Raw genomic sequence first — 144179 nt, forward strand, 5'->3', positions numbered from 1 at the left:
CATGTCACACTTTAAGAACAAGATTGCATTTGAGAAAAATGCTATGCCACCGCATGGTTCAAATTTCATAGCTGTACACCAAAGGACAAGAAAGAAAGTCCACATCATCAAAATCTAGGTCAAAGTTCAATTTTACAACTAAAACTGTGCACATGGTCAAAATGTAATTGCTGTACATCAAAGGACAAGAAAGTAGGTCACTGTCCCCTTGGGCAAGGCATAATTTTGACCCAAGGGTTTAATAACAATCTTGATACAGGTCCACCAAACAACATTTCAAGTCAAATATCTAAGCTATAGCTTTCTCCCATTCAGAAAACATTTGTTTTATTTTCTGTTTTTACTACGTGTACATAATGAGAATCACTGCCCCCAGGCAGGGCCAATTTTTGACATTTGAACAACGTTGGTAGAGGACCTATGGATGATATTATATATCAAACATCAAAGCTCTATGCCTTGAACCTTCAGACAAAAAATTTCTTTTTTCACTATATGTACATAATGAAAATCAATGACCCCCGGGGCGGAACCAATTTTAACCCCAGGGCTATAATTTGAACAATCTTGCTAGAGGTTCACTACACAATGTTTCATGCAAAATATCTTAACTTTATCCTTTGTAAATTTAGAGAAGATGATTTTTTAAGTTTTAACTATATACATATAGGATAAACCTATGGCTCCCAGGGGCGGGGCTTATTTTGACACAAGAGGAAAATTTGAACAACTTTGGTAGAGTACCTTTAGATGATATTATATAACAAATATTAAAGTTCTAAGCCTTGTACCTTCAGACAATAAGATTTTTTATATTTTTTACTTTATATGTATATATTGAAATCAATGAACCCCAGGGCGGGGACAATTTTGACCCCAGGGCTATAATTTGAACAATCTTGCTAGAGTTTTACAACACAAAGTTTCATGCAAAATATCTAACCTTTCGCATTTGTCAATTGCTAGAAGAATTTTTTAAAAGTTTTTACTATATACATATAAGGAAAACCAATGACCCCTGGGGCGGGCCGATTTTGACCCTAGGGCTATAATTTGAACAATCTGGGTAGAGGTCTACCAGACAATGCCTTATGCAAAATATCTAAGCTCTAAGCCTTTTGGGTCTTTACAAGAAGGTGTTTTAAGTTTTTACTATATGTACATAGTGAAAATCAATGACCCCCGGGGCGGGGCCAATTTTGACCCCAAGGCTTTAATTTGAACAATCTTGTTAGAGGTCTACCAGACAATGCCTTATGCAAAATATCTAAGCTCTAGGCCTTTTGGGTCTTTACAGGAAGATTTTTTAAATTCATCCTTATAATTCCTTTTGGTTGCCATGGCAACCAGATTTCTGCATGGAATGAAATTCTTTGAACAACTTTGGAAGCCCTTCACCCAAGGAACAATCCTGCCAAGTTTGGTTGAAATTGGACTAGCGGTTTTTCACAAGAAGATTTTTTAAGTTCACTATATAATCTATATAACACACACACACACACACACACACACACACGCACACACGCACACACACACACACACACATACATACACACAGGTGAATCGCTATATGCCACCGCATCGCAGATGCTGCGGTGGCATAAAAATGAATTATATTAGTCCTGATGATTTGTGAAACAAGACAGTAATGCAGAATAAATAATAAATATTGAGCATGTAATGGGAATAACTTCTTTGGATACCTATATGCTTCAATATCTATTGCATGATTTTGTGTTCCATTAAATGTTTTACTCCAATTATAGAAATAGCACTTACCTGGCTTCAGTATTTCTCTGAAATGGCAGAAATAGTTAAAGGAAGTAGATTAAACATCAACAAGATATGAAAAACGCAATCAGCAGAAACATCAAACACAATTTATACAAGTGTGTCTTTTAATTCATTTATGTGTTCTTTTGCCTAATTCAATAGCAATATATTATTATAAAAATACACCATTATAGAAGATGAACACTGATGTAAAGTGCAATATCTAATGTGTTGTTTAAGTATATTCCAACAAATCCGTGTCTATTACTCAACATAATTACCTGCACATTGGTCTTTCGTTTTCTTTGATGCATTCAAAGCCTTTAGAGCAAGGTCCAACCAATTTCAAATACATTTCACAAGGGTCCGTAAAATTCCCAGGTGATTCTGTGAAAACGTTAATAACAATTTTGTATTTTCATAGTCGTTTAAGGTTCCATAGTTATTTGGAGGTGCTAGAGGTTTTGCTTTTTTAGAGTGATTCTTTAAACATTTACATGCATATAACTTGTTTTATATTATTACCATGATTTTTCTGGAAAAAGGTTTTTGCATTTTTTCAGGGGTGTCAATTCGTTGCAATTTCACATTAATTAAAAAAAATATATAAAAAAGCGTAATGCTAAAAAGCTTACATAAACAGTCTACTGTATATATTTTTATCAACACCAGCTTGCATAAAATCTAGAGTAAACACATCAAATCGAATTATACACGTTAAGTAAAGCCTGCAAGTGCTATAATTAATTAGTGTATATAATGAGTGAAAGGCTATAAAACCAAAATTAAATAAATAAATAAATAAACAATAGTTTTACCTGCCCTGGCTTGCACAGGGTTCCCATCGAATTCAAGCGTTGCCCCTGCTTCCAAATCAATTGCTGAACGAACTAGGTTATTTCGTATTTCAGGGTCCATCGTGTCATAAATAATTGAGTAATTAACAATCAGGCTGCCTAGTCTAAAAAAATAAAGTTTGATGTTATACAAAGTACAAGTCAGTACTTAAAAAGCAAACAACAACATGAAACGAATAACGTTATATATGTTTATAACGTTGATGATTGGACTATAGTATTACAAATAATGTCATAGTTGTAAAAAGTAAGAACAAACAATAAATGGACTAAAATAGGTGTTAAAGTAAAAAAATATTCAAAATACCAATGCCTCAAATTTTCTTACGACATTTTGTTGTGCTTCGAAGTTTTATCTGACTGTACAAAATTTAATTACGAAATTGATAAAATAATTTTCTTAATTATCAGTTACCAGAAAAAATATGGTATTTATTTCAAACCAAATAAATATTCTAGCTTATGTATAATAAATACCTGTATAATTAAATACATAATGTATAATTATGCAAGTTTTGAGAGTGAAAGTCAATACTGGAGGGATACGTTTAAATTAAAAATTAAATTACAGAGACAAAAATCGGCACCATAAGTATTGGCAAAACGTGGGAATAAAAACAATCCAACTTTTAAATATACACAGTATAATGACGTTTTAGAGTGTTAATAATTCAAAATTTAATAATTATGATACATGTTTATTACTTAACAATAACATATAAGAACTTTTACCTTATGTCTAATATCACTATTTCAATTCCATCAGGCGCATATCTTCTGTGAAAAGGCAGCAACTGTGGGAAAAAAACACATTCATTTGCATAATTTATGACGTCGGTATATTGCAGCAGGGAACTGAGAGCAAAGAACTTAAAAGTAAATCACACAGACCTTAACTCACGAATGAACAAAGATTAAAATTAAAATGTTTTAAGTAAAAAAAAAATTAATTAATAAACAAGACAAGAATTTAGGCATGCTTGTTTAACGCTTCAGTACCCTGGGATGCTAAAAAGCTTACATTTCACATTCTATAACTTATGATTTTATCACAAGAGTACCAGTGCGTAATATTTTACATAAATATTGTTTAAATTGTTTTGGTTTTAAGTAACACCGGCACTGCCAATGCCTTATGGCAACTTCATAACTAAGTGGAGGAATACCTCATGTACCCCTCTGTACATTATTTCAGTCATAAAGGGGCAACAGGATAGAACCACCTTCTGTAAAATAGCTGGATAGCTTTTTCACATAAAAGAATCAAAAGAGACCTGCGGGATACAACACCACAGCGGTGAAGGGTTTGTAGTTCGAAGCCAGCGACTTTAATTACTTGGCTATTCAGGTTCCTTCCATTGCAATATTCAAATTTTTGAACAAATGACTTACATCGCAAATCAGTTTGTTCTAACGGCAATAATTACCTACTTACATAAACCGTTTTTCTTTTCTATCTAGTACATGGGTTTGTTCGATTTAGTTCACACATTGTTACATTCAAAGCAAACGCTATTCCAGCAACATATATTGAAAAGCATGTAGCATAATACGAGGTTTCTTTCTGTTTTTCTAATACATAACCAAATAGCTTTTATATATCTTATTAATGTTTTCCCTGTCCTTTATTAATAAAACAATGTATTACTAACTGCATATGTAACTTTTATCTTCAAGGCTTCATAAGTAGTTGATGTGTTAAGATTAGTGCCTTCTGACAGATCAACGTCTAGTCGGGTCACTAGATTTATAACGCCAAAGTTTTCTGAAAATACAAACAAATGCCTCATAATTGTATACTTTGTTTGTTTGTTTCATTTTACGCCTTTTTCCAACAGTATTTCAGTCAAATAGGCGGGTAGTTTCCTAACCATCGTTCCTGGAGAGTTACACCAGTACTAGACTACATTCCTCCGCGCTAAACTACCAAAACATCTCCTTGGGATCGAACCCACGCCAGAGAGGTTACTGGATTAGAAGTCATCGACTCTAACCCCTCGACCACGGAGGTAATTCATAATTGTATACTTTGTTTTATCTATCGTTATAGTTATATGAAAAGAACTTGAAGTACAGTTTCTTAATTTAGACACCATCAGATCAGTATAATAATTGGAAATATATTTTGTATTTAACTAGTCTACATAGTTAAGAAAGTTCAAAATAAACAGTAAGATTTCTGATGCATTTGAAGTTTATTCTTGCATATCAAACAGGATTATCTACGGTTTACATTGGTGCTTGAAAACCCCGTCATACACGCCCCTACTCCCGTGTAAGATTTATTTGTTATATGCAAGAAAAAGAATCAGAACCAGGCTTTCGTAACAGAAGTGAGTATCTAGCTATCGGGTAACTCAGTGGAGCCTCGTTACCGCCGTTAACAGTTTCCCTAAAACTAGATGACACTAGATGTGTACTTTCGCCTTTCGCTCCGCGAGGCGCCAGACGAAATCACATAAACACGAAAATACGACAAAGTAATAACTATGTCGTAATTTTGTGTTTTCGCCTCCAGGTCTGCAAAATATCCACACAACATAAATCAGCCACCAAATGTTAGCTGTAATAACAAAGCGAAATAAAATATGACTTACCTGGTAAATTATGTTTTGCTTAACAAGTTTTGTTTCGTTTTGTCTCTCAGATAAACCAAAGTAAACGTTTTTATTCATTTTAATAGTTGCTTTAAATGTTTCTTAATCTAAATTGACATAATCAATGATTTGCATCTGACTAAATCTATAACAAAAAGGAGGGCATTTTGATATAGTTCCAGCTTCAATACCACAAAATTACTAAAAGGTATACGTTATCGTAAAATTCTAAATGATTTACCTGGAATATCTAGAGGTGCTGGTTCATCTGAAAATAACGATTTGAAATATAATTTCGATTCATGAGTTTGACATTCGCGTTCATACCTAACATAAACGAATAAATATCAAGTAGTGTTGTGTCAATGAATATTAAAATATTACCAATATTAATTTTTACTTAATATAAACTGTTGAATAAAGTCAAGAAAATGAAAAGTTATATGGTAATTTGTGCATTGAAACACATTGTAACAAGAAGTAAAGCTTTAATTGTCAAGAAAATATCTAATTTATTCAACAAACCTATTACGCATTTTTCGCCGTTGCGTAAGAATCCCCTTAAACAGTCACACACGTACGATCCTATCAAGTTGTTACATCCAGTGTTTTCATCATCATTACACTTTGTCACGTTTCCACATTCATTAACATCATCATTACAGGTATCACCTTGCCAACTACTTTTACAAAAGCATTTTCCTGTTGTAGTATTACATGACTGTTCTGCATCGACTACATTTGTGGCGTTACACTCACAGGAATGGGTACAATTAATTCCATATTGATTATCCGAACATTCTGTACGAATAATAGTAAATATCATTAAATCTTATGTCTTAGTGTTAATAATTAATATAAATATAATATTAATATGAATTAGAGTCAGTTTTTGACAATTATATAATTATAACGGTTGCTTATTCCATTTTTCTAATGAGAGTGCAGTTTTTGAACAATCTTTTAAACACGATCTGAGTAAAATTCCGTCTGCTTTGTGAACACAGCCTGGTAGCATGTAGCAACGTTGCTGAATCCGTCCTGATATCATGTAGCAAAGTTACACGTACATTTTTTGCCATTGGTTGAGTACCATGTTAAGATTAGTGTCTATTTAGATGGACAATATTTAGGTCTTGGCAGGACTTTTGTCAAAAATCTGAACACATATTTGCATAAAAAAGAAGATATTGTAATTTTTATCTGTACGTCAACTCACTTGTGAATACGGAAGTACTATTAAGTGCAACAATTGAATACAGGCGATAAATACTTAATTAATTATTTGTTAAATTTTCTCATTTCAAAACAAATCATCTTCATAAAATGTCGCAAAACTTAGTAATTAGAGAGGAAATTTACTTTAGTTTAATGAATATAGTAAACGGATTACCGGTACAATTATTCCAGGAACCTCTATATCCAGCAAAACATTTGCATACATAATCACCATCGTTATTAACACATTCTTGCTTGCAATTTGCTGTGCCATCGTTACACTCATCTTTATCTGTAAACAATGCTTGTACATCAAACATTGGACTAATACATGTTTATCCTAATAGCCTTAAACATTTATTGTATACATTACAAGTAAACGTATTGTGCGGATAAAGTAAGTAAGCATTTTACATTACACGATATTTGAAGTAAACTTTAGAAAATTGATGTCATTTAAGAGTGATATGCTGAAATACGCTGCACTGTATTGAAATCAGATGGGCAGTAAATAGACCGAATGATAGAAGCCTCGGGCATCTGAAGTCACACATTTTTTTTTCAGTTTCTAACATTCTTAGGTTAAGAAGGGTAAGAATACAGGTACTGTAAAACTTTTTTTGTTTGCTATACGATCTGAAAAGAAGGACGAATTTGTACATTTTGCGCACCCTTTCAGCCTTCTCTTTGTAAACATGTATAATTTTGCAATAAGCAAGAAGTACTTATAAGATGGAATATAAAGTATTTTGTTACCAATACAGTTGTTGTTTTGTGGAAAATATCCTCTTTTGCATTCACATTTATATGATCCGTTAGTGTTGCGACATTCTGAGTTGGCTTTTACAGAACAAACATCCTCTGATTGCAAACATTCATTGATATCTTGATCACATGTTTCACCCGTCCAGCCCTAGGATAATAAATATCTCATGTTGTTATTAAAATAAAACAAAAACCTTCTCTTTTTCTGATAGCAACTTGACTCCCCCCCCACCTTCAGAATAAATCTACAGCGTCTCGACAGAGCTTTGCGTTGTAAGAGGTTATTGGTATTTGATTTTTCAACAGTGTCCTTTTCATATGTCACGTGACTGGCTGTTATCATTATGTTTACAAGTGTATTTTAGCTTCTGAATTTGACATGAAGTCTTCGTTTATCATTTTGTTTCGTTTTCATATTGCATCTTAAAATTGTTGTTTCTTAATTTTGCAAATGGAGTTTAAAGAACTTCTGCAACACGAATGACCTTAAAAAGTTAAAGATAAATTTGGATTTTGAGTTTATGTTAAATAAAATATGAAGTAAAAAAGCTGTGTTTTCAATAATAAAAATACAGCTGTTTTATCGTATTAAATATTGTTGTTTGATTGTTTTTTCTTAAACAGTATATTTGGTAAGCTTTTACAAATAAGAAAAGTTTAACATTTTCATCAAGCTTTGAGAATTTCAATTGATTTTATATTTTTTTCTTTTAGGCACCTACATGATTTTTATATCACATAGCTAAAATAGCTTTTAAAACAGACAATATCGGAATTCCTAAAGCACGCACCAAAAACGGTAAAATTGAAAATATTGCAGGCGCTGTTTGATTGTAACAATAAATTAATATGGATTTAGTAATTTCACATTTCACAACTTGCAAGTGTTGTTTCTATTTCGTTGGCACTACATTATGCTCGTTATGTATCCGATTTATGCATTTTATATTGTTATTTTAGTCTTTTCGTTTTGTTTATCATCAATTGGGCACGAAATAATATAGTTTATGTTCAAAATTAATGATAGAGAACAAATGGCAGATATGGCAACTGAGGCCAATGCCCAATGTTCATACAGCAGTGCATGCCTTTCTTATTCTTAATATAAAACTTTATTACGCATTGTTTTTAAATTGGAACCTGAACAAAATGTTTACCTTATTGCACATACATGTTCCGTCCGTGTTATTACAAATGTCGGTGTTATCAGTTATACACTTACATTCAGACTCACAGTTTAGTCCAAAATGTTGTCTGTCACAACCTGTTATAATGGACAATAATACAATACAATACAGTAGTGTTGGGTATCGGACTCAAAAATCACTATCGATAATGGGATCACCACAATCGATTGTCTTCCGATAGTATAATCGAGTTTGTTTGGCCCTTTTTCCTGTAAGGTACCAATCCTTGTATGTATTTTTTTATACAGTAGTGACCATATTTTGAGAATAAATAAGCCCTTGTCTCCTTGATTAAAGTAAGATTTACTCTTTGAATTCAAAACAAACAACACAAATACCTAATACTACTTTGTGAGAGGCAAAGATGAATTTGTTTTGGTGTTCAGGAAACAAAGTCGAAACAAAGTCGTTCAAATTGCCCACTTATTCACTAGCCATGTTTTTTCTGTATATCTTTTTTGATAAGGCAAACAAAAAAGACTTAAAGGATCCTCTGGAATTAAAGAGATTTTGTCAGAAAACTTCTATTTGACCGTGTGTAAAAAAGTTACGCCCTAGGCAATTCAGTGGTGGTACATGACGATGTAGAACATTAAAATAATTGATTGTTAAAAATGACTATCGATTGTTGCCGATTTTGGGGTCGTCCGATTAGTTATCGATTTTCAGAGACAATCGGGACAACACTACAATACAGTACAATAAAGCAAGGAAATAATGTGTAGGAACAGAAAAAATATGCAGAAGTACGAATAATTTAGAAACATGTATTGCTTTTTTTCTTTGTTTTGTACTATAGTAATGGCGTTGCACTGTTTGTTTTATGTTATGATAAAACATATCTTATCTGTTGCTCTTTTGGCACTGAATAATGGTTATAGCAATGCCTTTTTGGTTTTGTGTAATTATAAAAGCATTGCCGTTTTTGTTATGTGTTGTTATTAAGCTTTTTTCTTGTTGTTTTAATTCACGTTCGTTAAAGACATTTCATTTTGACAAGTTATGGTTAAAAATGTGGTAATGTGGTTGAATTCCTGTCTAATGTCATGTAAAGGTGTTGCTCCTTTTGTTTTGTATCATGACAGGTGCAGTGCCAATTATTGTTCTTTTTGTTTTGTTTCAAGTGTTAAGCATTCTCCGTATTTGTTTGAACCATGGTTAAGGTGTTGCTCATTTCACTAGTTCTATAGTAAATAGTATTTTGTTACCTGTTGGCACAGGTAGTGAAGCTTTTGAAAGGGTGTAGGAAAATATCGCTCTAGCCGATTCATAACATTTTAAATTGTATGCAAATATTAACATGTTGCAAAATATACAAACGAATCTGTTTTCCATCTACTCTATAGGCAAATAAAAAATAATTCTTATCAAATACATCATAATTACAAACCTTCACATCTTTCATCGCCAGTCATTATATTTCCTATATCACATTCACAAATGTACGATCCGTTGGTATTCACGCATTTTGATTTTTCAGGACATTCAAATAATGTCTCATTAGTGCATTCGTTGACATCAATTGAGCACGTATCACCTTGCCAACCCGTGAGGCAATCACAATCACCATTTACTGGGTCACATGATTTCGTGTTTTCAAAAAGGCAATTACATGTTGAGTTACACTCTGGTCCAAATTTTGTCTTTTCACAAACTATAACAGAATAATTATTCCCTATTATATTTAAAATAATAAAACTACAATTAGTTCTTATATATTTCTTCAAAGCAAATAAATTATAAATATTATTTTACCGCATTAGGAGGGGTAAGAGGCAAAGGAAATTAATGCATTATAAACAGCTGTCAAAATACCAATCAATACACTAGGTAAAAAGCTGGAAAAGTTGACCAATTACAAAAAATGTGGAAAGAAGATGATATTATGCAAACAAAATACACGTATGTTTTCCTTTTATCAAACTTTTAAAACTCGGAATTATAACAGCGTTTACTGAGAGGATTGTGAAAAAGAGAGACCTTATAAGGCTTATGCATAGCACAAAGAATAAAGAAGAGAATAAAATAGCTAAAATTAAATTACCATACGAGGAGATCGCTAAGCTCATCTCCAAAACATTGAAAAACAACATAAAAAGTGAAAAGCGAAAGTGCAGAAGGTAGATTTGACTGAGCCAGTTTGTCACAAAGTACAGTGTCATAATGAAAATGGTGATTACCTTGACACGTAGTTCCGTCCTGTAATAGGAATGATCCTGGTTCACAGATGCATCGAAATCCTCCTTCTTCTTCCTGGCATTCTTTATCAAAACACGGCGATAGACTCCGAGAGCACTCCTTAATATCTGTATTACATAATAGTTGATTAATTAAGGTAATAATGATAATAATAATAATTGTATTACTACATAGTTTTGTTTGCTTAATTATTTGAAACATGAGTTGATAAATCGTAGGTTTCATATCTAGTATTTTCTGGATTTCATGATTTTATAAATACATATATTTTCATTTCATTAAAGCCTTACACATTGTAACTGCGACTAGTAAAATAAAGAGAAATAAAGAATCTCCAAAGAAAGTCCAAAACGACAAAATTATAAATATTACAGGATTAAGCCTGTTCATTGACTGTAAGTCAAGTGATATGATGGTAATTCTACTTTATACATATGCCGCTGTACAATACATATAAATTCGCATGATTTGCTTCGGAATTGACAATTACCGACAAAAGGTCACTGAATATTCAAATGTCTCAGGTCTTAATTATCAAACAATATGTGTGACATAATCTTTATATAAACTTGTACATAACGAGAGCTTTTTCTCTCATAAAGTATCCAATCTTTTTTTCTATTCCGTTTTGCAGCTGAAAAATGTTGCCCAGTTCTGTGTCCTTCAGTCTTATGTATTTTTCTATCCTTCATGATAATTGATTAAAGCACAGTGATAACCACTTGAGCCGGTGCTAAGGTCCTGAGGAATAATGCAATTTTCAGTTACCCCATTGAAAGACTCAATAAAAGTACGTCTGCAATTGTCACGTAATTTTGTTGTTTTTATTGCTTCTAAGGCATTAACCATTTTCTAGAGTTTTATAAACCTACATCGTGGCAAATTTGCTTGGAAATCGAGCGTTATAAATGACCCATGTAACAATGAAATAACAAAGTGTGATAATTCCAAACTTAGGCAAGGCAGACTAACTGTTCTTTGCACTGCACTTCCACTCAATGATATCTACCGACCGACTTGCGCGCGTCACGTCGTCTCAATATGGTGATCATTTCTGTGAAATAGTTGTAAAATCCGACTTCAAATAACGAAGTTATGGGCCGGACACGAATTCGGGACGTCAGAACGACTGACGGACGGACAGACAAACCGGCGACTATAAGCACCCCGAATTTTTTCGGGAGCATAAAAACCAATACAGTACAAGAAAATAATAGACAAGCCCGCATCGATGATTCTGCAACGAGCGAAAACACGCCATTGATTCCATAAAATATGAAATCCGCAGGTTTCAGTACATTGGCACATTTTCAGAAATCTCACACTATTGGAAGACACATTTGAAGTTATAGCTAATATATAATAAGGTTTACCTTCACAAACACCTTCGTCATTTAACACAAAGCCTTTAGAACAATAGCAATCTGCATTTGTATCAGTTATTTTACATTGGGCGTTCCTTGCACTGCATTTTTCAACTTCAGTCATATTGCATAGATTATTCGCTGTAATAAGATCCAATACATAATAAATATATTTTCAATTTTTTGAATTGTTGTTGAAATAAATAGGCAGATTCAATATCAAAATCATTTAGATATGAATATATTGTTTTAAAAAGATCTCACAATCACAAGAAACCTGTATGTACCTATATTATTACAACATACTACTTTTCTTTTGAATTAAATTAGATAATTAGAAAGTGTTTCTTTATATTCAAAATGAAAACTAAATCTTAGATATCTTTTTAAAACTTACGAGTGCAAGATTGCCTGTTAGTTAGATCTAATTTAAATCCTTCTTCACACGAACATCTATAACTGCCCACTGTATTCTCGCAAATTTGGTGACATTTAGCTGTTACTAAGCATTCATCTATATCTAAAAACACAAGGAATAGTTTATTTGTTTGCAATAACGGTAACAACATTATATCAATCAAGATATACATTTAATATTCAATTATTGAAAGCATAATCATATATAAGAGGGTTGAGCATCTTATGCCAAAGAATGATCTAAAAGTTTGTTCAACTTAGGTGATAGGTGATGCCTCAAAGGTACCAATTTATTTCAAAACATAAATCATAAAATTAAGATCTTCTTTGCTTGTGAGTTGGAACATCGGGCTTAGTACTTATTTCGCTTTACGTGTGATTAAAACATATTACAATGTATCTACATCATTGTAAATTTCATTAGTCATGACAATGAAATAAAAAATATGTAGTTAACAAAATTCACATGCTAAAATACAAAACGTTACAACTAAATAAAACAATTCAAGTATGCCTCGACTATCTTTCTGACATATCATCAATCAAAGGCTTATATCATTAAACATTTTAACATGATGTTAGGATTATCATTATGTGAAACACTCTTAATCTTACCGGAACATTGACCGTTAATGAATGCAAATCCTTGCTGACAGCTACACGCATAAGATCCGACATTATTAATGCAGGTTTGGTCACATGTATTGAGCCTTACGTCGGAACATTCGTCGATATCTGTCATTTAAAACATCACAGTAGAAATTAAAGATAGCAAGTTTTGTAAAATACTGGCATTGTTTAATTAAATTTATTATAGACGATATAAAAAGTATGTAACTAACAATTTCTATTCAGACTTATAACATAAAAATTAATAAGAACACGTTCCTCCCCATTCCCCAAAGCATCATCACCATTTTATGTGTACACCTATTAGATATAGAATCTCGTAGTTACAAGTCGTATTTGATTTTATTATATCATTTACCACTAATTTACATAAATTCTGTTTGATCTGAACTTTATATAATTGTTTATTCATTTTTGTATCAGTCTATACTCGTGTAAAATTAGTTTACTTTTATACATGGAATATAACAAACCTTTGCATTCACCACTTTCATTTGTATATCCTAATTTACATATACATTTATAACTACCAGGGGTGTTTATACATTGTTTGTTGTCACCGCTGCATAATGTGCTCGAACATTCATTTATGTCTCTATCACAATCCTTTCCAAACCATCCGCTCTCACAAATACAACCTTAAAGGTAGAAGAGATATAAAATGAAAGTGTATGGCACATAATCTTAAGATTAAAAAGCAATTTCAAATAGATTGACTGTAAGACCGAAGTTAATATAATACGAAACGGACAAAAACATATATCCAGCTCGTGTCTTCGTGCCTTATCCCCCTGTCATTGAAGTCAAAACATAAAATTTTATTCCATTCCTGGTGTATGGGGATATCAGTTGGAAGGTAAGTTCATCTTAAACAAAATAAGTGAACGAGTTGGCAAATATATTTTACTTATATATAGCGTTGATTGTTTTGCTCCTTGTAGAAGATTGGTAAGCTATTTACCTGTTTTTCGATCACAATCTCCATTGATACAGTTACAGCTTTCCGAACAATCATTCCCATAGTGATATTCGTCACATTCTATAATAAAAGTTTAAAAAACTTTTATATGATATATAATATTATTTATATTTATAAATGTAATTTTAACATTAAAATATCTTAAATAGATTTTATGCAATTTTGCGATTTGCTTGTTATAGGTGAACATTGTTTAGAAGTTATTATTTCAAAAATATAGAAAGGGTGTGATTTCTCAAAACATATCAAGACAATAACTTTTATTCACTTATTTTGTGATAATTACTTTTTATTTAATAAGAAACTTTGGCTTAAGTTAAAGCTATAAAATAAAGTATAAACCTCATCTTCTAACCTGAGCATGTTCTGCCGTCATTTTCTAGCTTTGAGCCTATTGGACATTTACACTCGTAAGAGCCATCGGTATTTATACATTCGGCACCGTCAGTACAGTCATTTGTGTCTGCTGAGGAACATTCATCAATATCTGCACGGAGGCATAAAATATCACCGACGTTCAACATATTCAAAGAAGTACAGAACGTTGTTTTTGTCTAATGCTTACGTCATTAAATTTTGCAAATGACTTTTAGCAGCAAAGTAAAAGAGGTTTTGTCATCAGAATGAATGTGTGTATGCCGCCTTTCCTTGTTGATCTTGTTTATCATATTTTGTTGGGGAGGAGGGGTGCTTTAGAGCCAAATTATTTAGGTCAAATTTCATCGTAGAATCAAGTGTCCAATTTTCATGTCATGCTATATCACATAACACTGATTCTATAACGTGTTAATGGTGAACATTCAATGTATCTCATTATGGAGTTATACGTTATAAAAAACCACATTACTAAAAAAAAAGTTAACAAAGAATTTAAAAGTATATATCCTTCAAATTAATTATCTTAATTGTAAAAAATGTGAAATTGTAAACCTAGACATGTTTGATGATCGGCTCCAATTTCGAATCCGTTTCTGCACTCGCATTTGGCGGATATTTCGGTTTTAACACAGAAGTGCGAGCAATTCAGGTTAAGCTCTTCTTTGCATGGGTTGTCAACTACAATATATATATCATTTTAGAAAATGAGCCTTTTACAGATTATAGCACGCTTAATATCAGATATTCCTCTAAAGTATTGACTAAAATACTGTTAAAAAATTCGGTGACGTACTTGACAATGATGTTATATGATATAAACATCACTGACTAAAAAAGCCTTAAACAACATGACTATAAAAAAAATAAAATTAATGTTCAACTCATCAGACTTGGATTTTGATATTACCTTTCATTTTCAAATGTCGTTTTGACAGTTGATTTTGCTTTTTATCAAGGCTAAAGATATACATGTATTATAGTGTTCATTGTCCTTGAATTGTTTAAGTTCAATTTAAAGAACCAACGCACAAAAGAAATAATAGAGGTCTGACCTTCTTTGCACGTCTTTCTGTCATCGTTGAGGTGATAACCAAAATGACAAAAACAATTATAAAGGCCCTTAAAGTTGAGGCATCTTTGCTCACAGTCGTCAAGGTCGAGTGCGCACTCATCTATATCTAAAACATATTTTATATCATGTACACTGTTAAAGAATGCTTCCACATATCTAAATTACGCGCAATAATCTACAAACTTTAAATAAGAGTTTAAGAAAATTAAGGTAAAACTCTTATTCTATTATTTCAAAATTTGAAATATGAGACTAGAATTTAAACTTAAACATAACGGAAATTGATATACTAATACTTTAATACTTTGGTGAATTTGATAATTTGATGGCTTTATTATAATGTAGTGATTTTCGAATTCGTTTAGTTGTTGAATAGTTTTGCTCAGATACATATCTTCAAAAATATTTGATTCACATATAAGTTTATTAGTTTTGTTTCTCATGCTTAAATCATACATTTTCTTTTACCGATCGAGGCTATCATATTTTTTTTCTTTATTTCACCGATCTAAAAAAATATATACATATAGTTTACACTTGCCTTTACAGCGTGTGTTTTCGTAAATTGTCAATCCCTCGGAACAACCACATGAATATCCTCCAATTGTGTTGATACAAAAACCTTCACAATCATTTAAAATCGGACTCGAACATTCATCAATATCTACAAATCAATATAATATAGCAAGTTTATATTTACATTTAAAACAATTTCTTAAAGTAAAATTACACAGCTTTTGCATCATGATTTTTATGTGTTCAATGCCTTAATAGTAGTTAATAGTTTTGAATTTTCCGATGCGTTATTTTGGTGCAATGCCATAAAAATTTGGATAAGTTCTCTGGCATCAAACGGAAATTCAAAACACATAAATGAATAAAATATAAATACGAGAAGATATCGATGGTTATGAATGCAGACAAATGCATGCAGTCGCATCTTCTTGGCACGTTCCGTCAAACTTCGGATAAGGACCTCGAGCACAATAGCAAGAATATATACATGTAGTATCTCGGTCTAACCCACACTAAGAAACTAAACATGTAAACAAATAGTAATTTAAAACTGGGAGTTGTTGACTGTGTTTATTCATATATATTGAGTAAAAGCCTTCCTAAATTTAGTAAAATTACAAACATAAAAGTAAACAATACATTATTTATATACTTATAATGATTGTTGTAGTACAAAATTACAAAATGCCTATCTGTTCACATTAATTCGGTTCTGTTTAAAATTTTATATGATCTGACACCCCTCCTTTCACCAAAAGCAGACAGAATAAATGCTTCCATACCAAACAACCGCGGATTTAGTAGTTTAACAATGATTTCTGACATGCATTACCAGCAAAAAAAAATGGTACTGTAATATGATTTTAATGAAGAAAAACAACTACCCTTTTCGAAGGATAGTCCAGTCGTTAAATGGTCATACGATAACAAAATCAGTTTACCTTGACATTGGCCGTCATTTTCTGAATATCCGTCTTTACATCTGCAGCTGTAAGACCCAGGTTCATTTATACATTCTTTTTTAACGTCTTGACAAGGGTCAACAAGTATATCACATTCATTTATATCGGCATCGCACTTGTCGCCATGCCAACCATCTTTACATATGCACCCACGCACAGGGTTACAGTCTGTAGCTCCTCTTCCTGAACATTTACATTCATTTAAACAGCCATCGCCCCAATAGGGAAATTCACACTCTGTTAAAATACAAATATATCGATAAAATAAATTCATTAAATCCTAATTAATACATTTCTAACAGAAGGAATAGATATAAAACACCTATATTGATTTTGATAGCAAATATTAATTTCCAGAAGTAAGTTATTCTCTCTCTCTCTCTCAATCATTCTATTAATATCTTAAATATTTAAACATGGCAAAATATAATAAGAGTATATACAAATCCCTAAAGAAAGTCCAAAACGACAAAATTTAAAATGTTGCAGGTTCGGTTTGATTGAGCCTATTTATGGACTGTACTGTCAAATGAATAAAGTTTACTTTTCTGTTAACATAAAAGTGATAAGATATGACAAACAAGATCAACAAGGAAAGGCATTAAATGATAGATGAATACCTTTTTAATCATGTCAAACAGTAAAAGTAATATTAACCTTTACAACTCAAATCTTCTTGACGTTTAAAACCGGAATAGCACAAACATTGAAATTCTCCAAAAGTATTGTTGCATCTTTGAGGACATATATTACGTTCACATTCATCAATATCTAAGTGAAAACAAACATTATACATTCATCACATTTTCAATAAATACTGACTGAGTGTATCTTAAATATTTATTTTTGCCTCTTTTAACTCTTTGCTAAATTGTAAAGCTACCGTGCCCAAAACTAGGGCAACGGTTCAATTATAGAATGAGTTTTTCGACTTCTTTGTATATATTTGTGTTATAAAATAAAAAATACGTTATAATACAACATACTTATTTCAACATATTAAAATGTTTACCTATACATGCAGTGCCATTAGTAGAAAGTTCAAACCCATTTTCGCAAAAACATGTCTCATTTAAAGAGATTTCATCTACAGTACAACCAGCGGTGTGACTACAGTCGATGATTTTTGTTTCTGTACATGTTGTCGCTTTGACATCTATTTTGATAGCAAAATGTACATTAGATTGAGCTAATATTGTTGAATTATCTTTACGTTCTTTTGACTTTATTTAACAAAATAATTTGGTAGAGCAACAAAATAAATGATGCAATATTTCAAGAAAAAATACTTTATTAAATTGGTATTGAAGTTTAAGATATCATTTTGATTTTGAGAAAATATACTCTTAAAGCAATGAATGGCAAAGAAACACACCTTTATCACAGTTCCATGTGACATTGTTAAAGATAAAACCTGTAAAACAGCTGCATTTGAAACCACCGTTCACATTTTCACAAAGCTGACTACAGTTATTAATCGATTCGTCGCATTCGTTGATATCTAAAATTAAAGGGATAACTAATAAGTGTACATTGAAGTGTTACGCCCGTCCATTTTTTATGTGTTCATAACAAGGAATTGATCATGCATATGTATTAACTATAGTATAATAGGTAAATTCTATGACATCCTTCTAAACATAGCTCCCAACCGTATTATTTTATACTGCTTAAAACAAAGTTCATTCTTAATGTCGCATTTAAGTCTCAATAAAATACATATGAAAACAACATATGTTTCGAATAATTTTTTCAAGCTTTCTATTTATAAAATTACTACCATTGCAAAGACTATTATTTGTTGAACTTGTTCTATATCCAATGTTACACAGACATTCATATGATCCGTCCACATTCAAACACGTGTGTTCACAAAGATTGGACTTGGCAGCACATTCATCGATATCTACAAACAGATAACAATAGAAAAATAGCAGATTGTTTCTTATTTCATTTATACTATTTATTTTTTATTGACTCACTGCAATTTGAGAAAAAGAAAATAGTACACGAGTATTTTGTTTACTATGGATGGTCTTCATTTGGAAATAGTAATTGCATTAATTTAACTTTAACTTTCGTAATAGCGTAATAACTTTGTCTTTAGTATTGCTGAATAAACGACATAAAAATAGGTATTTTCAAGCAGAGTTAATTTCCTAACCAAGGCATTTATCGCCATCCTCTATGAATCCGTCAGGACAGGCACTACAGTTGTAACTTTTACCAAGTTTCTTCTGTTCTAATGCCGTCAACTTTGTACAGTTTCTATCAACGGAGCATGGATTTGAAGCACAACCATCAAATTCTTGCTCGCAATCATCACCTTGAATAATAGATTATCCCGAAAAAATCTAGATACAATGTAGACGATTTATTCACCGTGTCGTTATTAAATAAATACTAATATATTCACTGGTTATTTGTTGTTATTATATGTTAATGACATGGAACAATGCTGCATTCTGAAGATTGTAAAGTAACTACAATTAGATTAAATTAAAATAGTTGTTACTAGATTCGAAAAATTCGGATTAAGTAAATGTTCCTGAACTATACATATTTTTGCAAAACTTTAGACTTGATCGTCACATATTTAATTTGATTAGTGTAAGTGATATACGAGTACAAAGATTAAAAGCTAGTGATCACTGGTTCATAAAAATCATGTCAACTATCCTTGAATAAAGAGACCCATAGTTTAATAATGTGATAATCTCCCTTATTTACATTAATTTCATTCATTAATTTGTTTAGTTGGTCTTTCGGGATCATTGATTCCTGCACGTTAGTGTTGAAAATTGTATACTATTTAAGCCGGTGCTTACTAGGGGTCACAGTTACATTATCACTCATGAACAGACTCGATCAAACCGAGTCTGCAATTTTCATATATTATTGTTTATTATTTTTCAATGTTTACGTGAGATCACCCCTTTTCCAGAATTATGCATACACAGGAAACTAAATTTTCAACATACATCTAACATATAAAAGAAATGTGTACCTTCATATTGTGGTTCACAGACACATTCTAAATATTTGAAATACTCGGCCTCTCGTTGATCAGATCTTGTCTTATTTGTGCAATTGCCATGTTCATTACAACCCGAGCAGAACCTGACATTAACTGTGAAGGGGATAGCTTTTCTTCCATCTTTTATAACGGTGATACTATAATAAATATCATAGTTATTTTATACGGAAAATAATGTATTGCTTTCGTACTACTGACCTGACTATATCTAACACGGCCAAATAATTTAAAGGATGAAGAAGATAGTGCAATAAAAGTTTTACATTCAACGCATATTAAATTGATATCAAGGATCAAACAATTAATTAATGCTGCTGCACTGTAACACCGCACTTTGGGGTCCAACGCAATTTATATAACTTGTGTTGACAATTTATCAATATAAAATTATAATGGTCTTCTAAGTATAAAATATTAACCTAATTTTTACGGGTTCAAAAGACGTCTGCATGAACATAAGATTTCTTGATGTTTGGTTAAATATAGCATTTGCAGTGTTGTCTGTAAAGTTGAATATGAGATCATTGTCGGTGTCACCTAGCACCTCAATACTACAGCTGATTTGTTTCGAGCGATCCAAAATATATAGAACATCACAACCTTTAAGTGAAGGTGTAACCTTTCCTGAAAAATAAAAGTTTTATACAGTGATATATACTGAGATTTTATCAAGTTAAATAAAATCAGGCTATTAAGATAATACAAATATTACTGTACATGATATTACAACGAACTATTTATTTTCTTTTGTCTGCCAGTTAAAAGCAACCAAGCATGAAATGGAAACTTCACTGCAACCTTGTTTTTGTATTCATAAACAGAATTTTCTTACATAAATACATGTACTCATATCTAACGTTTCTAATAATAATGATAGATCTTAAACAACACGTTAATTGACAAAGAAACAAAAGCATTTTGTTTTAAGGATGAAATAATATCAGTGTGTCATATCGACCTTAAAAATTGATGCAAGGTATCAATATTATTCAAACTCAACCAAAGGGGTAAAATCATGTAAACATTTTCTTTTTAATGAAATCAATAGATGCAAAACTGATTTTTTCCCAGATAATTAATACCATTTTACAATATTTATATTTTCAATAAAGTAAATTGTAGATGATCATTTCAAAGGTAACTAATATATTTTTACAGTATTTTCAATTAGTTGAATTCTTAGACATCATTTCCTTATTAAATGATACCAGTTAACAATATTTTCTAAACGGTAGATTCGATATTATTTCTTATGTAACTTATATCATTTTACAATATTATCAATACACAGAATTATAAATCATTCTCTAGGTTACTGATATAATTTAACAAAATTTTCAATACGATGAATTCTAAATCATTTCCTATTTTACTGATGTCGTCTTACAAGTTTTCAAATACGGTAGATTCTTAATCCATGTAATTTTTACATACCATTTTACAGTATTTTGCAATAAAACGGATTCTAAGTAAGTTCCTATGAAACTGATATCATTTTACAATAATATCAATTTCTTGAAATAGTTGTCAAAGTTCATTACTTATTTCCATGTCTGTTTCATCCGCTTTATTCTTCCTTTTCTTTGTGTCGTTTGCAACATTTTCATTGTCAGTAAATGCAAAGTCAAAAACACACTGAATATTTTGTAATCCGTCGCATAATTTCACAGCTTCTTTTATTTTAGCCGGTTCCACAGTATCAAGAAATCTTGGTATGTAACTTTTATTACTATAGTCAGATGAGGTATTGTTGTCAAAGTATTTAAAAACACTTGTATTATTGCCACTTACTAACCCTATAAAAGTAAAACATAAAAAAGAAAACAAAACAATATATACAAACAACAAAATAGTAGAAAATATATCAAAATAGTAAAAAATATGCATTCATTACTAAGCTATATCTATTTTAATTTCTTAGTTTATTATCACAATTAAAACAATTGCAAATCAAAAATAATGTTAAACTTACACAGCAGTCCAAATTGATGAATTTCACTGTCGTTCAAATTTGAACCGAGATTAGTTCCATTTGGAGCGATAAAATCATTGTCAGCCAAGCCATCGAAATTCCCCAAGAGTCCTTCTGTCATATTTCTGTAGACTTTTGGAACGATTGCATTCATTGAAAGCATCTTTACTCCAACTGTTATATTTAATGCTATTGCTGGAAATATTCAGAAAAAGATTATTATAAGATGGTTAAAAGTAACCGTGTAAAACAATTGCTTTATTATTGTGCTATGTATAAGAGAAGCTCAAATAGTTTAGTATATGTATATAAGTATACGTTAACTTTCTAATTCTATTTTTTATCATTATTATGATGATGATCATCATCATCATTATTATTATTATTATTACATGTTTATACTTCTATGACTTATATTGGCATTTTGATATTATTGATGTAGCTTCGTAAACTGCATAGTTTATTACACTACTTATTATGTATACTTATAAACATGTTATATCCACAAGGATTACATGGCGGTGGACATGCGTTTGTTTTTTGCCAATAAAATTTTACTTAAAACACTTTTATTTTTATTTACCAAAATCTTCATTTCTTATTTCTTTTTTTCCTGGTCATTGCCAATATAACTGAACCAGATGTTATGTATGCAACATATTACATGTATATAGTTTGTATCTGACCAGTTGGTATTTCCAATATTATCATTGTTCTATTTTTAGAACATAAACTACATGTATGTACTAGAACGTTCTTAACTGTTATAGAAAACTCATGCATTATATTTAGATAGAAATTTCTGGAATGATCTTTATTGGTGAAGTTGCTAGATTATGATTACTGTAGTAAATGGAAGACTATTCTAGAAACTTCTTAGTTAATATTTATAAGGAGACATTTTTCATTACTTTTATCTTTAAGTCATCAGTTACCTTTTTAGTCATCAGTGATCTTTTAAGTCATCAATATATTTGGAGTATTATTCAACTTGGAAATTAAGTGATTTATTGGAGCTTGGATTATTAATTATTCTTGTGGATTTTATTGTGGGAATTTTTTCTAAAGTGTTCTTGGATTTAACTTGGATTTAACTGTGCTATTAAAAAAGGATCATTCCAGGATCAGACTAGACATTTGTAATTTTTATTTGGACTTCAGGTATTTGTAAAGATAATTTGTTATTTTATTTTTACTTTAATAATTTTTCTGTAATAAATTTGTTATTGTTACAAGTTTGTTGCTGGCTTTTCTTTCTCGTTACGCCTGGCTCGTAACACAGACTTTTGACGGAACAACTAAATAATTGTGATTTAGTATTTTATAAAAGGCAAAATACCACTTTATTTGCATGGCAAAAAGTATTGATTCACAATCAAAGCTGCATTCTTTTATAAAAGTGATTTGCATGTTTTAAATCCATCATCGAAACAATGTGAAAAGAGGGACAAAAATCATATGCTTTTATATTTATTTTCGAGATCTTTTTATATTACATTTTATCCTAGACATTTTTCATTATCACTTAGTGTTTAATCACCATTACAGTCAATCTTTAGAAATATTTCTCTAATTAAGCTCATCTGACAACGGAAAAAATGAGCATAATGTCATTTTAAGTTCAGAATGCTTAGCACGTATATGAACAAAATAAAGGACTTTTTTCTTTATACCGTTTAAGATTGTAAACAAGGAAACAATTTATGAACATGATGTCTATAGAAATATGTGAAAAATATGTTTATTTTACACTAAGAGACATAATAACAAGAAGGCAAATAATTAATTCTATTCATAAAACATTGTTAAAAAGATTAAAATGCTCTTACCGACGGACGGAAAAAATACAACTAAGGTATCCTCTTTCCGAAGGAGGGCTAAGTTGCTTTCATTTGTTCTATATCCAAATGATGCCACGCCTAGTTTCTTAAATAGCAGAGAAAGATCCACGTCATTGGCGTAGAGCGTAAGACCTTAAAAGTATGAGTTTAAATGTTATCTTAATATTTTAACTTTTCATTGCCAGTAGTGTAAGGGTCAGTAGCAAATAGAAAACAAGCAGATTAATTTTTGTTTCAATGTCTTTTGTTCCTTTTTTAAGAAAAGAAGGTTTTGTACTGTCTTATCAAATTATAAGGTCACAATATTTCAATGTGTTTTTTAAACATTTAATCACTATCGTGAAATTATAAATCAGTAACAAGTGACAATAGCTAGAAAACAGAAATAAATAAATAAATGCACTTCAACAAATTATCGTTTTGTATCTTTGTTAAATGTATAATGTCTAAGGGTGTAAACTATATTCTTAAATGAATAAATGATTAAAGATGTTTCGATACAAATTTTACCGTTTTCAGCGTCGTTTAGTTCAACGTGGAATTTTGCCCCGGAACTATCGGAGGCGGCAAAGGCAGTAAATATAGTGGCATCAGAGAAGTTGCCATCCTCTTTAACCGCCCGTCCAGTACGTGCTTGTAACCGAAATCCATTATCCATTTGTAGTAAAGTGAATTCACCAAGACCATTGAAAGTGTAGTTATTTCCATCAAGCGTTTTGAAATGTGGATCACCCCAAGTAGTGCCTTAAATGATGAAATGCTCGTAGTTATAAAACTATCATTTATAAATATTCATGTGAAGTCAAGTAAAATTCGGTGTAAAGTAAAAAAGGTAGGTTGGTAGGTATGACGGAAGGTAGGTAGGTATTTATCATAGTTACATGTGTGTAACAATTTACAAATAGTAATGATAGATAATGGCCCAAATCAACCTTTAATTCACCTTTATAAAACGTATATACATTGGTTATTCAACAAATGTCATTGTTTCTCTAAACCTAAATGAAAATAAATATCATGTTCGAAATTCGTCTTCAATTGTTTTTCAAATTTAATTAAAGTGTATACAGCAATATCTCATTAAATATTTAAACGCTGTAAACACAGTAAAATTATTACTTTTGCAAGATTTATAACCTATATTGTTTATGATATTTAATGTGAATGAGTATTCTACGTAAATAGAATGAAATGCTTCGGAACAAAATATTCTTCTGCTATTTAAGGAGGGTTGGTGATTATTTCTCGCATGACACCTGTTGTTTTTAATATGCAATAACATGATTCTAGGTATTCTATTCTGTAATAAATTTAATCAAATCAATTATAAACAATTCACAATTCAGAGACAAGACAACAAATACATAGCTTTATTCTCTTTAAGATTATTGTCTATTGCTGAGGTTCATCATAAAGAACTTACCTAACTCAAACCATGTCTCATTGTAACATGATCCGACAGGATGTAATTTATAATATAAATTACACAATTTTGATTTCTCACAGCATGACATTTTAGCATTGAGATCATTCTCAGTGTGTCCACGGGCATTTAAGTCTGGATGATGGATGTTGAAACCTCCAGCTTCTGGTATCTCATTCATCCACAGCCCAGTTGTCATGTTATACAAACAGGTCTATAAGAGAACATATGAATAGTTTGCATAATGTTTAGTTAAATTTCATATGTCCTGATTCATTTTTGGTAAAAAAAAACATATCAGATTAAAGTAACGTAGAGATGTAAATTGACCGTCTATTCAACAGCATATTGACCTGCTAATTCCCTTCAATGTTGTGTTCCCGCCTTTCAAATCAATACGGAGAAAACAAAAAAAACACATCATAAACGTAACCATGACCATAAACATAATGAAACCATTCTTTGCGTTAAATGCTTTTTGACAATTAGTAAAGTTACATTGATTTAGTAATCTTTTTTTAAGTAAATATACTATTTTCTTAATATTTTGCTACTTTTATGACAAATTATCTATCATTCAGCGTGGTAAGTATCTCACGTGCCTTAAAACCATTGTTAAAACACTATAAAACATGTGCTTTTAGAAGAAAAAGAAGAAATATCGTTTCTGAGGCATTATGTCCCTTTAAGTAAAACATCCTAGGTATACATTTGTTTACTACTTTTTAGAAAAAACTTCAATTTTATTGGCACATATTTGCTATCTTCTCGAGAAAAAATGTTCATATCACTAAACAATGAACAATAAAAATATTTAGTTGCTCGCATTTGTTTTCAAACCCCAACCTCTCATATCCTTAACTCATAAACAAGCATCTTACAACTGGACAGTTGGAAGAATTCAAATGATTCAAAATTAAGAATTTTCATTCGGGCTTGTAATCCTGTATACCAAATGCCCCTATAACGGGGTTCTGAACGTCATCCCAGTAAAGATATGATTTTTATAAATATAAATCTGACAAAAACATCATGAACATCTAAGACATTATCCAAAAGAAAAAGAGCCGGTGCAAATCTTTAACCTTGAAACGTCAACTTGGTTTAAATTCCAGCATTTGAAAATTGAATAAGGCATGATGTCACATTGTGATTCCAGTGATGAATATTGAATACCACTTAAGTCGGTGCTAGGGGGCGTAAAGGATGTTGCTCTTTTCTCTTACCCTTCATAAACAGACTCAATCAAACTTGGGTCTGCAATTTATTCATAGAATTCTTCTGTAAGTTAATGTTTCCGATGGATCACACTTTTTACACGTTTGATATAAAAGCATGAACGTCTTTTACAGGTTTAAAAGCTATGGTACCGACACCAAAATGTTCACACAGGCTGACAAAGAGCGAGAAGGGGGATGTGGTAATTGATATAACAATTCGGGCGTAAAAACGAAAACCCCATACAACTTACAAACATGCATATTCAAAGCTGGCTTGACATTCATCTAAAAATGTCAAACTTTTTAATTTCAAATGAGTACCTTTCCGTAAGGCTTGAATAATTGGGAAGGCAGGATCTGCACACTGTAAACAGTTGAATTTATCATATCGTCACTTGATCCCCAAAACCATGGATCGAAACCCAGACTGTCAAGACTGCATGGACACTCTGGCATTTTATCTGATGTTTCTCTGATCTCTGCTTCTAAATGCTTATTTTTGTTGTACCAGTCAATGCAACTGATTGCAAAGTTGGGTTGTTTTGTTCCAACTTTGGTAAGTCTTTCGAATAACAGACCAGAAATTCCTAAATAATAAATAAAAAAGAAATACCAATAGGTCAGAAAGTACAAGTCTTGTCTGTAGACAGAGACATGAAACAAACCTTGGCATTCAACATTGTGCACTGTAGTCTAACTAGTAAATCAAAATGTCTATTCTAACTGATATATATTTGTTTATTTTAATAAATGATTAATATAACTTGGTAACCATATTTGTATTCGGCAGAAAATAATTATGTGAAAATAAAATTTCTTTTCAACATTGAATTTTTGACAGATAAGATTCTTATGTAGTGTTTTATTGCGCTCATAATTATATATGTATATTTATCACACCTGGTTTACATCGACAAATTCGAAGACTCAATGAATCATAAACAGTTCAACCTTAACCACGCTCAATATCTATAATGGACATGTCCATCTTTAAACCTGGACAAACCATCTATCATTTTAAGGTAAAATTCTAATTATGTACTGAGAATAGCGAACAGATGCTGGGTGCATGCGTAACATCTGTTTCCGTCAGCATAAATACAGTCAGGATTTCTCCTTGCATTCTTTGTCAAAATAAGGTAAGCATTTAAAAAGTGATTTATTGGTCCTTACTGAGTGCCTTTATAAGCAAATTTAGAAAGAAGTCATGGAAAGTCTTTGTACTTTCCCTGAATTGTTCGGTATGAAACAACATCTTTATTACATAACTGTAACATGCAATATTTTTATAGTTACCGTTTGTAACTGCATTTTTATCTATCTCGAGTGCAGATCTCTTGAATGAATTGATATCAGTGCTATGATATACCCCTGAAGCTGTATAACCGATCCATATATCAGGCTTCTCATTCTTGGCTGAAACAAGTTTCCAACCCATCATGTTGTATCCGTATAGAAATAATGCATACGTATCCATACCATTTGTTGCAATAACAATCTGGAATGTCGCAGTCTACAATACAAAATACATGTAATTTAGAAACTGACAATTTTCAATATTCAGATACGTCAACAATAGTATCTTATCAAGGTTTGCTTGAGAAAAGTAGAATGTAATTAATATAGTGATGCATGCATACTGATTGTTTTGTCCTTAATGTGCATATGCTGTTATTTGAAGACAATAAAATCTTACCGTAGAACGCTGCAAAAAATAAGCAACTAAGTAAACAGATTATCTAAAGATTCAGGTAATAAATTACATGTTTACGTGGTTTATGACTGATTTTACAGTATTTATCACGATACTTCAATTGTGTGACTAATGCAGTAATATTTTTTTTGCATATTTTGATCTTTTTTTGGTTAATTTACTTGGACTGAAAGTGTTGTTTTCAATGTGTTTATTACCTTCTTGATTACTTTTGAATACATTTTCAAAATATTTATGAAAATAAGCTAAATCTGGAGGCATCCTGCTTTATGTCATTTATATTTGCCTCGATATCACTATTATACACTATGATACAGAAAAAAACACAATTATCAAAACTGGAACATAATACATAAACATATCTTACTGTCACATTGTTTAAAGACTTTTGGAATGGACTGACGTTCTCCCAAGTTGCAAACAGTATAAATTTGGCATCGAATTCTTTAACGCCCTCTATGTCTTGTACAACTGACTCAACATCTTTAGTGTCATTTTGTTCCAACCCTTCCGGGGAGTTTAAAACGTCGAAATGCCGAAAGGACATATTTCCAGCACCTGTATCCGCGAAATAAGGTGCCACAATTGTTTTGTTTGAAAACTTCTTCACATTCTTTGGCGGAACTGGGCTTATAAATGGTTTATCAAAGCTAATGTGTCCATTTGAACAGACCTGCAAACAAATTAACCTATGACAATTTTACATTTTTTTTCTATTTTTCATTCACAGCATTATTTCCATGATCAGTGTAAAACGTTTTTGTATTTTGTTGATTTTGCTGGTCATAAATAATATTAGTGTACTAACTGACTTTATCGAATAATAATAATAATAATAATAATAATAATATTGATGATGATGATGATGATGATGATATTTACATTATTAATAATAAAAATAATAATAACAAAAATGATAAGAATCATAATAACAACAAAAACAACGACGATAATAATGATATACTTAAAATGGTTAAGTTAATACTACTGAAAAAGTAATAAACATCAAAAATAATAATAAATACAACGACAACAACAATGATAATAATAATAATAAGAAGAAGAAGAAAATGTACATACAAAGAGTTTTGTGTGTATTTCATCAAATATTGGTATGCCCTGATCAAACACCACTGGATCACTACAAGAATCTTTTACAATCGGTACTAAATTGTCATCGACATGCATGCCATATGGATATAAAGGCACTGGAAAAACATGCATACCATATATATGTATCATCTAAATTGTAAAAAGAATACAATTTAATCTTCATGATGCTAACCTGCACACAAACATCAATTTATGCCAAATATTTTATTTATTAGCAATCTCGGAGTAAGAAACATATTTTCATTTATATTTTGTAAATGTTTCATCTTGTGATGAATGTTTTGCGTAAAAGGTCAAATCAACATATATGGACATGTAGCGTCAAAGCTATTATCCGACATAAGGACGGATAAGACATTAAAATGCACATTGATTTATTAATTGACATATTTTGTATTAGATTAAGTGTATACGTACAACATTCAAAAGCTCAAAAGAAGATTGAATACAATCAAACAAGGAAACTTTACAATGATAGGTAGTAAATACGTTTAATAATGTTATTTGTTAATTTCAGTTTAACTTTAATAATAATATCATGTTTTGTCATAAAAAAGAGAAAAAACACTAGCTAAATACGCATATGCCAAATAGTTCAGAGAGTAATGGCAGATAATAACATAATTTTATATCCATACTGTAAGTGCAATTTCAACATAAAAGGTTACTCTCATGCTTTCAAGTTTATAATGAAACTTTAATTTTAAAAATTTCAAATGAAAAATTATTCTATCCATAAGAAATCAAGAAAAGAAGACTTACATGTATCGCATAAATCTAGCTCTGCGTCATAATGATTTGTTGCACAAATGCATATGTTGTTGATGCACTTAGCACCCTTTGTTAGACACATCTGGGCGTTTCTACACTTTGCACCATAGACGGCTGAAAACAAAACAACAGCAAGCCAAGAATGCGTTTATTTTAATTCAATTTAAACAGGATTCTTTCAGGAAATGTCATTTACTTTGTATTCCCTTTATGATAAATAGTTTCCCCGAAAGTGCAATGTTTGATTTGTTTTAATATTTTTTTTTATAAATTGTCGTAGAGTTATGTTTTACGTCGGAGCTTCGTAGTAAGATGGGAAGTATGTTTGCTTAACAGTAAAATGGAAGCAACCATCGATTTCTATTCATGAGAAATATTTACTTTGAATGATCATTAATATCACATAAAATATTGATTATTTACTGAAACTTAACAAGCTATTCAAAACATCACGTTTCTTGAAAAAGCTCTTGGTTATTTTCAAATTAAAAAGACACTTTCAAAATTTCTGTGACGATTCATACTGATGACGCAATTTGACACAAATTGCGTACAAATAAACACCAATTGATCCGTTTACTCATTGTGAAAATTGTGCACATCAATCAATCAATCAACGGGCCACCATTTTGGCATAAAAAGGTAACATTTACTCATTATTAAATTCTTAATCTATAAAATGATATAATTTGCAATATCATACATTCAATATAGAGGAAGTTGAATGAGTGTAGGTTCAATACTGATTTTTTTTAACAAGTTGAATAAAATTTATACTGCGAGCTTCTGGCGAGATTAAAATATTTCATCCAACGAGCTCAATTAACTCATTAATGAATCTACACGAATATAATATTATCTACCCTTTATTCAAAGCAACAATAAAGCCTGTTTAAAGTGTAAACAAGAGTCCCTTTTCATTGAAGCGTCTACAGTGTAACGTTCGTCTTAACGCAATGTTTGCAAAGCAAAGCAAAAATGACGTCAAGTGAAAGGACTCTGCAATACCATTTTTACGGAGCGGCACGGGTATATGATAAAATGAATTCATAAACAGTATACACATGTATAGTCTACTGAAATAGAAAAATCTATTGGCTTATGTCTGAAGATCTTATTCTTGCTATATTTTCCAGTATATCACGTCAACAACCTATGTGTTAAATGAATATTTGCAATAAAATTACATTCCGCAGTTTAAAATTAAAAGAAAAGTGAGAAGTACTTTAGTACGTCAATATTTTACAGTCATATTTATTCAGCAGTGGTAAGTTTCTTATACAAAAGTGGGTCACTTTGGACACAACTGGTAAGTGGTGGACAATTTTGTTTTGTCACAAGTAAAAAATATATTCAAACTTTAATAGATCTTACCTTTTTCACAATTGAGTCCTTCATAACCAGGCAGGCATGAACAGTTATAGGAGGTGACATAATTGTTACAAGTTCCATTGTTCTTACATGGATTACTTCTGCATTTGTCAATCTCTATAAACACATGTGACAAAATTAAACAAAACAAGCATACATTATATATATAAACGAAACTAAAACATACGTTTAATTAATATCATGTAACTTTCAAATTGCTATTTTAAAAGTATTGAAGGAGATATAGCAACACTTGGATTGCTATTATGTTATTTAAATGTCCGTTAAAGGGTTTTAATTTTGCTACATAAAATTTTTGTTATTTTAATGTACCTCAAAAGTTTCACAATAGTTACTAGTACACATTGGTTAAGTACCTAAACCATCTATATCTTCTGTTAATTTTGTGGCAATAAGTACAGTGTAGATTTATAATTTTGTATGGGAGGTAAAATACGTCTTTGCTTACATTTTGCTACATTTATGGCAAATAACGTAACATTCTTACATGGACTAAATGCATATTCTTTTCAGTAGATAACACCAAGCATACGTTAAATAGAAGTCTAACAACCTCACTTTAAAACTTTAATTGAAGCTATTATGGATTTAATTTTTCAATCATTTATATATTCTTCGGATATCAATGCTTAACCGTTTTCTAATTAAACCTCATATCATTGATGATATATTATACATAGGGTTGAGTTGACACTTACAAGGTCTTACACTTTAACATGTTTTTATTTCATTTCCCAAGTTCAAAATATCTATACCAAATGCATATTGTACCCTATATAGCCTCATTTCGATTTTCAGGATAAGAAATCAATTCCTTATATTATTATACTTGAAGTGACAAAGTTCTGTCAAATTGCCATAATATGTGAAATAATGTGTTCATTATACGAGGGATTATCAAAACTAAACCGGATTCGTTTAGCATAGGTATTGCATGTGGCAATACTTTGTTGACTTTATAAAGTATAATTATCACTTTTGTACACACCATGAACTTCCTTCCTTGTTGAGCTTATTTTTTATATTCTTCAAATTCTTTTCATGAAAAACCAACAATTTTGTTGTTTTCAGTACAGTATATATGTAAAACGTAAAACTCTCCTAACCGTTATATAACTTAACGTATCTCTTAATTTTCTTATAACAAGAGCATAGTTAGTTGGCATGTATCAATATAGATCTCACTATAGATTCTATTATATTGATAATTGAAATAAAACGTGTTTTGGAAAATTGTAATGAATATGTCATTTCTCATTCTAAATAGTATTTTTGATACTTGAAAAATTTGATAACTTAAAACAAAATTGCCTTCGGGCGTATATTGCGCTCTTGTTTCCTGCTTTGTTTTGCATATTTTGCATAGACTTGCATTCGCACCCGAACATAGGTTTTGTTTCCTTTTATTCTGTTGTACTGATAATTATAACTCTGTGGAAAACCTTTATCTGCATTTAAGAGAGAACTACTTGAGCGTTTGCGATTTCAGGTATTACCATCCTAATGCATTACCTCCGCATTTACGAATATTCAAATAGGCTAGAACTACTGTTAACTACATTGAAAATGAGGGCCATGGGTTCAATCCCCAGAAGGGTCAACTTTTTTTTCTTTCTTTTTCTCTTTTAACATTATTTATGTATCTCTCATGTCCCATTTGGAAAGAAAAAAGTGTTTAATTTTGATTTTTTAATTTATATAGGTATTTATTGGGTAAATTATGCTAAATCTTGTAATAAATATGGTACCTGATATTTTCAAAGTGTTATAAAGTCAAAACTAGATGGTAAAAGTATTTTATATTTTACAAGATGAACTAATATACTTCTTCAAAAATTTAGGGAAACTTTGTAAACAGGCACTCATTTGGCTAAATTTTAAGGATTTTTTAAATTAGGCTCCGTAAGTAGGAAAATGGTCAGACACGTGGTAAAAATGGGTGGGGTAGGGTAACATTTTTATACAATTTTTTATAAATTAGTATTAATAGAAACCATAATTTTGCTTATGTGGATTGTTAGCTGAATGGTACTATTTGGTACTATTTGTTTCTTACCAAAAATTAATGGGAAAACATTTTTCATTAGAATGTTATTGCAGATTATTTAAAAGTTCCTCATTTCTAAAAAAGGGCCCTCATAACATCCTAGCTTGAGTTCAGAAAAGTGACCATAACTTGATTTCCGTACGGTAAACTTTGTTTAAATTTTGCATACAGGTGTACTTTTAGGTATATATCTGACCTATGACGTCAATTTTTTAGTTCCTTATAGTGCCCATTAGGGTCGTAATACCTTCATTCATTTTTGTAATGGTTGATTTGATTTATACTTTACTTAACTCAAAAAGGGACACAATTTCTTGATTTTGAAGAGATGTTTGTTATAACCATTTTGGTTTTTTGTTGAAGATAATTATTTTGTGATACTCTTTTAAAACACGTATTCTTAACTGTTCCATCTGTGACTTTTGATACATCTAAATTTAAAAACATTGACAAATATGAATCATTTTCAGTAAACGCATTGAGGTCTTCAGTTTGTGTATTAAATTCCCTGGGAATACAAACATAGTACTGCATTCTTCACTTGAAATCTATCAGAAACTGATAAATAGTTGAAGAAAAAACTCTGATTCCTCATAGAAAGAAAAATTTAAATTACCATGTTCACAGTTTATTCCTTCATAGCCCTGTTGACAAGAACAGGTGTAGAATGTGATATAATCATGACAAGTTCCATCATTTTTACATACAAAACTTTCGCAAATGCCAATACCTATGTACAGATATGACAAAAAATTAATTAAATTGAAGATTAGTTAAGGGGAGTTAATTAATTAATTAATTAATATGCATAGATTACCAATTTTTTTCATATATAGAGTGCAGTTTAGAGTGTATTTCCTAAGAAAATATGGAATAAAAATCAATCAAACATGCATATAAAAACATATATAGTTATTCAATAAATGTGTAAATGTTTATTATAAATAACTTGATGTCAAAGTGGAACATGATATAAATAGTTATAGCAGTTTATATAACTTACACAATTTCAGTTCTTTATTGTAAAGCGTCATATTCGTTGATAACTGTCTAAATATTATTTTAAAACTACATTTGTATGACAAAAATATCTAAAGATAAAGTTGGAAGAATACTGAGAAATGTACTTAGGTTTTCTTAATTTATTCCTTACCTTCTTCACAATTGATTCCTTCATAACCGGGTGGGCAAGAGCAATTATAGAAGTTGACATAATCATTGCAAGTTGCACCGTTCTTACATGGACTACTGTCGCATTCATCAGTTTCTATCAACAGTAAAGACATGAATAAAAGAAATCACACATAGAATCAATATAAGTATGGAAGAATTCGTCTTGCAAACAATACATGGAAGATAAAAATGCTTTATTTTTCTTCAATAATATTAATTGTTGTCGAATATGAATAACTTACTGTATTGCAATTAATTACTCTATACTCGGAATGACAAAAAATAGTATACTAACTCCTATAATTTTTTAATGCCTGCAACATTTACTTACTATGGTCACATACGTTTGTATTTTTTGAAATATAATAGATTAGGCAGAAATATTATGTGACTGTTTAATGAACAATGTGAAATATTGACGGATTTGTTTTATTAATATGTATATCGATGAATGCAAGTGGAGTGTGTAACATATAAAAAATCTCAAAGATGGTAGATGAAAACTGTTATTACTATAATAGAAGGTAAAATTAGAATTCAAGTTACCATTTTCACAGTTGATTCCTTGGTAGCCTGGTTGACAAGAACAATTGTAGAAATTGACAAAATCGGTACAATTTCCGTTGTTCTTACACGGATTACTTCTGCATTCGTCTATTTCTAAGGAAAGATGGAAGAAAAGAAAACTAAATAAATATGCATAGATAACTAATTTATGCATTTATACAGTGCCGTTAATTGTGTGATTTCTAAGAAAATAGGGGACAAAAATCAATCAAACATGCATATAAAAACATCTATAGTTGTTCAATAAATGTTTATTATAAATAACTCGATGTCAAAGTGGGACATGATATCAATAGTTATAGCAGTTTATATAACTTACACAATTTCAGTTCTTCATTGTTAAGCGTCATATTCGTTGATAACTGTCTAAATATTATCTTAAAACTACAGTTGTATGACAAAAATAACAACAATTATGTGTGGCGGCATGGCCGAGTGGTTAACGCGTCGGCCTAGTAATCTCATGATTGCTAGCCGCATGGGTTCAAACCCCGTCAGGGGCAAGTCGTTGTTTCCTTGAGCAAGAAACTTTACACTCATTGCTCAGTACTGGTTGGTTCCAGGAACGGATTCGAAAGTGTGTCTATAAGCTTATAGCTTCCTACACAATCGAACTAAAATAAATTCTGTATAAACCAAAAAAACAACAGATAAAGTTGGAAGAATACTGAAAAATGGACTAAGGTTTTCTTAATTTATTCCTTACCTTCTTTACAATTGATTCCTTCATAACCGGGTGGACAAGAGCAATTATAGAAGTTGACATAATCATTGCAAGTTGCACCGTTCTTACATGGACTACTGTCGCATTCGTCAGTTTCTATAAAGAAAAAAAAACAGAAAGGTAACAGAACAAACATACAATGAAAATAAATATGAAAGGATATGTTTTGAAAACATTACACTGAAGATAAAACGGTTTATTTTTTTCTCAATGAAATTGAATTTGCACGAGTCTGAATAATTTTCTGACATTATTACAATTAATGACTCTATACGTGTACTCTGTCTGACAAATATAAATAAAATAACTCCTAAGGTCACATTTGTTTGTATTTGTGAAAATATAATGATAAAGCAGAACTATTATATGGCTGTTTAAAGAAGAATGTGAAATATTGACGGATTTTGTTTTATAATTATATATATATCGATGAATGCAAATGAAGTATGTAACATTTGAAAACTATCATAATTATAGATTAAAACATAATTTTAGCTATAAAGGAGGTAAAATTAAAATTCAAGTTACCATTTTCGCAGTTAATTCCTTGGTAGCCTGGTTGACAAGAACAATTGTAGAAATTGACAAAATTGGTACAATTTCCGTTGTTCTTACATGGATTACTTCTGCATTCGTCAATTTCTAAGAAAGAAAATTAAATCAAATATGCATATATTATAAATATACACAGTGTGTTTATTAAATAAATGTATATTGTAAAGAACTATATGTCAAAGTGGAACATAACATAAATAGTTATAGCAGTAAATATGACTAACACAATTTCAGTTCCTATAAATTGTTGACCGTTATATCCGATGATAACTATAAAGATGTTATTACAAAAATGCATGAGTAATGTCGAAATTATGCAAACGATTAGGTTTCTGAAATATTGAATAATGAAGTAATATTTAGTTGATTTTTTGTTCATTCCTCACCCGCTTCACAATTAATGCCTTCATAGCCTGGTGAACAAGAACAATTATAGAAGTTGATATAATCAGTGCAAGTTCCACCGTTCTGACATGGACTACTTTCGCATTCATCAGTTTCTATCAACAGAAAAGACATAAATAAAAGAAATCAAACATACAATCAATATAAGTATGGAAGAAATCGTCTTGCAAACATTATATGGAAGATAAAAATGCTTTATTTATCTTCAGTGATATTAATTGTTCTCGAATATGAATAACTTACTGTATTGCAATTAATTACTCTATACTCGGAATGACAAAAATAGTATACTAACTCCAATAATTTTTCAATGCCTGCAACTTTTACTTACTATGGTCAAATACAGTTGTATGATTTGAAATATAATAGATTAGGCAGAATAACTATGTGGCTGTTTAATGAAGAATGTGAAATATTGACGGATTTTGTTTTTATTAATATGTATATCGATGAATGCAACTGGAGTGTGTAACATATAAAAAAATCTCAAAGATGGTAGATGAAAACTGTTTTTACTATTATAGAAGGTAAAAATAGAATTCAAGTTACCATTTTCACAGTTAATTCCTTGGTAGCCTGGTTGACAAGAACAATTGTAGAAATTGACAAAATCGGTACAATTTCCGTTGTTCTTACATGGATTACTTCTGCATTCGTCAATTTCTAAGGAAAGATGGAAGAAAATAAAATAAATCAAATATGCATAGATTACTAATTTATGCATATATACAGTGCAGTTAAGTGTTGTAATTTCTAAGAAAATATGGGACAAAAGTCTATCAAACATGCATATAAAAACTTATATAGATATTCAATAAATGTTTATACTAAATAACTTGATGTCTAAGTGGGACATGATATAAATAGTTATAGCAGTTTATATAACTTAAACAATTTCAGTTCTTTATTGTAAAGCGTCATATTCGTTGATAACTGTCTAAATATTATTTTAAAACTACATTTGTATGACAAAAATAACTACAGATCAAGTTGGAAGAATACTGAAAAATAGACTAAGGTTTTCTTAATTTATTCCTTACCTTCTTCACAATGGATTCCTTCATAACCGGGTGGACAAGAGCAATTATAGAAGTTGACATAATCATTGCAAGTTGCACCGTTCTTACATGGACTACTGTCGCATTCATCAGTTTCTATAAAGGAAAAAAAAACAGACATGTAACAGAACAAAGATACAATCAAAATAATAATGAAAGGATATGTTTTGAAAACATTACACTAAAGATAAAACGGTTTAATTTTTCTCAATGATATTGAATTTGCACGAGTCTGAATAATTTTCTGACAGTATTACAATTAATGACTCTATACGTATACTCTGTCTGACAAAAATAACTAAAATAGCTCCTAAGGTCACAGTTGTTTGTATTTGTGAAAATATAATGATAAAGCAGAACTATTATATGGCTGTTTAAAGAAGAATGTGAAATATTGACGGATTTTGTTTTATAATTATATATATATCGATGAATGCAAATGAAGTATGTAACATTTGAAAACTATCATAATTATATATTAAAACATAATTTTAGCTATAAAGGAGGTAAAATTAAAACTCAAGTTACCATTTTCGCAGTTAATTCCTTGGTAGCCTGGTTGACAAGAACAATTGTAGAAATTGACAAAATCGGTACAATTTCCGTTGTTCTTACATGGATTACTTCTGCATTCGTCAATTTCTAAGAAAGAAAATTAAATCAAATATGCATATATTATAAATATGCACAGTGTGTTTATTAAATAAATGTATATTGTAAAGAACTATATGTCAAAGTGGAACATAACATAAATAGTTATAGCAGTAAATATGACTAACACAATTTCAGTTCCTATAAATTGTTGACCGTTATATCCGACGATAACTATAAAGATGCTATTTCAAAAATGCATGAGTAATGTCGAAATTATGCAAACGATTAGGTTTCTAAAATATTGAATAATGAACTACATTTGTATGACAAAAACATCTACAGATAAAGTTGGAAGAATACTGACTGAAAGATAGACTAAGGTTTTCTTAATTTATTTTTTACCTTCTTCACAATTGATTCCTTCATAACCGGGTGGACAAGAGCAATTATAGAAGTTGACATAATCATTGCAAGTTGCACCGTTCTTACATGGACTACTGTCGCATTCATCAGTTTCTATAAAGGAAAAAAAAACAGAAATGTAACAGAACAAAGATACAATCAAAATAAGTATGAAAGGATATGTTTTGAAAATATTTCACTGAAGAAAAAACGGTTTAATTTTTCTCAATGATAATGAATTTTCTCGAGACAGAAAATCTGACTGACAGAATAACAATTAATGACTCTATACGAGTACTCCGTCAGAAAAAAAACATACAACTTTAATACCTCCTATGGTCACATTCGTTTGTATTTGTGAAAATATAATGATAAAGCATAACTATTATATGACTCTTTAAATTTGAATGTGAAATATTGACGGTTTTTGCTTCATAAATATGTATATCGATGAATGCAAGTGAAGTATGTAACATTTGAAAACTATCGAAACCTTATTTTTAACTATTTAGAAGGTAAAATTAAAATTCAAGTTACCATTTTCGCAGTTAATGCCTTGGTAGCCTGGTTGACAAGAACAATTGTAGAAATTGACAAAATCATTACAAGTTCCGTTGTTCTTACATGGATTACTTCTGCATTCGTCTATTTCTAAGGAAATATGGAAGAAAAGAAAATTAAATCAAATATGCATATATTAAGCATATACACAGTGTGTTAATTTATTAAATAAATGTATATTGTTATGAACTATATGTCAAAGTGGAACATGATATAAATAGTTATAGCAGTAAATATGACTAACACAATTTCAGTTCCTATTAATTGTTTACCGTTATATCCGATGATAACTTTAAAGATGCTATTTCAAAAATGCATGAGTAATATCGAAATTATGCAAACGATTAGTTTTCTGAAATATTGAATTATGAAGTAATATTAAGTTGATTTTTTGTTCATTCCTCACCCGCTTCACAATTAATGCCTTCATAGCCTGGTGAACAAGAACAATTATAGAAGTTGATATAATCAGTGCAAGTTCCACCGTTCTGACATGGAATACTTTCGCATTCATCAGTTTCTATCAACAGAAAAGACATAAATAAAAGAAATCAGACATACCATCAATAAAGTATGAAAAAATTCGCCTTGCAAACATTACATGGAAAATAAAAATGCTTTATTTTCTTCAATTATATTAAAATTGTTCTCGAATATGAATAACATACTGTATTGCAATTAATTACTCTATACTCGGAATGACAAAAAATAGTATACTAACTCCTATAATTTTTTTAATGCCTGCAACATTTACTTACTATGGTCACATACGTTTGCATTTTTTGAAATATAATAGATTAGGCAGAATTATTATGTGACTGTTTAATGAAGAATGTGAAATATTGACGGATTTTGTTTTATTAATATGTATATCGATGAATGCAAGTGGAGTGTGTAACATATAAAAAAATCTCAAAGATGGTAGATGAAAAATGTTTTTACTATAATAATAGAAGGTTAAATTAGAATTCATGTTACCATTTTCACAGTTGATTCCTTGGTAGCCTGGTTGACAAGAACAATTGTAGAAATTGACATAATCGGTACAAGTTCCATTGTTCTTACATGGATTACTTCTGCATTCGTCAATTTCTAAGGAAAGATGGAAGAAAAGAAAACTAAATTAAATATGCAAAGATAACTAATTTATGCATTTATACAGTGCAGTTAAGTGTGTAATTTCTAAGAAAATATGGGACAAAAATCAATCAAACATGCATATAAAAACATATATAGTTATTCAATAAATGTTTGTTATAAATAACTTGATGTAAAAGTGGGACATGATATAAATAGTTATAGCAGTTTATATAACTTACACAATTTCAGTTCTTTATTGTTAAGCGTCATATTCGTTGATAACTGTCTAAATATTATTTTAAAACTACATTTGTATGACAAAAATATCTACAGATAAAGTTGGAAGAATACTGAAAAATAGACTTAGGTTTTCTTAATTTATTCCTTACCTTTTTCACAATTGATTCCTTCATAACCGGGTGGACAAGAGCAATTATAGAAGTTGACATAATCATTGCAAGTTGCACCGTTCTTACATGGACTACTGTCGCATTCATCAGTTTCTATAAAGGAAAAAAAAAACAGACATGTAACAGAACAAAGATACAATCAAAATAATAATGAAAGGATATGTTTTGAAAACATTACACTGACGATAAAATGGTTTACTTTTCTCAATGGTATTGAATTTGCACGAGTCTAATTAATTTTCTGACAGTATTACAATTAATGACTCTATACAAGTACTCTTTCTGACAAAAATAAATAAAATAACTCCTAAGGTCACATTTGTTTGTATTTGTGAAAAAATAATAGATAAAGCAGAACTATTATATGGCTCTTTAAGTAAGAATGTGAAATATTGACGGATTTTGTTTTATAATTATGTATATCGATGAATGCAAGTGAAGTATGTAACATTTGAAAACGATCATAAATGATAGGTATTATATATTAACTATTTATATTTATAAATATATAATATTTAACTATTTAGAAGGTAAAATTAAAATTCAAGTTACCATTTTCGCAGTTAATTCCTTGGTAGCCTGGTTGACAAGAACAATTGTAGAAATTGACAAAATCGGTACAAGTTCCGTTGTTCTTACATGGATTACTTCTGCATTCGTCAATTTCTAAGGAAATATGAAGGAAAAGAAAATTAAATCAAATATGCATATATTAAACATATATACAGTGTGTTTATTAAATGAATGTATATTGTTAAGAACTATATGTCAAAGTGGAACATGATATAAATAGTTATAGCAGTTAATATGACTTCCTATAATTGTTTTACCGTTATATCCGATGATAACTTTTAAGATGTTATTTTATAAGTGCACGAGTATTGTCGAAATTATGCAAACGATTAGGTTTCTAAAATATTGAAGAATGGAGTAATATTTAGTTGTTTTTCTTGTTCATTCCTCACCCGCTTCACAATTAATGCCTTCATAGCCTGGTGAACAAGAACAATTATAGAAGGTGATATAATCACTGCAAGTTCCACCGTTCTGACATGGACTACTTCTGCATTCATCAGTTTCTATCAACAGAAAAGACAGAAATAAAACAAACATACAATCAATATAAGTATGGAAGAATTCGTCTTGCAAACATTACATGGAAGATAAAAATGCTTTATTTTTCTTCAATAATATTAATTGTTCTCGAATATGAATAACTTACTGTATTGCAATTAATTACTATATACTCGGAATGACAAAAAATAGTATACTAACTCCTATAATTTTTTAATGCCTGCAACATTTACTTACTATGGTCACATACGTTTGTATTTTTTGAAATATAATAGATTAGGCAGAATTATTATGTGACTGTTTAATGAAGAATGTGAAATATTGACGGATTTTGTTTTATTAATATGTATATCGATGAATGCAAGTGGAGTGTGTAACATATAAAAAATCTCAAAGATGGTAGATGAAAACTGTTTTTACTATAATAGAAGGTAAAATTAGAATTCATGTTACCATTTTCACAGTTGATTCCTTGGTAGCCTGGTTGACAAGAACAATTGTAGAAATTGACAAAATCGGTACAATTTCCGTTGTTCTTACATGGATTACTTCTGCATTCGTCAATTTCTAAGGAAAGATGGAAGAAAAGAAAACTAAATTAAATATGCATAGATTACTAATTTATGCATATATACAGTGCAGTTAAGTGTGTAATTTCTAAGAAAATATGGGACAAAAATCAATCAAATATGCATATAAAAACATATATAGTTATTCAATAAATGTTTATTATAAATAACTAGATGTCAAAGTGGGACATGATATAAATAGTAAAAGCAGTTTATATAACTTACACAATTTCAGTTCTTTATTGTTAAGCGTCATATTCGTTGATAACTGTCTAAATATTATTTTAAAACTACATTTGTATGACAAAAATAACTACAGATAAAGTTGGAAGAATACTGAAAAATAGACTAAGGTTTTCTTAATTTATTCCTTACCTTCTTCACAATTGATTCCTTCATAACCGGGTGGACAAGAGCAATTATAGAAGTTGACATAATCATTGCAAGTTGCACCGTTCTTACATGGACTACTGTCGCATTCATCAGTTTCTATAAAGGAAAAAAAACAGAAATGTAACAGAACAAAGATACAATCAAAATAAGTATGAAAGGATATGTTTTGAAAATATTTCACTGAAGATAAAACGGTTTAATTTTTCTCAATGATAATGAATTTTCTCGAGACAGAAAATCTGACTGACAGAATTACAATTAATGACTCTATACAAGTACTCCTTCAGAAAAAACAAAACAAACAACTTTAATACCTCCTATGGTCACATTCGTTTCTATTTGTGAAAATGTAATAGATAAAGCAAAACTATTATATGACTCTTTAAATAAGAATGTGAAATATTGACGGTTTTTGCTTCATAAATATGTATATCGATGAATGCAAGTGAAGTATGTAACATTTGAAAACTATCATAAATGATAGGTGAAACCTTACTTTTAACTATTTAGAAGTTAAAATTAAAATTCAAGTTACCATTTTCGCAGTTAATGCCTTGGTAGCCTGGTTGACAAGAACAATTGTAGAAATTGACAAAATCATTACAAGTTCCGTTGTTCTTACATGGATTACTTCTGCATTCGTCTATTTCTAAGGAAATATGGAAGAAAAGAAAATTAAATCAAATATGCATATATTAAGCATATACACAGTGTGTTTATTAAATAAATGTATATTGTTAAGAACTATATGTCAAAGTGGAACATGATATAAAAAGTTATAGCAGTAAATATGACTAACACAATTTCAGTTCCTATAAATTGTTTACCGTTATATCCGATGATAACTTTAAAGATGCCTTTCTAAAAATGCATGAGTAATGTCGAAATTATGCAAACGATTAGATTTCTGAAATATTGAATAATTGAGTAATATTTAGTTGTTTTTCTTGTTCATTCCTCACCCGCTTCACAATTAATGCCTTCATAGCCTGGTGAACAAGAACAATTATAGAAGTTGATATAATCACTGCAAGTTCCACCGTTCTGACATGGACTACTTCCGCATTCATCAGTTTCTATCAACAGAAAAGACAGAAATAAAACAAAACAAACATACAATCAATATAAGTATGGAAGAAATCGTCTTGCAAACATTACATGGGAGATAAAAATGCTTTATTTTTCTTCAATGATATTAATTGTTCTCGAATATGAATAACTTACTGTATTGCAATTGATTTAAACATATTTTGTTGCCAAAAATAAGACATATACATACATGTAGACAGTTACAATACAATGACATGACATATTTGGCAAAAGGGTTGACCCACAAGTTCTCTCAACATTAGCAACGGGTCTTCCCTGATGCAATAAATTACAATAACTTATTTTACAAGAATGACTATCAGTTAGATAGAAGTAACAAAACTCACACATATATAGTACTTGGCTTTAAAAATGATTTTAGGTAAGAAAGAACAATAAAAATGATTGGGTGTACATGTTCTCTAGCTTGAATGGTATTTAACGATGTTAACTGATTTTTATATATTTGCGTTACAATGACTTAGAAAACATGTACATTTGCCGAATATAACAAAAACAAAAATAGATTTTTTGAGAAAATGAAATATAGAAGAAAAAAAATTGAAGAAGAAAGGAAAGAATCTTGTCTATTGTTTTGCAGAAATGAAAGAAAAATACATTAATATTTATTGGGATTGTGCTGGTTTGTTTTCAAAATCAAAAGCGTTTGCTTACTTTTATGAAATGCTGAACAGTCAAAAATATTTTATTATTATTTTCGTATTGCAATTAATTACTATATACTCGGAATGACAAAAAATAGTATACTAACTCCTATATTTTTTTAATGCCTGCAACATTTACTTACTATGGTCACATACGTTTGTATTTTTTGAAATATAATAGATAAGGCAGAATTATTATGTGACTGTTTAATGAAGAATGTGAAATATTGACGGATTTTCTTTTATTTATTAATATGTATATCGATGGATGCAAGTGGAGTGTGTAACATATAAAAAAAATCTCAAAGATGGTAGATGAAAACTGTTTTTACTATAATAGAAGGTAAAATTAGAATTCATGTTACCATTTTCACAGTTGATTCCTTGGTAGCCTGGTTGACAAGAACAATTGTAGAAATTGACAAAATCGGTACAATTTCCGTTGTTCTTACATGGATTACTACTGCATTCGTCAATTTCTAAGGAAAGATGGAAGAAAAGAAAACTAAATTAAATATGCATAGATTACTAATTTATGCATTTATACAGTGCAGTTAAGTGTGTAATTTCTAAGAAAATATGGGACAAAAATCAATCAAATATGCATATAAAAACATATATAGTTATTCAATAAATGTTTATTATAAATAACTAGATGTCAAAGTGGGCATGATATAAATAGTTATAGCAGTTTATATAACTTACACAATTTCAGTTCTTTATTGTTAAGCGTCATATTCGTTGATAACTGTCTAAATATTATTTCAAAACTACATTTGTATGACAAAAATAACTACAGATAAAGTTGGAAGAATACTGAAAAATAGACTAAGGTTTTCTTAATTTATTCCTTACCTTCTTCACAATGGATTCCTTCATAACCGGGTGGACAAGAGCAATTATAGAAGTTGACATAATCATTGCAAGTTGCACCGTTCTTACATGGACTACTGTCGCATTCATCAGTTTCTATAAAGGAAAAAAACAGAAATGTAACAAAACAAACATACAATCAAAATAAGTATGAAAGGATATGTTTTGAAAACATTACACTAAAGAAAAAACGGTTCATTTTTTTCTCAATGATAATGAATTTTCTCGAGACGGAATATCTGCCTGACAGTATTAAAATTAATGACTCTATACGAGTACTCTGTCTGAAAAAAACAACTTAAATACCTCCTATGGTCACATTCGTTTGTATTTATGAAAATATAATAGAGTAGGCAGAACTATTATATGACTGTTAAAAAAAGAATGTGAAATATTGACGGATTTTGTTTTATAAATATGTATATCGATGAATGCAAGTGAAATATGTAAGGTTTGAAAACTATCATAAATGATAGGTAGAAACTTATTTTTTAACTATATAGAAGATAAAATTAAAATTCAAGTTACCATTTTCACAGTCAATTCCTTGGTAGCCTGGTTGACAAGAACAATTGTAGAAATTGACATAATCGGTACAAGTTCCGTTGTTCTTACATGGATTACTTCTGCATTCGTCTATTTCTAAGGAAATATGGAAGAAAAGAAAATTAAATCAAATATGCATATATTAAGCATATACACAGTGTGTTTATTAAATAAATGTATATTGTTAAGAACTATATGTCAAAGTGGAACATGATATAAATAGTTATAGCAGTAAATATGACTAACACAATTTCAGTTCCTATAAATTGTTTACCGTTATATCCGATGATAACTATAAAGATGCCTTTCTAAAAATGCATGAGTAATGTCGAAATTATGCAAACGATTAGATTTCTGAAATATTGAATAATGGAGTAATATTTAGTTGTTTTTCTTGTTCATTCCTCACCCGCTTCACAATTAATGCCTTCATAGCCTGGTGAACAAGAACAATTATAGAAGTTGATATAATCACTGCAAGTTCCACCGTTCTGACATGGACTACTTCCGCATTCATCAGTTTCTATCAACAGAAAAGACAGAAATAAAACAAAACAAACATACAATCAATATAAGTATGGAAGAAATCGTCTTGCAAACATTACATGGGAGATAAAAATGCTTTATTTTTCTTCAATGATATTAATTGTTCTCGAATATGAATAACTTACTGTATTGCAATTGATTTAAACATATTTTATTGCCAAAAATAAGACATATACATACATGTAGACAGTTACAATACAATGACATGACATATTTGGCAAAAGGGTTGACCCACAAGTTCTCTCAACATTAGCAACGGGTCTTCCCTGATACAATAAATTACAATAACTTATTTTACAAGAATGACTATCAGTTAGATAGAAGTAACAAAACTCACACATATATAGTACTTGGCTTTAAAAATGATTTTAGGTAAGAAAGAACGATAAAAATGATTGGGTGTACATGTTCTCTAGCTTGAATGGTATTTAACGATGTTAACTGATTTTTATATATTTGCGTTACAATGACTTAGAAAACATGTACATTTGCCGAATATAACAAAAACAAAAATAGATTTTGAGAAAATGAAATATAGAAGAAAAAAAAATAGAAGAAGAAAGGAAAGAATCTTGTCTATTGTTTTGCAGAAATGAAAGAAAAATACATTAATATTTATTGGGATTGTGCTGGTTTGTTTTCAAAATCAAAAGCGTTTGCTTACTTTTATGAAATGCTGAACAGTCAAAAATATTTTATTATTATTTTCGTATTGCAATTAATTACTATATACTCGGAATGACAAAAAATAGTATACTAACTCCTATATTTTTTTAATGCCTGCAACATTTACTTACTATGGTCACATACGTTTGTATTTTTTGAAATATAATAGATAAGGCAGAATTATCATGTGACTGTTTAATGAAGAATGTGAAATATTGACAGATTTTCTTTTATTTATTAATATGTATATCGATGGATGCAAGTGGAGTGTGTAACATATAAAAAAAATCTCAAAGATGGTAGATGAAAACTGTTTTTACTATAATAGAAGGTAAAATTAGAATTCATGTTACCATTTTCACAGTTGATTCCTTGGTAGCCTGGTTGACAAGAACAATTGTAGAAATTGACAAAATCGGTACAATTTCCGTTGTTCTTACATGGATTACTACTGCATTCGTCAATTTCTAAGGAAAGATGGAAGAAAAGAAAACTAAATTAAATATGCATAGATTACTAATTTATGCATTTATACAGTGCAGTTAAGTGTGTAATTTCTAAGAAAATATGGGACAAAAATCAAACAAATATGCATATAAAAATATAAAAATAGACTAAGGTTTTCTTAATTTATTCCTTACCTTCTTCACAATGGATTCCTTCATAACCGGGTGGACAAGAGCAATTATAGAAGTTGACATAATCATTGCAAGTTGCACCGTTCTTACATGGACTACTGTCGCATTCATCAGTTTCTATAAAGGAAAAAAAACAGAAATGTAACAGAACAAAGATACAATCAAAATAAGTATGAAAGGATATGTTTTGAAAATATTTCACTGAAGATAAAACGGTTTAATTTTTCTCAATGATAATGAATTTTCTCGAGACAGAATATCTGACTGACAGAATTACAATTAATGACTCTATACGAGTACTCCATCAGAAAAAACAAACAACTTTAATACCTCCTATGGTCACATTCGTTTGTATTTGTGAAAATATAATAGATAAAGCAAAACTATTATATGACTCTTTAAATAAGAATGTGAAATATTGACGGTTTTTGCTTCATAAATATGTATATCGATGAATGCAAGTGAAGTATGTAACATTTGAAAACTATCATAAATGATAGGTGAAACTTTATTTTTAACTATTTAGAAGGTAAAATTAAAATTCAAGTTACCATTTTCGCAGTTAATTCCTTGGTAGCCTGGTTGACAAGAACAATTGTAGAAATTGACAAAATCATTACAAGTTCCGTTGTTCTTACATGGATTACTTCTGCATTCGTCTATTTCTAAGGAAATATGGAAGAAAAGAAAATTGAATCAAATATGCATATATTAAACATATACACAGTGTGTTTATTAAATAAATGTATATTGTTAAGAACTATCAATGTCAAAGTGGAACATGATATAAATAGTTATAGCAGTAAATATGACTAACACAATTTCAGTTCCTATAAATTGTTTACCGTTATATCCGATGATAACTATAAAGATGCCTTTCTAAAAATGCATGAGTAATGTCGAAATTATGCAAACGATTAGGTTTCTGAAATATTGAATAATGGAGTAATATTTAGTTGTTTTTCTTGTTCATTCCTCACCCGCTTCACAATTAATGCCTTCATAGCCTGGTGAACAAGAACAATTATAGAAGTTGATATAATCACTGCAAGTTCCACCGTTCTGACATGGACTACTTCCGCATTCATCAGTTTCTATCAACAGAAAAGACAGAAATAAAACAAAACAAACATACAATCAATATAAGTATGGAAGAAATCGTCTTGCAAACATTACATGGAAGATAAAAATGCTTTATTTTTCTTCAATGATATTAATTGTTCTCGAATATGAATAACTTACTGTATTGCAATTAATTACTATATACTCGGAATGACAAAAAATAGTATACTAACTCCTATATTTTTTTAATGCCTGCAACATTTACTTACTATGGTCACATACGTTTGTATTTTTTGAAATATAATAGATAAGGCAGAATTATTATGTGACTGTTTAATGAAGAATGTGAAATATTGACGGATTTTCTTTTATTTATTAATATGTATATCGATGGATGCAAGTGGAGTGTGTAACATATAAAAAAAATCTCAAAGATGGTAGATGAAAACTGTTTTTACTATAATAGAAGGTAAAATTAGAATTCATGTTACCATTTTCACAGTTGATTCCTTGGTAGCCTGGTTGACAAGAACAATTGTAGAAATTGACAAAATCATTACAATTTCCGTTGTTCTTACATGGATTACTACCGCATTCGTCAATTTCTAAGGAAAGATGGAAGAAAAGAAAACTAAATTTAATATGCATAGATTACTAATTTATGCATCTATACAGTGCAGTTAAGTGTGTAATTTCTAAGAAAATATGGGATAAAAATCAATCAAATGTGCATATAAAAACATATATAGTTATTCAATAAATGTTTATTATAAATAACTAGATGTCAAAGTGGGCATGATATAAATAGTTATAGCAGTTTATATAACTTACAAAATTTCAGTTCTTTATTGTTAAGCGTCATATTCGTTGATAACTGTCTAAATATTATTTTAAAACTACATTTGTATGACAAAAATAACTACAGATAAAGTTGGAAGAATACTGAAAAATAGACTAAGGTTTTCTTAATTTATTCATTACCTTCTTCACAATGGATTCCTTTATAACCGGGTGGACAAGAGCAATTATAGAAGTTGACATAATCATTGCAAGTTGCACCGTTCTTACATGGACTACTGTCGCATTCATCAGTTTCTATAAAGGAAAAAAACAGAAATGTAACAGAACAAAGATACAATCAAAATAAGTATGAAAGGATATGTTTTGAAAATATTTCACTGAAGATAAAACGGTTTAATTTTTCTCAATGATAATGAATTTTCTCGAGACAGAAAATCTGACGGACAGAATTACAATTAATGACTCTATACAAGTACTCCGTCAGAAAAAACAAAACAAACAACTTTAATACCTCCTATGGTCACAATCGTTTCTATTTGTGAAAATGTAATAGATAAAGCAAAACTATTATATGACTCTTTAAATAAGAATGTGAAATATTGACGGTTTTTGCTTCATAAATATGTATATCGATGAATGCAAGTGAAGTATGTAACATTTGGAAACTATCATAAATGATAGGTGAAACCTTATTTTTAACTATTTAGAAGTTAAAATTAAAATTCAAGTTACCATTTTCGCAGTTAATGCCTTGGTAGCCTGGTTGACAAGAACAATTGTAGAAATTGACAAAATCATTACAAGTTCCGTTGTTCTTACATGGATTACTTCTGCATTCGTCTATTTCTAAGGAAATATGGAAGAAAAGAAAATTAAATCAAATATCCATATATTAAGCATATACACAGTGTGTTTATTAAATAAGTGTATATTGTTAAGAACTATATGTCAAAGTGGAACATGATATAAATAGTTATAGCAGTAAATATGACTAACACAATTTCAGTTCCTATAAATTGTTTACCGTTATATCCGATGATAACTATAAAGATGCCTTTCTAAAAATGCATGAGTAATGTCGAAATTATGCAAACGATTAGGTTTCTGAAATATTGAATAATGGAGTAATATTTAGTTGTTTTTCTTGTTCATTCCTCACCCGCTTCACAATTAATGCCTTCATAGCCTGGTGAACAAGAACAATTATAGAAGTTGATATAATCACTGCAAGTTCCACCGTTCTGACATGGACTACTTCCGCATTCATCAGTTTCTATCAACAGAAAAGACAGAAATAAAACACAAAAAACATACAATCAATATAAGTATGGAAGAAATCGTCTTGCAAACATTACATGGAAGATAAAAATGCTTTATTTTTCTTCAATGATATTAATTGTTCTCGAGTATGAATAAATTACTGTATTGCAATTAATTACTCTATACTCGGAATGACAAAAATAAGTATACTAACTCCTATAATTTTTAATGCCTGCAACATTTACTTACTATGGTCACATACGTTTGTATTTTTTGAAATATAATAGATTAGGCAGAATTATTATGTGACTGTTTAATGAAGAATGTGAAATATTGACGGATTTTCTTTTATTTATATGTATATCGATGAATGCAAGTGGAGTGTGTAACATATAAAAAATCTCAAAAATGATAGATGAGAACTGTTTTTTAATATAATAGAAGATAAAATTAAAATTTAAGTCACCATTTTCACAGTTGATTCCTTGGTAGCCTGGTTGGCAAGAACAATTGTAGAAATTGACAAAATCGGTGCAAGTTCCATTGTTCTTACATGGATTACTTCCGCATTCGTCAATTTCTATAAACAGATGGGACACAAAATTAAAGAATGCATATTTTATGCAAATGAACAAGTATTATCGCCTTCATATCCCGTTTTTTTAGGACGATTGTAGTTGACATGATCGTTAGAAGAACCACTTCTTTAACATTGGTTAATATCGCATTCGTTAACATCTATTAAGAGATTAAATAAAAAAAATGTGTCTGTTTAGATGAAAAGTAAAACATCTGCGAGAGAAAACTCAAAATCACAAAGGTCGCTTTCAGATTAGAAAACTTTAAATACCGTTAAAGGATCGAGAGAAGTGTCTTGTTTTATCCCAGTAGCAATATATACAATATTGAAAGCTCACCTGCATGTAAAACAATGCATCTTGTTTCACTTGTGACGCTGTAAAATAAATTTAAAATATAATATTTCTGAAAATATTATTTTAGAACTTCAATGGATGAAATAAATAGTATATATATTGTAAGGAATTTTTCAGGAGCGGATTCGCGGTCCAGTGGCAAAGAGCGTGGCTAGTAATTCAGATTCAAAGCTCGTTACTCGACTAATAATACTAATTTATTTAATGTTTCTGTTGTGTGTGAGACTGTCAGAACAGTGGCACATATATCGAATAGATGTTCTATGCCTATATTGTAAATGAACTTCCTATCATACACTCCCCAGAAAAAAACCCACTTCATTCACGTCGAGCATCGCAATATAGGAGTAAATAATCTCTTAATGAAAAATGAGAGTATTATTCCTAGGCACATTTAATCTCTTTTTTACTTTTATTCAAGAACACACTTTTTTGGTTGCATTTTTAATTTTTCGTACAATAATGCCACTAGTATTTCTTTATTTCTGAACCAGAAAAACAGGATTAGATTGTATGCCAAGTCTGCATTATTCAATGAAGTTTGATAAAATGAATACCCTATACTATCCCTTGCGTAGAAGCAAACTCTATGATCAGTGTCAGCATCAGCGGAGGAAGGTGTCCATGTAGCAGATATAGTTATGTAGTGCCAGGATGATGTTGAGGACTTTGTTGATTTCTGCGAAATTTCTAGCTCTGATAGTATTACGAGCCTAAGAAATCTTTGAAAGAAAACATCATTGTTTATCACTCGGTGGTGTATAACAACATCATAAAGGTAACTTTACAAACATATAATGACGTGTCCGACTTGTAAAAATAACAAAGAGATTATTCGTAATTCAATTTTTAAACGCCGCCTTTCCTTGTTGATCATGTTTATCATATTTTACTAAATATGACGCTATACCAATGAAGTGCTTATCTACCTACATCCTTTCGCTTAATCTATTTCAAGTGTAATAACCTTAAAAAAGAAACACAAAATATAGGTTAATATTGAAGAAGATTACATTATGCTATTTTTCTAATACTTACGATTGTGGTCCCTGTACTTTGATTGTAAAGTTGTACTGACTGCCGATGTCACTAACGACCCTTGTGTTGGCAGTAGGTGTTGGGTCTATAAATTGCGGTGCATCTGAACAACCACTCCCTGAATAAATGTGGACCATGAATTGAACAGGTATGCTACTTAGAGGTGTTGTTGAAGTTGTGGTCATAAAATCTTCCACTTGTATGGCTACTGCGTAAAACCCTGTGGACGTACCTGCTGTGTATGATATAGTACATGTCGCCTGAAAACATATGTAAACAACTGTATTTTCTTTTTCTTTCACATAGAAAAGAAAATAACTTTACAAACGATAATCAGCGTAAACTCAATGCAACGTTATTGCTTTATAGATGAAGAATAATGTCAAAATATGATAAACAAGATCATCGAGGAAAGGTGGCGTTCAATGAACGCAATCCCCACACGGCCCAGCAACAAGCCAGTGGCAAGGAGCCCAGGCGGACCCCAAACAAAAACAGGAGAGGGCGCAAGGCATTGCACGGACAGGCTTATCACTAAAATGATAAATAATTTGCAAATGATAAGGAATTTAGAGAAAACAAATAAATGATTGAATAATAGGAAATAATTTGTAACTGATAAGGAATTCAAAGAAAACAGATAATTGATTGAATAAAAGGAGGGAAGAGGGAAGGAGACCGGAGGAAGGGGTGTAAATTAAAGAAATAAAACTAGGAGCAAAGGGGAAGATACTTACCGTAGACGAGAAAACAAAGGCAAGAATTAAATGAATAATTTATAAATTGTAAATCGATCCGAGGTGCAATATACTTTGAAATAGAAAAAACACGCAATTCAACAAAAGCGGCAAAAAGAAAATTTAATAAGATCCGTTTGATTAAGCCCATTCGTGGACAATAGTTGTAAGTTCAAGCTACCGTCCACGTCCCCTTGCACCGCATAAAGAGTGCTCATACGTCGGTGATCAAAGATAGTTGTTATTCTTGTTTACGGTAAGTATCTTCCCTTTTGCCCCTATTTTTTTTTTTTTAATCATGCGCTTCCCCGTACTTCAAGTCCCAGCCATGTGCGCATTTGCTTTGTAGGCCTATTAATAAATCTATTGTCTTTGATTGCCTTGTGGGTTACTATAATTTCTTAAGGAATAATGCTGTACGTGCTCTGCCTCGCACCCTCTCCTGTTTTCGTTTGAGGTAATCCTGGGCTCCTTGCCGCTGGTCCATGTTGCTGGGTCGTGTAGGGACTGTGTTCATTGAACGCCGGCTTTCCTTGTTGATCATGTTTATTATATTTTACCATGTTATCTGATGCAATGATGTCAGACGGGTGGCTTGGTTTAACTTAATCTACACGCACAATAAGGGATACCTCGAGGGTAATTCGAACAATTTTTTAGTCTCAACTTTCAAGCTTTAATTGTCAACCAATCAAAACGCTGCATTTCTTAAAAGTTATGTTTATTAATTTTCATCGAAGTGCAAAATCGATACTATCATAATCGACTTCTGTTTTCCATACGCGTTCATAAAAATAGTCGTGAACTAATATGAAATAAAGTGAATGTTAATGAAGCCAAATAAAACTTTAGTATACATTCGTAACTGTTCCGCAGAAATTAAGGCCTAAAACATTCTGTAGAACACCACAGATGAACACTGACTTATCACTGCGGTATACCGTACCCCGGATATTGCTCGATATTATGAGGACTTTCATCCCATTTCGCGACTTTGAACGGCGAACGAAGGTAAGTTCAGCGACGATATTTTCCAAACTAATGGCTATTTCATTTATCTCAACGGGTTTTATATATCTAGAGGTATTTTTGTAGCTCTAAAAGACATCAAAATATTACAGGTATTTGTAAAATTGATTAAACTACCTCTAAACGATCAGCTCCTCAATAGAAAATACTGACTGTGATACTGTAGAATCGTTAGAAATTATTATATTACCAATATAAAAAAAAAATTGAATCGAGCAATTTTTTTATTCACAATCCAAATATGCGTTGTCCAAATTTCAGGCAAAAAGTGTGAAAGTACAAAAAGATACAGGCCTAAAAAGATACAAGAAAGTGTACCGAGTATTGATTTTAAGTGTACAGAGTATTGCAAAATAGCCCAACTTTAGTGTACAGTGTATTGCAAAACAGAATGAGCATATTAAAATGGAAAATCGATGTTTTTTGTATAATTTTCACGTCTGTTTATCGATTCCATTTCACTTTGCTGATAATATGCTGATTATATGATATTTATTCAAATATTTCTGATTCAACAATGGATTTTCAGTGTTATTACTGTTCTTTTCCTACGGGCAAATACAGAGATTTAATTTCCCATTTGATTGAAAATCACACTATAGATAAAATTAAGTGTGTGCAGGGTCGGAAGCAGGCTCGGGAGCAGGGTAGAACCATCGAAATTGACGATAAAAATCTTTAAATACATGTCTCAAGAAACTGTGATCAAGGAGACCCATCTCTGAAAAGAAAAAGGATAACAAAACATATTTAGATGACATTAATAATAGGTTTTTACAGGGCAAGTTTGCCTTAAGAAACATATCGACACACTTAGTAAAATATTGGCCCGAGTGCTTATGCCGTCCAAGCATGCCGGTATCGTCTTAACCTTTTACTGCATGAGCATTGCGATCATTGAATTAAGCCTCTTGTTACAAGTTCAAACTGCTATAAAACTATAAAAAATGCTTCAATACTGATCAAACTGGGTACAAATGTTAGCTGGGCCATAGCCTGTGGAATAGCATACTCAATTTTAAATTTCCAGTTACCATGGCAACTGGGGGACGTCTCAAAATTGCCAAAAATCTCTATTTTGCGTTTTTTTCCCATCAAAACTGATTTCAAGGTGCAGCAACTTTTCAATTGATTGAGATAAAGTCTAAGGTTTTCGGCGTTGATTATACACGGTACCTTTAAATCGACCTGAGACCATTTTAGCCCCCACCCCCATAAGTCCCAAATCTTCTCGGCGATGAGAGGGGCTAATGCCCCACTTCAAACCCCCAAACAGAAGGGGACACAGGAGGTGGGGTGTAAAGCCTTCTAAACACGCCTTTATGAGGTAAAAGGTTATAAGGAACATAACTTTTTAGCTCACCTGTCACAAAGTGACAGGGTGAGCTTTTGTGATCGCTTTTCGTCCGGCGTCCGTACGTCCGTCCGTCCGTCCGTCGTCCGTAAACTTTTACTTTAAATGAAATCTCCTCATAAACCACTAGGCCAATTTCATCCAAACTTCACAGGAATGTTCCTTTGGTGGTCACCTTTAAAAATTGTTCAAAGAATTTAATTCCATGCAGAACTCTGGTTGCCATGGCAACCGAAAGAAAAAACTTAAAATACATGTATCTTCTTTTAAAAAACCCAAAGAGCTAGAGCTTAGATATTTGGCATGAAACATCATCTAGTCAGTGTCTACCAAGCTTGTTCAAATAAAAGCCCTGGGGTCAAAATTGGCCCCGCCCCAGGGGGTCATTGATTTTCCCTATAGGCATATAGTAAAACCTTAAAAAAATCTTCTTTTAAAAAACCCAAAGAGGTAGAGCTTAGATATTTGGCATGAAACATCTTCTAGTCAGTGTCTACCAAGTTTGTTCAAAAAAGCCCTGGGGTCAAAATTGGCCCCGCCCCAGGGGGTCATTGATTTACCCTATATGCATATAGTAAAACCTTAAAAAATCTTCTTTTAAAGAACCCAAAGAGCTAGAGCTAAGATATTTAGCATGAAACATCCTCTATTGGGTGTCTACCAAGTTTGTTGAAATAAAAGCCCTGGGGTCAAAATTGGCCCCGCCCCAGAGGGTCATTGATTTTCCCTATATGCATATAGTAAAACCTTAAAAAATCTTCTTTTAAAGAACCCAAAGAGCTAGAGCTAAGATATTTAGCATGAAACATCCTCTAATGGGTGTCTACCAAGTTTGTTCAAATAAAAGCCCTGGGGTCAAAATTGGCCCCGCCCCAGGGGGTCATTGATTTACCCTAAAGGCATATAGTAAAACCTTAAAAAATCTTCTTTTAAAGAACACAAAGAGCTAGAGCTAAGATATTTAGCATGAAACATCCTCTAGTGGATGTCTACCAAGTTTGTTCAAATAAAAGCCCTGGGATCAAAATTGGCCCAGCCCCAGGGGGTCATTGATTTTCCCTATATGCATATAGTAAAACCTTAAAAAATCTTCTTTTAAAGAACCCAAAGAGCTAGAGCTAAGATATTTAGCATGAAACATCCTCTAATGGGTGTCTACCAAGTTTGTTCAAATAAAAGCCCTGGGGTCAAAATTGGCCCCGCCCCAGGGGGTCATTGATTTACCCTATATGCATATAGTAAAACCTTAAAAAATCTTCTTTTAAAAAACCCAAAGAGGTAGAGCTTAGATATTTGGCATGAAACATCTTCTAGTCAGTGTCTACCAAGTTTGTTCAAATAAAAGCTCTGGGGTCAAAATTGGTCCCGCCCTAGGGGGTCATTGATTTTCCCAATATGCATATAGTAAAACCTTAAAAAAATCTTCTTTTAAAGAACCCAAAGAGCTAGAGCAATGATATTTAGCATGAAACATCCTGTAATGGGTGTCTACCAAGTTTGTTCAAATAAAAGCCCTGGGGTCAAAATTGGCCCCGCCCCAGGGGGTCATTGATTTACCCTATATGCATATAGTAAAACCTTAAAAAATCTTCTTTTAAAAAACCCAAAGAGGTATAGCTTAGATATTTGGCATGAAACATTTTCTAGTCAGTGTCTACCAAGTTTGTTCAAATAAAAGCCCTGGGGTCAAAATGTGCCCGCCCCAGGGGGTCATTGATTTTTCCTATATGCATATAGTAAAACCTTAAAAAATCTTCTTTTAAAGAACCCAAAGAGCTAGAGCTAAGATAATCTTCTTTTAAAGAACCCAAAGAGCTAGAGCTAAGATATTTAGCATGAAACATCCTCAAATGGGTGTATACCAAGTTTGTTCAAATAAAAGCCCTGGGGTCAAAATTGGCCCCGCCCCAGGGGGTCATTGATTTACCCTATATGCATATAGTAAAACCTTAAAAAATCTTCTTTTAAAGAACCCAAAGAGCTAGAGCTAAGATATTTAGCATGAAACATCCTCTAATGGATGTCTACCAAGTTTGTTCAAATAAAAGCCCTGGGATCAAAATTGGCCCCGCCCCAGGGGGTCATTGATTTTCCCTATATGCATATAGTAAAACCTTAAAAAATCTTCTTTTAAAGAACACAAAGAGCTAGAGCTAAGATATTTAGCATGAAACATCCTCTAATGGGTGTCTACCAAGTTTGTTCAAATAAAAGCCCTGGGGTCAAAATTGGCCCCGCCCCAGGGGGTCATTGATTTACCCTATAGGCATATAGTAAAACCTTAAAAAATCTTCTTTTAAAAAACCCAAAGAGGTAGAGCTTAGATATTTGGCATGAAACATCTTCTAGTCAGTGTCTACCAAGTTTGTTCAAATAAAAGCCCTGGGGTCAAAATTGGCCCCGCCCCAGGGGGTCATTGATTTTCCCAATATGCATATAGTAAAACCATAAAAAAATCTTCTTTTAAAGAACCCAAAGAGCTAGAGCAATGATATTTAGCATGAAACATCCTCTAATGGGTGTCTACCAAGTTTGTTCAAATAAAAGCCCTGGGGTCAAAATTGGCCCCGCCCCAGGGGGTCATTGATTTACCCTATATGCATATAGTAAAACCTTAAAAAATCTTCTTTTAAAAAACCCAAAGAGCTAGAGCTTGGCTATTAAGCATGAAACCTCTTCTAGTGGGTGTCTAACAAGTTTGTTCAAATAAAAGCCCTGGGGTCAAAATTGGCCCCGCCCCAGGGGGTCATTGTTTTTCCTTTTATGTATATAGTTAAAACATAAAAAATCTTCTTTTAAAAAATCTTAAAAGCTAGAGCTAAGATATTTAGCATGAAACATCTTCTAATGGGTGTCTACAATTTTTGTTAAATTAAGGGCCCTGGGGTTAAAAAATTGGCCCGGCCCCGGGATCATTGATTTTCCTTTTATGTATATAGTAAAAACTGAAAAAAATGTTCTGTTAAAAAGCCCAAAGAGATAGAGTTTATATATTAAGCATGAATTGTCTTCTAGTGAGTGTTTACCAAGTTTGTTCAAATAAAAGCCCTGGGGACAAAATTGGCCCGCACAGAGGGTGTGGGTCATTGTTTTTCACTATATGTGTTTAGTAAAAACTTAAAGATTTTCTTAGAGCTAGAGCTTAGATATTTATCATGAAACATCTCCAAATGGGGATCTACCAAGTTTGTTGAAATAAAAGCCCCTGGGTTAAAATTAGCCCCGCCCCGGGGGCCTATATACAGGTGAGCGATTTCAGGGCCATCATGGCCTTCTTGTTTATTGCATCTGCCAACCTTTATCATAATCTTATCAAAATCCATTATTCGTTTTTTAGCTGTACCCGCTCGGCAGTCATACGGTAACTCATTGCTAAGGACGTAACAAATTTCACGCGTAGACGGTTTGCCGTTGCTAGAGTGCACTTGTAAAATGACCGAAAGTTACCTTTTTATGGATTTTTGGCTAAGTAGGAAGTCGGTTGATATTAGATATTGGCAGACTTGCTCAATACCGTCTAATATTGACAATCTTGAGGCAGCATTAATGCACTTTGGATGCATTTTTTTACTATTTAAAGTAAGATATGCAATAATTATTAACAAATTCTGGAAAGGTTGATCCTTCGATAGCAACGAGAACTTTTTAAACACAGAAAATTGCTGAGATTTTTCATGAGCAGGAATGAAAATCTGGATTATTCGCAGATGTTTTCAGTAAAGTACCTCCGAACTCTGCATATTCTGCACATATAGTGTAAATTAGAACACACAATAAGAAATATTTAAAATTATGTGTAGGAAATACTCTGTGTTTACTACTTGCATTTACTCTATATTGATAACCAATACTCGTTACACTAAAAAGCAATACTTGTGACACCGTCGGGCAACTCCACGCAAATACTCGGTACACTGACATGTGTATTTATTCTCAAAATGAGGTTCTATTGTTGATTGAACATTTACAACATAAACATTATCATCATAATCACATTTCACTCGATTCAAGTTTTTCTTTTAAGGAAGTATATGCACAAAAACATCAAATTTGACTGATCCGAACTCATTTATCACATAGGAAGAGGCGAATTTCACCTCCTAATTTCAATTTCAAAGCTATTTATCAACATTTTTCGTTTTTTTAGTACCTAGAGAAATTATCGAAGTATTTGTTTTTCTATAACATTTATATCAAACCAATTCAAAATGACTAAATATCGTCACTGAACTTACCTTCTTTCCTCGTTGGGATGAAAGTCCTCATAATATCAAGCAATATCCGGGGTACGGTATACCGCAGTGCTTATGCGTGGTAAACAAATGAAAAAATATCAGTATTGGTTCGACTCGAAAGTGATTCCAAAATATCTCAAGCTTCATAATATCGGGCAAAAAAAAACTCATATTTGAATTCTTATAGGACATTCGCGTAGATCTGACAGAGATTTATGGATCAACAACGACTTAGTGCATTTGCAATTGTCTATGCCTTTATTACAATCATTTTCCCCAACTGCATTTGTAATAAAATACCTCATTTAATGAAGCTCCTGGAAAAGCCTGACAAACACCTGCACATTCAGTAGATCCGCTTGCCCATCTGCATCGTATTACGTCACCATCTACGTCATGAACTATAAAAGTAGCAGAATCATGATTATGATTTTATTCAACGTTGTTAGTTATAATGATCAGTTACAAAAAAAACTATAAAAAATATGAAAATTTAAACAATTATCATGGAACTTTGATGAGCAATGTAGATTCTAATTTCATTATCAATTGATAAATGTTAGATATATTTATCGTGTCGTGACTTCACGAATGTTTTCTTAGGGGAAAACATATTTTTGTTTTATTCTGTCTTTCTGATTCTGTTTCTCTTTTTACGAAATGCGTACTGGCATGCGAGCAGTTCCCGTACAAAAATCACAGTTACTTAAACATTATTTTTTATTACGCTCACTCACCAAAATTTGAATGTTACACATCAATATTCAGCTCGTCACACAAATCATGGAAATTCCATCATGTTCTAAACATAGTATAACCCTTAGTTATGAGGCCTCATATGGGGTACCGAAATTATCCATTATTTTGTATGAAGAGAAGTAGTTCCCGTACATAAAATCTAACACATTATAATTATACAATTTTATTATATCGGACCTATTTTTCATTTACAATTGTTGAACAGACCATTATCTAAGAGATAAATAGATGTAATTCAGGAAATAGAGCGTAGACTAAACGCGGGTATCAATTAACCGGTACCGTTACCCCAACGCATTCACATGCAATAGCATGCTTGTATGCATGCTATTTTACGCATCAAAGCCATAAAATTATTATATATAGTACTATTGGTCAACATTCTGATAACTAAACAAGTTTACATCACATTGCCTACTTATTTGTAAACAGGTGGTATTAGTGGAAAACCCTTTAACAAGCCCCACGTGTAAGTATTTTTGCGCATGCGCGCAAGGACGGAATCCCCCAGAGAAAACAAGGTCACGTTTTGACGACGCACAGGTGAAAGTGATTTAAAATGAGACTTTATATACGTACTGCCGAACTGACACTTAGATTTTGTCTCGTTTATGTATCTGCTTGATTTGAAATGAATTTTTGAAGAATGCAAGTAAAAATCAAGCGTTTAAATGAAAAATACGGGTACTGCTTCTGTACGGGAACTGCTCGCATGCCAGTACAATTAGAAAAATATTGATATTTTGGTGCGATTTTGTACAATTTTACAAACACTCGCAGTGTAAAATCAGTAAACTCTGTTGTAGGATAATGCACGCTTCGGGCCTTCTTTGTTTATATAGAAACATTTCCGATAGTGTGATTAAAGGTAGTTTGTCTAATAAAATTCTTTAAAAACAACGGTGACAGGATAAATAGAATAATAGATTGGTGCCATGGATGGAGAAAGTTTATCTGGCGAGGCGGAGGAATTTATTGGGTTCGCCGAATTTATTGGGTGAGCCGAAGGCGCACCCAATAAATTCCTCCGCCTCGCCGGATAAATTTTCTCCATCCACGGCACCAATAGCGAGGCGGAGGAATTTATTGGGTGAGCCGAAGGCGAACCCAATAAATTCCTCCGCCTCGCCAGATAAACTTTCTCCATCCACGGCACCAACCTATTATTCTCTATATATGGCCCTGATTAAATTTTATATAGTCTATAACTTTATTTAATTAATTACCCTTGAAATATGGTACTTTATTTAATTTTACCCATGAAATATGGTGCTATATCAGTCAAATATATTTCATATTTTTTAAAAATAAATATGAAATATAAATATGAAAGTGGGCGGAGTCAAAACTCATATTTATTTTAAGGGACTTCTTTCGCCATTTTGTTTGAAAAATCTGATAAATACAAAACAACTTTTTGTTGAATTTTGTTTTGAAAACTATCTAGAATGATAGAAAATGGTCTAACTAAGAAAATAAATCCGAACACCAATATCTTTAATTCAGTCATTAACGCTGTACAGACGTTTAAAGAGTTGTTTACGTGACGTCACAATGTAGCGCTAAATATCGCGTGCAAAACAAGACAATAATTATATTACTGCGCGCTGTACAATTGCAGTTGCGTAGCAAGCAAGGGGGTTCGTAACCATTTTTCTTTGATAATGAAATTAAATAAAAAGGTTATTTTTTCGTTTTTCGTGAAATATGGTATATATTTTCACTCAACATGATAAAATGCCACATATTTTCACTCGCCGTCCCGGCTCGTGAAAATATGTGGCATTTTATCATGTTTTGTGACAATATATTCCATATTTCACTCAAACGAAAAAATATCCTCTTAATATATGACATTGCACATTTGTTACGTCGTTTTTCATGAGATAATCATGACGTTTATAAAGTTTTTTTTATATAATACTGCACGTTTGTAACGTCATTTTTCATTGGATAATCGTGACGTTTATATAGAGGATATTTGTTTAGTTCAGTGTAAGATCGGAATTTATTACATTTCGGTGGTTTATAGAAATATATCAGTGAAATAAAACTGGAAATTTCACTGTTTGAAACAGTGAAATTACCACTTTGATAATTTCACTGTTTTGAATAGCCCCTTGCGTTGTTTCAGTGAAATACCAGCGTGCACAGTACTGGGTACCAACTTCATGACGTGACGTCGTAAATGACGTCACGTTGTATTATTATTTGGCGCGATTTTCATCTAGTATTAGGTTTAATGTCTTTTTAAAACGTTTCCTTGCATATAATAAAAAGAAAATTTGTTTGTTTGTTTGTGTGAAATATGAACTTTTGGTGTTCACAAGGTGAAATATATTTTGATCTTACACTAAACTAAACAAATTTTCTTTATATTATATGCAAAAAACGTTTTAAAAAGACATTAAACCTAATACTGAATGAAAAGCGCGCCAAATAATAATACAACACACGTCATTTACGACGTCACGTCATTAAGTTGGTACCCAGTTCTGTGCACGCTGGTATTTCAGTGAAACAACGTAAGGGGCTTAAATTCAAAACAGTGAAATTATCAAAGTGGTAATTTCACTGTTTCAAACAGTGAAATTACCAGTTTTTATATCACTGATATATTTCTATAAACCACCGAAAAGCATGTAATAAATAATTTTAAATACACGGCTGCTGTCGATTCATGAAAAAATCTTACTTTTTTTCTCTAAAAATGATGCTTGCTGTATTAAAAATTCGTTATAAAGATTGTTGACAGGTTATATGGCCGTATATAAACGGCTGTTTTCAATATAACCCTCGCCTAACGGTTCTGGTTATATTTTCAAATAGCCGTTTATATAGGGCCATATAACCCGTCAACGATCTTTACAACAAATAATTTACATGGCTGCTGAAGAAATCCGCTTTTTCTCGAAAACACAAAACAGGAAGCTTGTTGTATTATTAAGTGGTTATAAATGTCGCGAAAGATATAGACCTGGTAAAGTATATGTATAAGAACATCCTGTTTTCCAGTATAGTACAGACGGCATGTTAACTGTAGGCGACGAGTTTATTCGTCCTATATCCTGTCGTGCTGTCAGGTCAACTGTGGATTTTATATACCAATCACCTCCGTCTGATAGTAAACCTATCCAATTACCGCCGGTAAACCTGCATGTATGGAATACAATAAATTAAATCATAAAATACAGTAATTGAATATACAGTAATTAAAAATAGTAAACGTTAAGATAATTCAAACCACAGTCGGCAAATTCACAGAAATGAAAGAAAAGTATTGTCAATTCTCATTGTTGAGCATTAAATGCCTTTTTTGTATAAATGCGCATATCTTTGATTTAAACATGGAACCTAAATGTTTTCATTTCGAATCAACATTAAAGAAGGCACAAGAATAAACAAACAAATTTTAAGTCGTTACCAGAATGTAAATTGTTTGTTTGTTGATGTGTTTACAGTGAAACTGGTTTCACCAGAGCCCCATGAACCTGTCATAGAATCCTGACAACGGATTTGATAGGTCCCTAATGACATTGTTGTACAACCAGAGCATGTAATAGACGCTGAATCACCCGTTACTGTACCAGATGATATTGCTGTTTCGGAACATTGTGCAGTAGTGAAACTCCATGTTAACCGCATAGTCACTTTAACCTGAGATGTATAATAACGAAGTGATTACACAAAATATTATGTTAAGTTTTGTAAATTTATCATGTACAATATAATATTATTAATTATGTAGTGTTGCACAATTTGCAATCTTAAATGAATAAACATATACATCACATCTTTATAAAGATAACCTTTTGGTTTAAAGTTCCTGTAACACAATCATTTTATGGTTTTATTTCATACATATGATGCTCAAAGTAAGATTTGTCAATATAGTCAGTTCCAATAAGCATTATTTATAAATATATTACCGAATTTACCATTTCATGTAAATAAAGGGAGGTAATTGGAAATTTATTTTCTATTAATTCAAAATCAAATTTTCCAATAAGAAACGAATGCATATAATTTATTGATTACTTATAAAGTGCGCAAATATTTGCAGTACATATTATACATATTCTTTGATGTTTGAAACTTGTTTTATTTGCATAATTAATATACATATATTATTTCTTGTAAGAGTGGTATACACACAGGTACAATATCAATTACAAAACATACAGGATCTTTAAGACTTTTATTATAAGTAGTAGTATATAGCTTGTGGGTAACAGTTAAAATAACGCCTTTAGTAACAGTATTTTTCCCGGGATAATATTTTTACTGTTGCCCACACGCCTATATTATTCATTTTTATCACCCCGAACAAATACTATAATCATTTGAAAATTTCACTAAATCTAACTGTAAAAAATTGAACCATTAACAATTAAGTAACAATTACTCAACTTTCCTTACCTTGTTAGTTATAAATGTACATGAGAAATTATTGTTCTTTCATTCTAAAAGCAAATTATGATATCTATCAATCGATATATTGTCAAAGGGTGCGAAAAATGTGCAGGCCGACTGAGACTAGAACCCGGGACCCTCGGAATACCGTTCCGCAGCTCTATCGACTGAGCTATCCAGGCGCTTACACATCTTCTCCAATAAATAGTGAACAGTTCTGAAACGTGACATACTTCCCCGCTATATTGAAATTCGTTCCAGAATTTCTTAGACTTACAGAGCAATGCTAATTAAACTCTGAGCTATATTCAGTAACTTGTATCTGTTATTTTGTAAAATTTAAAATACGAAGCAATAAATAACTAAATGGTCATGAATATTTACATAGGCCTATATTTAGACGCATACGACAAATAATCCGTTGACTTGAGTCCAGAATCATCGACGGTCACATTGACAATCACAGCTATTTTCATGGATAAAAGGAAATGCAAGAAATTTCCAACATGAAATCGTATAAATTCACATCTTTTTGGCATAAGTTCTGATATCCCGCGAGCTGAATACACTCTTAACAAGTACAAAATGTTGCTGCGATCTCAGTGCAAAAAATGCACTCATTACAGATACCTTACCAAATCATTCCTACGCACAGGTCATGTTCTATTCAGATTAAGTACTATTGTACATTATTCCGAATGTTTTGTAAATCATTCTTGCATAATTATACTTATCGTATGCACTGTCCATTAGAGAGGGGTCGTATATCAAATTAAAAAAAATATGCTTTCACTGATGCGCACCTGGTAATGAAAGTAATTGAATACAAACAAGACTTACAAGACTTGTAAAAATAATGTGACATGACAGTAGTGCAACAGTGTCACTACTGTAGTCAGTAATATAAGATGATAAGAATATCAAAGCATGTACATTTTTCACCTATAATCCTACTCATTTTCTACAAATATCAACAATCAAATCAAACAAATCATGGTAAGAAATATAAATAAGCCAAAACAAAAACTTTCACGGACTTTACTTCTCAAAATGTCCTTTGCATGTTTCGCGGCAAATGATATATCATGATATAACAAGAAAAGCATTGATGCAAAGCATCAAAGGGCGTCCAAGAAGAAATGCAGCAAATGACGATGAACTAGTAGACATCAGATAGATGTTCTTATAAAGTGTTTAGTGGTTTACCAGAATTGTATATCATATATAAAATGGAGGACAAAAGACATTGTTCATCATGAACTTTGATAGGTTTGCTATAAAACTGAAGTGGTGGGGTTTTGTCCACTCTGTAAAATTTAGTGGTGGGATTTTGTCCACTCTATAAAATTTAGTGGTGGGGTTTTGTCCACTCTATAAAATTTTGAGTGGTGGGGTTTTAACTGGTGGGGTTTTGTCCTACCATTAATGTAGAACATTGAGAATAAAAGAGTGAAGAATGAAAATGTTATCGATTTACCCTTGGTTTATTGGAGATTTTCTCGTATTTGTCTGATCAGGAAGTTAACCTATTCAAAGTAACTGTGAATAGATATTTGCTAATTTGCTAATGTATTAATAAAAGTAATGCCACAATAATTCTCTGCCTTATTTACATGTAGGTTCGAATTAATTGTTTTTCGTTATATTTTGCAAAATTTGACCATTATGTGTTATGCATGCGAATCACTATGTAAAGTGTACATAATTAAGTTAATAAAAATTTAAAAAAAATATGTGTATTTAAATAAAAACATGCTAGAACTGAAACACACGATTTATCAACTCTGATTTCAAACAGTTACAAAATTAAATAATCAGTTTATGAAATCTGCAGAAAAGGTTTGTCCAAGATTCGAACTTGCACCTACATGGTCAGTCAAAACTCCGTCGTACTTACCACCAGGTCGTCGAGTAGTAACAATTAATCTATTTCGAGAACTATATCGTTATCAAAATGCTTTGGCGTAAATCATAATTAATAACAGAAACTAGCGAAAACCCTCCCGAATATTATTGTGTCTGAGATCAATATTGCGCAAAAATATAATGTATATTTGGAAAGAAAAATAAAGTCTCATTCGATAAAATTCTGATTGAAAATATGCCTTCAATCACAATTATTTTAAAAACGTCCATTGATGCACACTTATTACAAAATTTGAATTAATGTCAACAGGTTGACATTTTGTACATATAAAGAATGCAATGTTTACTTTTATATCTATCTTCAATTTGGGAGTATTTGTACTCTAGTTATTTCACCAAATCCCAGTATTAAATTACGTTTTAAAGGTGGCTGATTTGTGCCATTCGTAGCGGGGCGCTAATAAACTAATAAAACTAATTAGCGGACATTAGCTCCGCGCCCCGGCTGTTTTATTTATCTAATCTTGCTCCGCACCCTCGCGGGGCGACTTTTTTTTATTTATTTAATCTTGCCACGCGTTCCCGCTAATTAGCGTGTTTTCGCTCCGCGTCCTTTGCGCTTGGCGGGATCGCGGGGCGAAAACAAGAAATGACACAAATCAGCCACCATATTGTGTAACAAGAAATCCATGGCTCCCGCGTTTTGGAATATTTTACGTGTTGCCGTGACCTGAGGCGGGAACTGCTCATACACAAAAATATTTGTCACGAAAATAAGTGTGTACCTGAGTCAATGAAGTGTTCGGAGAAGGGAAGAAACATTTTCCGAACAAATATTAATTGTTTGTCAGAATAATGTTTACTAAATTTGATGGTATTTTAACTATAATAGCTCTATGAGCGTTATCAAAATAGACATAATAGCATCTACACCTTCAGACCAGAGATAAACAACAACAAAAAAGGAAGAAGCGCAATGTTAAAATAATAATAATGATAATAATATTTATTTAAAGAAGGTAACACATGTTCAGTTTCTTAGTAAGTTAGACTAAATACATGTATCTTATCATACCGTAAGAATAACACGCATTCACGATCTTTTGAATGTCTAAGTTTTATGTAGATTCTAAAAATGTATATAATTCTATTTTCATGTTATGTAACTTGTTATTAAAATATGCAAAATTACCCCTTTATAGCGTAAGTCATACAGAAGAAATGTGGTGAATACTGCTAATCAGTTTTGATCGTACATCGCAAGTAAATTATTAATTAATTCTTGAATCTTTTTACTTTTCTTAAATTTTCAGTATTCTTTTTATCATTTTCTTAAAATATTTTATCTCAGCTTCAAACAATATTAATAGTTTGACTTACACTGTTACCACCATTCAAGGGAGCCCACATAAACACTCCTCCCCCAAAATGATCACATTTTGTTAAATTAAACCAAAGAAGAAATGTAATTAATCCGAGCACTTTCATATTTTTGTTTCTATTTTCAAACATGTGTCAGTTTTTGCATATTTGTCAAAGAATCCATTAAACTTAAAAAAAGATTTACTGTTTAAACACGTTATATCTTTTTAAAAGCTAGTTAAGTACAATAATAACGATAATTGGATTCAATCAAAACTAAAATGTATATAGCATATTTCATATTCGGCATTGAAATGCTTTTAGATTTCTATTATGTAGCAAAGAATAAAAGTAGATCAACCATTCAAACCCAAACTTCCTTGTCCCAGTGATAAATATCTAGATATATTGAAAAGATTAAACCTTAACCCGCTAAATATCTTAAATGAACTTGTCCATATTTAAATCTTTATAAAACAATTCACCGTTTATAGGGTTATTACGTGATATGTTCTGATTGGTGTAAACCATAAATAATTGTATGTGGAGATTAACATTTCTACGGAAGACAGGTATTCACAATTTTAACTTCATGAATTCACGATTCACAATTCCCACTTTCCAATTGCACGATTTAAACTTTGTGAATTAACGCGATTTCAATTCTATGAAGATGAAATCCTGGAGCTGAAGAGGAAGATATGCGCGTGTGTTGTAACAGTCTTAACGGGAATGCGCGGAATATAAGAGGAAGATATGCTTATGTGTTGTAACGGTTATAATGGGGAATGTGCGGAACATAAGAGGAAGATATACGCATTTGTTGTAATGGGGAATGCACATAATGTAAGAGGAAGATATGCGCATGTGTTGTAACAGTCTTAATGGGGATACGCGGAATGTAAGAGGAAAATATGCGCATGTGTTGCAACATTCTTAATAGGGATATGCGGAATATGAGAGGAAGATATGCGCATGTTTTGTAACAATCTTAATTGAGAATGTGCGGAATGTAATAGAAAGATGTGCACTTGGGTTGTAACAGTCTTATGGGAAATGCGCAGAATGTCATAAGATGATATTCACATGTGTTGTAACAGTCTTAATGGGCAAATCGCGGAATGTAAGAGGAAGATGTTCGCATTTGTTGTAACAGTCACAATTAGCAATGTGCAGAATGTATAGGAGGTTGTGTGCATGAGTTGTAACAGTCTTAATTAGCAATGTGCGGAATGGTAGAAGAAGATGTGCGCATGGATTGTAACAGTCATATATAATGGGTAATGCGCGAAATGTAATAGGAAGATGAACAAAGGTTTCAAACAGATTTCAAACAGATAGGCAATGCATGGAAATTTTGAAGAAAGATGTGCGCATATGTTTTAGCCGTCTTTATAGTGTTGCTTTTATTTGCTTTTGTTGTTTTTTTTGTTGTTTTTTTGCTCGGAAACAGTTTCTTTCCTTTAAATCTTTAAATGACTTAAGTTCTTACAGCATGTGCACACTTGATGCGACGTAGAATGAATTCCTGGATAAGAAAAACTTTAAAGTGGTAATGTCTATAGGTGCACATTTTCCATAAGTGTTTCAAATATTGAAAATATTTCTTGAAACAAAAATATGATAAGGTATAAACATAATATTTTGTTCTAGAAAATGTTATATCATTAGTCATACAAGTTGCTGACGGGATATACGGAATAATATAACCTGAATGAGATAAAGGTGACCCGAGACATACAGCACTCGTCTACAAGTCATTATTTCTGTTTTCTTATACAAGATTCATTATTATTAAATAGTAATAATATTGCAGAATCATTTCAATAGATTAAACTAGAAAAAGGGAAAATCCACAATTTAACGGGTCGTCACCAGATCCTGTGATTTCTCGATTTTAATCGTATTCAAATGTGTGTGTCACGCAACATATACAACTATCGATGCACGGGCAAAGCTTAAATAATATGTTATATAATGTATCATTACACTCAATAGACATCAAAAATATTTATAGACATATATCTCACTTGAAGGTCTCTTTTCCATGAGACATAAAACTGAATATAATAGTATAATTAATCTCAAATTGCAACCCTTAGATAACAAAATACATGTAGTACAAACTGTTATCCGACTTAATACGAGTACAGTTCGCTTACTTTAGTTAATAACTACAGGATATTGCTTTAAAAATCATAAAAGTCGTTTTTATTGTTTAACTGACATAACCCCAAACTGCAGTCCTTTGCCTGTTGTTAAATATTGCATAAATAACACTGTAACGCACTTTGGGTCAAAGTTTGATGCCAAATTGCGTAACGCCCTTTTGGATTGGATTCCAAAGCACATAACATACTTTGGGATCGGACCCCAAAGTGTGTTTGTCCCAAAAAAGAGGCGTTACATGACCCTGTCTCTGTAAAGAAACTCATATTGCACAATGAGTATTTTCTAATGTGCCGCTCCTCTCCAAAGATTGTAAGTAATACAAAATTATCATTTATAAGTATTTCTTGCTTCAATATTTACACGCATGCAAGTCAATCAGGAAATATTTGCATATATTTTAACACAGAATGTCATATATTTTGAAGTAAGTGTCCTGTTTCTTTCTATTTTTTTTAATTCATGTTTGAAATTTTAATATGAATATCTAACTGGTGCGTTTAAAAATTGTTTCGAATACAACTATAAATTAAATTATGATAATATAAGGAAAAAAAGAAAACCAAATGATGTGTAAATTTAGCCATTTTACCTTCCTATTTATTTACTTATTTTCAATAATTACTCTTCAAATTAAAAATTAAATTACTATTAAATGTTTTCTGTAGTGTAAATTTCATTATCTTGGTCGTGAGAAAAATCAAATAACAAACTCTTTTTAAAACCTTAAAATCCCTTTTGTTGCATGCCTCCAGATGAGCCAAATTATTTCAAGAAAATCTATCCTGAGAAAAATGAATTAAGATTTTAAGAAAAGTAAAAAAGATTCAAGTTTCAAGTAATATATCACATGTTATTTGTGTTTAATGACTGATTTTGCAGTATCTATCACCATATTTGTTATGCGTGCTAACACAGTTAGGGCAAGGTGTAAATTAATTTATTAATTTACTTGCCATTATTTTACTTTTTCATTTATTTAAAAAAAATCATGAAAATTGGCATGAATTAAGTGGCATGCTGCTTTATGAAAAATTATAAATAAATTTCACTTACACTGTTACCACCATTTAAGGGAGCCCACATGAACACCCCACCTCCGAAATGAGAACACTTGACCACATTAAATCCAGCTAGAATGAAAAATAATCTAAGTGCTTTCATTTTGTCCCTTTTCAAATATTTGCACCTGAAATTATCACTTTTTATTTTCAAAAATTCCACCTTCCATTCTGTTTAAAAAATGCGTTCATTATTTTTTTCGTTTGAAACGGACACTAAACAAATTAGCCTAGATTAATGATATTTATATTAAAGCAAACGTTCATTGAAATGTATCGAAAATTCTATCATCAGCAACAATTATTCAACAAACGAAATATAATAGTGGGTAAACAGTTCATTAACAAAAGTAGGGGATTTTGAAACTGCCGAATGTAATGCAAGTCTTAAAACAACGACTTCCTTATCTAAAATTTGAATTAAATACGTAAAAATGTAATAAGTCTAAAATTGTAATCCATATGTATGTTGATGTGATGCGTATTTATTTATTTGTCATATCATTAGTACTAGTGATAATACTAATGATAATTACAATAACAACAACAACAACAGTAATAATTATTTCTAAATAATGATAATAAATGTGATGGTAGAGGTGGTGGTGATGATGATGATTATTAAATTAATAATGATGATTATTGTCATGAAAATGATGATTATGTTAATGGCGATGATGATATTGATGATGATGATGATGATGATGATGATGATGATGATGATGATGACGACGACAATGATGATATTGATGATGAAGATGATGATGAAAAATAACTGCACACCGACATATTACTGAATTACGGAAGTTTTCAGCATAAATAACATCAAGGAATTCGAGTCACTTGATATGCCGTAGCTATGTAAATAGTTTTTACCTGAAATATAAGACACATTTTAAAAAGAGCGATTGCTGTTTCGTCCATAAAATTTCGCTAATAAACACGCGATCATTATAGTCTCTAAATAGCCAAATTATGTTCAAAATTTTGTAAAAGTGTCCCTGGTTTATAGAAAAGACGACACGAGCGACTACTAGTAGCTATTAAAATCGTCCTTTAGCGGCGGTAATTATCGCGTGTTACTAGCGAAATTTTGTGGACAAAATAGAAAACCGTACTATTCTTGCATAAAATATACGTCTGCTTCGGTAATTTGTATTGCAAGTAAAGAATACGGGTTCACCATTTATGCACGTGCTAATGCAATGCCATTTGAAAATAAGGAACTACCGAGGCGGTCATTGCAATAAGCTTGTTTACATTGTACCAAAGACGTGATTTAATCCGTTATTGCATGTTTCTTCCCCAGTGATGTATACCTTCATGCGCACCTTTATTTCAAGCAAGAATTATGTTAAAATGCTGTAAAATCAATGATAAAAAATCTTCATAAGAAAATGAGTCGCGTCACGACAAAACCAACATAGTGCGTTTGCGACCAGCTTGGATCCAGACCAGCCTGCGCATCCGTGCTGTTCGCTTACCAACCCTTTTACAAGTAGAGAAACTGATAGCGAACAGCAAGGATCCTGATCAGACAAATCTTATTTCTTCGTATTATAAAGACAATTTTTTTTCATTTCATATCAAATAGTTAAAATCTTTTTTTTACAGCAAAGAAAATATGTAAGGAAAATCCAGTTCATTTACCCTTAGCATTCTTGTAAAATTGTCGTCTTCTAAGGTTGTCGACTGCTTTTATATTTTTTACTATTTTCTTCAAATTTAAAAAATAAATGGCAACTGTGAACCAGTCTGGTGCCTGACTAGATGCCAAGGTTTACGGTTTCTTGTCTGATATTGTTTGATTTGTAGCAACGGTCAAAGCAAACAACGGGTTAAGTAAATGACAGATCCAAGTTTAAATCTGCATAATGTGGTGCTAGGGTCTAAGCCCGCCAACGGGTATAAAAGGGACACCTTTAAAGTGAGATTAATGTCTCAAATGATCACTTTGGCCAATCGACTAATGACTGAAACACATATCCCCCAACGACAGACCAAAACCACAGTCCAGTATGCTGAACTTCGTTGTGACAGAGAGCTTAGAGAGTGTCACATTAGCTTCTATCGCGCAGCACTTGTGACCGAAATAACAAGAAGTGTTATCTGGGATGTTCATTACGACGCTCTAGGAATTTGTGTAAATATGTTAGAACAGACAAAAAAGGCAATTTATCTTGTTTTCTGACAATCTCCTGCAGACTACCTACCGGAAAACTTGTTATGAATTAAAAGCCTACTAAGGAAGCATTTAAAAATAAATAAATGTTAAAAAGTATAAGGTCAATCTTTAGAGCCGCACAGGAACATGAACATTTGTAATAAACAAAGTCCGACTTGTTGTCATGGATAAAAACACAAATAAAAAGCATTTTTTCTGATACATTTTACTTATATCCTATGAAATATACATGTTAAGTAAACATAGTAAATACAAATGTACACGATAGCATTAAATCTTTTAGAAGGCAAAATAAATGCACTACAATGAAGAATTTTGTGGCAAAATCAGCAATTGCGTCACATAATTACAACTGACGCGTTAAAAGTGAAATACTTAAATACCATGCTGAAAAATTAAGACACTAGCTCGTTTAAATATATAGCTTATTGGAATTTTGCTGAACGCGTTGGGAAATGTCGTATGTTAAATGTTCAGTATTTTTCAATTTCCTTAGATTTTGAATTAAATGTTTGAATAATCAAAAGAGTAAAACGAGTTTACTGTAAAATCTAGAAAGCTCCGGACGCTAAGTAAGTATAAACAGGCCAGCTTCCCTTTTATCAGATTTCTTATCCTTTGAAAAAAAATCAGTATTTTTATTTTATATTTAAACAATAAAATTGTTACTCATTTTTTACTTTATTTCTTATATGTTCATTAAGCAACAGTTTTCAGTATATATTATAAACTTTGATACCTTGTTTATTACGTGAAACACGACGAAATTAAATCAGGAAGTAAAGTTTTAAATGCTATCATTTCTGTTATTTCACACAAAGAAAAAACCCCACTTCATATCAAATAACATACCGTTCAAAAGAACATACAATCATTAAATTACGTTTAAATTTGAATCTTAAAACCTTTTTTCAACAATTGTTAATTGTATCATGGATCAGGTATGGTGTTATATCCATTCAAAATCACAGCTCTCTGTCTATTCTGTTAAACAATATATTAAAAAACATATGTTATAAGTATTTCTTCACTAAACAGTCACAAATTTGTGTTTAATTTCCTATTTGACACATATTTTTTTATTTAAATCATAGTCTACCCATTCCTGAACCAAGAACAAAGAGATTTTAAACGTATCAATTAATATTTCATGTATAGTAAGTAAGATTTTAAGTTTTCACCATAATGATCAGATCTCAAAATTTTATAGTCATACTTAATCATTTATTCTAATGTGAAGGGCATATATTATAATAAATCAAGTCCAGATAAAGTTGGTAGTATAATTTTTAACAGCATAAATGATAACGATCATAATGATGATAGTGCTGGTGGTAGCAATGATGATGATGATGATGATGAGATTTTTATTTAAAGTGATGGTAGTAATAATGATTATAGCAGCAATGATTACAGTAGTGATTATAATGATGATAGTAGTAATAATAATGATGTTGGTAATGATGGTGGTAGCGATGATTGTAGTAATAATAATAAAAATTGTATTGTAGTCCAAGAAATTTGTGAAAAAATTGTGCACCTTCTGTGAAAAGCATGAAACTTGGCATGGTGTCAAGGAATGGTATTTCAAGTTATTTCAGCCTGGGATCCACTTTTTAAAAATCCAAGATGGCCGCCAAAATCCAAGATGGCCGCCAAAATTTAAAATGTACACAGGGCATGTCAAAATGAAGTTATTTATGACTAGAAAAATGATATAAATTGACATTGTAGGTCAAAAATAGTAATTTCTTGGAAAAATGCTTAAGTAGCATTGGTAGAAAATTCAATATGGCTTCAAAATCCAATATGGCTGCCATTAAATGATGATATTTTGACAAATTTCTATAATAAAGGTAATTTGTATCATCAGAACTTTTAATACATGTAATACATGCAACAAACTAAAAAAGTGGTATTCCTGCATAAAACTGCATATACAGATGTACATTTACAGAGAAATAAACTTGCATTTATCGATAAAACCATGCGAGCACATTATTTAGCTTGATATTTCAAAGAATAGGGAGCAAGTGATATTGTACACCAATTTAGGCGTCTGTTTTACAAGTTTTTTATGACTTCATGATGGAATACGTTTAACCCTAATACTTTTATTTGCTAGCATAATAGAAGGTCACCGCTAAAGGTCAATAACTCTATCATGGATTTTGACAGAATTATGTCCCTTTTAAATATAGAGAATTCTTCATACTCTAGGTTCTTATTTAGCTATAAAGTACCGAGAACAGTCTAACACTTTCTGATGTCCTACCAATAGCTCTTGTCAATGTGCATGATTCTGATACCATGCAAAGCCGCTGATTTTAATAATGATCCCCAGTTACCTTATTATCAAAACATAACACACAAAAATTATAGTTAAAATCAATACAAAACTAGCTTCTTTATGCGGAAAACAACATATCGTATAATCACCGAAACACCGAAACAGAATGACTTAATACATATTTTGTGCATCAACATCTACAGAAATTGAAACCTGAGCCCATAGAATGAGGGCTCAGAATGCGTCTTCACGCTTCTGTAGATGTTAATGCATGAAAAGTGTGAAATAATCCTTGTATTGTATTGTATATATTAGTGCACACAATTCCTTAGCTTATTTGAACCAAATGTTCAGGATGATTTTTACTAGTTTGTGTCGGAGACGTAAGGGTTTCTTCTCCTGTCAATTTTTTTTAATAAATTTAGTTTGCATCATGCTTGTGATCGTCTTACTGCAGCTGTGAGTTCTTTTTCATTAGTAATTTAAGCAGCATATATTTTGTGTCATAGATAACGGAATCAGACTCTTATTATGTCATTAGTCATTATTTTGGCAAGGTCTTGTGAATAAACAAGAAAAACAGAATGATATTGAACAAAATATCTTGGGTTTTTCTGTAATGAAACTTAAGTGTTTGACATTATTAAGATTAGTAATTCGTGACTATATGAGATCAAGTTTAGACTTTTGCAGCTCTTTCTATTTGATAATTTTGATATGAGATTCCAATTGTAAGATTGAGATACTAAGTTACTGACTTACTGCGAATTTCGGGGCTGCATTTCAGGGGCAACGCTCTTAAATTTCTTGTTAATTTCTCCCTTTTATATTTTAAAGCAAGCCTACATAATCATATGTTTTTTCTATTATTACAGTATAATAGTTGATTTATAATCTCAGTTGTTTGTTGTTGTTGTTTTTTTTGTATTTCAAAAACAATGGAAACTCTTCACAAATTATAAATTGTTTACTTAGATTAAATAATTTCTGTTTGGTTTCCACAACTGTCATAAAAGGACTGTACACAAGAACTAGTGAAATCATGTCGCATTTAGCTTAATTCATGAGGTTGCCATTTCTTCAGCATTTTTTTATTTTATTTTTTATTTACTCCTAGAATCACAATAACAATGAACAATTGACCTTTAACTTGACAGACGTTCAGTACTAGATCAATAGGTGTTAATTATAGATAATTGACTAAAGTTTTCTTGTTTATACTGATAAGTATTAGTTGATAACACTTTAAACATTACCTTGCTTAATTAAGTCAGTATAAAAGCAACCTGATGTACAACTGTTGAAATATCATTATTTCTAACAATTTCAGCCTAGTATCCACAATTTTTTTAAAGAACTGGTCACTTTTGACTCTGAACACAAACTACTTCATGTGTCCTTGGGTTACGTTTAACTTTATATTCTTATCAAGATACAAATTACAGAGTCTAGAATTCTCTGAAATTATTATAAATTGTTTTCTTTTTAGGGAAAATTACATAGCTGTTGGTAAAAATATACAACAATTTCTATACTATTCCTTTAGCACTTGCACAATGACCCAATAGGAGGTCAGCTACATATTATATCATTGGAATAAGGCTCAGCTTAGTTGGATTGCAAGTTCTTTGAACTTGAAATTACTTAAAATTAGCAAAGAGATTTTTATGAACGGGCAGATAATGAAATTATGAGATAGTTTAACTTCCATTTTTTATTTTAAATATTCTTTTGAGTTTTCGTAAATCAAGTAAAAATAAATCTGAGCAATTTAATTATGAGCACGTTTCACTATGGATTGGTTGCTTTAAAACAGTTTCATAACTAAATGGGTTTTTGTCACAAAAACATATGTCTCCCAAAATTATGCATGGTCACTCATGTGAAGTTTCATTGAAATCCCACCAGTAACTTGACCTGTGAAAGCCTGACAATATTTTTTTATTTATAGCTCCGAAGACCATTTTGTGCAGCGAAGCGAAATATGCTGGTGATGTGTATGCACAACTAGGGATATTTCTGCTCTCTCATGTAAAGTTTGGTTGATATTCAACCAGTAATTTGACCAGTGAAGGCCGGGCAAGATATTTCTGCTTTTAGCTCTGGCGGCCATGTTGTGCAGCAAAGCGGAATGTGACAGTGATGTCCACAACTTTGGATGGTACTGGTTAGGGGGCCTCCATGGCCGTGTGGTTAAAGTCGCTGACTTGAGATCACCGCTGTAGGTTCGATCCACACTCGGGTCGAAATCTTTCATGTGAGGAAGCCATCCAGCTGGCTTACGGAATGTCGGTGGTTCTACCCAGGTGCCCGCTCGTGCCTGAAATAATGCCCGGTTTCCTCCACCAATAAAGCTGGAAAAAAATCGACGAAAAATCTCGGCGGGACGCGCTTGGATGGCCCGATTTGAGTGTACGGTCGCCCATATGGGCTTTCCGGCGGCGACCTTAAATAAACGCATCAAAAAAAAGAAAAAAAAGGTACTGATTATTCCTGTTAAGCTAAGTTGAAATACCACCTGTAGTTTGACCTGTGAAAGATGGACAAGCTTAATGCGGACAAACGGACAGACAGACAGACGGCGAAGGCAAATACAATACGGCTCCCAAAAATTTTCTTCATGCTGGTATGGTTAAAAAACATGAAATATAATGTTTTTGTGCTATTTTATACTAAATTGAAAATGATTACAGCTGGTAAGCTAACATATTCTGAAAAATTCAACATGGTGGCCATCTTGGATTTCGGCAAGCATGTTGGATATGCAAAACCTAGATCCAAGGCGTGAATATAAATAAATATGCAATACCATAATTTTAAAATGATCTTATTTTATACTGTTCTGTAATGACGACAACAGATGAAAACTATTACATTCTGAAAATTTTAATATGGCGGCCATCTTGGATTTTGGCAGCCATCTTGGATTTGCACAACCTGGATCCGAGGCTTGAATATATAAATGTGTAATATAATAAAGTGGTGCTATTTCATACTGACCTGTAAAGAATACAGCTAAAAAACTTTAATATTTTGAAAAATTAAAATAAATGGCGGCCATCTTGGATTTTGGCGGCCATTTTGGATTTGCACAACCTGGATCAGAGGCCTCAATATAAATTAATCTGTAATATAATGAACTGATGCTTTTTTATACTATTCTAGGTATGACTAAAGCTGAAATACCCAAATATTCTTTAAATTTTTATATATAGCGGCCATCTTGGATTTTGGCGGCCATATTGGATTTTTGAAAAGTGGATCCCAGGCTAAAATGAATTGAAATACTATTTCCTGCCACCATGCCAAGTTTCATGCTTTTCACAAGAGGTGCACAATTCACCCTATTTTATGCACGGATTTCTTGGACTATTGTTTATGTTTGCAATAATGATGATAATCATGATGATAATGATGATAGTTTATATGATGATAGTAGTAATGATAATGATAAATGTGATGATTATAATGATGATGATAGTACTTATGATGATGATAATAAAATTGATGGTAGAAGTAATGATGATCGTAGTGATGATAATGATAGTTTTTATTATGATTGTAGTGATGATGATGATAGTGATGATGATGTTAGTGATGATGATGATTATACTAGTGATGATAGTAGTGATGATGATTGTAGTGATAATGATAATATTGATGATTATGGTAGTTATGATGATGATAGTAAATATGATAAAAGTAGTGATGAATATGATGGTAGTAGTAATGATGATGATAATAACAATGATGATTAGGGTAGAAGTTATGATGATGATGATGATTCTGATTATGATGAAAGTTGAGATGATAATGGTAGTGATGATGATAATGATGATAGTAGTGATGATGAAAGTGGTGATAATGATGGAAGATATTATGATGGTAGTGAATATGGTTATAGTAGAAAAAGATTGATGATAGAAGTGTAATGTAGTATGGATGATTTAAGTAGTGATGATGATAGAAGTGATGATTATTTTAATGGTGCTGATGGTTGTAATAATGATGATGATGATGATGATGGAAGTGTTGATGATGATGGAAGTAATGATGATGTTGGTAGTTATGAAGATTGGTAATCATGATGATTTTAGTGATGATAGTAGTGGTGATAATGATAGAAATGATAATGAATGTAGTGATGATATTTATGATGATGATAGAAGTGATGATTCCAGATACTTTCTATCATAGCAGTGATGTTGCATATCAACATATAATTTTGTTTGTTTGTAGAAATAAACGAATGTGATAGTTGTCCATGGAACTTGTCATGATAATGACCATTTGTGTAACAATCCCTCAATAAATAATAACTAAATGGTCCCTATACACATTTTCATTTGAACCTTTATGTGGCCTTGACCTTAGCCACAGGGACCTGAATTTTGCGCAATATACTCTACCTTAAAATGGTGAACATATAAGTAAATCCCTCTATGCATGTAGAAGTTTTGCACCTGACAAGCGTTTTTTCAATGACCTCTATGTGTGACCTTGACCTTTGACCTACAGACCAGGTTTATGCTGGAAACACTGGTTATCACAGTGGTAAACATTTCTATGACGTTTCATTAAATTATCTCCAGGCGTGTAGGATATATGCTCCAGAACAAATCTGTATATTTCATCATCTTTTGTGACCTTGCATATATTGACCTAAATTACATGTGTCACAGGCATAGTATTGATACTAACCATATGTGTTACAATCCCTAAATAAATTATGACTAAATTTGTCCTTATAGAAATCTTTATATTTTTACTTGAACTTTCACCTATATGTGTGACCTTAACCTTGTTTGCAGGGACCTGAGTTTTACGTGCACAGTGGTGAACATTTGTGCCAAGTAATATTGAAATCCCTTAATGCATGTAAAAGATTTGCTTCGGACAAGTGTTTTTTCAATTACCTCCAAGTGTGACCTTGACCTTTTATCTAGAGACCTGTTCATGCTTGGACACTGCTTCTCATAGTGGTGAACATTTCTATGTTATTTTAATAAAATCCCTCGATAAGCTCTTGACAAAATTGGATGCCACCTGCCCGCCAGACCGTCCGCCCACAAGGAGCAATCCTATATTATGACCCATTTTTGAAACAGGCGTATAAAAAGCTTACTGATGACGCATTTATCAATCAATAAATATGTGAGATAACAGCTAAATATTTAGAGTCACACAGGTACACAAATATTTGTAGTAAACAAATTCTGAACTTGTTGTCATAGATAACAAACAATTTTCTTCATACATTTTACTTCTATCCTAGGAAGTATACATGTTAAGTGAATATAATAAATACATGATAGCATTAAATCCTTTTGAAGGCAAATAAAATGCGTTACACATCTATTTTCTTTTCTTCTATTGCTGTCTCACTACATAAAAGAAAAACTAAATGTGGAATTTTATGGCAAAATTAGTAATTCAATAACATAATAACTATTGATGTGTTGTAAGTGAAATATGTGACATATAATTAACCATGCTGAGAAATTAGCTTATTTGATTTGTTTGCTGAACAATTAAGAATGCTTGGGGAAATGTCGTCTGCTAAATTGTTCTCTACCGAAAATGATGTTTGCTCAAAGTTTTGTCTTCCCAAACTGTCCTCGGTTACAAATAAAGAAGTATGTTGAATATTTCAGTATTTTTCAATTTTTTCAGATATGAAATGAAATGTCTGAATGTTCAAAAGTGTGAAATTAATTTATTGCTGAGTCTAGAAACCTCGCATGTTTTCACTCTACAGGTTAAGAATAAACAGGCCAGCTTCCTGTTAAATCATGATTTATTATCCATTAAAATAAACAATATTTTATTCTACTTTACACAATAAAATCATGCACTTGATCTATGATATTCAATGGGTTGCGCATTTATTATTTTGTGAAATCTTTATTATTGCCATCTTTTTCCACAAGAAGTATGACATGTACTAAATAAAATTTATATTTATTAAGCAATGTATTATATTCATTGAGCAAAACTTTTCAGTATATTCTATATAAATTAATGCCTGGTTTATTGGGTTAAACACGACAAAATTAAATCAGGAAGTAAAGTTTCAAATGCTATCATTCCTCTTTGTTCACATTTAAACTTGTATCAAACAATTTTTCTTAATCATCAAATGACATTTAAATTTGAATTTTAACATGCTATCATTTCTGTTATTTCACACAAAGAAGGAAACCAACTTCATATCAAATAACATTCCATTCAAAAGAAAATACAATCATTAAATTACGTTTAAATTTGAATTTTATAACCTTTTTTCAACAATTGTTAATTTTATCATGGATCAGGTATGGTGTTAAAACCAGTCAAACACACAGCTCTCTGTCTATTCTGTTGAACAATATATTAAAAACATATATCATAAGTATTTATTCACTTTACAGTCACAAATTGATGTTTAATTTCCGTAACTGACACAGATTCTTTTTTCTTTTCATCATAGTCTACCCATTCCTGAAACCAGAAACAAACCAATATATAGTTTAAATCTATCTATGCTAATTAATATTTTTATTAAGTAATTTATGAAGTTTTCTTCAGAATGATTAGATCTCAAAATTTCAAAGATATACTTAATTATTCAAGTTTGTTCTACAGTATCAATTAAATATGAAGAACATTTAAATATTCATTACATTTTAATAAAGCAAGTTCAGATAAATACAATAATGACGGTAGTAGTGATGGTAATAATGATGATGATGATGATGATAGTAGTGATGATAACAAAAGTTTTGATGTTGATGATAGTGATGATGATGATGATGATGGTAGTAATGATGATGATGATATTGAAATGATGATAATGGTAGTGATGACAATAGTAGTGATGATGATTATAGGATGATAATGATAGTGATGATGACAATATTAATGATGATGATGATGTAAGTGATGATGATGATAGTTATGATGATGATATTAATGATTATGATGGTGGTGATGATTATGGTAGTGATGATAATGGTAGTGATGATGATAGTGATTGTGATAATGATAGTAGTATTGATAATGATAGTAATGATGATGATGGTAGTGATGATTATGGCACTGATCAGACTTCCTGAAAGTTTGAAAAAAGTGTCAGACATTCAGTTTGACAAACCTTTGAATTTTGTCAGACCGACAAAGAATCTGTCAGACTGACACATTTATAGTAATCTGAAAACAAGCAAGGCTTTAAACAACATTTTCCCTTTATTTCAATAATCTTCAAATTAAACTCAATCCCTGTTATACAGCATCAGTTTATTGTTATTAAAGTTTAACAGATCATCCTGAAAGTCTTAACATTTATCCTCCTTATCTGGATTGTACAGTTTGTCGACCACCCCGTCAAATTAAATGTACAATAATTTACGATCTTCGACAGCAGTAATATGAAAATTTGAACATCCAGTTATAAATGTATTATTTGAATTTATTTCTTAATTTTTTGTGTTTTTTAACATTTGTAAACTTGAGGAAAAGCACATTTTGTTTTTTACATCGTGATAAAATCAGCCATTCTGGCCCTTTCTTCCATTTGCGTTAAATCTCCTATCAGGCCAGTTTTTTATACTCTATTTTTTTCTTTTCTCTTCTTTCTGACAGTGTCTATTTTCTCTTTTTTCCAGCCACTCTGCCTTCGTAATACTTCATGCATGCCATGTTTACTGTGTATTGTAAACGCAAATTGTACGGCTATCAGCCATTGGTCTATTTCACTATATTGACAAATGAAAATAATTTTTACATAACACGGTTTTCAAGGAAGAGTAACTCGCTAGCAACAAACGAGGAATTCATCAGTATTAGTCTCCCTTGCCCCTGCAAAATTTATCGGACAGTCAGACCGACCAACTTTATCTTATGAATTGTCGGACCGTGTGAAAATATGTCAGTCATGCCCATCGGTCCGATGGCTTTCAGGAAGTCTGAGTGATGATAATGGTAGTGATGATGATAAAAGTAATGATAGTGATGATGATAGTAGTGATGATGATGATGATAATAATGATGATGATGGAAGTAATGATGATCATTATAAAGATGATGATAGTTATGATGATAGTAAATTAGAATGATGATGAAAGTAATGATGATAGTGATGATGATAGTAATGATAGTAATGATAGTAATGACGATGATAGTAGTGATAATGATGATGATAGTACTGATGATGTTGGTAATAGTGATGATGATGGTTATAATGATGATGATGCTAGTGATGATGAAAGTTATGATGATGATAGTTGTGATGATGATAAAAATGATGATGATGATGTAGGCTGTAGTGATGATGGTAGCAGCGATGATGATTATGATGATGATGGTGGTAGTGATGATGATTGTAGTAGTGATGATGATGATGTAGGTAGTTATGATGTTAGTAGTAATAAATTGTTTTAGTGATTATGGTACTAGTGATTATGTAGGTAATAATGACAATGGAAGTAGTGATGATGGTGATAATAGTGATTATGTTGGTAGTGATGATAGAAGTAGTGATGATGGTGATAATAGTGATTATGTTGGTAGTGATGATTGAAGTAGTGATGATGGTGATAATAGTGATTATGTTGGTAGTGATGATGGAAGTAGTGATGATGGTAGTAGTGATGATGATAATAGTAGTGATGACAGTAGTAGTGTTGATGTAGGTAGTAATGATGATGTAGGTTATAGTGATAGTGAAGGAAGTGTTGATAATGGAGGTAGTGATGATGGTAATAGTAGTGATGATTATAGTAGTAATGATAAGAAAAGTATTAATGATTGAGGATAGTGGCAAATATGGTAATGAAATAAATAATGTTAATGATAAATTAAATAGATATTATTACTGTATTAATGATGTTAGACATAGAAATGATGATGATAAAACAGATGCTAATGATGACCTGTTGTCTATCATACAGACTATGCAGCCTACTGATATACTCACCCCTTCCTTTAAATCTACTTCAGGAAATTTAGTACCAGTCTCTTCTCCTTCAGCAGTAAAACCAACCTGTATACATACAAAAAACAGTTACAAACAACTTCAATGCAAATTTTTTGCAAGAGAAAATCTTTAGGTAAATCAGTAAGGTAGGTTTGTTTTAACATATATCATTTCAACATATACCTTAGGATTAGACTTACAAATTTAAATATATAGCCAAATATAAATATTTGTAGCAAATACTAAGTTCATTCTGATCTGATGAACAAAGCTGTTCATACACCTGCCATATAACCTACTAAAAGTATTTATAATTTGTATTTATAAAGTATTTATAATAAATTAATAATAATACTGAACATTTAAACATGCAGTATCATTATACACTTTTGTACATTTAAATGGAATGTTATATACCAATTTCTAACACAACCTGCATTTTTCCTATTAAACATAGGAGGACCAAAAGTGAGTGTAAAATTGTAATAAAATCACTGTTGAAAAAAATCTATTTTTAGACATGTCAAGTAACCATTTAAAATGCGACATGCTGAAAATAAGTATACAAAGCAAGCACAGTTTAGCTTGATATCAGGTACAGCAGCATTTATTTGTTGATGTTCATATTAGATGCATCAACCAGTGAAATAATTTAAATGAAAACATTGTTCTCAGTGAAAGTGTTTTGACATTTAAAATTTTACTCGATCGGAACTGGCAAAGTAAAAGATTGAATACGAGTGACATTTATTGAAGTTATCTTGATAATACTGTATAGGAGGAGCTTACAAGCCTTCTAGGCTTAAATGCTCAGAAGAAGGAGAAGGTAAAGGTAGAATCGAATTAACATATCCCAAGCAGTGATTTTATCGCTTAATAGAATCACTGTTTGTGGCTTGATGCACATCATTTTATCATTCGGGCTATCACACACAATATAACTCCTTGCATCCTAACTCCAAACAGTGATTTTAATATTTCTGAAAACAAAATTATTAACTTACTCTCGGTGAAAAATCAATTGGTTCAACTCCTCGACAATCAAACACGACAATGGTTTTAAACTTGTTGGAATCTTCTGCATTGTATGCTGTTATGGTATCACGCATTATGTCTGAAATAAATATACATGTAATCATCAATTACAAAATTTAATTCATTATTTGACGCTTTAAAATGTCAAAAATTACAGTATCAAAGATTTCTGTAGAACAAGGGTAGAAACAAGAATACCTTTGTCTATAGTATTTACAGACAGCTCTTGTTATTTCAAGGAATCTCTACTTCAAAACATTAAAAATTACGATAACTTTAGGCCTTTCTTCACTGTCACTACAGCTGAAGTGATTTAAAGCTGCAAGCCTTCAGATGAGCCAAAACATTTTAAGAAATTGAAATTTCAGAAAAATGTACTAAGATCTTAAGAAAAATAAAAAGATTCAAAATGATTTACATGTTATGTGTGATCTAAAGGACTGCGGTATTCATCACAATTTTTCTACTGCTTGACTAACACAGAGCTATTTTTGCATATTTTGACCTCTTTCCGATTATTTATTTACGTAGACTGAAAGTGCAGCTTGCAATGTGTAAACTACCTTCTTTGTAAAAATACATTCTTTGTTCACTTCACAATATTATACTTTTAAATACATTTTCATGACAGATCTGAAGGCAAACTGCTTAAAACAGAAGCAGATGTAATGTTACCAATGGAGTTCTCTCTGCTACATAGTTTACACTTTATCACCATGCTGGCATGCCCTCTACCACCTTTTAATGGAGCATTCTCCTGCAAATACACACATTATCTAGTCAAATAACAAGGTATGTCGAGCAACTTCCTTTAATAAAAATTAGGAGCTTACCTCCGGACTATTTACCCAAACAAAATATAGATTCTGACTGAAGTGTATAAATCCTTTTCAAATAAAGGACTTTTTTCCCATGTAGGGGAAGGGGCCCTTCATTTCCTTAGGTTGCTGAGAAAATAACATTTTTTTTTTGCATAAAGGGGCGAAAAAATCTTATGTAAATTGAATTGGGATAACAGAATTATTTCAAGAATTTTTCTGAGGGGAAGATGCCTATAACAGCCCCTGCTAAAGAATCAAAAGAAATTTCAGAATATCACAAGTTTCTGTCATCTCTATGTAATCTTCAGTAGGTAAGACGCAAATTACAATAAGTTGAAAATCTTGTTACCAGCTTTAAATATACATGTATATTTTGTTACCTACCTCTAGGGTCAAATATTCAAATTTTGCTGTTTCTTCTCCACAGTTGAGACATTTCAACTGAAAATACAGAATCAATCAATAATTAAATTTGTACTTTTAATATAAATTACTGTTGGCTGACTGACTTTAAATTTTTATCTTAATATCCCCAAAATTGATAATGGACAGTTCCAAAAAATGTAATCTGAAAAAGTCCATTTAAGAATTTCAGCAGAAATTTGTAGGCTTGCTGATTTAAAATGCAATAACTAAACAAACAAGCTACCTGTTATAGTAATACATGATTTTACGTAAACATGTCTGCCTTCATTCTCCCACACATATAATACTTTATTACAATCAACAATTATATAATTACCAATTATTATAATCTGAAATGAATTCTATGGAGGTTCTTTGGCATGAAAAGAATGGAAATAATTAATTTGAAATTTGTGTACCATTTGGTGACTGTCTGGACAAATGACTTTAAAGCAAAATTTCTCATTGTTTGAAAAACCTTGCTCCATTCTTCTCAAAATATTATTTTTCATTGTGCAAAATGACTCAAAAATGAAAAGCATCTAAGCACATTCAACTTAAAATAATATGATTTTCAGTCAAATTCTGAGACTACCATAGATTTGTCTATTATCTTTTGCCATGTCTTTCCATTTTAGGTGCCCTAGAATATACTTAAAATTTATGTTTTTACAGGGACTCCACTGAGGTTTTTTTGGTATGTCAGATGGGACTAGAAATAGATTTATATCAATTTGATGTAGGTCAGGACCAATAACTTGTGTTAAAATTTTTCGATCATTCCCTCACTTTCCAGAATAATAATTTCTATAATTCAAAATGACTCAGAATTGAAAAACATTGCAACTTTTTTCACTCAAATAAGGCTTAAAATTGTACTAATTACCAATTTTTAATATAATACCGAGTACATTTCTATCTTATTCTTTGCAGATTTTTTTTTCATCTTCAGCGTTTTACTCGATCTATGTAATATCTACATATTTTATGTTTTATAGCAATGATAAATTTTGGTCTCAGTGGAGAAATATGGCTTTCAAATTCTCATTGGATCTTCTTCAATCAATAATAAATATACAATATACATACTCTGATAAACCACCTGAAGTCCTCACCCTCTGCTTTCAAATTTGTTATATTCTCAAGAAGAGCTTTAATCTGTAGACCTATTTTCTGAAGAAGAAAAGAAACAGTGCTATAAATACAGAATGTTTTGTGACAGTAAAATATGACATGTGTACTATGTAGAACTCTAGAACACCTCTTCTGTCGCCTCTTCAATCACAAAGCATTTCACAACCCTGTTTTCATTAGAAAAAAAATCCTGTGTGACACAACTTATAACGCTTGTAAATGATCTTCTTGTATCAGTTTTCAACCAGAAACAAGTGGACCCCCCCTCATACTTTTTAACTTCAATAGTGAGCCATGGAAAACTCTTATTGAAAACGAATACCTAAGGCATAAGAGGTCAAACACTTAAATCGGTCAAAAGTTTCCTAGATGATAGGCTTAGTTACAGATTGCCAGCCTGTTTATTTTATAATATGTATCTTATATCGGTCTTCTTTTATTTCACTTTTTAACTTTTCTTTGTTGTTAAACAAGTCCACTGCCTACATCTTCAATGTGGGGTTTACACATTTGACAGAAAAAGAAGATAAATGATTATCATGAGTAAGACATGCCCTCAATGCTAATTTTACCTTCTTTTCTATGCAATGAAGCCAATAGGGCTTATAAAATCCTCCTGTACTTCATTAATAAACAGAAAAAACACTCAGTACATGTCACTGATATCAAATCTTTGACTATGCCAGCTCCGATCAAGTTGAGTTTTAAGTCAAAATGCTATAACTGAGGACTATGTTTTCCTGTAAATTATTCCACTGGTCAATGCATCTAATAGGAAAAGAGTATTTTTAAAGTGTTTGTAACAGGGTCTTATTTTTAAGATTTGGTGTAAAGGACAAAACTCTTGCTTACTGTTGAATTTCATAATTTTGGAAAGGGAAACAAATCCACCGGTCTTGTCTGATACTTTTCAAGTGAGATTACTCTATTGGTTTTGACTGATTTCATCTTTAATAATAATGTTTACATTGATTGGATCTGTGGTCAGTATTCTAAGAAATCAAATGATTGGTTCACAAATGGTTGATTTTAAGCTTTTTTTATGTCATGATTTCTTGGTGGAAAAAGTCATTGTGTCTTTGTTGTTGTGAAGAAGAGAATGTTCTCTGTGGTCAAGCTCTTTATTTCTTAAGTTGTTAACAGTCACTGGTGTGATAGAGACAAGGACTGTGTAACTAATTCAATTGATGTACTCCACTCATCCCTCACTGTGTCAGATGGTAAGTTACTAGTCCTAATTATAAGACCTATACGTAACCTATTTCATATTTATCATTCATTAATCTGCTATTTTACATTTTTCATTTTCCATGTTACGTTAGGTCTTAACAGATCTTTGCAAAATTGTGTAGCAAAAAAATTGACATTAGACATCGATTTAGATCTAATGAATTTAAACAATTAAAACAGCGTGTATTTACATTAATTTTGACCTATTTATGGACAAAACTAAAAAATAAATACCTTTTAACAAAATAATTGAACTGTCACATCAGAAAAGTCATGATTAAATCCTCTCATTTAATTAAATTCCTTGTACAGTCGATATACAAATGGCCGCCATACAGTGCGCGAAATCTGATTGGCTAATTCAAATGCAAGCGTTTAAATGAGTCCAGAAGTTTCTAACGGAATATTTTTTCAACGAAATAATTGCCCATGCACCGTCAGTGTGTTCGAATATATTTTTCTGTTCAAAAAATTGGAATCAATCTGTAAAACGCTTTACTTAACCAGTATGGCCGATGAGCAAAATAGACTATTTATATTTTATTTTTAATTGATAAGTACATTGTTTGACAGTTTTTGTTAATGATAGACCATGCAATTGAATGAACAGAAGATAAGCTTTTGAATAAAGCTTGAAAGGCAAGTCAACAGACATTTTTTTAATTTTTCAAAATGCTACGCGTTTATGAGCAATAACTATTAGACGTCAGACTTGACCAACATAAAACTATAACTATTTGTTCCTGGCCTACATAAATGACATGCCTGACTGCACATCATCTGACATCCGACTCTTTGCGGACGACAGCCTCATGTTCAGAGTCATCAAGAGTACAAATGACAAGACAAGGCTGCAACAGGATCTTGAAGCTTTGGAACAATGGGAACGAACCTGGCTTATGCGCTTCAATGCTTCCAAGTGCTATGTATTACACATATCATCAAACAGAAAGATAGATCACCAACACCAGTATATACTTCATGGCCAAGTCCTGCAATCAGTGGACCACAGCAAATACCTTGGTGTAACTGTCTCCAACAACCTCTCATGGGACAAGCACATACAGAATGTAGCTGCCAAAGGAAACAGAACACTGGGATTTGTGAGGAGAAACTTGAAGGATTGTACACCACAACTGAAAGCAGCAAGTTACTGCACTTTTGTACGCCCAGGTCTTGAATATGCAGCAACGGTTTGGGATCCTCATCTTCAGACACACATAGATTCACTTGAGCAGATCCAGAAAAGGGCAGCCAGGTTTGTCAAAAATGACTATAAATCCAGAACACCTGGATGTATGACAAAAATGCTGAGGAGCCTGGATTGGAACACCCTCCAACAGAGAAGGAAGGAAGCAAGGTTAGGCATGCTCTACCACATTCAACATGACCTAGTAGACATCCCCAAGGACAAGTACCTACCACTGAGTAACCAATCCAAGAAGAACAACAGTGACAGTAGAACATGTATACATTTCTACCAAGAACGCACCACTGGCAGGATGTATACAAATACCTTCTTCCCCAGGACAATTGTTGATTGGAATGGCCTGGCATCAACAGTCACCGCCGCGGAAACATTGGATGCTTTCCGCGCGCGCCTGCCGGCCTCCGTCTAAATTCACTTCACAACGTCTCTGTAAATAAAGTTTTTATCAGTTTTTACAACTTTTATCGCTGAGCGGAAGAGTGTTCCATCTCACCATGTACATAGTTTTCGCAGAGCCTCATTACGTTCCGTTTGGATCCCGTCTCTTATACTGGAAGAAGAAGAAGAAGAAGAAGAACAAGCCTGTAACGTCTAATCTATTGGACTAGGTAAGTTACATATGATGTTTAAAGCGTAATAAATATATTAAATGTGTGTATAATTCCATAACTATGCATATGATATTTAAGGTTTGTTGCTTAGTTTAAAGGACAGATTGGCCACTAGACATGCTAATGATTATGTTCTAGATGAGAACATAAGATATGATATTAATAAATGTAATTTAACAGCGTTCGGTGCATAGAAAAACCGGAAAGCACCGGATAGCACCGAAATACCGGAAAGCACTCAAATTTCTCATAAAAACATATGAAAACGTTAATTAATCGGTTTGAAAGTGTTACCAATCGATTTATTAGATCAAAATCTTTCAGTAAAGTCATTTTTATAAATATATATTGATAATTATTACGAGTATTTAGGAAAACTGATATATCGAGTGCTTTCCGGTCCTGTTAAGATACATGTACATTACCGGATAGCAATATTGTTTATCAAAGTTATACATGAAAACTTTATTTTATTGGTTTGAAAGTGTTACCAATCGATTTATTATATCAAAATCTTTCAGACAACACGTTTTTGTAATTATATTATGATTATTTTTACGATTATTTAGGAAAATAAGATATATCGAGTGCTTTCCGGTCCTGCTAAGATACATGTACTTTACCGAATAGCAATATAGTTTATCAAAGTAATACATGAAAACTTTATTTTATTGGTTTGAAAGTGTTACCAATCGATTTATTAGATCAAAATCTTTCAGACAACATGTTTTTATAAATATATAATGATAATTATTACGAGTATTTAGGAAAACTGATATATCGAGTGCTTTCCGGTCCTGCTAAGATACATGTACATTACCGAATAGCAATATTGTTTATCCAATTAATACATGAAAACTTTATTTTATTGGTTTGAAAGTGTTACCAATCTATTTAGTAGTTGAAGATCTGTATATCATGACGTTTTTATAAATATTTTATGTTTCATTACGCGATTTTCAAAGTTGTTACAAAGTTGTATTGATTGCTTTCCGGTAATGCTAAAGTACATCTACTTTACCGAATAGCACTCGAATATTTATATAAATCACACTAATCCTTCATATTAATTATGTGAAAGTGTTATAAATTGATTAATTAAGTTGAACTTATTTCAATTAAAGATATTATGATTAGTTACACGATGTTTCAATCTTGCTCATACCATATATCAATGTATCATATTTCTAATATTTTATAGGTTGTGTGAAGGACAGAAAGAGGATGTGTAAAAAGTACCAATAAGTTATTCAAAGCATTGAACCATATTTTTTATTATTATATTTTTATATTATGTAAAATAAAGAAAAACTTATAAATTTTCGTTCAGTTATATGTCTTTATTACTATGTGTACCGAAAAGCAATGTGGTCATCAGTGGAGGACAGTAGTTGTTGTATTGTTTATCACACGTGCTTATCCATGCTGATTAAAGACCTTGTATATTGTAGCACAAAAAGGTGATGATTAAATCAATTTGTACACAATTATGATAATTGAGAGTACCGACCTGCACATCAAAGTTGCATTAATTAGACACTGTCCTTAACATGCACATTAAATTAGATAATTAGAAATTGCAATTAACTACACACTCTTTTGATATAAAAATTAATTTTGTTTAAAGAAGATTATTACGGCACTCATGAAAAGAAATGTTTGTAACAGATATATACGGAATCTCTTAGAACTTTATATCAAGGTGCTATTAAAATTTACTCTTATTTGAATAAAATTGTATATTAATCTCAACAAAATTAATCCATTACCAAATTTTTTCTGTAAATGCTAGTAGTGCTATTAAATCTAATTTGGAATATCTCTTAAATAAAATATCAAAAATCATGACGGAGTATCCGTGCATTGTGTGTACATTAGAATGTGCTGATGATACAATTCAGTGTTCAAATTGTAAGAACTGGTTGCATCGTACTTGTACAAATTTAACCCATTACTTCATGAGCATTTTGTGAAAAATGGCTGTTTTCATTGAAAAGTCTCCCGTTACAAGTTCAAATTGCTATAATACTATAAAAACTGCTTCAACACTAATCAAACTTGGCACAAATGTTGACTGGACCATTGCCCTTGCAACAACATGCTCAGGCTTAAATTTTCTGTTACCATGGCAACGAGGGGACATCTCAAAATTGCCAAAAATCACTATTTTGCGTTGATTTTTTCCATCATAATTGATTTCAAAGTGCTGCAACTTCTCAATGGATTGAGATAGAGTCAAATGCTTTTCAGCGTTGGTTACACGTTACCTTATGATCAATCTGAGGTCATTTATAGCCTCTCACAAGTCCAAAATTTTCTTGGCGAGGAGGGGGACTCCGCCCCCCTTCAAACCCCCCAAACAGAAGGGGGCACATCCCCCTTCTGGCAACCCCCTGATGTATCTTTTGGTTGGGGGGCCGCGCCGAAAAACTGGTCACTTTTTTTAACAACATTTCTCAAACAAAAACAAGTGTTGGGGGCCTAAATAAGGCATTTTTTACCATTTGAGACAACAAAAAGGGGGGGGGGGTGAAAAAGGCGTTAAAAGGCGTGTATATGAAGTAATGGGTTAACAGAAAATGATGAAAATACTTGAAATTACCCTAAATCGAGTTTTTCCATGTTTAAACATGGCCTGTCATATAAATTTGAAGAAAAAATTGTTGTTTTGTAGATTTTTTTATTTTTTTCATTAACCCATTACTTCATGAGCATTTTGTGAAAAATGGCTGTTTTCATTGAAAAGTCTCCCGTTACAAGTTCAAATTGCTATAATACTATAAAAACTGCTTCAACACTAATCAAACTTGGCACAAATGTTGACTGGACCATTGCCCTTGCAACAACATGCTCAGGCTTAAATTTTCTGTTACCATGGCAACGAGGGGACATCTCAAAATTGCCAAAAATCACTATTTTGCGTTGATTTTTTCCATCATAATTGATTTCAAAGTGCTGCAACTTCTCAATGGATTGAGATAGAGTCAAATGCTTTTCAGCGTTGGTTACACGTTACCTTATGATCAATCTGAGGTCATTTATAGCCTCTCACAAGTCCAAAATTTTCTTGGCGAGGAGGGGGACTCCGCCCCCCTTCAAACCCCCCAAACAGAAGGGGGCACATCCCCCTTCTGGCAACCCCCTGATGTATCTTTTGGTTGGGGGGCCGCGCCGAAAAACTGGTCACTTTTTTTTAACAACATTTCTCAAACAAAAACAAGTGTTGGGGGCCTAAATAAGGCATTTTTTTACCATTTGAGACAACAAAAAGGGGGGGGGGTGAAAAAGGCGTTAAAAGGCGTGTATATGAAGTAATGGGTTAACAGAAAATGATGAAAATACTTGAAATTACCCTAAATCGAGTTTTTCCATGTTTAAACATGGCCTGTCATATAAATTTGAAGAAAAAATTGTTGTTTTGTAGATTTTTTTATTTTTTTTCATTAACCCATTACTTCATGAGCATTTTGTGAAAAATGGCTGTTTTCATTGAAAAGTCTCCCGTTACAAGTTCAAATTGCTATAATACTATAAAAACTGCTTCAACACTAATCAAACTTGGCACAAATGTTGACTGGACCATTGCCCTTGCAACAACATGCTCAGGCTTAAATTTTCTGTTACCATGGCAACGAGGGGACATCTCAAAATTGCCAAAAATCACTATTTTGCGTTGATTTTTTCCATCATAATTGATTTCAAAGTGCTGCAACTTCTCAATGGATTGAGATAGAGTCAAATGCTTTTCAGCGTTGGTTACACGTTACCTTATGATCAATCTGAGGTCATTTATAGCCTCTCACAAGTCCAAAATTTTCTTGGCGAGGAGGGGGACTCCGCCCCCTTCAAACCCCCCAAACAGAAGGGGGCACATCCCCCTTCTGGCAACCCCCTGATGTATCTTTTGGTTGGGGGGGCCGCGCCGAAAAACTGGTCACTTTTTTTAACAACATTTCTCAAACAAAAAACAAGTGTTGGGGGCCTAAATAAGGCATTTTTTACCATTTGAGACAACAAAAGGGGGGGGGTGAAAAAGGCGTTAAAAGGCGTGTATATGAAGTAATGGGTTAACAGAAAATGATGAAAATACTTGAAATTACCCTAAATCGAGTTTTTCCATGTTTAAACATGGCCTGTCATATAAATTTGAAGAAAAATTGTTGTTTTGTAGATTTTTTTATTTTTTTCATTAACCCATTACTTCATGAGCATTTTTGTGAAAAATGGCTGTTTTCATTGAAAAGTCTCCCGTTACAAGTTCAAATTGCTATAATACTATAAAAACTGCTTCAACACTAATCAAACTTGGCACAAATGTTGACTGGACCATTGCCCTTGCAACAACATGCTCAGGCTTAAATTTTCTGTTACCATGGCAACGAGGGGACATCTCAAAATTGCCAAAAATCACTATTTTGCGTTGATTTTTTCCATCATAATTGATTTCAAAGTGCTGCAACTTCTCAATGGATTGAGATAGAGTCAAATGCTTTTCAGCGTTGGTTACACGTTACCTTATGATCAATCTGAGGTCATTTATAGCCTCTCACAAGTCCAAAATTTTCTTGGCGAGGAGGGGGACTCCGCCCCCCTTCAAACCCCCCAAACAGAAGGGGGCACATCCCCCTTCTGGCAACCCCCTGATGTATCTTTTGGTTGGGGGGCCGCGCCGAAAAACTGGTCACTTTTTTTAACAACATTTCTCAAACAAAAACAAGTGTTGGGGGCCTAAATAAGGCATTTTTTTACCATTTGAGACAACAAAAAGGGGGGGGGGGTGAAAAAGGCGTTAAAAGGCGTGTATATGAAGTAATGGGTTAAGTGACATTAAGTCCTGGTCGGATAGAAATTTAGTATATCTATGTAAGTGCTGTGCATTCCGTGGATCGGATTATGATGCTGAAGGTGCTCTTACGAGGTAAGTACAAGTTTTATTATACTCTTGGTGAATGTCTTACCACTAGAAAATGTGAATTAAATTTAATAATAGTAACTTGTAAATTATTTCTTGAACCTTTTTACTTTGCCTAAAAGCTTAGTACATCATCTGGAGGCATGTTAATGCATGATATAGTGGCAAGACAATCGTTAAGATTTATCATATATGAATATAGAAATTTATAATCAACATTATTTTCTAAATGTAATCCGAAGAAGAAGAAGAAGACATATTATATCTGTTGATGTATTCTATACTTGAACACATTCTATTACTAACTTACGTAATTTATGCGCAGAACCTGAAAATTAAATGGCACATATAACAAAAAATATTTTAATATGTAAAAAGCTTTATTGATAAACAAATTGACAATATAAATCTGGATTTCTTTCGTAATATATGTTGGGCCCTTAAAAGGGCCGTTTTTATCAACAATACTTTAATATGTTTTTAAGCTACACAAAACTCTGCGTAGTTTGCACTGATATTTGTGCAATATGCCGTTATTACCCGGTTATTACATCACCGTTTGTAAATATAATTAAATTTAAGTTTAAATGACATTTCAATATCATAAATAATACCTCAAATAATCAATCAGTTAAATACATCCAACTATTGTGTAAATATATTAACACCTCTTTAAATGTGATAATCAGCGTGTGTCCGTTAAATTTTATCAGCGTGTGCCTGTGTAATAAACGAGGCGTGAAGTGTGCCTTGATTGATTTCAATATCATACTTATTTTTCAATTATGTATGTATATATGTTTGCTAAGTTCTGTTTTATATCTGCTTATTTGGTTCTTAGTAATTAGTTTCGTTTATTTTTATTTATTGCACTGTTTATTGTCAAAAATAAAAAAACATCACTGAAACAATTATTGTTATTCTCTTCCTGCTATTTTGAATCCTCTTGTCTTCCACATAGCCTACAACAAATAAATATATTAATATATTAGACAAGGTACATACATTTTAAATATTTATATACCATCGGTATGTCTGAGGTAAGAGGACCAGTGCTTTTCGGTGATGTATTACTATTATTTTCTTCACAGGACCGGAAAGCAATAATGGAATGTGCAGGACCGGAAAGCACTCGATATATCTATTTTAAACTTTTTTATTCGTAATAATAATTATAAAAAAATAATGTCTGGGAGATTTTTTCCTAATAAATCTATTGGTAACGTTTTCAATTCAATACAATGAAGGTTGTACGTTTTTTTATGGAAAATTCGAGTGCTATTCGGTAATGTACATATACTTAACAAAACCGGAAAGCATTCTCAATTTATTTAACATTCATAAATCTTTTAAATAATCATAGAATTTAGAATAAAACATGAAATAACACTGTATCATACCTAATAATCGATTGGTAACATTTACAATACAATAAAACAAAGATCTTATGTGATTGTTTGAGAAATTAAATTGCTATTCGGTAAAGTATATGTAACTTCACAGGACCGGAAAGCACTCGATATATCAGTTTTCCTAAATACTCGTAATAATTATCATTATATATTTATAAAAACATGTTGTCTGAAAGATTTTGATCTAATAAATTGATTGGTAACACTTTCAAACCAATAAAATGAAGTTTTCATGTATTACTTTGATAAACTATATTGCTATTCGGTAAAGTACATGTACCTTAGCAGGACCGGAAAGCACTCGATATATCTTATTTTCCTAAATAATCGTAAAAATAATCATAATATAATTACAACAAGAGCTGTCCGTAAGACAGCGCGCTCGACTTTTTTATTGCTTGCCAATAAAAAAAGTTTTTGCAGTAAAAGGCAATACAAGAATCTCTGTATTTTTAAAGTGAACTAGTTGTTTGATACCCTTGAATATTACAGCAATGTTTATATGACATAATTTATGGTAAAGTGAACAAGTGGATAGGAATGAATTTTTTTAGATTTTTTAAGTTTTTTAGTGCTTGCCTATAATACAAAACATTGACAGTTAAGGGCCATAATTCAAATAAAATCTTTGACAGAATTACCTTCTCCTGGACATGTTTGGGAATCATGATTGTAAACAAGTATTCCAACTTTCAAATTAATATCTCAAACAGTTCAGTCAAAAAGTGGACTGGTACTAAAAACTTAACCAAGATTCTAAGTCGATAAAAGGCCTTAATTTTTAAAACAAATCCTTGACAGAGTTACCTTCTCTTGCGTACAGATGGGGGTAATGATGTGAAATAGCATTAAAAGTTTCAAAGCAATATCTCAAAGGGTTAAGGCAATAAGTGGATTTTACCCATATTCAATGTATTTTCTAAGTCAAAAAGGGGCATAATTCTGTCAAAAACCTTGACAGAGTTATGTCCTCTTGTCTGTTGATGAAGGTCGTGATGGTAAACAAGTATGGTCAGTTTCAAAGCAATACCTCCAATGGTTTTGAAATAAAGTGAGGTGGTACAAAAAACTTAACCAAGCTCAATACACTTTCTAAGTCAAAAAAGGGCCATAATTCTGTCAAAAACCTTGACAGAGTTATGTACTCTTGTCTGTAGATGGAGGTTATGATGGTGAACAAGTATGGTAAGTTTCAAAGCCATACTTGTAATACTTCTGAAATAAAGTGGGGTGGTACGAAAAACTTAACCAAGGTGTGACGCCAACGCCGACGCTAACGCCGACGCCGACGCCGGGGCGAGTAGGATAGCTCCCCTTTTCATAGAAAAGTCGAGCTAAAAACGTGTTGTCTGAAAGATTTTGATCTAATAAATCGATTGGTAACATTTTCAAACCAATAAAATAAAGTATCCATGTATAACTTTTATAAACAATATTGCTATCCGGTAATGTACATGTATCTTAGCAGGACCGGAAAGCACACGATATATCTATTTTCCTATATACTCGTAATAATTATCAATATTTTTTTTTAAAATGACTTGTCTGTAAGATTTTGATCTAATAAATCGATTGGTAACACTTTCAAACCAATAAAATAAAGTTTTCATGTATAACTTTGATAAAAAATATTGCTATCCGGTAATGTACATGTATCTTAACAGGACCGGAAAGCACTCGATATATCTATTTTCCTAAATACTCGTAATAATTATCAATATATAAATATAAAAATGACTTGTCTGTAAGATTTTAATCTAATAAATCGATTGGTAACACTTTCAAACCGATTAATTAACGTTTTCATATGTTTTTATGAGAAATTTGAGTGCTTTCCGGTATTTCGGTGCTATTCGGTGCTTTCCGGTTTTTCTATGCACCCAACAGCGTTTGCCGTTCAATTGAAACAATTCTGACTTTGACATCTGTTCCATTGTATGCGGTAAGTATAAGCAAGTTTAATTATCGTGTTTAATTATATTCAAGCCGTTGCCTTTATATGCCAATTCGTGCATCATCTGCAGATCTGACTCTGGTATACCTTATACCTTGTGATACCTTGTGATGTTTGGGAAACTTTATTAGACCTGTTTGTAATCAGCATTTAACAGCGTTTGCCGTTCAATTCTGACTTTGACAGCTGTTCCATTTTATGTGGTAAGTGTAAGCAAGTTTAAATATCGACTTTAATTATATTCAAGTCGTAGCCTTTAAACGAAATCATGATAAAACAACAAAATATACAAAAACGTCATCTTACCACCATCTTTGTTGTTGTTGTCGTCGTCGTCTTTAGACTGGTGTACTTATTTTTACTGTAAAGAAACGAAAAGTTCTTTTTGGAGCTTCACTGAGTCTTAAGGAGATTAAAACAGGAAGTTATGAAAAATGGAATGAATGGAAATTTAGTTTAATAATATTTTATTGTATACTTGTACATGATATATAAATTTACACAATCTAACATCATTATCTTAAGCATAAATATAATGTACATACAAAGGGTTGGACCAAAAGTTAGTCCAACATTATCCAGGGTCCTCCCCTATTAAATGGATGGAAATACATCAGCTTCTGTAAATGAAGTTTTCATTCATTCATTCATTCATTCATTCATTCATTTATTCACTCACTCACTCACTCACTCAATCACTCACTCATTCCTTCATTCATTCATTCATTCATTCATTCATTCATTCATTCATTCCGTCCTTCATAATTCTTGTTAATCTCCCAGATAGAAGAAAACACGAGGTTAATTCCTAGAGGTATATGGGTTTTGAGCTAATACTTACTTTATGCAGTGAAGAATGCAACTAAATAGGTTTCATATTTATGTGATTTGCGGTTTGAGTTTGCCGTTTTCACCTTGCTTTTAAAATTCTAATATTTATTTTGTTTCATTAAATTTATTTAGATGTCGAAACTATCAGAAAAAACTATAACAAAAGCAATAAAAAAAAATTATGACATTTTTGAAGGAGATCATCTAGCTATACCAAAAACTAAAAAAAAGATGTATAAATCTTAAAAAAGGACACTGATAAATCAAATCATGGACTGAGGCAAAAAAAAAAAACAACAACAACGACAAAAAACAGATCGCTCATCAAAACCCAACAACAAACTCTTCTACCATGGCTAAACTAATTAGCCCCAAACTCAAAAAAAACCTTGGTGTAGACATGTCCACAGATTCAGACTACAATGCACAGATCACAATATTTTAACATCAAATGCAAGCAAAAAATTAGGATTCATCAACGGGCTATAAATATATAAAAAAAAGTAATAAATATTTTTTTTAGGAACAAGCTCATGTAAACAGTAATATATATAGTATAATTGTTGTGTTAAAATAAATAAGTACTTTTTATCTTTCCCTCACTCTTACAACAGATATATAAACAATATTTAGCTCCATGCATTTACAAATAAAAACATTTTGAACAATGATTTGAAGTTTTCAAAGTCTTTCACTGTCCTGATAATATTCATTTTCAGGTTTTTAGTCTCTCTCGCACCATTTACTTATTCTACGTGCACTATTTCTGCCTATAACACTATTTTTTTATTCTATTAAGGTCTGATTTGTTACTTTGGACAAAAATAATACATCCACAATCAAAAGTAGCTAGGGGCTGTGTAAGCGTTATAAAATAATTGTTTCCACAATAATTCTTTCGCAATCCCACAACTGCATGCCCGTTTGAACTGACTTAATTAAGTTGGGCAGGGTGGCAAATTAGCTAGGGAGTTTTTTCCATATTATAATGTTTTAAGGGAAGAAAGAGTACGTATGGTAGTCGGAGGAAACCTGTATTCGGCGTAGGGATAAGGGGTGCATATGTTAAATTTGGTCAACATATGTGGGGCTTGAACATATGGTTGGAGATTAATTGCAATTCTTTAATATTTGAATTCTTTTCAGCTGCGATATTTTAGAAGCAAGCTCTCAGTACTTGGACGATGATATAAAACAAATTCTAGTGTTCAGTAAACATCATCTAAAGGTTTTAGTTATTAAATGGGCATTATTTTTTTAAGTTGAACGAATTTATTAAAAGTTGGGTACTTTATTGAAGTAAACCAGTCCACGTAAACGGCGCAAATTTATTTGTTTCTCCGCAATTATGTCCTGTTTAATAATTTCAGCCAATCAGAATGTTGGATTGTTTCATGAGCAATATGGCGCCAAATTAAGATTGCGGGAATTGGAGAAAATTAGGTAAAATATCTGAACATGCTTTATTACAAGAAAATTAGAATTTTTACCTATGACACTTTTGTGATAACAAAAACAAGCCATATCGACAGCCGTGCTGCTGGTTTTACTCCCTAGCGACGTGGTTGAGTGTTCTACCGACACGGGCATCATAAATAATGATCATAATTTGGGTTTTTATCAGTTTATTTGTGTTGCTGTTCTGTTTGTTTCTCCTAACCAGTGGCCCATTTGTTTATTATTTCAGGAGAATTGATTTACATCATCACCATGGAGACAAGACATCAAAGGAAGAGAAGTTTGCACAGCTCTCCCTGCAAAAAAGCAAGGTATGACAGCTGAATCAATAGATCTATTTAAACGTAACCACGGATTTGAATCTATTTTTTTACATTGGTCAAATCCGCTTTAAATAACATCTAAAGATATCTAATACGAAATTAGGCAAAGCCTATGAACGGGGAAGTCGTTAAAAATTCCTTTCATTCTTTCCGTTTTAAAGGTGTCATTCGGTATTACATACATCGCTTCCGTTTTCACTCGGAACACTCGGCATTTATTATTTATCCGAAAAGTTGAGATTTGTTCCGTTATCGGAATACCCCGCCTATTATCATTGAGTTACATTGTAAATGGCGGCGCCCGACTAGAACTTACACTGAAAATTTCATTGGTAGGTATAGAATTCTAGCAATCCGGTCAACTCGTCCCCTGGTCAACTCGTCCACTGGTCAACTCGTCACCTTTATGGTCAACTCGTCCCCTACTTTTGGTCAACTCGTCCTCAAAGAGTCAACTCGTCCCTAATATGGTCAACTCGTCCCCTACTTTCGATCTATTCGTCACTATTATGTTGTAAATCAATGTCTTTAAATAGTTCTTTTATGTAAAATTAATAATGAATTTGATTGGTATCGAAATATTAATAAAATAACGTCTTTTTACGTTAAATTTTAATGATCTTTATCTAAGCGCACGTGCATAGCTTTGATGTCAAACTACAAAGACAGGTGAGTTTGCAAACATTCAATTAATGTTTAATTAATCGGAGTTTTAATGATAATTAAAACTAAAATTAGGTACAACTCTTTGATTTTTACCTCCTCCCTGAATGGATTAAAGACTGACGACAGATTAACAGAAATTAGAAGTGCTAAAAACTTTATGTCGGTGCGTATTGATCTCATTATAGAAGGATCAATTAAAAACATGATAATTGTTTGTTGTGAAATTGTCAATATAAAAGTTGCCCTGATAAATATAAGGTCTTCCTCCACCAATAAAGCTGGAAAAAAATCGACGAAAAAATCTCGGCGGGACGCTCTAGGATGGCCCGACTTGAGTGTACGGTCGCCCATATGGGCTTTCCGGCGGCGACCTTAAATAAACGCATTGAAAAAAAAAAAAGATTTATTCTTAAAATCATATTTGCGTTGTACGTTATATCAACATTGGATTATTTTTTATAGTGCATATTAATAATTTCTTAGAATTCCATATTGTTGGATTATAGACTGCATCTTATATAGTGTATTGGAATAAAAATTGTCAAAGAATTTTTATTTGTTATTATCTTTTTGTAAAGGGTATAAAGCCAAATTTAATGAATTTATTAAGTTTCTGATTTTTTTAAATTGCATTTCATTGTAATATTATGGTCCATTATCATAGGAGTTGTATATACATACATACCTGTTGAAAGAGTTAGTATTTATTTATTTATTTTTTTCAATATTTTTTTAAAATAAAAAAATCTGTACAATAATATTTGTCGTGGATATTAACTGATTGAAAACATAAAGTAATTACCAAATATTCAATTGCCATTTAATAATTAGTAAAGATTAATATTAAATTTCCATAAATAAGTCTTTAAATTGATCTCAAAGAGGAGCTGTATAAAACCGAGTTCTTGTATAAAACAAGTCAACATATTGAATGTATTATTTGTATTTAATTCAACATTTTCATATATTTGACCATACACCATCAAAAACAAATTCCACATTTGAAAAATAAAATTTTATAACAACCTTTGGCACGATTTTCACGCGATTTGTATAATTTCAAATTAAAGACACGCGTTCTTTAAATATATAAATACGTATCCAACCACAGAGGCAAATGTGTCTTTAATCCTATTATCAAATTACTATGTGTTTACTTTAATAACCAAAGGCACGTGTCATGATATATTTAATTAACAACAAAAAAACTCCAGATTTTCGCATACAAAAAGCGTCAAAATATGTCCAATTCAGTAATTTTATAATATATTACTTTAACAGTCTATAATAATTTATGAACTATATGAAAAACAAATAATAATAAAATATAGGGGACGAGTTGGGGACGAGTTGACCAGGGGACGAGTTGTCCAAGGGACGAGTTGACCAAAAAGGTGACGAGTTGACCAGAGGACGAGTTGACCAGGGGACGAGTTGACTCTGAATCGAATTCTATATATTTTTTAATTCTCTTTTTATTTGATTTTCTTTTAAATATACACGTGTAGTCTATAGCCGGGCAAGCCAAAGCCCGGACCCGCTTCGCGGGTCCGGTCTTTGACTTCCCCGTATTAAAAGGCCCATATCAAAATGAAATACACCAAACATGCACAGTAATCATTCAAACTTCCTATGTAAAATGTTACAAATCAGGGGTGTAGCTAGGTCTTGAAAAATTATACGCAAAGCGAGGCATGAAGTGCCGAGATGGGGAGCGTGCGGGAGGGGGTGTCCCCCTCCCACTGGTGGGGGTACGGGGGTCTCCCCGGGAAAATTTTGATAAATTAGATGTTAAATCCGTGGACTCCAGCATGTCTTGAAGCAACTTTTGCACGTAAAGCATGGAGCATTCTCAAGTCATTTTATCCCCATAAATTGATAAACATATAGCTGCTCGTTTTACATTTTAACTTTTTTTATTATAACTTCAAACAGATTTTTGAAGAAAAAAGGAAGTGTACGCCTTGTTGTTTTCTTATTGTAAAATTTAAGTTATGATTTACCGATAAATTCAAATCGACTCAAAAGTGTGTCGATTTGTGCTATAGGAAATTAGTCAATTAGGGAAAGACTTCGCATTTTCCGATAAACGTAAAAATGTAAAATAAAGAAAGTGCGATGTCTTTCAATGAAGGACTAGTTCAACTTCAAAGATATTTTTTATCAGACAGAAGGAAAGTTCAGTTTTGTACTCTTAAGTGTTGTTGTTTTTAAAATTCTGTTCATAATTTAAAGTTTAAAACGTAGAAATCGTTACGTATCCATTAATGTTTTCTCTTGACAGTCATTTTCCACTGGGTCCTGGGCCCTTTTAATTGTGAAAAAAGTGCCATGATGCCATTATTTTTCAATATAAAATAACACTCTTGTGTTGGAAAATGCCTTGATTAAACCTCTTACTAAACAGTCCCAAAGTTAAAATCTGCATATTGTAAATTTCATAAAAACAGTTTGAATGTGTTTCCAATGACTCCAGTTTCATATGTGTAAATGTCTAGCAACCTCCTTGTGGTGAAATTGAAAGTACAATTTTTGTTTGCATGAGAAACTCTGTGTTTGGTCATCTGTACATCAGAAAACACTGAAGGGTAACTATATGGAATTTAAGAAACTCGAACATGTTTCAGATGAAAATATACATGAATTTATTAACTGATACATTGTACAAAGTCAGGGCCTTTTCACTAGTTTTGGGGAAGGCGCCCAAGCCCTTTTTGTGGGGAAAAAATGTGCGGTTTTAATACTTTTGGGGAAAAAAATCACATTTTCCACTGGCAGTTTAACCGTTATTACTATAAATAAAGACTTATTTAAATCATACATTTGGGGGAAATTTCATAATATATTTGCATATTTTCCCCCAAACACACTTATTTTAGGAGCTTTCTGTCCAACATAAGTTACAGGGATTTTTTTACAGATCAATTTATTGCCACTTTTTATTTGCCTAAGAATACATTAACTCATATTTCCTAATTATAGAAAATTTACGTATGACATGTGAGGGTTCTTGATTTGAGGTATCCCTCTAGTGGGTAATTGAATAATTAGCTTTCATTGGACAAAAACATTGATCTATTTTTAAACAAGAAAGTTTGTTAACAAGTTTTTTTCTTCGATGTAACATTTCTCTGAAAGGGAAAATCTTTGCAAGAAGGGGAATTTTAGACTGTTTTTGGGTAAAAAAGGTAGTAAGTTGGCTTGGGGAAGTAGCCGAATACCGGCTACAGTACAGAAGGGTAAAAAGGCCCTGAAAGTGCTAAGGGTTTTGACCTTTAATCATTAATGCTTTGGAATCTATTTTACAAACATTTTTCTGATGTTTAGAAAGTGTAAAAAATTGTATGAAATATATACACATAAATAATTATGTTTGTTATATTTTCATATAAGAATGGAGCTTGACTTTGGACAGAATACACCTTCACCAAAAAGAATCAAACTCCATGCAGTGATACCACCTGAAAAGGATAGCGCTGAACTTGATGCAGATTCTTTTACAATCAAATCTTTTTATGGTAAACGTGAGAAGATTCACTTCCCCCATTCTCCTGGCAGGAGAAAGGCAGTGGATAAAGTTTTAGAGAAATTATCTGATGAAAATACGGATTCGGAAAATGAAAGACTTGCCCTGAGGAAAAGGGATGGTAAAAACAGAAAGGGGGAACTTAAAAATCAAGACATGTCAAAGTTTGAGTTCCATTCATCAGACTCTGGTGATACTGAAACTGAAGATAAATCGAGGCCAGTCTTAAAGCAGAAAAACATTGGGAGCAATAAAAAAGTTCCATTAAATGTTACGAAAGTTAAGAAAACTCCAAAAAGTAATTCCAACCAGAAAGTGTTGGCTAAATCAACAGGTAAAATACCAAATAAGGTAGATAAAAGTTTAGAACAAGAAAGGACACCTATGACCACCGGGAAGAAATTCTTTAAAAATCGATCCCCTGCTTCAGCGGATAAATGTTTTGGTAATTTAGTGATTAAGAAAGGTTTTGAGTTAAAGTTTTACCCAAAGAGATTAGACTTATCCAAAACAGGCAGCAATAAGCCAAAAAGTGCAAGTAAAAAGGAGAAGGCAAAGCCTAAACCTGTGGAAAAGGTAAAAGCTAACAAGGCTAAGTGTTTCCACAAAGATTCAGTTTTCTTTGTTGAAGATAACTTTAAGCTTGATGGAACTGAGGTTATTGATTCTACTGAAACTCTGGACACATCAAGAAAAACAGTTGTATCTTCTTCTGCAGAGGAGGTTGTGAATGAGAAACTAGATTCCGGTATTGAAACTGCAAATTCAAATGACTTATTCAGTTCACCTGATACTGTGGCTACAGATACTAGACAGTTAGATAACATAGTAAAAGAATCTGATGAATGTTTGACTGATGAACCAGAAAAAAGTTCTGAAGTTTCAAGCGAAACAATGAGTCTCATAGGTGTCGGTTCGGAAGATTTATTCTCCAGTAGTGGTCGGAGCACACCGGTCAATGTCATAAGTGGAGAATGTACTCCATCAGAGCTAACACCACTACAGAGTTGTAATGGATCTCCAACAGGGTCAAGTGAGGAAAGTTCTTTGGTGTCAGGAACAGATGGCTCAAGTAAAGTCAAGCTTTTCCCAATATTTATGAAGAAATCACCTTCAAGTTCTAGTCAGTTAAGCAAGCTCAAGTAAGTTATTATGCTTTAACTTTTCATCACTTTTTCATTGTACTCATATAAATTAAGCTTTTGTTTTCTGTTAAAAAAAAAAAATCACCTTTAACCTGCTGTGCTTTAAGCTTATTGACCTTTGCCACCAGGATGAAGCCTGATCAAACTGCACGGAGTTTGCTGACTAAACTTTAAATATTCATCTTGATATCTCTCCTCCCCCAATTGATAATGGATAGTTCCATGAAAATGGAAGATGGACAAGTCCATTTTAGAGATTTGGGAAGTTAAAGGTGAATTGGTATTATTTTATTAAATGTTGGATCAGTCAAGAATTTATTTCAGTGTTTTCTATGATTGTATTCTCATTTAATATAGACAGTGTTCACTAATAAACTCTAAACAAATTTATGATTCTTACACTTGATGTGAATCACTGAGTGTAATGAGAGAAACTGTTACTTGCACTAAAATGTGGTAATATATATAAATTGTTGTGAATTATATAAAAACTTAGTAAAATTGTCAATTTGTCTCGACAAATTTTGTTATATATTATAATAATCAGGTTCTTAAGAAAGAAATATTAAGAATTTACATTTTAATGACATTTTTTTACAGGGGAAATTCTCCACGAGGTACAAGGTCACCAGGAGGGTCAAGTGTGAATTCACCATTGCTGAAATATGTGAAGAGCAAAGACAGCAAGGAGCAAATGATTATTGTAAGCATTCTTTAGCCAAAAAATATTTTAAAAAAGGTTTGTTTCTGGTGTCTAAGGTTGGCAGTTTAAAAAAATGTATTGGTAAGGAGATGTTTTTGGTTTTTTTGAGGGCAGCATATTGTTATTGGTTGTCTATATATATGTTTACCTGTTGGTTTTAAAACTGTAACTTTATGACTTGGAAGTCTTACTACCTACCCAAATCGTATTGCTAAAAATTAAGAAAAGTGACAAAACACAAAGCCATAATGCCATGCATTAATTTATTGTGCTAGTGTTACGGTCATGGGTCAATGTCATAAATTTGTTATTTAGCAAGTTTTAGTTCGGAATTTTCATCATGGCAATTGATTAAAAAGATACCGTATGATTTGTAGTTGTGGCACAATATACCTTGAACTTGAGGGTTCAGCAATGTTTATTCTATATCACTGTTTCTGTTGTCTGATATAATGTCCTGACTCTTTGCAAATGTTCACTTTTAGAATTGTTTTCCAATGAGTTGATAATTTTTCTAAACACAAGTCACGATAGTGTAAAAGATCCATGTAATTATGTCTAATAAACTTCTCAGTTTTTTTTTTATTGATCTGTGATTCCTTTTTTTAAACAGTACATTAAATTAGGTATAATCTACTGGTAACATTTGTACAAAATTCAATCATTTTATAAATATACATTGTATCTGTAGGATGCTGGTCAGAAAAAGTTTGGAGCTACACAGTGTGAAGTGTGTGGGATGGTGTATACAATGTGCGAGCCCGCAGACGAGGGGATGCACGTAAAGTTCCACCAGAGCTTACTCAATGCTCTCAAATTTCCTGTAAGTGTTGTTGTTATTGTATATTAAATTAAAATCGTTGAATTAATCTTGCATTGATAAATAAACAGCCACATGGGTGTATTTTTACATAGTATAACCTGTCGGGGTTTTGTAGATTTTACAGCCCTCAGTGTCTATTCTAGGAATTCAAAAATAGGGGTGATTTTCCCCCCTCTATTTCAAAAAAGGGGGCGATTTTCAAAATAAAGGGGTGCCAATATAAACTGCCAATGTTAAATCGTCTGCATTAAGTTTACACTGAGGCGTTCAATCTATGAAATAATTCAAACGAAAATATTTATTAAGGCAGCAGAAGTTGTCCCCCCTTAATTTTTATACGAAAACAAATTAAAGAACTGTCGGGATTGATTATAAAGGGATTGACAATACAAACAATCGACCTATCTTTCACGTCTAGATCAGAGCCAAGCTAGGAATTGCCTCATTTTTCTTGATTATTTACTACACTAAAATGGCGCCCAACTGTAAGACCTAGCACACTAGTACTGGTCGGTACGGAACATTCCGTTAATTTCCTTCAACTCATGTAACCAGTACCATACGGTACTAAATTATTATAATTAGCTTACAGTTACCTCCCTTCAGTTTCCGGTGTAAATGTAAACAAAACAACCAAATATAGTGCGGGATGGAAGTTTAACGATTTTATTAACTTTTTTTAATAGATGCGCGATTTTCACGCACATGATTTTGAATTGTGCGCGATCTGTAAAATACTAGCTTGAATTGAGCAATCGTGCGTCCTAGAATAGACACTGAGCCCTACTAGGCAAATGTAAAAAGACAGTATTAGTTCTTGTTGTACACATAAAAAAGTACATGTGTTTATAACTTTCTTATTTAGAAAAAGCTGTTTCCCTATATTTTAAACCAAAACAGACAATTATGCACAAGAAATGTTGGTGGAATATAGAGTTATAAGCTTGTTAGTTGTGAGGGGTAAAGCTGTTAAATCACTGCATTGGCTTCATGTAGCCGATTATTAAAGCATGTGGTGCTGTTGCTTTACGCTTGTCAGAGTTTGAAATTTTTTTTTTATTTTTTAATTTTTTTTATTATTTTGATATTCAAAAATAATACTTTGGTCATCTGTTAAATCTGAGATTTCTTAAAATATGCATAATTACAGTGTACTAAACTTTTCTGCTTTTTGATGATCTGTAACTTCTGTTTCATCAGAATTTATCTGTGACCTAAATACTTACTTTGCATCGGAAAATTGTGACCTTTCTGGCAGTTATTTATCTCAGATGAGCCATCCAGGGCCATTATGAACCTCTTGTTAGAGATTTCATTAATTTGCATTAATTTTTCACTTGTTTTCGCGAAAATTTATTTTTACTGGAGAGTTATTAAAATTTGTATATTTTACATATTCTTGACTTCTTATTGTGGTCTTGTAAAGTCTAAATACTATCTTTTATGTAATTCATTGAATAAAGAAAGTTTAAATTGAAATACAGGGTTGGAAGAAGGAACATGTGGTACAAGAATTTATGGATACAGGCAGCCGTATCATAATGATCACAACAGAGAGCCCCAAATATGCTATAAAAAAGGTAATCTAAAATATATCCTACATAATTATTTATTCACTGAAAGATGCTCAGATTTAACTTTTTTGCCACTTTTATGAACAGTCTTCAAGGCTGAAATAGTAATTTTTGATAAGGTAAAAAGTCATTTGAATAAAAATCCTTCCAAACGAAATTATTGTTTTTATTTTAGCAAATAACAATGCATAAAAAAATTAAATTGTAATATTCGTGAAAGTACAAATTATAATATTCTTAGGGATACAAATTTACGATTTATATATTTTGAAATTATTGTAGAATGCTTCAAAACCATTTACTCATTTCATACATTAGTAAAACATTTTGACAAAAATAAATTGGATTTGAACCTAAATTTTGCTTACTATTCAATCATCTACAGTAGAAACCTTGTTAAAGACCATCCTTGTATTAAGACCACCCTGCTTTAAAGACCACTTTGGTTAAGACCCACTGGTGGCCTTAGTGTATTTGTATTTCGACCATCAAGGACATATGTCTGTAAACATCATTTTATCTTTGGTAACATGTACAGAGTAAAACAGGAAGGGTCACTATCAAGTTTAACTGTTATAGGTTGAAGAGATTAACAAGGTGATGGGTGAAGAACTTGGCTTTCCAGAACCCAACCTGACTTTTAGATCATCATATAAGGTAATGTACTATGATGACATCTGTTTTTACCACCAACAAACATTTTATGGGTATGGACTATATAGGAATCACTGTGACTAGTCCTGAGTGTTTTGATGTTGTTTTTCTGGAACATCTTGAAAAACAGAATAGATGTTGACACTTGGTTAGGATGAAGGATCAGAGTACAGCTACATGTAGTATGTTATAATGATTTTCATTATTAGCAGATTGGCAATCGATATCATAGGTTGAAATGCTGTTAACATTGCTTGTAATTTTAGCTTAAAGATTAAAATATCCACCTTAGGCCTAAAAAAAAAAATTGTTCTGTTCGGGTCACCCGACCCTACCTAATAATATGCGCCGACCCTACCGTTTTTTTCGTGTCCAAAAAAAAAAAAAAAAAAAAATCCATGAAAATACCGTATTATTGAGGTACTCAATGAGCAGTGTGAAGGGCAATTCAGGCGAAAATTTCGCTGTGTATATTCCATTTCACTCTCCCAATTGATCAAAGAGAAGTCAACATCGCCGATAAAATCTTAATTCCCAAAGAGTAATTACTTGCCGATGTAAAGAGCAGAGATTGTATCCGCCCATATGACGACTGCTTATTATCATTATCCAATCAGAGCATCGCTATATACTACCCCTCTACCTGTATGCAAAGCGATAGACCGCCTACTCTAAACAGTAAATAATGAGAGCATCGGCCCGAAACGGGTATATTTTGCGAGTTTAATACGGGATTTGGCGATAATTATAGATTAATTTTTTTCCGATCATCTAAACACGTGCAAATCTTCCCTAATTGATATACACGCGGTGTTTAACCGAAGTAAAGGCGATGTCCAATGGGTTTTTCACGGCTATCACAAAACTGTTAGTGACAATTCGCAAAAATCTTATGATTGGTATGTTGTAGACAGTGAGAGTGTTTTGCATTGTTATCTTTGTAGAAATGCCAAATTTGACACAGCTTGTACGCACGTGGGCACGACATCCTAAAACTACGAATCATGATCGGCATGCGACATATCGGTCGTATATCATGTGCTCATGTATATAACAACAAAATTTGTCAGGAAAGAAGTGTTCTTATTGTTTCAATATATACATATTTGTTTTAATGTCATAAATATGACGCTCAGATTAAGATTTATTAATATTGTAAATTTCAAAAAGCATTATGTATAAAGATATTACCGAGTTTAACATTTCATGAAAATAAAGGGAGGTAATTAGAAATTTATTTTCTATAATTTCTCAGTCGAATTTTTCAATAAGAAATGAATTTATATAATTTTAGTGATCAAATATAATGTGCACAAATGTTTGCAGTACATATTTTACATATTTTTCGATATTTGAAAATTGTTTTATAAGCATAATTATATGCACATAAATATGACAATACAACATAGAAGATCATAAAAGAAATTTCTGTAAACAGAACAGGATAGACAGATTTTATTAATCATTATCCAATGTAACTTTATCTGGAAAGTAAAAATATAAAGTTAATTTATTCATCATAGTTTTCTTACACATTATTATCAAAAATATATGAGAAAGCTTATAAATAGCTGATAAATAGATTGTGTTTCTATTCTAGTTAAAGGATGTATAGACATGCATGTTAATGCATAAACATTGGGATGTTTCCCTTCTGACGATTTTTCACGAGGAAGTCACTTCTCCCTAAAATTTCCCCCCAGGATGAGCCCTGGGTACGGCACAGGTTTTAACGCCGCTCTTAGTTACAAAATGGCGGATCACATCGTCAATATTTGTAAAACGGCGTGTGATCTTCACCAGAAGAACGCTGAGAGTTTAAGATTGTTACACCTGAAATGTCTTTTGAAAACATAGAAGGGATGTATTTGTGCCACCCGGGAGGGATGTCAGAAATTTCCAGATCTAAATTTCAAAAAAAAAAAAAAAAAAAAAAAAAAAAAAATCCGACCTACCCTACCTATTCCTTGAGAGCATGTTACCCTAACAAAACAATTTTTTTTTTTAGGCCTTAGCCAAATCAGTTGTTTATCTGTTGCCTTAGATAAAAATGAAAGCCCTGTGCTTGATTAACTTTGATGGGTATTTTAACCCATTACCAGATATATACGCCTTTCTACGCCTTTTTCACCCCCCCCCCCTTTTTGCTTTCTCAAATGGTGAAAAATGCCTTATTTAGGCCCCCAGACACTTGTTTTTGTTTGAGAAATGTTGTTTAAAAAATGATCACTTTTTCGGCGCGGCCCCCCATCCAAAAGATACATCAGGGGGTTGCCAGAAGGGGGATGTGCCCCCTTGTGTTTGGGGGGTTTGAAGGGGGGCGGAGTCCCCCTGATCGCCAAGAAAATTTTGGACTTGTGGGAGGCTAAAAATGGCCCCAGGTCGATCATAAGATAACGTGTAACCAATGCTGAAAAGCCTTTGACTCTATCTCAATCCATTGAGAAGTGGCAGCACTTTGAAATCAATTTTGAAGGAAAAAATCAACGATAGTGATTTTTGGCAATTTTGAGATGTCCCCTCGTTGCCATGGTAACAGGAAATTTCAGACTGAGCATGTTGTTACAAAGGCAATGGTCCAGTCAACATTTGTGCCAAGTTTGATTAGTATTGAAGCAGTTTTTATAGTTTTATAGCAACTTGAACTTGTAACGGGAGACTTTTCAATGAAAACAGCCATTTTTTACAAAATGCTCATGGGGTAATGGATTAATGAAAAAAATCAAAAAATCTACAAAACAACATTTTTTTTTCAAAATTATATGTTAGGCCATGTTTTAACATCGAAAAACGCGATTTTGGGTAATTTCAGGTATTTTCATCATTTTCTGTTAACCCATTACCCAATATACACGCCTTTTAACTCCTTTTTCACCTCCCCCCCCCCCCCTTTTTGCTTTCTCAAATGGTGAAAAAAGGCCTTATTTAGGCCCCCCAGACACTTGTTTTTGTTTGAGAAATGTTGTTTAAAAAAATGACCACTTTTTCGGCGCTGCCCCCTTTCAAAAGATACATCAGGGGGTTGCCAGAAGGGGGATGTGCCCCCTTGTGTTTGGGGGGTTTGAAGGGGGGGGGGAGTCCCCCTCATCGCCAAGAAAATTTTGGACTTGTGGGAGGCTAAAAATGGCCCCAGGTCGATCATAAGGTAACGTGTAACCAATGCTGAAAAGCCTTTGACTCTATCTCAATCCATTGAGAAGTGGCAGCACTTTGAAATCAATTTTGATGGAAAAAATCAATGATAAATAGTGATTTTTGGCAATTTTGAGATGTCCCCTCGTTGCCATGGTAACAGGAAATTTTAGACTGAGCATGTTGTTACAAAGGCAATGGTCCAGTCAACATTTGTGCCAAGTTTGATTAGTATTGAAGCAGTTTTTATAGTTTTATAGCAACTTGAACTTGTAACGGGAGACTTTTCAATGAAAACAGCCATTTTTCACAAAATGCTCATGGGGTAATGGGTTAAATGATTATGATCGTAAACATAGAATATTTCCAAAACTTGTTTTTTCTGGACAATTGTGTATATTTATATTTCCAAAACTTGTTTTTTCTCGACAATTGTGTATATTATTATATACATATAACATGTATAATGTGTTTTTTTCTCGACAATTGTGTATATTATTATATACATATAATGTGATATGAATTCAATATAATAAACGTAATTCATTTCAGGCATTTATATTTGTGTCGGAGGAGAAGAAGATAGAAGGTTGTTGTGTCGTGGAACCAGTGAGAGAGGTATCATCTTACATTAGAACTTTACAACCTCTGCAGGGCAATGCCCTTTGTGCGGCTATGATTTTGATAGTTGCTAAAAGATAATGGTCTACAAAAAATGTTAAATTTATTGTAAAATTTGACTTTAGGAAGTATAAATACTGTTGTTGTTAAGATGTTATTGCAAAACAGAGGGCTGTTCTATAAAGATTGCACTGGATACTGATACTTTGGTGGGTTTAAAAAAAAGTTGATATTCTTTCGAAATTAGTAAAATTCTGTTAGTGGAAATTTTGATCATGGATAAAGAAAATAAGTGCAACAAAGTATAATTTCTACTACAGGGTTGTTTAAAGGTAATAAGGGTTCATATTTTAGAAGAAGAAAAAAACATTTATTTCCACCTTACTCTCGGACAAAAATAAATTTATTGAATCCATTTATCTTCTGTCTGGAATACTACATGTAAGTGAATGAAAAAGAAAGGTGTAGCAAATTTACAAGCTTAAGTTAATTTAGATTAGACAATCAGAACTTAACATAGAAAAATTGTTCTGATGTTTTGTTATCAATTTTGAGCATAGTTCACGTTTCCACATACATGCAGGTGCTCATAAATAATTGGCTAACTGTTATCCTGCAAGTGTCAACTGAATCAACCAGTGCAGACCAAGATCAGCCAGCTCATTTCTGATCATGGTCTGCACTGTTTTCCATAAAAAATGATGGTTTTGTCCTGATTCAAAGATGGACTAGTCCATGTAAGATATTTAGTGTAGAAAGGGTTAAAGAATGTTTTTTTCAGAACTGCAGTACCATTGTTACATATTGAAAACAAACATGATTATCATTAAGGGTTCAAATCATACCAGAGATGATTATTTCATGTAAGACAACTATCTAGGTAGCTGTTGAAAGTGGCTGATTCTACAAATATATGCATGTGCTCTTGTCTGAAATGATGTACATAGGACATATTGTGGTATTTCCCCATCATTTATAACTTTAAAATGGATTTACGACCTTAAGGTGACAACGGAGTCAATTATCACTGAAAATACCTAAAATGAGATTTTTTGCTAAGTAGATTTATCAACCTTTTCTGAACACATTCGTGATTTAATTTTGGAAGCAGTTAGTCCAAAAAATGTGTTTTTAAACGTTTTAAAACGGTACCTATACTATTTGTATCTGCTATTCGCGTAACCTGTCGATTATCGATAACGCTCCGTCCCCTGTTGAGGCATCAATGAGGGAAATCGGTAGTTCCATATATGCGTGAATTACAGGTCCATACTGGTCCATACTGCTCGTAATACATGTATCGTACAACTACCGTACATCTTTTATGAATATCTCAACATTTAGCCTTTTTTTATATATTAAAAAATTGTCGGCCAATGTACGTAACATAATGTATGAAACATAAATAATTAAGCATAGCGGCAAATCGCACGACCACGGGGTTGATTAAAAATGTAGTTGCTAAAATATCCATAATGTGTGAGAATAATTTGTCTGTCCCGTTAATCTGATAGATATTACATTGAGTTGATAGACTTTTGTACGGATTCAAGGGTTTACTTTACATTCAACCTCGTTTTCTAACAATGTCAAGTAAAACAATTAACAACAAAAACAGACAACATTTTTTATGTGAACGCCTATATGACTTGTGGTAAGGTGTCCCTGACAAATTTCTAAACCATTTTAGATTGTCTAAGGATGATTATTTCTCTATGAATAAAAAAAAGATATTAAAATATATTTTCAGTGAAAATAAATTGTTCGCCAGTAAATCGGTCACAGTACTAATAAATCTGGGACAAAGTATGAAATTTATTGTCTATCCCGGTAGAAACTGGATCTTTATGCCGTGCATAGATGATATTCATGATAATAGAAGTCAAGAAGGCCAGATCATAATGATCGAGTAATATCTTTTATTAGTCCCCTACCGGTTTACCGGAGGGGACTTTAGGTTTACCCTCCGTCCGTCTGTCCGTCCGTCTGTCCGTCCGTCCGTCTGTCTGTCAGTCCGTCCGTCCGCAAAACTGGATCCCGCGATAACTTGAAAAGTACTGAAAATATTTTTATGAAACTTGGTATATGGATAGATGGCAGTATGGAGATTATGCACGTCTTTTTCTTTTCTTCCTATGTTGAAAATTCTGGTTGCTATGGCAACAAATAGGCTGAAAATATGGCAAATTTTACACATAAACTGGATCCAGTGATAACGCAAAAAGTACTGGAAATATTTTTATGAAACTTTACATATGGGTAGATGGCAGTCTTGAGATTATGCACGTCTTTTTCTTTTCTTCCTATGTTGAAAATTCTGGTTGCTATGGCAACAAATAGGCTGAAAATATGGCAAATTTTACACATAAACTGGATCCAGTGATAACGCAAAAAGTACTGGAAATATTTTTATGAAACTTGACATATGGGTAGATGGCAGTCTTGAAGTTATGCACGTTTTTTTCTTTTCTTCCTATGTTGAAAATTCTGGTTGCTATGGCAACACATAGACTGAAAATATGGCAAATTTTACACATAAACGCAGGCTTTCAAGCGGGCCCTACTTTTCCTTCTTTTCCTACTTTTCCCTACTTTTTTTGTTTGACCCCTACTTTTCCCTACTTTTTACTTGAAATGCCCTACTATCCCTACTTTTTTAAGAAAAAAGCTCGAGGATAATTGATAAAAAAATCCAGTATAAGCAGTAGATTGATTTTGATATAATCTTTATCTCAAATTTAATAAGAACCAGATGCAAGTTTAATTGTAGGAAAAAGTTGATAGAAGTAGGTCATCAGTGGTGCAAGAGGGGTTCCATGATGAGGATGGTTTTAGCTGACATGGCAGAATCAGCGACATTAGGTGAGTTTCCTTCTATAGAAATATTACTTAGTGTTCAATTATATTTTATGTTTCATTTAAAAATTACAATATGTTTTTGTACACAGACTAGCTTCTCAATTGTTTTATTACAAAATTACAATATGTTTTTGTACACAGACTAGCTTCTCAATTGTTTCATTTCAAAATTATAATATGTTTTTATACACAGACTAGCTTCTCAATTGTTTCATTTCAAAATTATAATATGTTTTTATACGAAGACTAGCTTCTCAATTGTTTCATTTCAAAATTATAAAATGTTTTTATACACAGACTAGCTTCTCAATTGTTTCATTTCAAAATTATAATATGTTTTTATACGAAGACTAGCTTCTCAATTGTTTCATTTCAAAATTATAATATGTTTTTGTAAACAGACTAGCTTCTCAATTGTTTAATTTCAAAATTATAATATGTTTTTTTAAACAGACTAGCTTTTCAATTGTTTAATTTCAAAATTATAAAATATATTCTCAATTGTTTCCCAATGATGTTTATGCTGAGGGACAATACTTGCCAAACATCTTTGAGCATATATAGATTTTAGACAATGTTTGGCATATTGGCAAGTATTGAAGTTTGCTCACTGTGGATCATTTTGTCCTTGAATTTTCATTGAATGAAAGATACTGGAAAAATGTAGTGAGTGTTTCTGAAAAATATGTATGCTTAATTAGATAGAATTTGATAGCTTTAATATGGTGAGGGATTAGGAATCTTTATCTTATAACAGATAATTTAAGATAAACTAACTGTGTGTTTAGGCTTTCAGTGTGCCAATTATTAGTTATAACCATTAAAAATGTGAGAGATTGTTGTTGCATCCAAAGTTTACTTATCTCTATCTTTAAATATATATATATAATATGGCATAAATACTCATCTCTACCTTGGAATTATCTGAGACTTACTTACATTTCTCACAAGTGTCATTAAGTTTCTTTTTAAATTCCATTTTACTAACAATTTATTATTTCAGGTTCATTAATTTATAAAAAATTAACTTCACAATGCCACAAGGACTCACAAAATTTAACAATGCATGGTTAATGCAAAAAGATGAAAATGGACATGAACTCCATTCCTAGTGTAAAAATGACTCTAACTATGAATACAGTGGCTACTGTTATCTCTGTTGCAAATCTGTCCAATGTTCAAATAATGGAGTCAAGCAAATCATGTTTTAACACCTATCCTTGTTCTAGCCTGTGTTTCACATATTATGCTAGCTCAAAAACCATGTTTTTGCACATAACATTTTTCTTGTTTGTATTTTATAACAACCATACTATCTTAAACAAGGTTTTAACACATTTCCTGTTTCTAGTCTGTGTACAAAAAACATGCTTACTATATGTTTAATGTTGCTAAAAGTCTGTGTTCTGATAGTGATATATTCATTGTTTATAATTTTCTGTTATTATTTGGAATTGGATCTAATAAAAAAATACCAATTCCAGGTTGATGTCCAGATTCATCCCGTTGTGGAATCCCTATTGTGACACTGGTGACTGGTTTCCTAAATGAAAAAAATGCCATGGATATTAGTTGATAAGGGTCTGTATTTGTTTTTGCATCAACTTTGGAAAAAAGGTGAGAAGAGAGTCCTACTTTCCCTACTTTTAGGCTCTGAAAATCCCTACTTTTCCCTACTTTTTTACAAAAAATTTCCTACTTTTATCCCTACTTTTTTGTTATTGGCCACTTGAAAGCCTGTAAACGGAATCCAGTGATAACTCAAAAAGTACTGGAAATATTTTTATGAAACTTGTTTTATTATGTTTTGTGGTCGATATTTTCAAATACAGACTTCATCCTCAAATTCATTATAAATGGCAATACACAGGAGTGTATGACAATTAAAGAACTTTTTGAGGGACCGGTAGGGGACTACTGTATTGCCCGCAATACTATCAAATGCTTGTTTCTATTAAAATATGTGAAGCATTATCAATTTGGTGGAAAAAAATATATAATATCCCGTTCTTATTTGTACATCTACCATGGACTTTAAAAGACTGTCAGAAGCTCAGTTTTTAGCTCGACTATTCGCAGAATAATCGAGCTAATGCAGTCACCCATTTGTCGGCGTCGGCGTCCCTGTGGTTAAGTTTTTGTATGTAAGCTGGTATCTCTATAACTACTGAAGGGAATGGATTGAAACTTCACACACTTGTTCTCTGTGATTATCTAAGATGATTGGCACAAGTCCCATAACTCTGATTTGCTTTTTTTCATAATTATGCCCCTTTTTCGACTTAGAAATTCTTGGTTAAGTTTTTGTATGTAAGCTGGTATCTCCTTAACTACTGAAGGGAATGGATTGAAACTTCACACACTTGTTCTCTGTGATTATCTAAGATGATTGGCACAAGTCCCATAACTCTGATTTGCTTTTTTTCATAATTATGCCCCTTTTTCGACTTAGAAATTCTTGGTTAAGTTTTTGTATGTAAGCTGGTATCTCCTTAACTACTGAAGGGAATGGATTGAAACTTCACACACTTGTTCTCTGTGATTATCTAAGATGATTGGCACAAGTCCCATAACTCTGGTTTGCTTTTTTTCATAATTATGCCCCTTTTTCGACTTAGAAATTCTTGGTTAAGTTTTTTGTATGTAAGCTGGTATCTCCATATCTACTGAAGGGAATTGATTGAAACTTCACACACTTGTTCTCTGTGATTATATAAGATGATTAGCACAAGTCCCATGACTCTGATTTGCTTTTTTACATAATTGTGCCCCTTTTTCGACTTAGAAATTCTTGGTTAAGTTTTTGCGTGTAAGCTGGTATCTCCATAACTACTGAAGGGAATGGATTGAAACTTCACACACTTGTTCTCTGTGATTATCTAAGATAATTGGCACAAGTCCCATAACTCTGATTTGCTTTCTTACATAATTATGCCCCTTTTTCGACTTAGAAATTCTTGGTTAAGTTTTTGCATGTAAGCTGGTATCTCCATAACTACTGAAGGGAATTGAATGAAACTTCACACACTTGTTCTCTGTGATTATCTAAGATGATTGGCACAAGTCCCATAACTCTGATTTGCTTTTTAACATAATTATGCCCCTTTTTCGACTTAGAAATTCTTGGTTAAGTTTTTGCGTGTAAGCTGGTATCTCCATTACTACTAGAGGGAATGGATTGAAACTTCACACACTTGGTCTCTGTGATTATCTAAGATGATTGGTACAAGTCCCATTACTCTGATTTGCTTTTTTGCATAATTATGCCCCTTTTCGACTCATGAATTCTTGGTTAAGTTTTTGCATGTAAGCTTGTATCTCCATAACTACTGAAGGGAATGTATTGAAAACTTGAAGAGTTTGTACCTTTTCGGACAAATTTTATGTATTCATATAGGTAAGCATTATTATACTCAATGAAACACCCTTGTGACAAATTTTCGAATAGTCTAGCGTTACTGTCCTCCGACAGTTCTTGTTTGTTATTTTATTTTATATTTTAACGGAATTTCATACACGAATACACAGGCAGAGTGACACTGGTATAATACAATAATAATGCTGATGATAATAATTTAATAAACTTCAAAAAGGAAACAATTAAATACCCCGCTAGCGGTGCGCAATGCGTTCCATTTCCCCCCACTGAGTGCCTCATATTTTACCGATAGTCACGTGACATGTGCGACAGATACCAGACGGAAAGTAAATCACGTTAAGAATTGAAGAAATTTCGGCTATAAACTGATATTAATCAGCAGCTTTTTAATTGGTCAGATGTCACTGGGTCATAAAATGTTGTTAGAGTATGTTACCGCAACTTGTGACCCTCTCTGGTGCGATTTGTGTATTATGCAATTATTTAGCGTGAAACGTAGGGGTCCGAGAGAGAACAGCCGATTTATGACACTTCGTTTGATGCGGGTCGGACTAACTTTGAATCGGCATAACTTTTTTAAAAATCAAGCAATTAACATGCGGTTTAAAGCACATGAAAGGAAATTCATTTACGGAGGGAACCGTGTCAGGGATTTTTGTTTGCTCAATCAGCGACTTAATTATCTTTAATTACGTAATATGTATGGTGAAAAAAGTCGCATAAAATGTTTGACGTTACGTAATATTTTTTTGAGAAAAGATAGAAAAAATTTGAGACACGGTTCCCCAGATAATATAAGTATGGTTATTTTCCAAAAGTTTGATGACAAAAAAATAAAAAATGACTTTGATATGACGATTTAAAATTTTAGGATTTTTATTCAAAATCAATCATTTACAAAGGCATTTTTTTTCAAATATGTTATTTTTTATGATGATCAACGATATTTAATGCACAAAGATTAAATAAATAACAATTATTACTAAAATAACTTAGTTTAAATGACATTTATGTGAGTACCACGGAAAGTGTCTGTTGTCACCTTAACATTGTTAATATGAAATAAAACCAGATAGAATGATTCTGAATAAAAATAAGAGTAAAATTATGTTAATTTTCTACAAATAGGGTTATAGAGTGTTACCAGACACACAAGCTAGTCAGTCCTCTCAGAATCACCCCGGACATCGACCATGGTGTTGTAGCGACGAGGCGGAGCCAGTACAGATCGGTATAAGTCGTATCTGGGTGTACAGTCAAGCTAGGAGGAAAGGCATTGCTACCAAACTACTAGACTGTGTTAGGTACGTATAACTTGTACATGTCCTAAGTGTATAGTTAACAGACTCCCCAAAGCAATTTTCATCTCACTTCTACCAGAATTTCAAAAAATTGCCTTCAGGACTACAGGTGACATAAAAATCAAGGCAAATGAAGGAATGAAATTTATCTGTAATTTTCATATCATACAACTCATTAAACAAATAAATTGTACGAATATATATGAATCTTGGATTTGAGGTCATTGTTCAAGACCTACAACCCTAAGATAGGTTTCACTGATTAACATCCCTTTGTGAACTTTGGGGAAAAATTTTGGTTCAAGTCTTTATGTACAATATGTATTCTGGAGGTATTCATTTTGGAACTTCACATACATCTTCAAGGTAATAATTGAAGGTCTGTGATGGCGACCTATGAATCAAGCATGGATGAGTACTGAATTATCACATGTTATGATATTTGGTAAGGTGAAATTTGATCTGTGACATATAATCTCTGACAATGAGACTAATGGTCATTTTGTCCCCGTAGTGCAAGAACGGGTTATGTACTTTTAAATTTAATAGGAGTTAACCAGTTATTGCACTAAGATGATGATTTGTCATTAACTACTGTTCTGGAAAACGTGGGATGAGTAGTCGGTCACATGTGTAGAAATTGTTAATTTCTAGTTGATTTTCTAGGAAACTTGTTGGGTGGACCTACAATCATGATATGGCCAAAATATGTTAAAATCAGCTTTAAAAAAAAACATCAACATAAAACAAACATGACATTAATTTAGCCAAGCATGCTGCTTCACGCATAGCACTCACAGCATTTGTTTAATGTGTAAAGTTTCTTTTTTTTACATTTACAGACAATGGTCTATATATGGAACTGTGATACCAAAACACAAGGTGGCCTTCTCTGACCCTACACCGGACGGAAAACTTCTAGCCACAAGATACATCGGCACACCGACTTTCCTCGTTTACAAATATCATTAGCCATTGTTTTAACTTTCTGGTTACGAGCAAGTCAAGTGATGTTGTTACTTATGTGTTTTCGCTGTAACGTATTATAACATGTTGTAATAGCTATGGAGTATTTTTCATATTATTCGAATAAAATAGAGAATATTGTGAAAAAGTGTGAAATTCTGAAGGGTTGTATCTCAGCTCAAGTTTATTGTAAATCTCTGAATTTTTTGTATCTTCAACAAAATGACAGAACATAGTTTAAGATAAGACATGTAATAAGATAAATATGTGATTTATAAAAATAAACAGAAACTCCTTGAAAAAGAGGGGACCGGGTTTAACCCCTCAAAACGTTGGAGATAGAAAAGTTTGTGTAGTAGATAAATATTCAAGAAAATGGTCACAATAGTGATGAGATATTGTTTCTACGTAGCTTTAAACTTGCATTTTCTAAATGTTATAGTGAGTTCAATGATATTAGGACAAGATAGATATTATTAATGGTTACTTGTACAATAATCAATATTACTAGTATCGCACACACATTTTTTTCCCCAGTGTTAAGTTTGATCCTAATAGTTATTGAATAGGTTTTAGCGCTAAAACATATTTCACAATGAACACAAAAGATGAAGAAACATCTACATAGCCTCTTTGAAATATTTGTAAATTTCTTTCTAATACAAAGTTTTGGTCATTTTGACAATTGAGGGATTATCAAATCTTTGGATTCAGGTGGCTTACAGAACGTCCATGGTTCTACTCAAAAGCCAGTTTGTCCCTATTATAATGTTCCAAGGGAGGTCTTCCTCCACCAGTAAAGCCGGAAAGTCGCCTTATGACCTCTACTGTGTTGATGCAACATCAAATCCAATCTAAATAAGAAAAACACAATTTTTGCTTTTATACATTTGCGATTGATCATTTGTGTGCTAGTAAAACACACAAAATTTCCCAACATTAAATAATATTTGCAGTAATGGACAATTGAATGGTATCTTTTTTACTACCTTCAGTGTATGAATTTATCAAAATAATGTGACAAATTTTTTTACAGAATTTTGAAACTTGTATTCAGAAATTTGTTTGTTTCTGTATTTGAAATTTAATTGCAATAAACTTAAGAAATGCATACATTTATGAATACAATACTTTGTTCATTATTAATTCAAGTTTAATTATTACATATACACAATGTTAAGAGTTTTGCACAAAGATGTGTCAATTAAAGACTTAAAGCACTATATCGAATCACATATTATTATTTTATGGTGATAATGTTATCTACCATGATATTAAGTTGGATTGAATTTTTGTGCAATTTTGCAATGATTTTAAAAGGTTTTTCGAAGACATTTATTTCATTGCACATCAGAGTATGTTTTCAATGAATGATATTCATTTTTGGTATGTTATTTGTTGCGTTAGTTCAGAGGTGAGCTACAGTGATCATCAGATTTATGTTCACAAGCTTCGTAATACTTATTGTGATAAATAACAAAACAATTTAGTGCATGAAATATTTGTAGGAAGCTTCTGTTAACACCCACTTGTCAGCTTCTTAAATATGCCATCTACATGGTTTGAGGTGGGAAGCTCTGGTGTGGAAAACTGAAGAGCCACCATGGTTCTCCTGTTTGTTGTATCCTTTTCTTTTTTTTTTCGTCTTTTTGCCATCAAATAATGGATTGATTCTTTTGTTTTAATTTAGTTACATTGTTACTGGAAGCCTGATGTACTGGTTATTGTTTGTTTAAATAGATATGAGCCGCGTCACAACAAAACCAACATAGTCTGTTTGCGACCAGCATGGATCCAGACCAGCCTGCGCATCCGCGCAGTCTGATCAGGATCCATACTGTTCGCTTACCAACTCTATTACAAATAGAGAAACTGATAGTGAACAGCATGGATCCTGATCAGACTGCATGGATGCGCAGGCTGGTATGGATCCATGCTGGTGGCAAACGCACTATGTTGGTTTTGTTGTGGCACAGCTCATATAAGTATTTCATCTTGTGTGATAAGCTGATAAGTTCTATTCATATTGGGTATTTTCTTCAAAGAGTTGAAAATTTTGACTGAAAATGTCAGATACATTCATTTATATAACATTGATCATGCAAAATATGCATTTTTCGTACACTTATTTTCTAAATCTTTCCAGGGATTACCATCAAAATATGTATAAAAAAACAAAGCAGTGTTTGAAACTAATATAGTATATTACACCAGTAACAGCTCGACTTCTGAAAAGTGTATTGTACATGACAATGTCAAAAGACTATTTCTGCAAATTTCTTCATAACCAATTCATAAAGAAGGAGCTTGGTTTTATTTTTGATGGTTTTGGCAGTGAATATAAGTAAATTCAATGTTTGTGAAATCTAATTCATATTCAAAGTATGAGTATATTATTATTAAGAATATTTTATAATTTCGTATTGTTTTAATGTATAGAAATAAAAGTCATTTTATATTTCCTGCAGTATTTTATAGTTTTCTATGCCCCTTAGCCTAACCTTCATGTGAACTGATAGTTTAATAATCTGTCTGTCTGTCTGTTGGTAAAATTATTTTCATGCTACAAGAGCTTTATGCATCAACATACTATGCCTATGGAAAAGATCATTATATTTATTGAAATATGACCTTAACCCTTAATGGCCTTAAGTTTCAAGGTCAAACTTCAGAAAAGTCCACTATTGATAACTACTTATAGTATCTTGAAATATTTGTGCCCACTTCTTTAGACGGTGTCGTGCGCATGTCCAAGATGCGAAACTGAAAGGTTAATGTTACACCACACAAAGGCTAACAAAAAGTGCATTTTTCGAGTCTAGTTGAAATCGTAAATGTGTGCATTGCATTACTTTTTGAAATAACTGAAAAAGCCATGCCACACTGGTTATAAAAAAAAGCCCGCCCCCCCTACCTTTTTATATAAAAAACCGGAGCTATTGTCTCTGCCTTGGGTTAACATAATTGGTTAAGTTTTTGTAAATGGTCAATAACTTCAATACATTTTTACATTGAAATCAACATTGGTCGTCACTTTGGCCTGACAATGCATAAAACTGATGATTAACATGGACCGGGAATAAGAACATAAAACCAGCCTTTAAATAAAAATGTTTTAGAATATAGGTTTTCCTTGGATAAATTTTATCTGCCACACCAATTATATGGTCAACAGGTCATTGAACACAACACCAAAAAATAAAGAAAAGCATTTGAGAAATAAAAGCAATTCTGGGACATAATGGACCTGATCCTATATTAGCCTTCTTGTGTTGTTATTTCTGGTATTTACAAAATATCCGGTGAGTGCACACAATACGAAGATAGTTAGTTTGATATGTACCGGTAATAATTGACAATTTAATATGTTAAACATTGTAACTGTTATCAGTGAAGTTGCCTCGGGGTTTAGATTGCAATGTTTTTCTAACCCGCCGTGACCGCTGAAAATCACTACTTTTTCCACACTGCATCGTTTTAAATAAGGCAGACAATTGATTTTAGGCCTTCAAACATTTTTTAATTGCATTTTTTGATTTCCAAGAAAATTTAACTTAGCCTTTTCACAAACAGAGATGGCTGTTTGGATTTACTCCGGTAGTTTTAAGGTTACAGGTGTGCGCTTTTTAAGACTTAAATTTTACATAAACGAAGAATTTTCAATAATAAAAAAAATTTGTCAATAGTGCTTCCTCCTGAAACACTTGTATGATGTTTCCAAAAAATACTTTGTAGTAATTTTGTGACATATTTGCTCTAAATTACTTAAATGGCTGCAGTACTAACTGTTTTTATTATGCACAAGAACGTTTTAACTATCGTTGTTCTGGGACCCTAGTAATAGAAAGTTCAAACGGCGTTGTCCCGGGACACCGGCAAGACTAGGCAATCTTATCGCAGTAAATTGGCCAGTGAATAATCATTCATGTGAATGTGAGTGCGCTATCTTTAAGTTGTCAGATAAAAGACCTAATATCCCTGATAAGACAAAATTGTCAATATTTTAACAAATACATTTATCAAATAATATAACATACACTTTGGATACAAATTTAAGTCGTGCTGGTAAAAGTTTTAATCTAATGTATAAAAATCACCTCCGTTTTAACTGACTGCACATATACATATATGCAAACATAACCATGTACAAACAAGATTAGTTAATATCAAACATCGTTAATATTTTAAAACATTTCTCTTATTGTTTTAAAGTAAACAGATGTTTAAATTGTGTTCAAATCCGGATGAAAATACCGGTAGTTTTGTTCTCTTGCAATAATATTGAAGAAAATACACAGTTATATGTAGAAATGACTCGGGAGATAAAATATTGTTTGTTTTTTTATTCGAAAAAATCTCTTTCCTGCAATATGAGAAATCAAAGTTTGTATGTGAACTGGCAAATACTTTATAAATAAATAAATGAATGATCATCATCTACTAGGTTTATTATCTTTACAGTAACAAAAAAGTCTTAGAAATGAGTCGTTGACACAATGAGATTGGTTACCATATCTATCTAGTCGGGATGGTTCCCCTATCATTGTCATTTTATTCCTTTCTCCTTCTGGTCCAATTTCTGAAAAATCAACAGTTCCTTCGAAATATGCGTATCCGGGTATGGTGTGAAAAAGTATATAATAGCGTCCTGTAATGTCTTTTATATCTTTATTAAAAAGCTTTTCAAAAAATCCGGGTTGCTTTTGTCCTTTTGGAATATTATCTTCATCACTGTTAGAATACGAAACCGAGGCTTCTGTGACGTCATAAAAATCAAGACCACTGCAGACGTCTTGCTGCTTTTTCAAAATTTCGTTAATTCCCTTAACTAGAAATTTAGCCATGCCTTGAACGATTCCACTTGAAGTTGATATGTTTATTTTTTCCTTACATGTACAATATTTCTCTTCAATACCTGCATCAGCGCACGTTCTTTCTATTGGAATATAATGGAATAAATTTCTTCGAACAAGATCAGTTTTTACAGGTTTGGTAATTTGTTCATTGAAGGCAACATCGTGGACCAGGTCAAACATGGTCTGATACATGTCGTAGTGAGTCGTAAGTCTTTGTGTGTTTTCCGACAAAGTTTTATGCAGCCATTTATATTTTTGTTTCAAATATTCTGGAACATGAATCATCAACCATGGTTTATTGTTTTCAGCTCTGCCCGTATGGGTCAAAGAAGCGCCGCCTATACGGTAGCCGTGATCACTTATCATGACAAGTATTGCATGCTTGGTCTGATTTGTCGTCTGCATCCACTTCAGAAATTCTAACAAAGAATCATCCCCTCTGCTTAATGTTGTGAACTGCTCGTGGCACACTTGATTATTCCAGAAATATGCAAATTTTCTTCTATTCTTATATTTATTCAAAAAGCCCTTTAAATAATCAATTTGTATATCAAAATAATTTTTAACACCGTAACAATCCCATGACGGTTTTCCTAAGAAGTCAATAATCTTCGGCTCGAACTTATGCATACCTAGAGTATATGGACGGAAATAGAAGTCAGTTGGCACATGTTTAAACCCACTTTTCACGAAATTAAATGTAGAAATATCTGGCCTGTCTTCGGCAAAGTATGTAGCAAAACGCTTCATCACTTCCTCTTTCCACACCAATGGCATAGAATCAACATGATGTCGTAAATGACTTTCTAACGGAAAGCTTCTATGAGATTTTCCTGTTAAAAGCGGGACTAGATTCGGCCATGTATTTTCGCCAACTTTGCTATAGCCTTCGAAATCGTACATGTTGAATTCATCTGTAAGAAATTTGTACGATTTTGGAAGATTTCGCAGCGCGTGAGATCTAGAAACAGAGTCTATTCCAAATATTATTAAACTAAGTTTGTTTTCACTTTCTGATTCTATTTGATCTATGTTTTTTGCATTATCATTCCAAACTGGGTTAAAATGAAGATAATCGTATACAAGTTTGTTCGTTTGGTTTGAGCATTTTACACGAAACACGTGACTTTTTATGAACGCTGGTATCGTAAATGTTTGTTCCGGTCTAAATGTCACTTCCACATCTCCATCTTCTCTTTTCATAGTACTATACACACATTTAAATGACGATTTCTCAAGTTTGTTTAGGCTCATTGCCGTTTCATTAAATTGCAGATATCCTTCGCTGTCAACAAACATAATCTGGTGCCGCTTTGAGCATTTTAATGGCGGTGGGTCGACAATGTACTGTTTTAGCGAGTCATCCCATGGGTTTAATTTCTCTATTTTGCATGGTTTTAACTCGGCGTCGGTATGGTGAGGCAACACGTAAATCCATGAATATGTTAACAAAACAGATCCCAAAATAACCAAAAGTCCAAATCGCTTTATGTTCACATTACATGATCTAAACCTGCGTATCATATTTATCCGTGTATTTTTATCTGTCCTGAATTGTTATTTTCAGTCATAACGTACTTTCGCTTAAGTTGTAACAGTATTAGCCACATCCGTTTTTTTCAAGTGAATATTACAAACTTACGCGTCGCGGATGAATACTTGAATACCTATGTCGCTAAAGTCTAAAGTTAACACACGGTGATACGGAGTGGCATTTATCAGTAGCCGTAATGTTTCATTGGGGGAGTGCGGGGGGGGGGGGACTTGTTACTGGCAGATAAGAAACATACTTAATATTACTCAGCTCTTTTGATAAGATACACTGAATTTGTTTTTAACCAAATTTGATCTACACTCATTCTTTATAATTCAGCAGTGCCATGTTAATTTAATTTGAGGTGTCAGCTGCATTAATGATATTTATACAAAAATTGTTCACTCGTAATAACTGAGACCTCCAGCTATATAATTAAGCTCCAGTGAAAAACAAGGCTCAGACTGTTTTAAATAGAGCGTTTAGCTGCTTCATAGTAAAAGCTTTGCATTTTATTTATTTAGGCTATTGAATTAGAACTTCTTATAAGTTCATATATACTTAATGTAAATTATACGCCAAGAATATATAGATATATCATCACAATTATCCCAAATATGAATTTTGTTCACTTCTTTCATGACTCAGTTATTTGTGATTTTGTATTAATCATGTATTGTACGAGTATGTATTGTAAATTAAGATGCAATGATATTGTCTATGTGTATGTATATTTGTATGTATGTATGTATGTATGTATGTATGTATGTATGTATGTATGTATGTTTGTATGTATGTATGCGTGCGTGCGTGCGTGCGTCGTGCGTGCATGTGTGGCCAAAGGGTTTTGTACTGATGTGCAAATAAACTTTGACACTTTCTTCATATCTTGTAAAATGTTTAAACTAATAAAACTTTAGGCTGTATTTCAACGATACATTTAACTAACATACACACGTTGGATTTTTAGGGGGATATAAAAGCCTAAGAAATTTTGTTTTTCCTGTAGAAAGGAAGGACAAACATGTTTTATGTTTTATTAATGGATTTAGAACATATGCGATGCACATTATCAGAAGAAAATAGCACTGAATGTGAAATGATTTGTGATTAAGATAGCAAAATGTAAAATAAAGTGACATTTTAAATTCACTATAAAATAAAAAATCACTGTAAGTGTACTAATTGTCAAAAACGCATAAGAAGCAATGAAGGGCTCAGATATATGACCAATGAGTAATGTTTTGGAAAATCTAACAGGGCAACAACAACAACAACACTTTTGAAAACAATGATAGCAGTGATAGGCTTATCTTATTGATCGTAAATACGAGACAGTTTCAAATAAGTGTTTAACACCTCTCATTACCCCCTATCAATTATTTAGAATTCACGTCCTGTACATTCATGTTCTTACTTGGTCACGTCCTGTCTATTCATGTTCTTACATTAGCCACGTCCTGTCCACTCATGTTCTTACAATAGCCACGTCCTGTTCATTCATGTACTTGGTCACGTCCTGTACAATCATGTACTTGGCCACGTCCTGTACAATCATGTTCTTACTTGGTCACGTCCTTTACAAACATGTTCTTACTTGGTCACGTCCTGTACACTCATGTTCTTACTTGGTCACGTCCTTTACAAACATGTTTTTACTTGGTCACGTCCTGTACAAACATGTTCTTACTTGGTCACGTCCTGTACACTCATGTTCTTACTTGGTCACGTCCTGTACAATCATGTTCTTAGTAACGTTCTGTTAAATTATGTACTTGGTCACGTCCTGTACAATCATGTACTTGGTCACGTCCTTTACAAACATGTTCTTACTTGGTCACGTCCTGTACACTCATGTTCTTACTTGGTCACGTCCTTTACAAACATGTTCTTACTTGGTCACGTCCTTTACAAAGATGTTCTTACTTGGTCACGTCCTTTACAAACATGTTCTTACTTGGTCACGTCCTGTACTCTCATGTTCTTACTTGGTCACGTCCTGTACACTCATGTTTTTACTTGGTCACGTCCTGTACAATCATGTTCTTAGTAACGTTCTGTTAAATTATGTACTTGGTCACGTCATGGACAATCATGTTCTTACTTGGTCACGTCCTTTACAAACATGTTCTTACTTGGTCACGTCCTGTACAATCATATGTACTTGGTCACGTCATGTACAATCATGTTTTTACTTGGTCACGTCTTTTACAAACATGTTCTTACTTGGTCACGTCCTTTACAAACATGTTCTTACTTGGTCATGTCCTGTACAATCATGTTCTTAGTCACGTCCTGTTAAATCATGTACTTGGTCACGTCCTGTACAATCATGTTCTTACTTGGTCACGTTCTTAACAAACATGTTCTTACTTGGTCACGTCCTGTACAATCATGTACTTGGTCACGTCCTGTACACTCATGTTCTTACTTGGTCATTTCCTGTACAATCATGTCTTAGTCACGTCCTGTTAAATCATGTACTTGGTCACTTCCTGTACAATCATGCACTTGGTCACGTCCCGTGTAACCATGTACTTTGTCACGCCCTGTACAATCATGTACTTGGTCATGTCCTTTACAATCATGCACTCGATCACGTCATGTGCAATCTTGCAGAAATGCAGGGTATTTCAAAAATCCCTGAGGACAAGCTAGGTGGGTATAAGGAAATTTTTGTTTATTAAGTTAGATTAGATTTAATAGCAAGGGTTTTCAAATAGAAACTTGATAGAATCTGACGAGAAATTAAATGATAATAGGTATATATTCGGGTAAAACAAATCGAGGTTTTATTGTATTTAAAATCACTTCGTGTGTTGGTTCTTTGTTCAGTAAAAATTTGTAGATCTACGCGGATAACGGGGTCTTTTGATGCATGTGTGGACGTTTCGAACTTTTGATTCTCTATGCGTATAACAGTCAAATCTTAAACGTAAATTTTGTAGCTGTCCTTTCTTCTTAAGATATAAACTGATAGTGGGATAGACACTTTAAACACGTTTGTTCGAAGGAGATAGGAAAGTTGTTCGTAAATAATTCATATTGATACGTACATTTCATAGTTTTTATGCATAGGCACGTTTTTAAACCTCTATGCTTACCAATAGCGGTCAAATTTCACCCGATCCTGTTTGGTTAGCTACTACTAGCACATATTTTCTAGATATATTGGACTAACACTAACAAAAGGAGTCTTTTCTTCTTACGGCAAGTAGCTGTTAGTGCTATTTGCACTAATAAAAGAAATGATACAAAATACACTGTTGCTGCCAATGAAAGAGTCCGACTGTAACATTTTTTAACGTAAAAATATAGTTATTATTTTTATTAAATACTTATGTGTTTAAAAGTAACAAGTGAAAAAAGATGGGTATTAAAAAACAAACGAACTTTACGTTAAAAAAATCATTACATAACAAAATAACAACTATTAATAAGTTAAAAGGGTTTTTGTCCCGAAATCAAGTGTCTTTGGTTTTATATCGCTATGTGATCTACATATAGTTATGATGTATGAAAATCTAATTAGTGTTCAACCTCATTTGGCAATCAATGAATCCGCCTCACATTAAACTTTCATTACTCTTGTCAAAATCAGCGTTATCATGCCCTAATTCGTTCTAAATTATTACTCATTAATAATTCATAACATTCATTCATTTTGCACTACGACATGCATGTCTTCAATGTCAAATATTAACGGAATACAAAAATGAATAAAATATATTACGCTATATCTTTAATGAAAAATGCTTTTTGTTGAAAATATAAGTAAAGTGACAGAAAAAGGACACTTCTTTATGTTGATTTGAAACGTAAATAGAAATGCTTGCTGTGTAATTAACAAAAATGCTCGATGCCTTGTAGCGTAAACTTTGACGTCGAGTTTTTTTTCTAATTTCTTTTCACTTGAACACAACGTTAAAAATATAATGTCATGACTCAATAATTTTAGCTCGATTATCTGAATAATTTAGGAGCTATCATATTAAATTTGTGCCAGGGATACTACATCCCTGCTTGAGCGTTGTATCCATTTTTTAATTATTTTTTTTGCAAGACTTCGCTGTCATATCATGTTGCATGACAGGATTTTCAGGATCTACAAATACATACACAGACACTTGGGGTGTGGAGCTCAAAAACATTTAAAATTACAAATAAAATGTATATTTTTCAATCCTAGCACATGTACTTGTCAAATATAATACATATTTATAGAAACTTAATATAAGCAGGTTTGAAAAAGAAAAAGAAAAAGAAAACAACCAACAACAACATATATCAACGTCTATAATCTATTACATGTCTATTTATTATAGACGTTAAATACGAATTTTTCAAAACAGCTTATATGATAAGTACATGTGCTGAGATTGACAAAAATATTTTTTATTTGGATTCTAAATGTCTGTTTTTTTGTTTGTTTTTTGTTGTTTTTTTTGCTTGAAAGGGAAATAATCCATCACTATATAAGAGTTTGCTCCCTTTATGGCAACCTGTGAACCATCATTCTCGTAAATACTTTTAAGATAACAAATAAGAGTATTAAGAAATCAAGTTACGTTTTTCAGTTTTATTTATTTTAAACAAGTTCATATGTTTACAACAAAGAATAATCATAATCATCGCAGAACACATAAAAACCTGGTAGACAACTCTTGAGATTATCTCAGAAATTAAACATATAGATAGTTCAAAAATATATTTTTAGGTACATAAAATGTGATCAGGAAAGTAAACTTGTTCTGTACCCTAGATGTTTTTCGTTGCTATAACCATAGTTATATTATGTTTTTCATATATTTTCATGCAGCTGTGAGAAGAAAAAAGTACATGTATGAAATAGTTAACATAGTACATGTTTGAAATAGTTAACATAGTACATGTTTGAAATAGTTAACATAGTACATGTTTGAAATAGTTAACATAGTACATGTTTGAAATAGTTAACATAGTACATGTTTGAAATAGTTAACATAGTACATGTTTGAAATAGTTAACATAGTACATGTTTGAAATAGTTAACATAGTACATGTTTGAAATAGTTAACATAGTACATGTTTGAAATAGTTAACATAGTACATGTTTGAAATAGTTAACATAGTACATGTTTGTAATAGTTAACATAGTACATGTTTGAAATAGTTAACATAGTACATGTTTGAAATAGTTAACATAGTACATGTTTGAAATAGTTAACATAGTACATGTTTGTAATAGTTAACATAGTACATGTTTGAAATAGTTAACATAGTACATGTTTGTAATAGTTAACATAGTACATGTTTGTAATAGTTAACATAGTACATGTTTGAAATAGTTAACATAGTACATGTTTGTAATAGTTAACATAGTACATGTTTGAAATAGTTAACATAGTACATGTTTGAAATAGTTAACATAGTACATGTTTGAAATAGTTAACATAGTACATGTTTGTAATAGTTAACATAGTACATGTTTGAAATAGTTAACATAGTACATGTTTGAAATAGTTAACATAGTACATGTTTGAAATAGTTAACATAGTACATGTTTGTAATAGTTAACATAGTACATGTTTGAAATAGTTAACATAGTACATGTTTGTAATAGTTAACATAGTACATGTTTGTAATAGTTAACATAGTACATGTTTGAAATAGTTAACATAGTACATGTTTGAAATAGTTAACATAGTACATGTTTTGTAATAGTTAACATAGTACATGTTTGAAATAGTTAACATAGTACATGTTTGTAATAGTTAACATAGTACATGTTTGTAATAGTTAACATAGTAACATGTTTGAAATAGTTAACATAGTACATGTTTGAAATAGTTAACATAGTACATGTTTGTAATAGTTAACATAGTACATGTTTGTAATAGTTAACATAGTACATGTGTGAAATAGTTAACATAGTACATGTTTGAAATAGTTAACATAGTACATGTTTGAAATTAACATAGTACATGTTTGAAATACAAATGTAGTTAACATAGTACATGTTTGAAATAGTTAACATAGTACATAGTACATGTTTGAAATAGTTAACATAGTACATGTGTGAAGTAGTTAACATAGTACATGTTTGAAATAGTTAACAAAGTACATGTTTGAAATAGTTAACATAGTACATGTTTGAAATAGTTAACATAGTACATGTTTGTAATAGTTAACATAGTACATGTTTGTAATAGTTAACATAGTACATGTTTGAAATAGTTAACATAGTACATGTTTGAAATAGTTAACATAGTACATGTTTGTAATACAATGTAATTAACATCTTAATTTTTTGATTGATGTTGTTTATTAGTCAATAATTACATATTCTTGCAAGATGCTATACATTAACGAAGTAGAAAACATTCATTTACGCCGTTTTATTGATTTTTGATAAACGTGACTCAGTGTGTCATGAAATAATGACAGCGTTTTAGTAAGACTTTTATATAAAACTTTCATTGACAAATAATCTAACAAATTAACATGTACTATTAAGTACGTATTATAACATGAATCAGACATAAATCAGAACAAATACATGCTAATCGCAAGAATGAAAACATTGTATAAGGACATGCATATTACTGTAAGAAGTTCTAACAATTAAATTCTTAGAAATAATTGATTAGATAAAATTTGATTTACAACTATCAGTAATAAATAATGCAGTACACACGAAACAGCTTCCAGCAGTAAATAATACAGCTGTGCACAAATTAACAATGAATCACAGTGTATGTTGTTCAGCACAATGTCAATCTACTTTGATTATTATTGTGGTTTCAGTTCATTGAAAGCAGAAAACTGGCTGCAAATATATGGCAAGTATCCATTAGTGTATCCCAGTAATGATAAACTGCTATACTCAACTATGATCAAATATGAGGCCATGGATTTGTCCGTCATTGACAGTTGTTGCCGAACTTTCGTTATAATTTGAAAATGTAACTGTTAGTCCAAGGTGTTCGCAAAAAGACGTTGCTTGTCCATTTTGACCAGTGAACGATCTTGTACCACGCATACATTGCACAATCGTGTAAGTTTTATTTGATGGTAATATAACTGCCTTTTTAAAACGAATGTCTTTGAATTTGATATTTTTCTGATATTCAAGTGTGATGTCTGTCAACGTCATTACATCGTCACCCTCTTGCAATCTTACAAACCCTTCAATGGTTCCATTTTCTGACGGCGTGAACATGCTTACGCCCAGCAAGACCGCAGGTTCCGAGATTTTGAAGTTTATCCCATATAACTGTGACGAATTGTGCCAACTTTTTCTAATTTCCTTAAACCTAACAACAGTTACAATCTCCGGTTGCTTACGTCTCAAAGTCTTACAGAACAAAAATTCCTGATTTATCGTGGTGTTTCCGAAAAAGCTCTGAAAGACGGAAAGCTTTTCATCTGCGGAAAGAATGTTTTCATTTGACACCTGATGAGCAAATTTGTCTGGATCAATCAGCGGAAAGCGGATGAGGAACAACAGGTCTCCAAGTTTTTCTCTTATAGCTGAATGACAAATATCAGTATCTTTGTTTCCCTGAAGGTTTGCTACAGCCCAATCCTTACAAGCTTCATAGATATCTAGCTCATCTGCACATAAATAGTCAGACTGGAGCAACTCTCGAAGTACTTCTTTTGATAGACAGTTTATCTCCCCATGTTTTAAAACAGCGTCAACGTTAGCAAATATAAATTTGAAGCACTTGTCTGTCAATTCATTCAGATTGAATTGATGGGCATGCATTAAGATCACGCACACGTTTTCAACAGACATTTCTGCTTTAAGGTAGTCTGTGCATTTCTCCACTAGACGCTGTAATTCGTATTAATTTGCGGTATACATTAGACCAGAAACTGTATCATGTGTAATATGACATTGCTCTGTGTACACAAACCTGTGACAAAGAATCAAAAATAAAATCTCTTAATGATTCAATGTTTGAAGTAATAATTATAGAATATATACGAGGACTTTACCGGCTGGTATCAGCGCGTGGGGTGACAACAAGGGTCAATCATAGGAAATTAATCGAGACGGAACGTCGAGATTAATTTCCATGATTGACCCTTTTGTCGCCCCATGCGCTGATACCAGCCGTTGAAGTCTGAGTATTTATTCTGTAACTGTTTTATCGCATGACCATCACGACTTTTTTCTTCTCTCGTAATATTTGCTTTATTTAAACATATAAATATTTTAAGAAATGCCCACAGAAATACACCCATTAGATGCCGTTGAAGGAACTGGACATAATAACCATTTCGCGAGGTAATTTGATGCTTTTTTTCTAAATGCGAAATAATAATCATCTTTCCAGCTCATTTTCAAAATATAATTTAGGAAATATTGTCGATAAGTATCCTGGTGTATATTTCAGAGGTATATCTTGTACGCGTATTCTTTAAAACTAACGACAATGTAGTTAGTTTTTTCACTACTTCCATCTATTAATAATTACGCTAGAATATTATGTTCATAAACGTGTAGTGATTTACTGAATGGCTTACTGGTCAGAATCTCCTGTAAAACGAAGGCATTGTTTATAGTAGATAAAAAGAATAATTTGATCATTGTTTCAGATTTGTCCTCGAGGTCAGGATGCAGAAAATTGCGATTACTTTCCACTGGAGACAACATCTTTATAATAACTGCATTTTCAGGTTTTGGAAAAAAAAGATCGAGATGATATATAATTTTTTTTTTAAAAGTGCTGTAAACTGTGTAATGTTTTGTTTTGCTCTTTTTCAGGTATGCTCACTTTATTATTTGAAATAAAATAATAAACTGGGCATGCGCGAGAAAGTGTACTTATTCCCTGCGGGCCGGAGCCCGCAGGATATTGGTACGTGTTTTATTTTTGAGGCATGGAGGAGCACGTGACCTGTTTTCGGTACATGGAGGAGCATGTGATCTGTAAACCGTACATGATTGGTTAATTGACCTATTCGAAAACCTAGCTAAATACCGTTTCCCGGTACGTTACGGATTAACCTCTAGGGCACACGGGTCTCTCAAATGACCGGTGTACACAATGCTAGGGAATTAGTCCGAATTACACCTAATTAAGAACATAACACTATTACGTGATATTTCTAATTTTCTATTATTATTTTACCGTTTAAGGTGGAAAAACTTGCAATGATGTGTTTGAAAATTATCAATGTTTCTTTAATATCTATCTGAAATTTTACAAACAATAAATTGTTTATAGTGAAAATCCACAGAATTAAAACATTCGTTTGTGGCATCTGCCATAATAGATAGAGATATTTTCTGTGTAAACTTGTGTGTTTACTTTCTTTTCTTTTTTTTTTTGCACGGAATTATACATACAATGGTATTTGATCATTTTCTTAAACAGAAATATTGTTTTATTTTCGACCAAGACCAAAGACCTCCTTCTATTGATCGATTATTGTCAACTATATTCCTGATGCAAACGTTTTTCTTCTTCTATTTTTTGCCCCAAAACAATGTTGAAAATAGTTAAATGAAATATCTTTAAATCATTATAAATGTTCCCCTCAGGAAACCATTTTACTTGTACCTTATTTAGAGCACCACAAAGCGTACAGATACCTCATTTAGAGCACCCCAAAGTTTTCCAATACTGAAATTTAAAGAACGCCGATCTTCAAAGGAAAGTTGTGGCGGTCATGCGATAATGGTGATGTACTATTTGTGATATCATGTAAGCTTATGAATTTTAATGGTGTATATACATTAATGAAACATAAATAAATTGGTCATTCATTGTAGAATGAAAGAAATATTTCTTTATTTTTCTGCAATTACTACACGTTTATTGTCATCGTTGAAGATATGTAATTTCTAAAGGTGTAAAGTAAAACTGTAAAACGACTGTGCCTGTATCTATCAGACATAAGCTTAGTTTACAAGGGGTTTGATAGGGAATGTGGTTTCTTGTGACTGATGCGATCGCAGAAAAAAAGGGTAGTGTTTAACAATATATTCATTTGTCAAGGGGGAAACTATTACTCTCAATGAAAGTAGGCGTATTTCTATTAGTCGGAATACAACTTAAGGCGATGCTGATAGGTTTGAAAGATATGATACTTTCATAATTCCTCATGCACAGACTAAATGGAATCTAGTCAGCAATTTGCACCTTTCTACTTTTCTTCCCGAATGTTTTTTCTCCTTTTCTAGAATTTCCATATAGATCTAGTCTAATTAGTTATTCATATTTCATTTCAATGTGCTTTGCCTCGATCATATTTACATTGAATTACCTAAGAAGTTCTTTCAGAATATCTTCTTCGATGTCTGGTATCAAAATGCTGTCGCTAGTCTCTGGCACTGATCCACAGAACATGCAATAAAACACAGGGCTTCTGCTTGCCAGTATCACTTTGTGTGCTTTCACTTCTACTTTGTCTTTTCCCGCCAAAAACGTGACGTCACTAAGTATCCCATTTTCTAGAATGTAGCTATTTGTATCTTCAAACAGCCTTGCACTTTGCCAAATGCTTGCCATGTTCTTAATGTCTGGAAATTGAAAATGGCATACCAGTTACTTAAGATTTTAATAAGGCATTGAAAGTGAAATACTAGGGTCTAAAATCGTTCAGAACATCGTAAATTGCAGTGGCGTAGCTACTACTAGGCCATGTAGGCCCAGGACTACAAATTGGCCAAGAAATTGACATTTTCAAAAGTCCCAAAACACAATTAACACATGGGTGGGTGGAATTGGTAATATGTTCAAGCCGTATGGTCGAATCAAGTGTCTTTTAGGCTGATTTACCGTCCTCAATAAAGTTGGCATCTAATCAATTTCATATTTTTAAGATTATTGTTTTGATAATTTTCCTTAAAAAATACTTAAGAACGCGCAATTTGCTCTTTTTTAATCTGAACTTGTTTTTGGCTTCTGCTGGCTTGATTAAATCATATTTTATTGCTTGAAACATGTACATGTAACATAAAGATTACATTAATACAAAACAGAATACAATAAATACGGATAAGGAAACATGTATGCTAACAGTTTGAAGCAAATGGGTTGGGCCACAAGTTTTACCAACATTAATGAAGGCCCTTTTAAATAACAAAATGTTCATTATAAAGATACAAAACTTGTTTACGTAATTAATGTGTTAGGCGAAGAAACAAGAAAATATATGTTTTTTGCGCATCATCAGAACAATATTTACAGTTTGCTTCTATATATATCTATATTGATATTAAAGTATTTAGATGAAAATATTATGAGAGAGAGAAAAAACAAAAAAAAACAACAACAACAACAAAAATTGATGTGACGTTTTCCATGAAATAGAAAAAAAAAACAACAAAAAACACACATTCTAAAAACATCCAAACTTCTGTTCACCTTTCCTTTAAAAAAAACAGTTTTCGCCTCCCTTTCCGTTACTGGACCAGCATTAAAAATAGAAACACGGAGTTATATTTAATTATCATTAAGATATATTAAGTTCTAAAACGGTTTGTATTCTTTATATATTTTTGAACATGCCCAAAAATAATGTCATTATCTTCAGGCGACAAGTTATCAATTCCAAACAGCAGTTTCTTAACACTTAAAGGATGATATGGGCGGGTATTAATGAATAATTGATGGCGCTGTTGTTGAAATAACGGACATTTGAAAAAATAGTGTTCTGCATCCTCTATGGTATATCCACAGTCACATTTTTGATTATCACGTAAGTGGTTGTAAAATAAGTCGGAGTTTAGGTTACTACATTTATTACGTATTCTTGCATTATGGACCTGAGAAAATCTTTCACCAGAAATGAAGAATGGGGGAACTATTGGGGGTTTAAATTTTTCTATTAGATTACGTTTAAAAGCTGATAATGAGTCTACAGTACGAGAATGAGTGTCCAAATTGTTCCAAAGTTTGATAGATGAAGGTATTGTAGATTTAGCATAGATTTCAAGCCGGCGTGCCATAGTAGCATAGTCAGAATTGTTTCTCAAATTGTATGTATTTGCTTCAAAAACGGTATTTGGAAAAAGTTCAGACAGATAACAAGGTAATTCTCCACGGCTATATTTATATACCAAAATTAATTTCTGCATGTTTCTTCTGTCTGATAATGAAACCCACCCTATTTCTTTTAGTAAACGTTCTATTGATACAGATCTTGTTAAGCCAGTTACAATTCGTGCAGCGTCATACTGAATTTTGTCTAAAAGATCTTTTTCATAAACTGTGCAGCTATCCCAAACAATAGATGCATATTCAATAATTGGTCTAAGATAAGATATATATATTTGATTCAAAGTTTTTCGTTTAAGCTTAAACTTTAACATTCGCATAGATCCTAAAACTTTTGTGGCGGAAGATGCTATATTTGTAATATGTTCATGCCATGAACCATCTTTACTAAATGTAATACCCAAGTGTTTATGGCTGTCAACAAACGTTAAGCGTGTATTATCAAAGAAAAGTGAAGGTACGTTCACGTTTTGTCTATTAAGAGTGAGAAATAATACTTCTGTTTTAGTCGGATTAAATTTAACAAGCCATTGTTTTGCCCATTTTGATAATATATTTAGGTCGTCATTTAATGTTGATTCGATATGGTTAATATTATTGGAACTAACTGATAATGAACTATCGTCGGCAAATAAACGTGTTACACTAGACAGAGAATCTGCAATATCGTTCACGTAAATAAGAAAAAGTAGAGGTCCAAGTACTGAGCCCTGTGGCACGCCGGCATTAATGGTTCTTTCCTCAGAAAAAGTAGATCCAACGAATACTTTTTGTTTTCGACTTATTAAGTAACTAGACATCCATTTAAGAATATTGTCTGTAATTCCATATTGTTTTAATTTGAAAATCAATCCCTTATGCCATACACGATCAAAGGCTTTACTAATATCACAAAAAACGATGCAAGTCGATTTCTTGTCATCAAACGCTTTGCAAATTTGATTATAAATGTCAATTAATTGATACATTGTAGAATGTCCAGGTAGGAAACCTGACTGATTTTTATAGATTAGATTATTTTCATGAAAATAGTTATAGATATACTTAAACATAATTCGTTCCATAACTTTACCTATATAACTAATAAGTGAAACTGGTCGATAATTTGACGGTATTGAGCTATCACCCTTTTTAAATAAGGGCATAACATTTGCAGTTTTCCAGCTATCTGGGTACATATTAAGATTGACAGACATGTTGAATAATATTTTCAGGGGTTCACAAATAGTAAAACGAGTCTCCTTTAACATACGATGGCTTATTTCATCAGGTCCACTTGCCTTATTAATAATAAGATTTGAAAGAACGTCAATAATATCTTGATTGGTAATGCTGAAACTATCGAGCTGTTTATTCGTCTTATATACTAGAGGTGGTAAAAAGGTATTAGAGTCATCAATAGTTGAAATAGATACGAAAAAATTAAGTGTATCGGCCTTATCTTTATCAGAAAAGGCTAGGGAATTATCATCTTTTATTAATGGGGGCATACATTTACAATTTGGGGAATTTTCTTTGACTAATAATTTAACCAGTTTCCAATATTGACGCGGATTCGTTGAACTAC

General features: G+C 32.0%; 4 protein-coding genes and 1 pseudogene across 4 annotated transcripts; 1 reads left to right on the forward strand and 4 right to left on the reverse strand.

Annotated features, from left to right (window-relative positions):
* Positions 1-78: 78 nt before the first annotated feature.
* Positions 79-72447, reverse strand: LOC132742118 (uncharacterized). The gene is made up of 79 exons (XM_060730440.1): positions 72109-72447; positions 64667-64899; positions 64220-64395; positions 60784-60884; positions 53129-53388; positions 52073-52110; positions 51622-51735; positions 51055-51168; positions 50628-50741; positions 50076-50189; positions 49586-49699; positions 49013-49126; positions 48584-48697; positions 48036-48149; positions 47748-47861; positions 46592-46705; positions 46165-46278; positions 45619-45732; positions 45129-45242; positions 43972-44085; positions 43545-43658; positions 42992-43105; positions 42501-42614; positions 41939-42052; positions 41526-41639; positions 40953-41066; positions 40462-40575; positions 39890-40003; positions 39460-39573; positions 38923-39036; positions 38455-38568; positions 37909-38022; positions 37418-37531; positions 36850-36963; positions 36437-36550; positions 35891-36004; positions 35164-35277; positions 34598-34711; positions 34061-34174; positions 31380-31493; positions 29997-30119; positions 29202-29329; positions 28489-28794; positions 27704-27920; positions 26729-26994; positions 25188-25401; positions 24275-24508; positions 23753-23896; positions 21924-22118; positions 21493-21747; positions 20371-20575; positions 19922-20088; positions 19079-19240; positions 18695-18820; positions 18290-18415; positions 17927-18070; positions 17572-17685; positions 16894-17151; positions 15978-16100; positions 15417-15542; positions 14917-15042; positions 14342-14473; positions 13969-14046; positions 13481-13645; positions 12993-13112; positions 12358-12480; positions 11970-12101; positions 10578-10703; positions 9788-10051; positions 8368-8474; positions 7202-7358; positions 6621-6737; positions 5753-6028; positions 5469-5495; positions 4283-4395; positions 3363-3424; positions 2592-2734; positions 2055-2160; positions 79-1796 (listed from the first exon to the last, which is right to left on the reverse strand). Exons 1-79 carry the CDS (start codon positions 72214-72216, stop codon positions 1436-1438), a joined length of 11160 nt encoding a protein of 3719 aa, XP_060586423.1. The 5' UTR covers positions 72217-72447; the 3' UTR covers positions 79-1435.
* A 9386-nt stretch (positions 72448-81833) lies between these two features.
* On the reverse strand, positions 81834-100645 carry LOC132742119 (CXXC motif containing zinc binding protein-like). Its single transcript, XM_060730441.1, has 7 exons — positions 100572-100645; positions 88892-88975; positions 87782-87838; positions 87252-87333; positions 86546-86655; positions 85542-85607; positions 81834-83068 (listed from the first exon to the last, which is right to left on the reverse strand). The coding sequence occupies exons 1-7, from the start codon at positions 100575-100577 to the stop codon at positions 82988-82990; spliced, it is 486 nt and encodes a 161-aa protein (XP_060586424.1). The 5' UTR covers positions 100578-100645; the 3' UTR covers positions 81834-82987.
* A 1762-nt stretch (positions 100646-102407) lies between these two features.
* LOC132742120 (N-acetyltransferase ESCO1-like) lies at positions 102408-126078 on the forward strand. Its single transcript, XM_060730442.1, has 10 exons — positions 102408-102539; positions 102784-102865; positions 106937-108211; positions 108815-108917; positions 109609-109740; positions 111225-111320; positions 111894-111971; positions 115653-115718; positions 123088-123263; positions 124103-126078. The coding sequence occupies exons 2-10, from the start codon at positions 102807-102809 to the stop codon at positions 124230-124232; spliced, it is 2115 nt and encodes a 704-aa protein (XP_060586425.1). The 5' UTR covers positions 102408-102539; positions 102784-102806; the 3' UTR covers positions 124233-126078.
* Positions 126079-128292: 2214 nt separating this feature from the next.
* On the reverse strand, positions 128293-130700 carry LOC132742121 (uncharacterized). Its single transcript, XM_060730443.1, has one exon. It carries the CDS (start codon positions 130604-130606, stop codon positions 128660-128662), a length of 1947 nt encoding a protein of 648 aa, XP_060586426.1. The 5' UTR covers positions 130607-130700; the 3' UTR covers positions 128293-128659.
* Positions 130701-136791: 6091 nt separating this feature from the next.
* On the reverse strand, positions 136792-141279 carry LOC132742122 (BTB/POZ domain-containing protein 2-like; annotated as a pseudogene).
* Positions 141280-144179: the final 2900 nt, after the last annotated feature.

The sequence above is a fragment of the Ruditapes philippinarum genome, unplaced genomic scaffold (assembly GCF_026571515.1).
Source record: "Ruditapes philippinarum isolate M1 unplaced genomic scaffold, ASM2657151v2 ctg6661_1_1_1_1, whole genome shotgun sequence".
In the NCBI taxonomy this organism is placed as follows: Eukaryota; Metazoa; Mollusca; class Bivalvia; order Venerida; family Veneridae; genus Ruditapes; species Ruditapes philippinarum.

What these genes read in the sequence shown, in the direction of transcription:
- LOC132742120 (XM_060730442.1), top strand. Translation starts at nt 102,807, where the DNA reads ATGGAGACAAGACATCAAAGGAAGAGAAGTTTGCACAGCTCTCCCTGC. An exon ending in AGTCAGTTAAGCAAGCTCAA is followed by an intron (nt 108,212 to 108,814) that starts GTAAGTTATTAT and finishes ATTTTTTTACAG; the next exon opens with GGGAAATTCTCCACGAGGTA. An exon ending in CTTTTAGATCATCATATAAG is followed by an intron (nt 111,972 to 115,652) that starts GTAATGTACTAT and finishes AATTCATTTCAG; the next exon opens with GCATTTATATTTGTGTCGGA.
- LOC132742121 (XM_060730443.1), bottom strand. Translation starts at nt 130,606, where the DNA reads ATGATACGCAGGTTTAGATCATGTAATGTGAACATAAAGCGATTTGGA.
- LOC132742118 (XM_060730440.1), bottom strand. Translation starts at nt 72,216, where the DNA reads ATGAAAGCACTTAGATTATTTTTCATTCTAGCTGGATTTAATGTGGTC. An exon ending in ACTAAACGACGCTGAAAACG is followed by an intron (nt 23,897 to 24,274) that starts GTAAAATTTGTA and finishes CATACTTTTAAG; the next exon opens with GTCTTACGCTCTACGCCAAT. An exon ending in GAACATGTATGTGCAATAAG is followed by an intron (nt 7,359 to 8,367) that starts GTAAACATTTTG and finishes TTATTATCCTAG; the next exon opens with GGCTGGACGGGTGAAACATG.
- LOC132742119 (XM_060730441.1), bottom strand. An exon ending in TAGCAGAGAGAACTCCATTG is followed by an intron (nt 86,656 to 87,251) that starts GTAACATTACAT and finishes TATTTATTTCAG; the next exon opens with ACATAATGCGTGATACCATA. An exon ending in AAGTAGATTTAAAGGAAGGG is followed by an intron (nt 83,069 to 85,541) that starts GTGAGTATATCA and finishes TTCTGGTTTCAG; the next exon opens with GAATGGGTAGACTATGATGA.